This window comes from Silurus meridionalis, chromosome 26 (assembly GCF_014805685.1).
Source record: "Silurus meridionalis isolate SWU-2019-XX chromosome 26, ASM1480568v1, whole genome shotgun sequence".
NCBI lineage: Eukaryota > Metazoa > Chordata > Actinopteri > Siluriformes > Siluridae > Silurus > Silurus meridionalis.
In genome coordinates, this window is record NC_060909.1 from 14,672,823 (window position 1) to 14,817,001 (window position 144,179).

The window sequence follows — 144,179 nt, forward strand, 5'->3', positions numbered from 1 at the left end:
ATGATCCTCCACGCCTACTTAGATCAAAAGGTGCTGGCTATCTGTTGGTTCCTCAAATAATGAAGACTACAGCAGGGGGCAGATCTTTCTCTTATAAAGCCCCACAGTTATGGAACAGCCTTCCAATCAGTGTTCGGGACTCAGACACAGTCTCAGTGTTCAAGTCGAGGTTGAAAACGTATTTATTTAGTCAAGCCTTTTATCAGTAGATTTCTCTTAGGTAAAGGCACAGATCTGGAGGGAACATGGATATAGAGTGTTTGGTGAACTGGTATATTTGTATGCTGTCGCCCCTCACATTCACACGCTCACTCAGGTTTGTTGACGGTGGTGTGGTGGGTCGTCTCTTATCCCAGAGATCCCTCATGTCTGTGTTACCTTCTGGTTCTCCCTTTTAGTTATGCTGCCATAGCGAGTCTTGCCGAGTCCAAACTGCACAGTGACATTAACTTTCATACACCAATAGTTACACTTAATAATCCATATCTTTCTCTTCCGTCACCCTCTCTCTCTCTCTCTCTCTCTCTCTCTCTCTCTCTCTCTCTCTCTCGGTCGAGTTAAACATGCTCCTGAGGCTCCAGTGACCAGTGTTCCTGCCCCTCTCCCTCCTTGGATCTTCACACTTCTGTGCAGCTCGGGACGGTCTCTTAATTCGGAGTAGAACGGGTGCTTTGAGGACGGATTGGACTGTAGTTGGTGTCGGCGGTCTGCTGCACTGACTCGGGAGTGCAGTTTGATTCTGATCATCATCACTGTACCCCACAACATTGTATATCTGCTTCAAATGGACATTTGGTGCAACCCAGATGAGGATGGGTTCCCTCTTGAGTCTGGTTCCTCTCAAGGTTTCTTCCTTATGCCATCTCGGGGAGATTTTCCTTGCCACAGTTGCTCATCAGGGACAAACATACTTACAAAGAACATATTTATGTTTAATCACCACATTATCTGTGTAAAGCTGCTTTGAGACAATGTTCATTGTTAAAAGCGCTATACAAATAAAAATGAATTGAATTGAATTGAATTTTCATGACAGACTGTCCCCACTGTCTATCCAGTGACACCACTTTGTCTTTTATTTTTTGATTAGTGGACAGACTTTCAAAGCAGACATGACACATTTTCCTGCTTGCCTGATTGGGAGTCTGGCAAGATGGACAGGGCCTGAATTTTGGCCTAGTCATAATTTGACAAGAAATATACACAGAAATATACACAGAAATATACAGAAAGATAGACAGATATAACATCTACAGATGTAAACAGTGAGAGAGAGAGAGAGAGAGAGAGAGAGAGAGAGAGAGAGAGAGAGAGAGAGAGAGAGAGAGAGAGAGAGAGAGAGAGCAGGTTAACAAGACAGACGTGGCTCTTAAAAGTGCCTTTTGCTATTGTGTGTGTGTGTGTGTGTGTGTGTGTGTGTGTGTGTGTGTGTGTGGTAAGAGAATTAAAATAAAAGAGGAATGTTCGAAGCTGGCAAATCTGAAGGACCTGATAAGAGAAAAAAAAAAAGATTTGGAATTCAGAATTGAACACCTCACATTTTTACCAATTTTTTCTTCATCAGTGTTGGCAGATGACCTACACCCTAACCCTAGATGACCTACACCAGGGGTCACCAACCTTTTTGAAACTGAGAGCTGCTTCTTGGGTACCGATTAATGTGAAGGGCTACCAGTTTGATACACACAGTTTTCAGTTTGATCTGAAATAACAAATTTGCTCAATTTACCATGTATTATGTTACTATTAATAATTAATTATATTCATCTATGTGAAGACACTGATCATGTTAATGATTTCTCACAATAATTATCAACAATGATTTAACAAAGTAGGAAACAGTTATTTTTAGAAAAGCGGGCGACTCATGTGGCACCATGTTGGTGACCCCTGAACACCCTAACCTTAACCCTAGATGACTAACCTAACCTTCTTTAGACAAGAACGCTTAATTTGCTTTATTATATTGTAAATATGTAATGCTCCACAGTATTGTTGGTTTTTTTAATTAATTAATTGTCGACATTAATTTGTATTGTTATTGCTAAGAATGGTGTATTTACTAGAGTTTTTTGTGTGGATTTGTGAACAATTACTGGAAAACACACCTATCTGGCAACCCTGTTCCTCATCTGAACATTTATAAATGGCTAAAGTATTAAAGTGCTACTGTCATTTTGGTAACTTAAAACACAATTTCCAAATATCATACAATCTCCTCTATTTCTTTGCATGATTAAATGTGGAAAAACAAATAAACAAACTTGAATGTAATTAGCTATCTTAGCCTGCTACTACACATTTGGTGCAGCAAGTTATATTTTTATAATGTTTGCTGTGATTTACTGCATCACAAAACTGCTTCCTTTCACTTCTACAGCTTCTAAACACAACTTCTTCACCTGATTGAACAGTTTTTGTTCAGTAAATTGTAGGGATTGTTCCCAATTATATTAATGAACTGTTCTACTTACCGAGTGGAAAATCGCAATGGAGCATGGGATCGCCATACAATGACGTCAGCGCCACTGATGAATTTATTAATAAATAAATAAATAAATAAATAAATAAATAAATAAATAAATAAATACTAATAAATAAATAAATAAATAAATAAATAAATAAATAAATAAATAAATAAACGTGGTGAGGGAAGACACGCAGGTAGTTAGTGAGAAAGAGGCAGTTTTAGAGATAGAAAATGTGGAAAAAGAAACCATGACCTGGATTGAGTAGCCCTGCCATAATTAATTTATAGCAAGCTATTGTTTTTTATTCTTATTTATCGTAGTCCCGATCCCGTTTATAACACAAAACGGACTGCAGTCTGATTCCCCAACACGTCAAATTTCAACGCCGCAGGTTTCGGTTCAGAGATCTACAGAAGTCTATGGGAATCCCTGCACGTTGAAAAACTACGCTAAAGGGATACCCAGTGTGTCAAAATGTGACTCCAGGGGATCCTGACCAAGCGTCCATATGTGACGAGTTGGGAGTGAGAACCACATCACTCCTGTTTTGATCAGTCTACACTGGCTCTCAATCAAATCTCTCATTGATTATAAAATACTACTACTGATGTATAAAGCACTTAACGGTCTCGCACCACAGTATCTGAGTGAACTTCTGTACTGATCCTCCATGCCTACTTAGATCAGAAGGTGCAGGCTATTTGTTGGTACCTCAAATAATGAAGACTACAGCAGGGGGCAGATCTTTCTCTTTTAAAACCCCACAGTTATGGAACAACCTTCCAAATCAGTGTTCGGGACTCAGGCACAGTCTCAGTGTTCAAGTTGAGGTTGAAAACGTATTTATTTAGTCAAGCCTTTTATCAGTAAATCTTTTTTCTTAGGTAAAGGCACAGATCTGGAGGAATATGGATATAGAGTGTTTGGTGAACTGGGATATTTGTATCCTGTCGTCCCCTGACTTTTCACACGTTCACTCAGGTTTGTTGACGGTGGTGTGGTGGGTCGTCTCTTATCCCAGAGATCCCTCATGTCTGTGTTACCTTCTGGTTCTCCCTTTTAGTTATGCTGCCATAGCGAGTCTTGCCGGAGTCCAAACTGCACAGTGACATTAACTTTCATACACCAATAGTTACACTTAATAATCCATATCCTTCTCTTCCGTCACCCTCTCTCTCTCTCTCTCTCTCTCTCTCTCTCTCTCTCTCTCTTCGGTCGAGTTAAACATGCTCCTGAGGCTCCAGTGACCAGTGTTCCTGCCCTCTCCCTCCTTGGATCTTCACACTTCTGTGCAGCTCGGACGGTCTCTTAATTCGGAGTAGAACGGGTGCTTTGAGGACGGATTGGACTGTAGTTGGTGTCGGCGGTCTGCTGCACTGACTCGGGAGTGCAGTTTGCTTCTGATCATCATCACTGTACCCCACAACATTGTATATCTGCTTCAAATGGACATTTGGTGCAACCCAGATGAGGATGGGTTCCCTCTTGAGTCTGGTTCCTCTCAAGGTTTCTTCCTTATGCCATCTCGGGGAGTTTTTCCTTGCCACAGTTGCTCATCAGGGACAAACATACTTACAAAGAACATATTTATGTTTAATCACCACATTATCTGTGTAAAGCTGCTTTGAGACAATGTTCATTGTTAAAAGCGCTATACAAATAAAAATGAATTGAATTGAATTGAATTTTCATGACAGACTGTCCCCACTGTCTATCCAGTGACACCACTTTGTCTTTTATTTTTGTTTAGTGGACAGACTTTCAAAGCAGACATGACACATTTTCCTGCTTGCCTGATTGGGAGTCTGGCAAGATGGACAGGGCCTGAATTTTGGCCTAGTCATAATTTGACAAGAAATATACACAGAAATATACACAGAAATATACAGAAAGATAGACAGATATAACATCTACAGATGTAAACAGTGAGAGAGAGAGAGAGAGAGAGAGAGAGAGAGAGAGAGAGAGAGAGAGAGAGAGAGAGAGCAGGTTAACAAGACAGACGTGGCTCTTAAAAGTGCCTTTGCTATTGTGTGTGTGTGTGTGTGTGTGTGTGTGTGTGTGTGTGTGTGTGGTAAGAGAATTAAAATAAAAGAGGAATGTTCGAAGCTGGCAAATCTGAAGGACCTGATAAGAGAAAAAAAAGATTTGGAATTCAGAATTGAACACCTCACATTTTACCAATTTTTCTTCATCAGTGTTGGCAGATGACCTACACCTAACCCTAGATGACCTACACCAGGGTCACCAACCTTTTTGAAACTGAGAGCTGCTTCTTGGGTACCGATTAATGTGAAGGGCTACCAGTTTGATACACACAGTTTTCAGTTTGATCTGAAATAACAAATTTGCTCAATTTACCATATATTATGTTATTATTAATAATTAATGATATTCATCTATGTGAAGACACTGATCATGTTAATGATTTCTCACAATAATTATCAACAATGATTTAACAAAGTAGGAAACAGTTATTTTTAGAAAAGCGGGCGACTCATGTGGCACCATGTTGGTGACCCCTGAACACCCTAACCCTAACCCTAGATGACTAACCTAACCTTCTTTAGACAAGAACGCTTAATTTGCTTTATTATATTGTAAATATGTGATGCTCCACAGTATTGTTGGTTTTTTTAATTAATTAATTGTCGACATTAATTTGTATTGTTATTGCTAAGAATGGTGTATTTACTAGAGTTTTTTGTGTGGATTTGTGAACAATTACTGGAAAACACACCTATCTGGCAACCCTGTTCCTCATCTGAACATTTATAAATGGCTAAAGTATTAAAGTGCTACTGTCATTTTGGTAACTTAAAACACAATTTCCAAATATCATACAATCTCCTCTATTTCTTTGCATGATTAAATGTGGAAAAACAAATAAACAAACTTGAATGTAATTAGCTATCTTAGCCTGCTACTACACATTTGGTGCAGCAAGTTATATTTTATAATGTTTGCTGTGATTTACTGCATCACAAAACTGCTTCCTTTCACTTCTACAGCTTCTAAACACAACTTCTTCACCTGATTGAACAGTTTTGTTCAGTAAATTGTAGGATTGTTCCCAATTATATTAATGAACTGTTCTACTTACCGAGTGGAAAATCGCAATGGAGCATGGGATCGCCATACAATGACGTCAGCGCCACTGATGAATTTATTAATAAATAAATAAATAAATAAATAAATAAATAAATAAATAAATAAATAAATCCTAATAAATAAATAAATAAATAAATAAATAAATAAATAAATAAATAAACGTGGTGAGGGAAGACACGCAGGTAGTTAGTGAGAAAGAGGCAGTTTTAGAGATAGAAAATGTGGAAAAAGAAACCATGACCTGGATTGAGTAGCCCTGCCATAATTAATTTATAGCAAGCTATTGTTTTTTATTCTTATTTATCGTAGTCCCGATCCCGTTCATAACACAAAACGGACTGCAGTCTGATTCCCCAACACGTCAAATTTCAACGCCGCAGGTTTCGGTTCAGAGATCTACAGAAGTCTATGGGAATCCTGCACGTTGAAAAACTACGCTAAAGGGATACCCAGTGTGTCAAAATGTGACTCCAGGGGATCCTGACCAAGCGTCCATATGTGACGAGTTGGGAGTGAGAACCACATCACTCCTGTTTTGATCAGTCTACACTGGCTCTCAATCAAATCTCTCATTGATTATAAAATACTACTACTGATGTATAAAGCACTTAACGGTCTCGCACCACAGTATCTGAGTGAACTTCTGTACTGATCCTCCATGCCTACTTAGATCAGAAGGTGCAGGCTATTTGTTGGTACCTCAAATAATGAAGACTACAGCAGGGGGCAGATCTTTCTCTTTTAAAACCCCACAGTTATGGAACAACCTTCCAAATCAGTGTTCGGGACTCAGGCACAGTCTCAGTGTTCAAGTTGAGGTTGAAAACGTATTTATTTAGTCAAGCCTTTTATCAGTAAATCTTTTTTCTTAGGTAAAGGCACAGATCTGGAGGGAATATGGATATAGAGTGTTTGGTGAACTGGGATATTTGTATCCTGTCGTCCCCTGACTTTTCACACGTTCACTCAGGTTTGTTGACGGTGGTGTGGTGGGTCGTCTTTTATTCCAGAGATCCCTCATTACCTTCAGGTTCTCCCTTGTAGTTATGCTGCAATAGCGAGTCTTGCCGGAGTCCAAACTGCACAGTGACATTAACTTTCATACAGCAATAAAGACACTTAATAAGCCATATCCTTCTCTTCCTGTCAATTCAATTCAATTGATTTTTATTTGTATTGCGCTTTTAACAATGAATGTTGTCTCAAAGCAGCTTTACACAGATTATGTGGTGATTAAAAGTGAATATGTTCTTTATAAGTACGTTTTTTCCGTTATTTTTAGACAATATTCATTGTTAAAACCGCTATACAAATAAAAATGAATTGAATTGAATTGAAACATTCCTACACTACTTCACCATCTGTAAACGGTTTGCCACTTTTAGCCAGGATGTAAACAACTTTGTAACTGGCCTTTGTTAAGGATTCATTTTCATTTAAAGATTTACTGAACAATGTCCTCTGAGATGTGAGTTATTTTTGTAATTTAGGATTTTTTTTCGGCACGGACTTTACCCTTCAACTGTGCATATTTCTCCTAATGTTTGCTTTGATGAAGACAGCGCAGGTTGTATTCTTTCATCACAGCCACGGTTTCGTTGCAAATCACACACAATGCTTTCTCGCCAGATTTAAGAAATAAGTATTTCAAACTCCGTTCTACTTGAAATTGCCGACACTCATCGTCTATTTTTCTTTTCCTCTTCTCAGCCAACGCTGGGCATTTTAAAACCATTTAAAAACTCTGCCACTAGATGGAATTATATCATCTCATTGACTGTGAACGGAAGTAGAAAAGTAAGCAGCAAATAAGGTTTTGCATTGTAGTGATCGGTTGAAAAACATAACGCACTACTGCGCGCCTCTATTTTAATTCGGTAAAAACATAACGTCCACGTAAGCGGAGGCTGATCTTGGCAGGATACGCGTAAATTCCCATCCTTTTTTCCTGTAGACAAAAAGGTCTCACGGGCTGTAGTTAGGAGACCCCTGACTTATTGCAATTTTTTAAGGAGTTTTTTGTGAAATAATGCAACCCAGCCATTAGGGAGGCACAAGCCAGTGCACTCTTAGTGCCGGTCCCAAGCCAGTGTAAATGGGGAGGGTTGCGTTAGGAAGGGCATCTGGCGTAAAACCTGTGCCAAATCGAATATGGTATGACCTGAATATGGTACCCCAGGTACCTGAACTCCACCACCTTCTCCACCTCTTCTCCCTGCAACAGCACCACTCCACTGCCCTCCCTCTCATTCACACACATGTACTTTGTCTTACTCCTAATGACTTTCATTCCCCTTCTCTCCAGCGCATATGTCCACCTCTCCAGGCTCTTCTCAACCTGTTTACTACTCTAACCACAAATCACAATATCATCTGCAAACATCATAGTCCAGGGAGACTCCTGTCTGACCTCGTCCGTCAACCTGTCCATCACCACTGCAAACAGGAAAGGGCTCAGGGCTGATCCTTGATGCAGTCCAACCCTTACCCTGAACCAGTCTGTCGTTTCTACTGCACACTTCACTGCTGTCACACTGTCCTCATACATGTCCTGCACCACCCTCACATACTTCTCTGACACACCTGACATCCTCATACAATACCAAAACTCCTCTCTCGGCATTCTGTCGTACGCTTTCTCTAAATCCACAAATACGCAATGCAATTCCTTCTGTCCTTCTCTATACTTCTCTATTAACATTCTCAAAGCAAATAAGGCATCTGTGGTGCTCTTCCTCGGCATTAAACCATACTGTTGCTCACAGATCGTCACTTCTTCTCTCAGCCTGGCTTCCACTACTCTTTCCCATAACTTAGTGGAGTGACTGATCAACTTAATTCCCCTGTAGTTACTGCAGGTCTGCACATCTCCCTTATGCTTAAAGATCGGTACCCGTACACTCCTTCTCCATTCCTCAGGCATCCTCTCACCTTCCAAAATCTTGTTAAACAATCTGGTTAAAAACTCCACTGCCATCTTTCCTAAACATCTCCATGCTTCTACTGGTATGTCATCTGGTCCAACCAACTTTCCACTCTTCATCCTCTTAATCGCTGCTCTCACTTCCTCCTTACTAATCCTATCCACTTCCTGCTTTACTAACTCCACATCATCCAACTTTCTCTCTCTCTCATTTTCCTCGTTCATCAGCTGCTCAAAATACTCCCTCCATCATCTTAACACACACTCCTCACTAGTCAACACATTTCCATCTCCATCCTTTATTGTTCTAACTTGCAACACATCATTCCCAGCTTGGTCTCTCTGCCTGGCCAATCGGTATAAATCCTTTTCTCCTTCCTTAGTGTTCAAACTCTCATACAGCTCCTCATATGCCTTTTCCTTGGCTTTCGCCACATCCCTCTTCACTTGCTGCCGCATCTCCTTGTACTCCTGCCTACTTTTCTCATCACCCTGTCAATCCCACTTCTGTTTTGTTAACCTCTTTCCACTTATGCTCTCCTGCACTTCCTCATTCCACCACCACGTCTCTTTGTCTGCCTTTCTATTTCCAAATGTCACACCAAGTACTTTTCTAGCTGCCTACCTCATCACTCCTGCAGTAGTTACCCAATCATCCAGCACCGCTTCACCACCACCGAGCCCCTGTCTGACCTCTTCCCTGAACCTCACACTACACTCTTCCTCCTTCAGTTTCCACCATCTTATTCTACTTCCAGTCCTCACTCTCCTCCTCTTCTTCTTCACCTCCAAAACCATCCTACAGACCACCATCCGATGCTGTCTAGCTACACTGTCCCCTGCCAACACCTTACAGTCTCAAATCTCCTTCAGGTTGCATCTCTTCTTCATAGAACATAATCCACCTGTGTGCACCTTCCTCCACTCTTATACGTCACTCTATGATCCTCTTTCTTCTTAAAATACGTGTTCACCACTGCCATTTCCATCCTTTTAGCAAAATCTACCACCATCTGCCCTTCCACATTCCTCTTCTTAAGGCCATACCTACCCATCACCTCCTCAGCACCTCTGTTCCCTTCACCTACATGCCCATTAAAGTCTGCCCCAATCACCAATCGTTAATTTCTAGGTACACCATCTACCTAGAAATTCACTCCAGAATTTTTCCTTCTCCTCCATCTCACAGCCGACTTGTGGAGCATTGGCACTGATGACATTTATCATCATCCCTTCAACTTCCAGCTTCACGTTCATCACACTATCATAAACTCTCTTCACCTCCACTACACTCTTACTGTACTCTTCCTTCAGAATCACCCCAAAAAAAAACAATTAACAGCCAGGATCTCATAATTATGAGATACTAAGTCATAATTAAGAGATCCTGGCTGTTAACTTTTTTTTTGTGTGAATACACTGCGCTTCCGTACATTTGCATAATATGATTAAAAAATATTAAAAAGTGGAATAAGAGAACGAAAAAAGTGACACGACAAATAAAATTTTGGCCAAAATTATAATTGTGTTTTTTGTAAAAAAAACAAGTGAGTTGTAAGATAGAGGAGAAGGAAAAATTCTGGAGTGAGTCGGATGAAGTGGAAGAAAGTGTACCTAGGAACGAAAGACTGGTGATTGGGGCTGATTTAAATTGGCATGTAGGTGAAGGGAACTGAGGTGATGAGGAGGTGATGGGTAGGTATGGCCTAAAGGAGAGGAATGTGGAAGTGCAGATGGTGGTAGATTTTGCTAAAAGGATGGAAATGGCAGTGGTGAACACTTATTTTGCGAAGAAGGAGAATCATAGGGTGACGTATGAGGGTGGAGGAAGGTGCACACAGGTGGACTATGTTCTATGCAGGAGATGCAACCTGAAAGAGATTGGAGACTGCAAGGTGTTGGCAGGGGACAGTGTAGCTAGACAGCATCGGATGGTGGTCTGTAGGAGGGTTTTGGAGGTGAAGAAGCAGAGGAGGAGAGTGAGGACTGAAAGAAGAATAAGATGGTGGAAACTGAAGGAGGAAGACTGTAGTGTGAGGTTCAGGAAGAGGTCAGACAGGGCTCGGTGGTGGTGAAGAGGTGCTGGATGATTGGGTAACTACTGCAGGAGTGCTGAGGGAGGCAGCTAGAAAGGTTTTTGGTGTGACATCTGGAAATAGAAAGCAAGACAAAGAGATGTGGTGGTGGAATAAGGAAGTGCAGGAAAGCATAAGAAGAAAGAGGTTGGCAAAACAGAATTGGGATCGACAGGGTGATGAGAAAAGTAGGCAGGAGTACAAGGAGATGCGGCAGCAGGTAAAGAGGGATGTATGAAGCCAAGGAAAAGCATATGAGGAGCTGTATGAGAGGTTGACACTAAGGAAGGAGAAAAGGATTTATACCGATTGGCCAGACAGAGGGACCGAGCTGGGACGGATGTGCTGCAAGTTAGAGCAATAAAGGATGCTAATAATTTGCATAATTTGTTATGCAACCATTGTTGGCTTTCGATTATTTATAGAACCTTTAAATGTTTTTTTTTTAATGAAATGACCATGAACATTTATATTTTCATAATAACTAATAATGTTTCTTATGAAAAAAAAAGCCATATTATTTGTCAAAAGATGATTTGTCATGACATAGTTTTGTCGATCTTTTATTGCACCGTTTTTTTTTTAATGAAAATCTGTTCATGATCATGAAAATTCATATTTTCATAACTATTTTTTTTTTATAAAAAAGGCACATTTTTCAGTGAAAACATGATTTGTCATGTTTGCTTTATCATTCACTTTTTGCACTTTTTAACAGTTCCTCATGAAATTATTATTATTATAAATATTAACAGTCATATTTATGAAAAAAGACATTTTTGTTTAAACTCGATTTATCATGTCACCTTTATTGTTTTTAATTTGTCTTGTACTCTATCATTTTTGTTATTAAGTTTATGAATAAAAACTAATATTTTCAAAATAACTACCATATTTTTAAACAAAAAAAGCATATTTGTTGTCAAAACATGATTTGTCATGTCACCTTTCATTCCTGTATTGATTTTTTAAACAGTTTTTCATAACATTATGTTCATATTTGTGTTTATATTTGTGTTCATATAAACTTTATATTTTTATATTACTATCATACAAAAAAGTAATATTTTAGTCATTACATTGCAATTTTTAAGGAGTTTTCATGAAATAATGCTTCTGAATATGAATTTTTTTTTCATATTTATCATTTTTATGAAAAAATATTTTTGTTAAAATTGAATTTGTTATGCCACCATTGTCAGTTTTTGATTATTTATAGCACTTTCAAATGTATATATTTTTATTTATTCTGCTAATGAATATGAAAAATCAGAGCAGCACCTTCCCGAGTGGGATGATTAAATTGATATCTAAATTGTGTATGTAGCACATTTTTATCGGGAACTGTTAACATTTAAAGTTAGGTAGGGCATTTTCAGCTGTGAGTCCCAAAATCTGTGGCAAAGGCTAACATGTTAAGTAACCTGATTAACATTAAATTAAATAGGACTGAATGTACAGCCAGCACCTCTGATCTAAAGATAGGATTGTTGAATATTAGACCACTCACGTCAAAATGAGCTGACTATAAACAAAATTATTACCAACCTGGAGTTTATTGTATTGTATTGTATTGGGATTAAACCTAAGGAATATGTAGCATGAAATAAAGCAAGTCCTCCTGGGTATAGTTACATACACCAGCCCCCTCTAAATGGCAGAGGAGGTGGAGTCGAAGCTATTTAAAGCTATTATATGTTGGTGACTTTAATATTCATTTTAATAATCAGGAAGACTCTTTAAGGGCAGCAGTTGTGTCTATTCTAGATCTAGTTGGAATTAATCCTCATTAATCCTAGTGTGATTTGTTATTCACACTATTGATTTGTTATTAACATTTGGATTAAAAATATAAAAAATAGTCATAATTTCACAGTCTGAATCTATTTCAGATCATTACCTCATCTCTTTCAAAATCTGTCTCAGTCATTACATTACTACCTCACCACGTTACCATGTTAGGCATACATTCATGTCAGCTACAACAGTGAGTTTTATCAATTATCTTCCGGAAATATCGATATTAAGTAGATCTCCGTCTGACCCCACAGAGCTCCACTGGGCAACTGAATACCTACAATCAACCCACAGTGTCTTGCTATTTTTTTATACTCAAGTTTTTTATTGTTTGTGTCGAATTGGTTAGAAATAAAATTACGAATTGGCCAGTATAAAATTACAGACGCTCCCCACTACACATACATTCAATTTACAAACTTTCGCGGATACGAACAAACCTGTCCTCAAAGTGAAATTTGTCGAAAAAATTCAAAACAGAAGAGAGCTGCAGCTAGCTAGTCACTGACCGTAACGAGTCTACATGATGCGCACTGGACTAGGGCGAATGAATGTTTCAATGAATTTTTCAATGAATGAAATTTTATCATTAATTTGTATTATTTTGTATTACTTAATACAGAATAGTGTATACAGTATTTCAATTATTTTGATTTATTTTAGTATATTTTGTTTATTTGTTAGTATTTATAGCTCTTACATCATTAGGAGATATGCGTAATCAATAACGAACACAGTAACATCTTACGAAAAAATTCATGCTACGAACGGTCGTTCGTAACGTAACTCGTTCATAAGGTGGGGAACGTCTGTACTTACAAACCTAAAGATGTCTAATTGTAGATGTGGTATATTCATTAAATCTTTTGTTGAAACCTCACATTAATTAGGATAGATGTTAAACAATGGTTAAAATTGGGTAGATGTTTTACTAGCCATGCTTTGTAAGATATACCCCATGTGAGGTATACCCCGATTCTGAACGAGAATTTCGGAGCTGTTGTTCTTCATGCTGGAACGAATGACACCAGGCTGAGGCAAACGGAGATCTTAAAGAGGAAATCTACGACTATAAAAACATTTATACAACAAACCAAATAGTTACAAGTACACACACAGCTCAGTTTATAGAAACCATATCTATTCCTCGTGTAGTAAAACCAAGAATTAAATACACAAGATCTAGAAATAATCTTATTGCAGTTTAAACTGAAAAAATGCTAGATAAGCAAACACAAAAAAGTGCAAAAATTTGGTCTGTTAAACATTAGATCACTTGCACCCAAAGCACTCATTGTAAATGAGATGATCACAGAGAATAATCTCGCACTCTGCACTCTGTCTCACTGAAACCTGGATTAAACCAGATGATTATATGGGTCTAAACGAGTCGTAACCATAAATGTATAAACTATAAATAAACTATAAATAGTGCCTCTCTTAACATTAGTCGGAGATTAGGATTCAGCTTTAAATCATTTGAAGTGCTCGTTCTTAAAGTTCTACTTAAAGTTGTAATTAAAGAAATACATAGAAAACCACTACTATCTCTCGCTCTGGCCACCGTGTACAGACCCCCAGTGCCCTACGCTGATTTTCTTCAAGAGTTTGCTCGTTTTTTTACAGACCTCTGATCAATTTTGATAAAGTGCTGCTTGTAGGAAATTTTAATATTCATGTAGATGATGTAAACGATGCTCTAGTATTATCATTTGTGGACTTATTAAACTCTTTCGGGGTTCAACGAAACGTCACCAGACCATCTCGTCACTTTAACCACACACTAGACTTAATAATATCCCACAGATCGACTTGGTAGGACTATTGTTCTGACCACTAAGGACAGATTCATAAATAACCTGCGTGATTTATCTAAATTTCTCACTAAACCCATAACTGCTAATAATCTTGATGGAATGACTAACAACATAGACCTCACTAGCACATTATCACACTCAACACACTCAGCACACTCAACACACTCAGCACACTCACAATCACCATCACACTCAACACTGGTGTACAACAGGGCTGTGTGCTGAGCCCCTCTACTCTCTCTTCACCTCCGACTGCAGGCCTGTGAATGGATCTAACTCCATCATCAAGTTTGCAGATGACACTACCGTGATCGGTCTCATCACCTACAATGATGAGACTGCCTACAGGGAGGAGATCCAGCACCTAGCCACATGGTGCAACAATAATAACCTGCTCATTGTGGACTTCAGGAAAGAGTCAAGAGACACACACAACACCACCCAGATCAATGGGATGGCTGTTGAGCAGTTTTAAGTTCCTGGGGATCCACATCTCGGCAGACCTGTCCTGGTATCAACACCTCCAGCCTGGTCAAGAAGGCTTACCAGCGCCTCTTTTTCCTGAGGAAAAATCAGCTCTCCTCGGATATCCTGGTGAACTTCTACCGCTGCGCAATAGAGAGCATCCTGACCAGCTGTGTTACAGTCTGGTATGGGAGCTGCTCTGTTGCAGAGCGTAAGGCAGCAAGTGGTGAAAACTGCCTAGCACATCACAGGGACTTCACTCCCAGCCATGGAGGACATCCAAAAGAAACGCTGTCTGCATCGAGCTTGCAGCATTCCGCCCACAGACTGTTCTCTCTTCTGCCCTCCGGCAGGCGGTTTAGGTGCCTCCGGACCAGGAACAGCCGACTAAAGAACAGCTTTTTTTCCTAGAGCTGTCTCTTTACTGAACTCTTCCCCTTGCTGATATACTACCACATTCCCCCCCACACCTCACACTTCATTAACCATTAACTTATTACCATTGTTTATATACCCGTACTCTGTTTATAGTAATATCAATATATTATGTTCACCATTCACATCCTTCTGTAAACTTCTGTTTATAGTAATAGGCATCTGTAAATCATGCTCATAGTACATATATATATTCATCTGTATATTATTGTTCATAGTACATATATATCCATCTGTATATTTTATTCATAGTACATATATATTTATCTTAGTATATATAGTCCTATAATACCATTCTATTTTAACTTATGTAAATCATGTAACACTATATATCCTGCACTTGCTGTTATTGCACTCTGGTTAGACCCAAACTGCATTTCATTGCCTCGTATGTACTTGTACATGTGTAATGACAATAAAGTTTAATCTAATCTAATTTAATCTAATTATACACTGTTGCCCCCATCAGGTTAAAAAAGGTTAGAGAACAAACACCTGCACCTTGGTATAATAGTCATACACATGCCCTCAAGAGAACAGCCCATAATCTGGAGAGAAAATGGAGGAAAACTAAATTGGAGGTATTTAGAATTGCATATAAAGACAGTATGCTCAGCTACAGACAGGCGCTAAAAGCTGCTAGAGCTGAACACCTGAGCAAACTCATAGAAAACAAAAAAAAATCCCAGGTTCCTTTCCAGTAGAGTAGCTAAATTAACAACAAATGATGTATCTGAAAAATGTGTTCCATCACAGTTTAGTAGTGAGGATTTTATGAATTTCTTCACTGAAAAAAATTATAGTATTAGAAAAACAATTGTGACGGTCCAACCTCTGACAGCATCTCCTGACACAATCTCACCTACAACTCCACAACTACACTGTTTTACATTTATAGGACAGGAAGAGCTGTATGATGTTTTTACCAAAGCTAAATCAAAAACATGTCAGTTAGATCCCATTCCAACTAATCTATTAAAGGAATTGTTACATACAGCTGGTGAGCCTCTTCTCAATATTATTAACTCCTCACTATCTTTAGGTCACGTCCTAAATCCCTCAAGTTAGCAGTTATTAAGCCCCTCATTAAGAAACCTAATCTGGATCCAAACACGCTATCAAATTACAGACCCATTTCAAATCTCCCATTTATGTCTAAGATTTTTAAGAAGTCACTGCCCAGTTAAGTTCCCACTTACAAGAAAACAAAATCTTTGAAGAGTTTCAGTCAGGATTTAGGCCCCATAATAGCACAGAAACTGCTAGTTAAAATCACTAATGACCTGTTTTTAGCTTCAGACCAAGGCTTCATCGCACTGTTAAGATGGTTTAAATCCTACTTGTCTGATTGTTACCATTTTTGTAGACTTAAATAGAGAGCTATCCAGGTTAATGCTAGTAAATTATGGTGTGCCACAAGGTTCAGTTCTAGGACCCCTGCTTTTCACAATATACATGCTTCCCTTAGAAAATATTATTAGAAGGCATGGAATTAGCTTCCACTGTTATGCTGATGATAACCAGCTATATAGCTCATCAAAACCAGGTGGTATAGCTCAATTAGCTCGGATAACTGAGTGTATTAATGAATTAAAAGACTGGATGACCCATAACTTTCTATTATTAAATTCTGATAAGACAGAGATTTTGCTCATCAGCCCAAAAACCAGTACACAGAAGCTCCAGCATTTCAACCTGCATTTAGATGGATGTTCTATAACTACTAGTTCAACAGTAAAAGACCTGGGAGTTATTTTAGACAGCAACTTGTCAACCATATCATATCAACCAAGTTACAAAAACAGCCTTCTTTCACCTTAAAAACATGAAACAAGCTAAGAAACATGTTGTCTATATCTGATGCAGAGAAGCTCGTCCATGCATTCATGACCTCCAGAATAGACTATTGTAATTTATTACTAGGTGGATGTCCTGCATCATTAATAAACAAGCTTTAGTTAGTTCAGAATGCAGCAGCCAGAGTTCTCACAAGGTCAAGGAAATATGATCATATAACCCCAATCTTATCGTCCCTACACTGGCTACCTGTTAAGTTCCTAATCGACTACAAACTACTACTTCTCACTTATAAAACACTAAATGGTTTGGCTCCCATGTATCTCTCCAGTCTTATAACACGCTGCAATCCATCATGCTCCCTGAGATCTCAAAACTCTGGACTTCTAGTAGTTCCTAGAATAGCAAAATCCACTAAAGGCGGTAGAGCATGCTCACATTTAGCTCCTAAACTTTGGAATAGTCTTCCTGACAGTGTTTGTGGCTCAGACACACTTTCCCAGTTTAAGTGCAGAATAAAGACGTATCTTTTTTAGCAAAGCCTACACATAACATACGTCACATATCATAAACTTGTGCTCCAGAATATCTGATCACATCACATTATCAACTTGTGCTCTTAATATCATGAACAGCAGCTACGCTAATTTCTCTCCACTGCTTCTCTTTTTCTCCCCATCCCGAGTCTTCCTGAGGTTTGGCCAGCTCCAGTCACGTCCCACCTCATGAAGATTATGGACCTTTAAAGAAATAGATGCGGAACTCGCAAACTATCAATTATAAATGCCATTGATTCGACAAAAATGGTGGGAATAGAAATAGGCACTAGAAAAGCAAGAAACTTACCAGCAATATGTGTTCCACTTTAAAATTTTATTTGAACAATAATCAGAATTTTATGAAGTTAGGATGGGTTTGTAAATATTTAGCCTTTTCTAACAATCATTACAGTATGTTGGCCAGTCACATACTTCCTTCCCTGGAAAAAAAATAAATCACACACAAGAAAAAGAACAATCCAATGTCCAAACTTTCTGTTTAATTATTAAAGAGTTGCACTGCACACAAAATGCTTATTATATGTCAGTGAATGCTTTCAGGTCATACAAATTCCAGAGAAATTAATTATTTTTATTTAATTTAAATATATGGGGAACACAAAAATGCTTAGACTCGTGCGTGATAAAAAAAATGTAGGGTAAACAAAATAATTTAAAACTTTTTAAAATGTGTTTTTTACACTTCTACATTTGTTTAACTATTTTCCCTTCTTCCTTCCATATCTGTCAATATTTAAAGATCAAAGTGCACGTCCCCTGACAGGAACATGTAACGGTTCAAATGTGTTGTGGCTCCTTTAAGAGCAGAGCGGCATTTTGGGAAACCTGTCTGTGCTTATATGATAACTGGACTTAGCGAGCTATCCCTTGACTCTGACTCTACGCGTTACAAACAGTTTCTGTCACACAAACATTAGGCTGACTTGCTCTGTCCACTCTGTTTCCACAAGAAAAAGCAAAGAAATAATGTTGGCCAAGATTCTTAATCTTGTGTACAGAAGAGAAATTGGTTCTGTATGGAGAAGTGTAAGTACACATGCTAGTCAAAGGCTTGACATTGCTGGGATTTATCCTCCCATTGCCACTCCATTTACACAGGATGGAAATGTGGATTATCAAAGCCTTGATAAAAATCTACAAAAATATGGCAGTATACCTTTCAGAGGTAAGCAGAACAATTTATTTACAATGATATTTTCTTATTTAGCAGAACACATGTAAGCATACATAACTAGTTTAATTTTGGAAAATGTGGTTTATTTTTGTTAACAGAATATGCATTTGTTTTGCTATCTAGTCTATTCTTAAAAAAACTATTTCCGAATCTTGGACAATAAAAAATACTTTTACCCAATTCTCACTTTATTACCAGGTCTTGTGGTCCAGGGATCTAATGGAGAATATCCATACCTAACAACCGAAGAGCGTATAGATATTGTAAGAAGAGTTAGAGAAACTTTGCCTACATCAAAGATAGTGATGGCTGGATCTGGCTGTGAATGTAAGATGCATTTAGATGTTGATTTAGCAACCACTTATAGATGAATTTTCTATCTAATATTTTCACCCATTTATATTAGGGATGCACCGAAAACTTTCGGCCGAAAATGGCCCAAAAGTGCATTTTCGGTTTTCGGCCGAAAGACTTTGATCACCGAAACAACACGGCCGAAACAGTCTGTTGTGATGACGCCGCGCCTGCAGCAACATGTGTGGACGGATTTCAGTATATCTGAGAAAGACCCACGGATAGCGATTTGCAAAACATGTAATGCCGAAATTTCAAGAGGAGGTGCGTCTGCACGTCGGGTTTAATTTATCAGCTGAAATCCAAACATCCCGATCGCTATGCTGAATATGAGAGGAACGCGGCACAGAAAAGCAAAACCCCTCCGAGCACGCGCACTCCGTCTGTGGCGGACGTTTTTGAAAAGGCAGGAGGTTTCCCAGTGATAGTGTCAAGGCAAAGGTCATTACACACAAATATTATGGTATTCATTGCCTTAGATAATCAGCCATTCTCTGTCGTAGAAGATGTGAGGTTTCGCAGGCTGATCGAGCACATTGAGCCCCGTTATACCATACCGAGCAGACGACATTTTTCAGAGGTGTGTGTACCTGAGCTGTTTAATGTTGTTGCAACTCACGTTCATAAGCATATAACTGCAGATATTTCAGCAATCAGTTTACGACAGACATTGTTTGAATTTTATTTTATCCTGTGCATTGTTGCAATGTGCTATAAATTATTATTTTCATAATTTGTAATTGATTTATTCTTTGAAACTTTAATATTAATTTATGCAATTGAAAAAAATAATAATTAATAATAATTGCCATTATTTCTTTCGGTGTTTCGGTTTTCGGCCTTGCTTTCCTTTTTTTCGGTTTCGTCCAAGAATTTTCATTTCGGTGCATCCCTAATTTATATACAGTTGAGAAATCAAACCCATACAGAAATCTTATATATAAAAATAAAATTATAGTTAATATATGTGAACATATGTGAACCTATTAAATAAAAAATTTATCAGATGTAAATCCACACATATAAAGAAATCAAACCATACAAGTCCATACATTAAGTTATGTGTAATAATGTGAAATGTCACAGGGAAAAAGTATTGAACATGATGTATTTAATACTTAGTACAAAAGCCTTTGTTGGTAATGACAGCATCAAGATGCCTCCTGTATGGAGAAACTAGCTGCACTCATTGCTCAAGTGTGATTTTGGCCTATTCTTCTACACAATCAGTTGTTTAATCTTAAAGGGATTTGGCTGGAACATTCTAGCAGCTTTATTTTCTTTCTTTGAGACCAATTGAGAGTTTTCCTTGGCTGTGTTTTGAATGAAATGTCCACCCTTGTTTCATCTTCATCATCCTGGTAGATGGCAGCACATTTTTATCAAGAATGTCATACATTTTTCCATTCATACTTCTTTCTAATATATCAAGTTTGCCAGCATTGTATGCTGAAAAACAGCCCCACACAATGATGTTGTCACCTACAAACTTCACTGTTGGTATGGTGTTTTTAGACTGATGTGCAGTGTCATTGGCCCTCCAAACATGGTATGTATTATGGCATCCAAAGAGTTTAATTTTGGTTTCATCTGAACAGGCTAGGGTTAGGGTTAGGGTTTAGGGTTAGGGTAAGGGTTAATACTAAATTCTATTAGTATTTTACAGGCTTGTCCAAATCTTTTTTTTTCGGGAGTCGAGTCTTGCCATGGCGGTTGGCATTTTCTTATTAATTATTGTTTTCTTTGAAACAGTTTTACCTGGTGCTGTCATCGTCTCCGCTGCTGCTGCTTAGTGGGGAGCCAGACGCTCTCTCTGCTGTTTTCCTAAGCTTCTTTTATATGCTCTGCTCTGTCGCTCAATCTCTCTGCCATGTCCTTTTGGGTTTTCCATAACACATTTGACAGTCGTTCGGAGTGTCTGCCTTTTTGTGTGGATTGTTGTTCCGTCACCACAGTACCACAATGTTTTTTTATTTTACTGCGTGCTGTTTCCTGTAATTGCACGGCTTTTTCAATCTTCGACTGTTGTATCATTTCCTAGCTCACACACCACAGATGTAGGCTAGTTTACTAAGCTAATAATGAGCAAGGAAGAAGGCAACAAGTATGGGTCTACCATGTATGACACAGAAGGAGTCAGTGATGTAAACATGACTGAGAATAGAGACAATCCTAATCACCTGATCTTCATCCGTTTTCTTATTTGTCTTCTATATGGTGGTTATTCAGCATGGATACATTCATTAGGTAACAAAATTTTTAATTAGTTTTGTATTAATATATTAATTATGGCTGTCAAAATTATTAATGTGTTGTTTACGTTATCGCAAATTTATTTTAATTTCTGTTTGACCATTTGATTAATAAATAATTGTTTTCATTTTTATATAAATAAATAAAAAATATAAAAGAGGCAAAATTAAAACTTTCAACACATTTATTCACGAGGTCTTTTATTTACTCAGATATAAAAAATAAACGCCACCGAATTTTTTTTTTTTCCAACAGTAAACCGTTCTTTTTTTTTTTTTTTTTTAACTGATGCACCAAGTTGCAAATCAGCACCAAAATCTGAAATCATCTTCTTTTTCGGCTTCTCCCATTAGGAGTCACCACAGTGGATCATCCGTCTCCATACCCCCTGTCTTCTACATCTGCCTCTTTCAGACCAACTACCTGCATGTCTTTGCTCACCACATCCATTAATCTCCTTCTTGGCCTTTTTCTTTTCCTCTTTTCTGGTGGCTCCATCCTCAGCATTCTTCTACCGATATACCCCATGTCCCTTCTCTGCACATGTGCAAACCATTTAAATTGTGCCTCCCTCACCTTGTCTCCAAAACGTCCTACATGTGCTGAAATAAACTCATTTCTAATCCTGTCTATCCTCGTCACTCCCAACAAAAATCTCAACATCTTCAGCTCTGCTACCTCCAGCTCAACCTCCTGTCTTTTAGTCACTGCCACTGTCTCTAAACCTGTCTGTCTGTCTGTCTGTAAGAGTCACCTCTTGCAGACACAGATGGTCTCACATTGCCAGTAACCTCATCTATCTGTTGTCTTAATCTTAAACAGTGGTGGTAGATGGGCTCTGGAATTTTTAGTCTGCTCTAAGAAAAGCTGACTTTATCACAGCCTTGGCTTCCCACTACGCCTTCGAATTTCTGGCACTTACTGAAACCTGGATATCCCCAAAGCACAAACACTGCTACACCAGCTGCTGGTAGACGAGGTGGTACGGGTTTACTGTTGTCACAGAGATGGTGACAACAGACACCTCTCCCTTTGTCTCATCAGACCAAGTCTTCATGTGAATTTCATGCAGTTTCAGTTACCTCTCTAACCAACCTCTTAATCATTGTCATCTACCGCCCTTCTGGTCCCCTTGGAGACATCCTAGAAGAGATGGACACACTCCCCAGTTCCTTCCATTCTGATAGCACCCCTCTAACAGTTCTTGGTGACTTCAACCTCCCATCTGACAAACTTCAGTCATCTTGCCTCCTGACTTTTTTGAATACCTTCTCCTTGACTTTTAACAGCTGCCCTCCAACACACAAGGGAGTAAATGTCCTGGACCTGGTTTTCACCCGCCCTACTCCAGCTACAGACATGACTGCCACTCCACTTTAAATTTCTGATCATCGCCTGGTCTCTTTTCAATCACTCTTTCTATTCTACCTATTCTACCACAGCAAAACAGAACTGCTGGTCATCCCAGGTGATTCATCTCTAGGTAAAGATCTCTTCATGACTCTCTGCTCTCCCCCTCAGCCACTGCTCGCAACCTTGGGGTAACTATGGACAATAAACTGTCCTTCTCCTCACATGTTGCTCACATGAAATGGTCATTCTTGTCCATTTCTTTTCTCCAACATCCGAAGGATTCAATTATTTCTGTCCACACATGCTTCCCAGGTGTTTGTTCAGCCTCTTGTCATTTTGAGACTTGACTACTGCAACTCTCTGCTGGCAGGTCTTCCTCTGAACACTATTCGTCCACTAAAAATGATCCAAAACACAGCTGCATGACTTGTGTTCAATCTGCCTAAGTTCACCCCCCCACTGCTGCACTCCCTTCACTGGCTTCCAGTAGGTGCCCGAATCAGATTCAAAGCACTGATGCATGCCTGCAAAAATATCCCAGCACCTTCTTACCTCAAAGACCTCATTACTTCTCGCACTGCACCATGCTGTCTGAGATCCTACAGCACTGCTCGACTGGTACCACCTTCTCTCAGAATGAGATGTAAGTATAAACTCTACTGTCCACTGTCTCTCCTAAACATCTCCATGCTTCTACCAGTATGCCATCTGGTCCAACCGACTTGCCTCTCTTCATCCTCTTAATCCCTGCTCTCACTTCCTTCTTACTAATCCTATCCACTTCCTGCTTCACCATCTCCACCTCATTAAACCCTCTCTCTCTGTCTATTTTCCTCATTCATCAGCATCTCAAAATACTCCCTCCATCTTCTCAACACACTCTCCTTACTAGTCAACACATTTCCATCTCTATCCTTTATTTCTCTAACTTGGAGCACATCCTTCCCTGCTTGGTCCCTCTGCCTAGCCAATCTGTATAAATCCTTTTCTCCCCTCTTACCTGCTGTTGCATCTTCTTGTATTTTTGCATGCTTTGCTCATCTTTCTGCCTACCATGTCTCTTTGTCTTCCTTTCTCAAGTCAAGTCAAGAAGCTTTTATTGTCATTTCAACCATATATAGCTGATGCAGTACATAGTGAAATGAAACAACGTTTCTCCAGAACCTAGGTGCAACATAAAACAATAGTCACAGAAACAGAAAAAACACAGGGCCAAGAACTAGTAGAAAGATCCTCGCCACATAAAGTGCATGTGTGCAACTGGTGCAAACAGTGCAAAAAGACAACACAAGACAGTGCAGGACAATACAAAATACACAAAACACAAATAGCTCCGCCAGTAAACCCGTCCTAAAAAAATAAGGTGCACAGTAGCAGAAAACTGTAAACAATATTGTGCAATTAGACCAATAGCAGCAACAAAGATAAAGTCAAAAGTGGCAAAAATATGTGGACAGAATATTGTGTAAAAGAACAAATAGCAGTAATCCTGGAAGATGTGCAAAAACGGCATGTAAACATTTTTGTGGTAACGATTAGTGTGAGTGGTACTGAATGATGGGTGTGCGAAGTGTATGATGTGTGTTGAGACCGGTTTGTGCAGATCAGTCACAGTTGTGTGTGAGAGTTCACTTCAGTTCTTTGTTGAGGAGCCTGATGGCTTGAGGAAAGAAACTATTGCACAGTCTGGATGTGGCGGCCCGAATGCTTCGGAAGCGCTTCCCTGATGGTAGGAGGGTGAAAAGTGTGTGTGACGTGTGTGTGGTCGTCCACAATGCTGTTGGCTTTGTGGATGCAGCGTGTGGTGTAAATGTCCATAATAGAGGGAAGAGAGGCTACGATGATCTTCTCCGCTGTCCTCACTATCCTCTGTAGGTTCTTGCAATCCGAGACGGTGCAATTCCCAAACCAGGCAGTGATGCAGCTGCTCAGGATGCTCTTAATGGTCCCTCTGTAGAACGTGGTCAGAATGGGGGGAGGAAGATGGGCTTTCCTCAGCCTTCTCAGAAAGTAAAGACGCTGCTGGGCTTTTTTGGCGTTGGAGCTGGTGTTGAGTGACCAGGTGAGGTTATCCGCCAAGTGAACACCAAGGAATTTGGTGCTCTTGACTATCTCCACTGAGGATCCATCGATGATCAGTGGAGAATGGTCGCTCTGTGTTCTCCTGAAGTCAACAACCATCTCTTTAGTTTTGTCGACGTTCAGAGACAGGTTGTTTGCTCCGCACCAGGCTGTTAACCGTTGCACCTCCTCTCTGTATGCTGACTTGTCGTTCTTGCTGATGAGACCCACCATGGTCGTGTCATCGGCGAACTTGATGATGTGATTCGAGCTGTGCATTGCTACACAGTCGTGAGTCAGCAGAGTTAACAGCAGTGGACTGAGCACACAGTCCTGAGGGGCTCCAGTGTTCAGTGTGGTGGTGCTGGAGATGCTGTTTCCGATTCGGACTGACTGAGGTCTCCCAGTCAGGAAGTCCAGGATCCAGTTACAGAGGGAGGTGTTCAGATGCTGAGGGACAATCGTGTTAAATGCTGAACTGAAGTCGATGAACAGCATCCTTACATAAGAGTCCTTGTTGTCTAGGTGGTTGAGGGCCAGATGAAGGGTTGTGGAGATAGCATCGTCCGTGGAGCGGTTTGGACGATACGTGAACTGCATGGGGTCCAGTGTGAGTGGAAGTTGGGTCTTGATGTGCCTCATGACGAGCCTCTCGAAGCACTTCATCATGATGGGTGTGAGTGCAACGGGACGATAGTCATTGAGGCAGGAGACAGTAGACTTCTTCGGCACGGGAATGATGGTCGTTGTCTTGAGGCACGTAGGAACAGTGGCGCTGCTCAGGCAGATATCACTTTTGCCCAATCATCCAACACCTTTTCACCACCAATAAGCCCCTGTCTGTCTTCGTCCCTGAATCTCACACTACAATCTTCCTCCTTTAGTTTCCACCATCTTATTTTTTTCTTTTTTTTTTTTTTTTGGTCTTTACTCTTTTTCTCTTCTTCTTTACCTATAAAGCCGTCCTACATACCACCATCCGATGCTGTCTAGCTACCCCTGCCAACACCTTACAGTCTCCAATGTCTTTCAGGTTGCATCTCCTGCATAGAACATAGTCCACCTGTGTGCACCTTCCTCTGCTTCCATTCTTTTAGCAAAGTCTACCACCATCTGCCCTTCCACATTCCTCTCCTTAAAACAATAAGTCTTTAAAACAGTCTTTCCTTCCTAGGTACATTGTCCACTACTTAATTTATCTCACTCCAGAATTTCTCCTTCTCCTCTCAAGTCAAGTCAAGTCAAGTCAAGTTTATTTGTATAGCGCTTTTCACAACAGACATTGTCTCAAAGCAGCTTTACACAAATCAACAGTGATGGTGAATGGTGTGCATTTGTCCCTGATGAGCAAGCCGTGGCGACTGTGGCAAGGAAAAACTCCCTTAGATGTTATGAGGAAGAAACCTTGAGAGGAACCAGACTCAAAGGGAACCCATCCTCATCTGGGTGACATCAAGAGTTTGATCATAAATCTTTCAACAATACAGAACACTGGAGAGTGAGAACTAACATGATTACTGGAGTATAAGATTATAAGTAATGTTCTTTCTGCAGTCTTATACAGTCTATATGGTTAGTAGCTCCGAGTTTTATAAGCTCAGCATTTGTGATCACCACAGATCCAGCATCAGCTTCTCCATGCCAGAGCCTTTAAACACTCCAGGAGGTCCAATGTCAAAACTCCACACATGTAGCGGGATCCAAATGGCACTGGTACGTCTCTAGATGGTTCGGGATTTTTTTTTTTTTGGTCTTTACTCTTTTCTCTTCTTCTTTACCTATAAAGCCGTCCTACATACCACCATCCGATGCTGTCTAGCTACCCCTGCCAACACCTTACAGTCTCCAATGTCTTTCAGGTTGCATCTCCTGCATAGAACATAGTCCACCTGTGTGCACCTTCCTCTGCTTCCATTCTTTTAGCAAAGTCTACCACCATCTGCCCTTCCACATTCCTCTCCTTAAAACAATAAGTCTTTAAAACAGTCTTTCCTTCCTAGGTACATTGTCCACTACTTAATTTATCTCACTCCAGAATTTCTCCTTCTCCTCTATCTCATAACCCACTTGTGGAGCATAAGCACTGATGAAATTTATCATCACCCCTTCAACTTCCAGCTTGACGTTCATCACCTTATGAGAAACTCTTTTTACCTCCACTACACTCTTATTGTACTCTTTCTTCAGGATCACCTCTTCACCATTTCTCTTTCCGTCACACTATAAAAGAACAGTTTAGACACTTCCAATGTTTCTTGCCTTACTCCCTATTTATTTGGTCTCCTGAACACACAACATATCTACATTTCTCTGCTTCATCATATAAGATACCTTTCTCCCTTTACCAGTCATAGTAACAACGTGTAAAGTACTCACCCTAACCACCACTCTCCTACACTTCTACTTTTCCTGCTATCTATGTAGATGTCTTGCCCCTCTCCTTCTCCTCCTTAGGCCAACAGTAGCCCAGTTTGCACCGATACCCTGTTGGCTAACAATACCTGTGGCAGTCAATAGTTACCCAGGCCTCTATATATATAGCCCTGAATGTCTACTCTTGTTTGGAGCCAAGCTTACCTGGAAACTTATGTTCAACTGCCAAGCATGTCAGCGGCAGTGTCCTGGCTTGGGACTGCATGGCTGCTTCTAGAATGGGCTTCATCAATTATATGTCAAGTTGAGGTCAGAAGTCTACAGATACCCTATGTTGGCTAATTAACAGAGAAATGTACACCCAATTTCATTGAGAGGCACATTATCATACTGAAAAAATACTGTGAAAACAACAAAGGACTGCCATTAAAACATAGCACATCTAGATGTTTATCGAGTTATACTATTTTACATGAAAACCGAATGTTTTAAGTTCATAGCAAAAAAAAAGCTTTGCCATTCCAATAATTTCAGAGTGGACTGTAAAAAGTCATAATAAAATGCTGATTTGAGTTTGACTGCTCCATGTTAACAATCCAGATCCCTTTATGCAGTGAAATTATGAATCAAACATTTTTTGTGTTCTCTCTCTAGCCACAAGAGAGACAATCAAAATGAGTGAGAGTATGGCCAGTGCAGGTGCTGATTGTGTGTTGGTAGTGACACCATGTTTTTATCATGGAAGAATGAATAGCAGTGCTCTCATTCACCACTATACACAGGTGAGTTATATAATGTAATGTAAAGTATTTGGGGGCGGGCCAGGGGGGAGAGAGTGTCTTGATCAATGGCAAAATGTTAACCCCTGAAACTAGCATATAAATCATTTGTTAGTACCTGATTTGTGTATTAATGACACAGTGATGTATGATTACATAGTAAGTAGGGACTCTAACTGACTAAAAGGGAGAGCCAGAACAATCACCATCAACAAGCTTGATTGAATATGTGAAAGTTGGGGCAAATTTAGAGTGGATAAGACAGGGTAATGTGGACATATTTTATATTTTTTAGGGTTTGGGATGGGGCTCTTGATTACAGTGAAGAATAATGTTAATGCTAGAGGTCTGGCCATTAAAAGTGCCAAGTTAACACATTTAAATATTTATAGATCTATATTATTATTATTATTTTTTTTTTTTAATCTCAAATCCAAATAGATTTGTGCACAAAGGCATTTAAGATTTAAGTCAGGCCTACTTGTCCATATTCTGTCAACAGATAGATTCCAAAATCATGTCAAAAACTTAAATAAACTATTTCATCCATGACCCTTGCTATTCTAGATAATTTTATTAGCCAGTTATTTTCATTGTATTAGACAATCAATTGTAATATACATTACATCAGATGCTCTTGGGTTCCCAGTGTTGGTTTCATTTTATTTCTGTCAAATTTAATTTCTTTTTTTTTTGGTACACAAAAAAAAAAACAACTGAACTGCATTTGTCACTAATCAAATAATTTTAATTAAAACCAACAAAGAACTCAGTGTGCCTGGGATGTACAGATTGTTTTGAAATCTGGGATAAATTGTAAATAGAAGAGGGAAAGGTGTGTGCGTATGTGCATGGAAATTTGTGGTTCTGGAAAATGGGCATAAGGAGGTTGTTCAAGTTCATAAATATGACCATCCAGTCATTTAAATTGCTGAGTATGTTATCATAATTACAGTAATAAAGCCTGCATGAACATAGTCTAATATGTTTAAATGATGCATGTAAAAAAAGATTTTGCATGTTGGTGAAGTTTTTAGGAATTTTAATAAGAAAGTTCAAATCCCAGCACAACTAGGCTGTTACTGCTCAAGGCCCTCTACTGCTCAAGGCCCTCTACTGCTCAGTCTATAAATAAGATAAATAAAAGGCTATACCATGAGAGATTTTTTAAAGCAGATAGACTGACTTGTACTGATGTTTTAATAACTGACCCTTTACTCCACCATTCAGGTAGCAGATTCCAGTCCAATACCCATCATTCTGTATAACGTGCCAGCCAACACTTTTCTGGATCTTCCTCTTGATGCAGTGGTACAGTTATCCCAGCATCCAAATATAATCGGCATCAAAGATAGTGGTGGAGATGTAAGAGCTACTTTTTATTAATTCTGTTTATTGTATTTTTTATGTATGCCTGCCAAATTCTTTAACTTGTAAAACTATGCTGATGGGTAAACTGGCAAAATTGAACTAGTGTGAAAAGGTGGGTGACTGTGTGTCTTCATGGTGTCCTGCAATGAAGTAGTATCTTCTAGAGGGCATATTTCCATCTTGTTGCATCTCCAGTGTTCTTTGGATAAACTCTATATCCACATGATTTCAACCAAGGAACAAAGTTACTGAAGATGACTGAATTTTGATTATGAATTATGATTATAATGAATGGGTCCCCTTTGAAAGAATAGGGCCCCAATGAAATTAAGGACACAACTGATTTTACTTTACTAACTATTACTACTAACTTACTACTAACTTGCTATAACTAGATGACTTTTAGGTTCGGGAATCAAATATGAAATCTGTGACAAATCAAAATTATAGCTTTAATTTCCAGATATTTAAACTTTTTTGAACCCACCATTTTTTTCCTAATGGCTAAAAATAAATTTACATTCACATGTGTGCCACTTCACAGGGAAATGCATTTAATGTCAATGACCGTACCCAGTATACATTGTATTTATTTTTTTTATCCTGACTTCTTCAGGAAAATTTGAAGGTTTTAGTCTAGCAAGGCCAATCACCATACATTTCATCTCCTGAAAGTTTAAGCTTTCTATCAATTGATCGATCTATCGATCTATACAAACATACATACATACATACATACATACATACATATACTGTATAGTACACCCCTCACATTGCAGCAACCATTTTATTGAATGTTCTCAAGGGACAAAACTAGAAATAAAAATCTGTATATACTTTAGAGTAGTCAATGTAAAGTTTGTATAGCACTGCAGATTTACTGTCCTCTAAAAATAACTCAACATACAGCGATTTTCATCCAAATAACTGGCAACAAATGAGAGTACACCCTAAGCGAACATGTCAAAATTGTGTCCAAAGTGTTAATATTTTGTATGAGCAACATTATTTTGCACTGCCTTAATTCAATTAATTTTTATTTGTATTGCACTTTTAACAATAAACATTGTCTCAAAGAAGCTTTACACAGATAATGTGGTGATAAAAAATTGATATGTAAGTAAGTTTGTCCTTGATGAGCAAACCGGTGGCGACTGTGGCAAGGAAAAACTCCCCGAGATGGCATCCTCATTTGGGTTGCACCGAATGTCCATTTATTGCAGATATACAATGTTGCAGGGTACAGTGATCATGATCAGAAGCAAACTGTAGTCCTGAGTCAATGTAGCAGACTGTTGACATTAACTACAGTTCAAATCCATCCTTAAAGCTCCCGTTCTTACTCCGGAATTTTATGAAACCACCCAAGGCATTGATGAGAAACTATCCCCAGCTGCACAGAGTGGCCTCCAGTCGAAGAGAACACTATCCAGAGGCAGGCCTGGATGAGATAGGAAGACCCACAGAGGGAAGAGGGGCAGGAACAGTGGTCACTGGAACCTCAGGAGCTGTTTAACTCGAGCGAGAGAGAGAGAGAGAGAGAGAGGGAGAGAAGGATATGGATTATCATGTGTCCTTATTGTTGGGTAAAAGTTAGTCACTTTGCAGTTGGGGTCTCTGGCAAGACTTGCTATTGCAGCATAACTAAAAGGGAGAACCAGAAGGTAATACAGACCTGACCACCATCAACAAACCTGTGTGAACATGTAAGAGTGAGGGGACAACAGCATACAAATATCCCAGTTCACCAAACACTAGATATCCATGATCCCTCCAGATCTGCTCCAAAGGAAAATCTCCTGATAAAACGCTTGACTAAACCCGAACACTGATTAGAAGGCTGTTCCATATCTGTGGGACTTTATAAGAGAAAGATCTGCCCCCTCCTGTAGTCTTCATTATTTGAGGTACCAACAAATAGCCAGCACCTTTTGATCTAAGTAGGTGTGGAGGATCATACTGGTACAGAAGTTCACTCAGATACTGCAGTGCGAGACCGTTAAGTGCTTTATGTTTTATACGTCAGTAGTAGTATTTTATAATCAATGTGAGATTTGATTGGGAGCCAGTGTAGACTAATTAAACAGGGGTGATGTGGTCGTATTTCCTAGATCTAGTGAGGACCCTTGCTGCTGAATTCTGAACTAACTGAAGCTTATTTATGCACTTACTCGCACACCCAGACAGTAAAGCGTTACAGTAGTCTAATCTAGAAGTAACAAAAGCATGAACTAGTTTTTCTGCATCCTGTAACGACCTCATATTTCTAATTTTAGCAATATTTCTAAGGTGAAAGAAGGCGATCCTGGTAATATTATTCACATGAGCCTCAAAGGAAAGACTCGGGTCAATAATAACACCAAGGTTTTTGATTGCTTTACACGCTGAAACAGAAACACCATCCTGAGATGCTACGTAATCGGAAAGTTTGCTTCTAGCTGCTTGTGGTCCTAGTAAAAGTACTTCCGTCTTATCTGAGTTGAGCAGAAGAAAGTTATCAAGCATCCACTGTCTAATGTCCTTTACACACTCCTCAACATTGTTAAGCTGATCTCTCTCATTTGGCTTTGCTGAAATATACAGCTGAGTATCATCAGCATAGCAATTGTACTCGAAACACCAAATGTAAAAGCTTTGATAGAAGATACACAAATTTGTGTGGTCCTGTCAAGCAGACAAAACATACATATGATGAATAGTGGCTTTTCATGGTTATCCGACGTATGTCAGTTAGGATGTATTTGCTTTTCTTGCATGCTATTTTGACAATAATGGCTGTACTGTAGCTATTTTTTCAGAGGACAGCATATCAATACTGCTGTACAAACTGCACATTAAATACGCTAAAATATGTCCAAGTTTCATTTTTATAGTATTGCCCCTTTGAGAAGTGAGGGGTGTACTCACTTTCGATAGATAGATAGATAGATAGATAGATAGATAGATAGATAGATAGATAGATAGATAGATAGATAGATAGAGATTGAGAGATTGATAGATTGATTATATTTGTGGCAGTGGGTGAAAGCTGGTGTAGGCATGTGTGTTTGTATAGTGTATACCTAGCCAGTGTATCTATCTATCATGTTACAATAATTATAAAGACATCTGAGCTATGTAGTAACACATACAGAATTATGTAGTAAACAAAAAATAAAATTTTATCACAATTTAACACTCAAGGCATTCTCTCATCAAATTCACATGGCAGTCAACTGTAGCCCAGCCTAAGACATGGTGGCTTTTGGAGAGTGGTAGCTTAGTGGTTAAGGTGCTGGGCTACTGGTTGTGTATATATATATATATATATATATATATATATATATATATATATATATATATATATATATATATATATATACACATGGGAACAAGACTGAGTGACTCAACAATGCACAAAAAAACAAGGTTCACTAAACTAATGACCTAAAACCTGAAATACTTTGCTGTAGCAAAAAACAAGTTGTTTGCCAAACAGCTGGGGAGCGGAACAGCTGGGGAGCTGGAAGAGTTTTTGGACAGCTCTTTGGTCTTGGCCATGTTAGTAGTTGGATTCTTACTGATTGTATGGGGTGGACAGGTGTCTTCATGCAGCTAACGACCTCAAACAGGTGCATCTAATTTAGGATAATAAATGTGGTGGAGGTGGACATTTTAAAGACAGACTAACAGGTCTTTGAGGGTCAGAATTCTAGCTGATAGACAGGTGTTCAAATACTTATTTGCAGCTGTATTATACAAATAAATAGTTTAAAAATCATATATTGTAATTTCTGGATTTTTTTTTTTTTGATTATGTCTCTCACTGCACCTACGATGACAATTTCAGACCCCTCCATGATTTCTAAGTGGGAGAACTTGCAAAATAGCAGGGTGTTCAAATACTTATTTTCCTCACTATATATATATATATATATATATATATATATATATATATATATATATATATATATATATATATATATATATATCTCACATAAGGGTAGTAATGGTACATGTATATACAAATTATTATAAACCATATATTTTATTTAGCATTATTTTTTGCCCCTAACTGTTATTTTTTTTACATTGGGATTAACTGATAGATTACAAGAATAGGTCTGATTGTATACAAAACAAGATCACAGGATTTCCAGGTGTTGGCAGGATCTGCTGGATTCCTTATGGCTGCCTATTCAGTAGGTAAGGCATTAGTATTCATATTCTTTATATATATTTATTTTTTATTTGAAGTAAATCACATGATATTGTGATTTGTGGGGAGCAGGTTGAGAAGAGCCTGGAGAGCTGTAGGTGCACGCTGGAGAGAAGGGGAATGAAAGTCAGTAGGAGTAAGACAGAGTACATGTGTGAATGAGAGGGAGGGCAGTGGAGTGGTGCAGTTGCAGGGAGATGTGATGAAGGTTTTAGGAGTTTAGGTACCTGGGGTCAACAGTGCAAAGTAATGGCGAGTGTGCTAGATAAGTGAAGAAAAGAGTGCAGGCAGGGTGGAGTGGGTGGAGAATAGTGGCAGGAGTGATTTGTGATAGAAGAGTATCTGCAAGAGTGAAAGGAAAGTTTATAGGACTGTGGTGAGACCTGCAATGTTGTATTTTTTAGAGACAGTGGCATTGAGTAAAAGACAGGAGGTGGAGCTGGAGGTAGCAGAGCTGAAGATTAGAGGGACAGCGCATGTAGGACGTTTTAGAGAAAAGGTGAGGGAGGCACGATTGAGATGGTTTGGACATGTGCAGAGGAGGGACATGGTGTATATTAGTAGGAGAATCCTGAAGATGGAGCTATCTGGAAGGAGGAAAAGAGAAAGGCCAAGGAGGAGGTTTATGGATGTGGTGATAGTAGACATGCAGGTAGTTGTTTTGAAAGAGGCAGATGTAGAGGACAGGGGAGTATGGAGACGGATGACCTGCTGGGCAACCCCTAGTGGGAGCAGCCAAAAGAAGATGATGATCTAATTGGACATTTTTGGGCATTGTAGAAGCATTTGTATTGGTACTCTCAGATGTTTCAACCACAGTGAATATTTTGAGAGTTCCAACTTGCATATCAATTATTTTTCTTTCACAGTATATCTTGATAGATTCCCACTTAATATTTAGCAGTTCTGAGTATATTATAGATCTGAGTATAGTACTTTTTCTATCAAAGGTTAAAAGCATATATTTGGAAACTATTTTTCAATAAGTGATATGCCCTGATCTTAACTTTTTTATTTTTTCTTTCTTTTTAAGGTGCTGCTGGGGGTGTGTGTGCTTTAGCAAATGTTTTGGGTAAACAGATCTGTGAGCTAGCACAGCTTTGTACATCTGGACAATGGGACAAAGCCAAAGAACTCCAGTACCGCTTAATTGAACCAAACACTGCAGTAAGGTTTTATTTTAAAGAAGAAAAATTGTATATATACATACTGTATACAGTACATAGAAACAGTAACAAACTTAACACTAGGGAGGACAATAAATATAAAATTTCTCATGAGCAATTTTTGAAGGGGACACAAATAATCCAGGCAAATTGTACTTATACAGACACAGTGTCCCCACAGTGAAAAACTTTGCTTTTATGATTATTATTGTAGCATGGAGACTGCGTCATTATGGTTATTTTCAAAGTTTTTCTTAGGTTCAATGACAAAGCAAAACAAGGAATTTTATTTAAAATGAATGAAGACACTTAAGAACAGAATAGAAATTGATTATACAAAAAACTACAGTGGGGTCAGTTCGGATGTAGCACAGTGCTCATTTAGTAAATGCACAGATAAACAATATGCTAATTGTGGCCGTTAATGTGAAGTTAACATTATACCAAGTCGTCCCAAATAAAACACTGCATGGGAAACGGCTTTGGTGTGTTAGTGTCAGTGCACTATGCTACAAGCTATTGTAAACAAGCTAACGTTAACTAGATAAGTCATATTTCATATAACAACATTTGGTAAAGCATATTTAGATATAAGTATAACAAATTTGGTAAATGTTCCTACAGGAAACAACCAGAAAAATGTAATAAACAGCTTCAGAGACTGATGGGGCTTTTCACAATGTACTAGGGCTATAGATGGCACACATGTGGACCACACATTGATGTTTTGGGACATCAATGTCTGGTGGCCTGTGAAGGTCCGTGATGCAAGGGTGTTTGGGAATTCTTCCATCTTCCAGAAAGGTCAATCAGGCAGACATTTCCCACTGTTTTGACAACCTGTACAGTACCTTGCAAGCCTGACTCCATTCAAGTCAGCTTCCAATGTTAATACACACTTCTGTGTTTGTTTAGCCATGTGCATTTTTTTTTTATGTCTTCATCTAGGTTTGGTATCACTTTCTTGTTTTGCCTGTTAATGCTGCTTGCCTATCACCTGACCTTAGCCTGGATTAATTTTTGATTCTACTTGCAGATCAGTATATTTGTCTTTTTTTTTTATAAACACTTTTATGCTGCACTTGCATCCATTTCTGTTATTGTGCATTCTGTGAATTTATGACAGTCTAGTATTGTTTTAAGAATTGTTTTATCTCATTTAACAAGATAATATTGCTTTTAATCGGACAGTGTATTTTATATATATTACTGGAATGGGGTTTATTGATATTTTCTTTTATTATATTTTTTTATTTTTGTTAGGTCACAAGAAAATTTGGTGTTCTGCCCTAAAACAAGCAATGGAGTGGTTTGGATACCAAGGTGGTGTATGCCGCTCCCCTCTGCAACCTTTGTCAAAGATGGAGTTAGAAAATCTTCAAGCAGACTTCTCCTCAAATGGATGGCTGTAGATGCACTTCAGATCACTAATGTCTTATTAATCAAGTTCTAGACATATTGTATTCGCTAATGTTTCAGTTGAAATGTTTGAAAAATATTTCTTCAACTGCCATTGAGTTTCCCAGAGATCAAATGCTAATGCTGAGTTTCTAGCACTTGGTGGGTAAATTAAGTTAAATTAATATAATCTTCAACCACCCGTGACACTTTCTTGGGTTTGAGTGAGCACAAGAAAATGGGCAGCACATTTGTAACACTTTTGAGTGAAGTGTTTTGAGGTCTCACTCTAATAAACAGCTTCTTTTTCCCCTCTTGCATCTATGTCACTCTTTTGTTTTATCCTCTACTTACCACTGCTAAATAGAACACTTAATAATACAATTTACCAACAGCTCCACTGGCCAATAGTCTGATTTTCAATATGCGGCTTTACATGCAGCAAGCAGGGTGAAAGTAAGGTTTATACATGAACATGTCCAGGAATATCTGGTAGCAGCCATCAATATCCAATTCGGGGGGAAAAGCATACTGTTGCATCTAATTCTGGGAGCAAACTGGCTCAGTTTCAGCATTTATTCAGGAAGTTGTGTAGATGAGTCCTTATTTAATATGAAGCACTGTGGGATGTATGCAGCATTGACTGGAGAGGCATTGTCAGGGCTGTCGACATCTGCATCAGCATAACTTGAAATGGGGAGTGGGGCTCTGCCCTTCTTTCCTCCAGGGGTTGTGCAAAAGTTTTAGACAGGTATGAAAAAAATATGTAAAGTGAGAATGCTTAAAAAAAACCAAAAAAACCCTCCATAATTGCATAAAGTCAGGAATTTTGCAGGAGTCAGGTGTTTAACCAATTATACCGTGTGCCACTGAGCATTAATTTAGTATTAATTTCATGCTACTAAAGTAAATTTGTGGAAGACAATTTCATGTCAGGGTGTAATACACCATAGCAGGAAGACACAATATTATATAGGTTGCACTGCATCATCAAGGTCTCTCTCAGGCAGAGACTTTAAAGCAGATTGGGGTTTCAAGATTGGGTGTAGATGGGTGTAGCCTCTAGTGTAGATGGCTATTTTGAAAAAGCACAAAGAAACAGCCACAGACACAGTGTTTGGCCAGGAAAACCTAATGTAGGAGATGAAAGACACATCCTGCTTACTTTTCTTTGACATTGGAAGATGTTCCGTAGTGCCATCAGCAAAACCTGACAGAAACCAGTGGGACCCAGGTATACCCATTAAGTGTCTGGAGAAGTCTGGCCAGAAATGGCCTTCATGACTCCATTCAATTGTGGCCAAAAAGCCATATTTCCAACATGCAATCAAAGCTAAGAGACTCAACTATGCATACAAAATAAGAACTGGGATGAATAAAAACAACAGCAGGTGCTCTAAACTGATGAGTAAATAAAAGAGTTGAAATATACTGAAAAAATTCAGTGCAACACATCTTCAAATAGAGTTGATCAGGTTGTTCATTGTGGCCTGTGGAATGTTGGGCAACTTCAACGGCTGTGCGAAGTTCGATATTAGCAGGAACTGGAACACGCTGTTGTATATGCCAATAAGGATGGCGAGCATGCAGATGAGCTTCCCTGAGACAGTTTGTGACAATTTGAGCAGAATTTCCTTAGTTATGCAAACAGTTTGTTGCAGCAGCTGTCTGGGTGGCTGGTCTCAGACAATTTTGGAGGTGAAGATGCTGGATGTGGAGGTCCTGGTCTAATGTGGTTACACGTGGTCTGCAGTTGTATGGCCGGATGGATTTACTGCCCAAAAAAAAAGTTTGGACACCTTACCCACTAAAATCTACCCACTTTGGCTGAAATAACTTCAGTGAGATGCTTCTTGTAGCTATTTTACAGCCCTGGACATCGGTATGAGGAAAGTTTGACCCACTCCTCGACGTAAAATTATTTCAGCTGTGAGATTTTACTCGGCCATTGTAGGCTTTAACTTAGCCATTCCAGGACTCTCAATTTCTTAGTTTTTAGCCAGTCCTTAGTGGATTTGCTGATAAATTTGTGTCATTGTCATGATGCAGAGTCCAGTTCTGCTTCAGCTTTCATTTTTTATTTTACAGATGGTCTTACATGTTCCTCAAGTGTTCTGTGATACATGGTAGAATTCATGGTAGATTCTATGATGGTGAGCTGGTCCTGCTGCAGAAAAGCATCCTCAAACCAGGACACTTCCACCCCCATGTTTCACAGTTGGTATGAGGATATTTTACTGGAATGCTGTATTTAGTTTACACCAAACATGTCCTCTGTTCCTGTGTCCAAATAATTCTATTTTAGAATTATTTGTCCAAAGAACATCATCCCAGAATTCCTACTCTTTGTCTACGTTCTCTCTGGCAAACTTAAGTCTGGTCTTCATGTTTTTCATAGAGAGCAAATGTTTCCTACAAAGGTGGCTTGTGCCTTGTGACTAAATGTGTGTAGTCTCTTTCTGATTGTAGAGGCATGCACTTTCACATCAAAAGTAGCAAGAGCCTGCAAAAACCATGTTTTTGGTGACTACTTTTAGAATCTTGCGGTCTGATCTCGGGGTGAACTTGCTCAAATGGCCGGACCTGGTCATGTTGGCAGCTGTTTGAATGTCCACCATTTGTGGACTATTTTCCTGATTCAAAATTCTTTGGTGAGCTCTTTAAATCCTTTTCCAGACTCATAAGCCGTTCCATTGTTCTTCTCAAGGCCTCAGACAGCTGTTTCGATCTCCCTATGGTGTTCACTTTCACTTCAATAGCCAGAAGCACAACAAACTAAATGTCTAAGTGTCAAATAGGGAAAGCCTCCTTCAAAAAATATAACAACTATGTTCTAAACATGTGTCCTGATGTGATAAACCTGTGTGTGATTTTAGCCATTTTAAGTGTGAATAAATGTGGGGATGTCCTAATTTATTCCTCACCAGAAATAGTTTTTTTAAAATTACATTTTAGCAGTGGCGGGCTGTGCATTTGGTACCTGGGCCTTCAGTGGGGACTAACCCGACTTAATCCACCTCTTAATACCACCACTATCACGTCGCAATTATAGAAACCATAACACTATACAAAAACGCAATATAACAACGCGTGGCATTACAGAGAGAGAGAGAGAGAGAGAGAGATTTCACATATGGAGGGTAAATACCATTTTACTAAAGAAAGAAACCAAGTTAAGACAACTCCAAACCTCTACATTACAACTGCATCTGTGCCACCTACATCATCTGGAGCAGTTCAAAATCAATATTTGTCTAATAACATTAAAAAAAATTAAAAAATAAAATTCAAATAAAATACAACCTAAACCTGTAAGCTAGTGGTACCGCTCGTATTCATTTGTCTGGAAGTGGCAAACAAACTTTCCCGGGCTACAAGCTAGCTAGCTTCGGGGTTGGCTGACCTCTTCTTACGATGTCTAGATTTTCTTGAAAATGTAATTTTATGTATGTCAGAGACCAAATCAATTTATATTCATTTGAAGGCATAAAAAAGTCTAACTCAGATGTATTAATGTGTGCAGAGTGCTACAGATGTGTTTTGCTATTCCAACTTGGCTGTAACAGTTTCCCTCTGACCAACCAATCAGAGGACGGAAAAATGCTGACGCTATTCTGGGCCAGATAGCTGCACTGTGAGGCGAATTTGAAATGTGATTGGGTAAAGAAACAGATCCATTTCTAATAATCTCTATAGTAAAAAGGCCAGCAGTACAAAGCAGTATTTTAAAGGCCCTGGGCAGATTAGCTTGACATGGCAGCACAAAGAGGCTGAAATCTGATTGGACAAAAAAAATCGAACAGACACATACACATACTGGAAGCAGTGCAGCCAAGAGAAACGCTATGAAATAAAGAAAATAAACTGTTGGGAATAAATTAATACAATTTCATGGAACAAATATCAGAAATTAGGTTGTAAATGTAGGCCAGTGCGTCTGATAGTGTTTAGGCCAGCAGAGAAGACTTTGCTGGCCCTGACTGCCCACAACTGCATTCTACAGAAATATATATTTTCTTCAGTTTTAATTGTTTAGTTATATTACTTGAATCTCTCAGTATTAATAAAGTTTATATTAAATATGAAGTGTCCTATTTTTTGTCACATGATTGTATATTGCAGTATGTCTATTATTTTATATATATTAAATATATCTGTAATAAAAATGTGCTTCAGCCTGCTTTTCAAATAAAAGGATCTTAAAAACAAACTGTATTACAATGTGTATTAATTTTTTTACACATAAATACATTATAAATATAAAATAAACAAATGTACCAACTTTTAATATTAAATATATTAAGCAATCAACTTCTAATAAGTACCTAACTTCCAATCTTACTAATATAACATTAATGAGTCAATTTGCCAAAAATATGCTTAAATTATTAATTTACGCTTAATACACTTAAATTGTGCAAGAAAGAATGAAATTGGCGAACATATTTCACATCAGTTGAAGTACATTATGTTGCAATACATGGCAGGATTATACACAGTCAGGAAGTAGTGATATATAGAATTTACTGCAGATTCAGTGGCTACAGTCTTCAAACACAGTGGAAATATTTTACTAATCAGAGCCAAGCTTTTCTTTGTGTTGCGTGTATAATCGTGCACTTACGGTATGGGTGGTGGGCACGGTCAAAACAGATGTAAAGTCGCTTCAGAAAGGCGTTTCCGTTATTTAAAAAAAAACAACAAAAAAGCCAAAAACAAATTCTAAATCTTAGTGCATTTTCAATCATGTTCCACATTCAAACACTTATAAAACATTTTCCTTTACAGGTTTGCTCATTCTTTTAAATAATTTTTATTTTCTTTTACTTTTCTCAACAACTCCACAGTAAAATGACTTAAAATTTAATAAAGGTAATAGGCAGAAACTCTGTCTATTACTCTATTTAATTTCAACAAATTTTACTGTGGAGTTTTGAGAAAAGTAAAGGCGAAATCACTCAAAATATCAGTGCATTTTCAATCATGTTCCACATTTAAACATTCATTAAACATTTTCCTTTATAAGTTTGTTCAATCTTTCAAATAATTCTTATTTTCTCTGCCTTTACTTTTCTCAACAACTCCACAGTAAAATGACTTAAAATTGAATAGAGTAATAGGCAGAGACACTCTAAATAAAAATAATTTAAAAGATTGAGCAAATCTATAAAGGAAAATGTTTAATGAGTGTATGAATATGGAATATGATTGAAAATGCATTAATGCGTAGTGAATTTGAAATTTAAGAATATAATAGACAGGGACACTCTAAATAAAAATTATTTGAAAGACTGAGCAAACCTAAAAAAAAATTAATGAGTGTTTGAATATGGTGATTCAAATGTACTGATTTTGTTTCTTAAACCTTGTACCATAGAACGTCCTGAAAATGAATTCAGTGATAGTCAGGGCCACTCTGAGTAAAGATCAATTGAATGAATGCGCAAACATTTAAAGGAAGGTAAAATAAAGGTGATTTTGCTTTTACATAGTCTGTATAGTCTCAAACACCATACAGTAAATATGTTTTAAGAGTCTTTGAATATGGGCCTTGATTTTATATATTATATATATACAGTGGAACCTCGGAGCTCGCGGCCTCAGCGCTCGCGACCTCGCATGCTCGCGACTTTCATTCCGACCGGCGACTCTCATTCAGATCAGCTTGTGAGCAACCGCGAGCTGCTCTAAATGATAGTTTTAACATTTCTAATCAAGGTTTATCTCATTAAAACACACTTCAGCATACTATATAAAGTGAGTACCCATTACTGTATTTTCTGTACTGTATTGTACTGTATTTTCTGTACTTCTCTACTGCATACTTTACTGTACCTGTACTTTATTTTTTTAATTAAGCATTGTAATTGCTGTTAATTTACATAAAGTATTGTTAAAATAGTCTAATAAGTGTTATGGAGTGAAATAGTGTTATTTACTCATTTAAATCGATTTCGTATAGTGTTCTTTGGGTTTTTACTAGGTTGGAAGGGACGTATCAAAAGGTCGTGAAAATTCGGAACTCGCGACCGGTCTTGGTCCCTAACCCTCGCGAGCTCCAAGGTTCCACTGTATATAATTTATAGCTGGTTTAACCGCAGTTCCCTTTCGGCAGTTGTCATAAGTGCAACTGTAAAAGCAGGAAGGTAACAGTGAACAGACCCATGTTATGTGTCAGGTCTGTGTACAAGTGTGTGAATTTGCTAACGTTTGCCTTGTTAGTAGGCAACCTGAAGAGCAGCTCTTGATGTACATAGTGAGGTGCTGTTTTCCTCCACCTTAGCCCCGCCCACAAAACCACCACACGGTTTAAGGCAATATTGAGCAGCATCGCATTCAGATTTATTAATTAAATTGTAAATTGTAAATAAATTTGTATTATGTTCTCTATTTCCCCAACAATTTGGATGCCTCCCTTCCCATGTTAAGTCGTTATGTATCCTCTTAGCTTCCATTGAATATAATTTCCATTGTTTGGACAAAAAAATAAACAAATAAATGCATACAGGTTGTATTGACATGAGGACAAATAAATGATGGCAGAATCTTAATTTTTGAGTGGAAAATAATTTTTATTGTTTATGTTCATTCAGCTCAGTCTGACAACTTTAAGTTCTTTCTTTGATTGATATATATTTGTAATTGCAGATGTGTACAAAGACTTAATTAAAAAAGGGGATGCTTTCACAAGAGGAGAAGACATCTGGAAGACCAGTACACAGCAAGAAAAAAACCTATTGAGGCTGTAAAGGTTTGTGATTTTCTTCCATTCAGGATTGTTGTACTGTTTAACAGCAATGTTTTGTTAGCGTTTTTCCTCCTTCCTTTTTGACTTACCTGGGGTGGGATAAAATGTTAATTTTGTAAATGTTTTTAGGTCACAAGTACCTCAAAACCTCAACCACACCTGCTAGTATCTTAAAATGCAGCTACTGTTGCAATGGGAGAACCAACTTTAAAGAGACCTCCAGAAAAAAAAAAACAGCTCATGTTACCCCACTCCATTGTCAGATGACTTGGATGACACTGAAATTGCCTTGATTCAGAACAGAGAAGAATCAGAACAGAGAAGATCAAGAAAGAGAGCAGTAAGCAATATTTTTATTTCATATTAAATAATGTGAAATGTATATTTCTCTCTGATTTAGTTCTTATTAAAAAAAGCCAAGCTAACTTTGAGTTCTTCCTCCCCTATTTTAGAGATTTTAAAATCTGACCTTATAATGTTCCATTCCAGGTGTCTAATTTCTGACTTTTTATTCAGACTGGGGAAAAATTATTAAAGTGGTCATATGATGCTATTTACAAGGATCATTATTATGTATATTGGGTGAAATATAGTTTAGCATGCTTTAATGTTGAAAAATCTTTATTTTACACATACTGCTCATTACTGTAGCTCTTTATGATCTGTGTTTCTAAAACATGTCAATTTCTATAAAGCCCCTCTTTCCAAAAAGTGTGCGCTGATGGGCTAGTGATCCAGTGGGTTGGGATTTGTCCGAACACAAAATTGCATCATATGACCTCTATAAATTCAGGCAGTGGGCTTGTCACCTAATCTTTGCTGTTTGCATATTATGTTTTGATGGACATCTGGTTTTCCTACGTCGCTGCAAAAGAAGTAAATATTACAACATTTGCATGACCCATAGAGCCGAAGTAGACAGTTCAATCAGAAATACACAGTAAAATCAGCAGTGCTAATCAAGCAGTGTTATTCTATATTTACTCTTAAGGTGTTAACTCAACAACAAATAGTGAAAGAAACGCCATAGTGTTGGTGAAGCTGATCAGAGTTATATTCTGCGTTGTTAACTTTACTCTGTTAAGCTCCGCCCCCTCAATCTACCCCCTGCGAAGATTCTGGTCCAGACAGGAGTTTTCTGGTCGTCATTTTATTTCAACTCTAACCCTCAGGTAAGGTCTTTTAAGTAATGTACTTAAACACAATTTTAATATTTTATGTGAATAAATGTGCTAATAATACTGCATGGGTTGTAGTTTGATACAATTTGTGTAGTTTTGTGTATTTAATTTTGAAAATTCTGAATAGGTTACTTCGTGGCAAGTTAACTATGTGCTTAGCGATGGTTCAACGCTGCCCAACGAAGGAAAAAAACACCCGCTTTATTTATTTATTTTTTATCTTTCTTAGTGTTATCGGTATTATAATTTTATGTTATTGCTGTTAGACACACAGTTAGCTGACATGAGCGGAGTGGTAAATATTAGTGCTAGTACAAGTAGGTGTTCGAACTTCAACCTGTTTGTAAGGAGTGACGGTGTTTAAACGCTGTATATATAGCACATATATTGCACAATTAACATATTGTTATTGTCGCTTTTTTAAATTTGCCATTTTAGGCAACTTGGATCAGAAACGTTATGGCATCATTAACATTAGATGAAAAGTGAAACACCTACCACTGTAATTATTTACTGAAGTATTTGAGATTTTTTATTTTTGCTATCTTTTATGACCATTTCTTAGACCTAATCACAAATACTGAGGTGACTATGCAAACTTCTGCAACAGAATTTCTGTATTTTTTATATTTGGGCATGAAACCTTTTTACACTGTTATCTGTGTAATACTCTGTCACTTCTTTTAGAGCATGCTGGTTAAGGTCAAACTTTGGGAAGCCCAAAAATTTAAAGATAACCAAGCTGAGTTTGGAGGAATTATTTTAGGAATATGATTTCTTGTTGTTGTTACTTGATGAATGTCTAGTAAAAAAATAATGATAAAATTATATAGAATTATATATATATATATATATATATATATATATATATATATATATATATATATATATATATATATATAAATGTCACACATTGCATGTGCCCTGATGTTCAAATTACATCATCGCTATGTAATATCTTTTAAGCATTTTTAAAGTTTGGTGTCCCAGCTGTACCCGAGAATGTGAGGGTTTTTGATGAATCAGGGACTAAGGTGGATGATGATGTTTTTGAGGATGTAGTCAGAGATCCCTCAGTTGGAGTTCTTACCATAAAACATGGTGCATGTTTGCATTTATTACATTACTCATTAGAAATGTATTTAATACTACTAATTAATAAATAATTCCTAGGGGTGTGAGAAAAAAATCGATTCACCAAACTATCGCGATTCTTTTTCAAACGATTTTGAGATCGATTTGTTTACCTCAGAATCGATATACACTGGCGATCAAAATTAGAGAACAGTTTATAAACAATTGAACAATTCTGAAATAATGTCATCTTCACTGCTCAACAGTTGAAGGAGTTTTTGTCCTGTCTATACCATGCTACCAGAACACCTTTTCCACAAAATAACTAAGGCATTTCCAAAAAAAACATTATTTTGCAGAAAACACAATGATCAAAATTAGAGAACAACAATGACTGTAGCATAGAAAAGATTACAACAAAATTTTCTGAAGGTTACAACAGTCAGCAATAAGTAGGAAGTGTACAGTGTCTGAATGCGTCTAATATGGTTTTTGCTGCCCAATTAACTGGCTTTCTACATATTAAGTGCTACACTCTCAATCTGGCCTCACAGTGCGCACTGAAGCTGTCCGCTGTCGCAAAGTTACTCGGATGAGTACGACGCATCACTGGATATTTCCATAGAAGTGCTGCAGGACTTCATGTTTTGCAAAAAAAAAAAAAAAAAAGTTACTGGAGCTCCCTGTGCACAAACTTATAACAGACGTTTCAACGAGATGGAATAGTGCCAATGACATGGTTGAACGGTTTTTGGAGCAACAGGCTGCAGTAACAGCTGCACTGCTCTCACCTGAGGTGAGGAAGAGAGAGAAGAATATTAGCACCTTGACTGAGTTGGACATTGAAACAGTTTAACAGCACTTTTATTTTATTTAAGAGAGCATTGTTTTTAGTTATTTTGTTGCACATTTAAATATTGAATATTTTATTCAAGTTTTTGGTACTTGACATTTTTATGGTTCAAGGTTCTTTATGCACTATGTATATGTGTGCTCCTGAAATAAAAATTCAGAAAGATGTGATGCATTGGTTTTGTTAATATAACTCCTATACAGTCTCTTTAAGGGTATGATCAAGTATTTGCCATTGTCTAATCTTTATTATGCAAACAAAAATCACAATTTAAACAATGAATCGCAATAGCTACAGAATCGCAATATGTATTGAATCAGCACAAAAGTATCAGGATAGTATTGAATCGCCAGATTAGTGAATCGTCCCAGCCCTAATAATTCCCCATAAAAATGTATTTGTAACCAGACTTCGATTCTGTCTCTTCACAAGCCTTTCATGGGCAGTCAAATCAGTGTCTGTCTTCATCCATTGACTCCAGTGAAACACAGTCATACAGTCATTATTGAAGAAAGCTCCTCCAGCAAATGAATGAGGCTAGACGATGAAGCTAAAAAGGTGGGTACAAATTTTTTTGTACTTTCACATTTTGGGGGGGAAAGTAAAAGAAAAAATTCATAACTCATAAATCAATTTTTTTTTAATTTGCATAAATTTGATATTTCTATGATTGAAGTTGATTTATGAGACTTAACATTTTAAGACATATACAGTGAGGAAAATAAGTATTTGAACACCCTGCTATTTTGCAAGTTCTCCCACTTAGAAATCATGGAGGGGTCTGAAATTGTCATCGTAGGTGCATGTCCACTGTGAGAGACATAATCTAAAAAAAAAAATCCAGAAATCACAATGTATGGTTTTTTAACTATTTATTTGTATGATACAGCTGCAAATAAGTATTTGAACACCTGAGAAAGTCAGTATTAATATTTGGTACAGTAGCCTTTGTTTACAATTACAGAGGTCAAACATTTCCTGTAGTTTTTCACCAGGTTTGAACCCACTGCAGGAGGGATTTTGGCCAAATGGTCATTGGCAAACTTAATGCCTGGACATGTGCTGGTTTAAGCAGGGGAACCTTCCGTGCCATGCATGATTTCAAACCATGACGTCTTAGTGTATTACCAACAGTAACCTTAAATACGGTGGTCCCAGCTCTTTTCAGGTCATTGACCAGCCCCTCCTGTGTAGTTCTGGGCTGATTTCTCACCTTCCTTAGGATCATTGAGACCCCACGAGGTGAGATCTTGCATGGAGCCCCAATTCGAGGGAGATTGACAGTCATGTTTAGCTTCTTCCATTTTCTAATGATTGCTCCAACAGTGGACCTTTTTTCACCAAGCTGCTTGGCAATTTCCCCGTAGCCCTTTCCAGCCTTGTGGAGGTGTACAATTTTGTCTCTAGTGTCTTTGGACAGCTCTTTGGTCTTGGCCATGTTAGTAGTTGGATTCTTACTGATTGTATGGGGTGGACAGGTGTCTTTATGCAGCTAACGACCTCAAACAGGTGCATCTAATTTAGGATAATAAATGTAGTGGAGGTGGACATTTTAAAGGCAGACTAACAGGTCTTTGAGGGTCAGAATTCTAGCTGATAGACAGGTGTTCAAATACTTATTTGCAGCTGTATCATGCAAATAAATAGTTAAAAAAATCATGTATTGTGATTTCTGGATTTTTTTTTTTTTAAGATTATGTCTCTCACAGTGGACATGCACCTACTATGACAATTTCAGACCCCTCAATGATTTCTAAGTGGGAGAACTTGCAAAATAGCAGGGTTTTCAAATACTTATTTTCCTCGCTGTGTATATATATATATATATATATATATATATATATATATATATATATATATATATATAGTGATACCAGGGGTCACCAACCTTTCTGACACCGAGAGTTACTTCTTGGGTACTGACTAATGTGAAGGGATACCAGATTGATACACACTTCTGAAATAACAAATTTGCTCAATTTACCTTTAATTATATGTTATTATTAATAATTAATTATATTCATCTATGTCAGGGTGTCAAACTCAATTGCACAGGGGGCCAAAACTCAAAGCACACTTTAGGTCGCAGGCCGAACAGGATAAACATTTATTGAACACACTAAAACAATGTTTTTTAAACATAAATATGAATAAAAATAGACAGGAATATTACTTCAGAGTAAATAAACATAAACTTAAATATTTTGCTCTCCATAAAAGTATATCCTGTCAAAATTATACAAGTTAGAAATATGAACATGCTGCGAAAAAACCCTGAACAAATAAATAAAAATTGTGCTTTTAAGTAAACGTTAAAATAACAAATCAAAACAATCAGATTTCTGTGCTCTTATGCCATTTTATAATAAATAATCTTAAACTTTAAATAACTTAAAATATTGTGCTCTCCATGAAAATATCTCCTGTCAAACACCAGACGTCTCACAGCTTCATCATGCAGCTCTTCAGAAACTCTCCCTCTGTAAATAACCAGCTGATGTTACTCTGATTTCCTCCTCTGCTTTCACACCAGCTTCACTTTGTGATTTTGCTCTGGTGAAAAACGTCTGTTGAAATGTCAGATTCTTCTTTAACTCTTCTACTTTCTGTATCTTCTGCTCTGTATTTAGGACATTAATAACAATAATAATAGATCTATATAAAATCATCTTGCGGGCCGGATATAATTGTACGTCGGCCCGGATTTGAGTTTGACACCCCTGATCTATGTGAAGACACTGATCATGTTAATGATTTCTCACAATAATTATCAACAATGATTTAACAAGGTAGGAAACAGCTATTTTTTTAACAGATATTTGACTTTGAAATGTAGTAAAGTTAAAGTAAAAGTTTGCTTGTAATAGAAATGCTTGAGTAAAGTACAGATACGTGGAAAAACTACTTAAATACAGTAATGAATCACATTTACATTTACTGGTTACTACTGCAGTGCTTCTGGCACTCCTTTTCTGTGTGTGTGTGTGTGTGTGTGTGTGTGTGTGTGTGTGTGTGTGTGTGTGTGTTTTTGTGCGTGTGTGCGTGCGTGCATTTGTGTGTGAGTGCAAGAGAGTATAGAGGACTTGTTAAATATAGTGACATGCATGGTAGGCCACTTCTCTTTTATTCACTCTCCCTCTTCATTGCTTTGGTGATTCTTACTTCGTTTGTACCTTGATCTAACAAAGTAACCTTTTTTGTATGCTGGCTTATCTATTTAAGCTGAAATACTGAGATAGCAGGATCTTAACTACCACCCCACTGTGTGTAAGGAACAGAAAGAAGAACAGGGAAGAAGAGTAAGCGGTAAGAAGTTTGTAATACTTCATACTGGAATAGACATGTTCAGAATACAACATCAGCTAGGACTTATTTCATGCTCTTGACTCTAGAGGTAGTACTTACTTCTTATCAAAAAATTACAAGCAATACAGTTGACAAGCACTAACTATAATGCTAAATGTTCCAAGATAAATTTGTCGAAGGATTGCTATGACTGAATAAATTGTATGTTTATAGCTTATATGCAACATTGGTTTTTCAAATTTGGCTTACTTTGGAGTCACACTTTTGTGTGACTGTAAATATTGCTAAACAAATTCAAGCTAGTAATAAATTACTTTAAAAAAAAGAATATTTCAAAAATGTATTTATTGTAAGATATACAATTTTAGAAAAGTGGATTTTGCTGTAACATTGCTTAACAATGAAAAATGGCTTAACATGACATTTACTGAAATTGATTAATGTGAGGCTTTAAATATCCTGCATACTACCTACATATCCCACATACTGTTTAAGATGGGGGAGGGAGTCATGTTTCATTGGGTAGACTGGAAACCAATGACTGATTTATCTTGACAAGAATCTAGCCTTTTTGTACAGCTATTCTGTCAATAATCTAGTTATTCTTCAGTATACCTTCCCTTGTGTACATCTGGTCAGCAGTCATGAATATGATGGTTATTTTTATAAATACAATCATATTACCAATTATAGAATTATTTAAACTATGAATTATTTTATTATTACTTATCTGTTTAAATGATAAAGATTAAATCAAATTATTAAATAAAATTACTTAATTAGCTACATCATATGTATTATTTATTTGTTTATATTTAATAAATATTAGCATATTTATATTACTAAACCGTTCCTTGAAACATGCAAATACTGACTGAGAAAAGTGGATAAAATAAGTACTTGGGGGTAAAATCTATAATATTACAGTCTGCCCTACTTAGGCAGAGGTTTATAAAAATGTCCTTTAGTGCTGGATGCTAAAAGAGACTTAACAACCTTTAATGAAGTGCATTGTGGTCATTCATTCTAAATTTGTACCATAAGTGGAGGCTTAAATGACTCTGGGGCCACTAACTGACAATGTTAAGGGAAAAGCAGCTGCTGAAACTAAATCAGATCATTAGTTCAGAATCAGTTAAAATTGTCTACAAATTGATACACTAAGCTAGTTTAGAACTGTCTAAAAATGTATTATTTTTTTAATTAAATTTTGAGACAAGAGCCTTAGTACATAATCTTTTTTTGATTGAAAACATATTAAAGATAAGAATGTATTAGTGCTAAAACATCTGTGGTCAAGCATTCTATAGACTATGCTGTTGCCTCTAGTTACCTCTTACTCTCGGTCTGGGTAAACTAGTACAAAGTTGCATACAGCATACACTATGCATAAAGCACAGATTTAGATCAGGCATCTTGTTTCCTGGAGGAAAGCCACTGGCATAGGCTCTGGGAAAAAGGCTCTATTTATAGTGATGAAATAGTTTTGCTAGTGCTAGTAATGTGTCTGTGAACAAAGTGAGCCTCTATAAGCCTTCTCAGAAAAGAAAAAGCTGTAATTACTGCTATATATATATAGCCTTTGCTGCTTTTACAGCTTTTAGAAAAATCAGTCGTTCCTTTTTATTTATGATTGGATAAAAAATTGTTTTGACTTGGCAGTGGCGGATTGCAGTCCAGAGCAGCATCTTGCCAGGGGCGGTTCATGCAAAAAAAAAAAAAAAAGGTCATAATTTTTTATATTTATTTATTTATTTATTTATTTATTTATTTATTTATTTATTTATTTATTTATATGTTTTTACCGATTATTTGCACGGTCATGGCAGTTATTATATCCAGTCACGGTGAAGGAAGCTAGGAGAAGTTCCCTTACTCATACACTCAGCAAAAGTGGGGGCTGGCTGATGTCACGTCAGTAAGGAGAGCTACAGAAAAACCTGGAATTAGCAGGTACAATTGTTTTTGCCATGGCCTGTATGCACGCTCATCACTCAAGACTGCCTTGCTGAGGAAAAAAGAAAAGGAAAAAATGTTGAAGCTTATTTAAAGTTTGCTACACATCATTTAGACAAGCCTGTGAAATACTGGAAGAATATAGTCTGGTCAGATGAGACCAAAATAAAACTCTTTGGATGCCATAATACACCCCATGTTTGGAGGAAAAATGGCACTGCACATCAGTCTAAAAACACAAATCCAGCAGTGAAGTTTGGAGGTGGGGGGCATCATGGTGTGGGGCTGTTTTTCAGCAAATAATACTGGCAAACTTCATAGAATGGAAGGAAGTATGAATGGAAAATCTACCAAGACATTCTTGATAATCATTTGCTGCCATCTACCAGGATGATAAAGGAACATGCTGAAATGGACATTTCAAGACAATGATCCCAAACACAGCTAAGGAAACTTTCAATTGTTTTCAGAGAAAGAAAATAAAGCTGCTAAAATGGTTCATCCAATCCCCTGAATTTACTGCTATAAAAATGTATAGAAACTCGAGATCAGAGTTCATAGAAGTGGCCACAGAACCTTAAAAATTTGAGGACATTTGTGTAAAAGAATTTATATAAAATATATATCATACAGTGGAACCCGGTTATGTCGATGTCCTAGGGGGTTGCCAAAAAGCATCGAGGTAACCAATGATCGAGATAAACGAAAATCAATATGGCGGCAATATATTAACGTGCTTGAAATTTCTTTATGTACATGATGTGCGTTAATAAATGAGAATGTGCATGCATGAGATAAGTGGGTTCCACTGTGGGTTCCACTGTGTGTGTAATATATATATATATATATATATATATATATATATATATATATATATATATATATATATATATATATATATATATGCATGCCATGCTTTTCCATTCGAAATTTCAGTCAGAACATATGACTGCCATAAACTTTTATCCATATTAGGTATTAAATCAAATAAGATTGTGTTTTTACATGCCTTTACTCATTTCAAGCTTCAAGTTTTATTATTATATTGGCAGGTCATTTTACTTCTTTATAGCAATAAATAATTAAAGTTATCTGCAACTGGAACAAGAATATGTCAGCTTGCACTTAACTGAAATGCAAGCTGACCTATATTATAATATAATACACACCGTATATTATAAAGTATACTGTTTTAATTATTGCTTTATTGTAATCTTATAACAGAAACCTTTACACTACTTTTAACTGTATTCAAGACATTTTAGTCTCTTTAGTCTCTTTAGGGATTAATAATTAGCTAATGTGTTTTTCATAATATGTTAAAGAAACTAGCTACCGATTATCTGGAGAAGTCTACTTTATACCATTACCTATAAGAGAGCATTTTAGGATGTAATGAAAATAACTGCTTGATCACTAGTATGATTACACTGATGTATTTTTTTTATTAGAATATGTTTGAATACATGTATGAATTAATGGCATTTTATCAGCTCAAACTTAGCAACATGATTCTTGTTTTCTTTGCCTTGAAATCTTCACCCAATAACTGAGTTCCAATATAAGGCATGCTTTTTTTTAACCTTTGCATCAGTTCAAGTCTTAAAAGTGCATCCTTCTAAAGTAAAGTTTTAAATGTAGTGCAACCTAGCCAGTACCAAGAGTGATTCATGTGTTAACAAAGCAGATGGTTTAATATTTGATAATGTGTGTTATTAGATTCTATTGTTCTCACATGAGATCAGGAAATATTTGCAATTAGCAGAGATTATTTTGTAGTTTCTGACCATAGTAAGACCAGAATTTGGGATGAATTTAAGACCTTCACTCTGAACAGTGACAGTTTTATGCCTGTGAACAGTTTTCCCTCACTGTAGAACAATAAACTTAAAATTGTTTGGAAAGGATCAGGGTTAAACAAAGATACATAAAAAAATACATCAATATTTTAAAATAAAATACCAACTACCTTAACTTCAAGTGTATCAAAATAAACTACAAAATACAGCAGCCACACTATGTATTAAAATAAACTACTGTATCTTAAAATTAAGAGAATAAACTGTTGGGAATAAATTAATAAAATTTCATCTAACAAATATTAGAATTTGGGTTGTAAATGTAGGTCAGTGCTTCTGATATTGTTTAGGCCAGCAGAAAGGGGTTTGCTAGCCCTGACCGCCCACCACTGACCTGTGCATGTCAAGCTTTACCAAGGTCTGTGTTGTCTCTTGTGTGAATGAGTTCAACAGTGCAGCTATTGTTAAATGTTTGGTCATGTGTGTATGAGGCCCACTTGAGTAGTACAGGATGGAGAACACCATTTGATTTAAACCTGGATCACTCCACTTCTTCTGATGGTTTCTATTTTCTGAGATCTATACTCTTTCTTCTATGTCATAAAGGCATTAATTTACACAAGACATGGCCTTAGCTCCAAAATCAGTTAGAGAGACTTGTGATCATGTTCTAGGTTCCTATTATTTGAAAGTGCGCATAATTGTTTACAGACTCCTTAGACTATCTTTGGTATACCTGCATGGCAACACTGCAAAATTACTATGAAACACATGCATAGGAGACAAGCTTTTGCCTAAGAAAATCAATTTTGAGAAGGTATGCACAATATGCCCATAAGTACTACAACTATACATAGTTAAAATCCGGCAAGAAGGAAAAATACTGCAACCAGAATATGATACCCAAAAAAAAAAAAAATAAACCCACAGGCCTGCTACTCTCCAGGATATGGAAATTAAAGAAATGTAAACTTCAAGATATGAAAACTTTAGGATATGGAAAATAAATAATTGTTAAATAAGTAAAAAAGAATAAAAAAAATTTGTAAGCAGACCAAATAGGAAGTCCTGTTGGTAATCTGATCAAGTCTCATAAAGTGGGTGAGCAATAGGATAGCATGGAATCATTCCTAAGACTTTTTTTTAAGTGTTCATTATAAATTGGCATGATTGATCCCCAGAGCTTCAATAGAACAATTAATCAATATTACAAAGTCATAATTGTCATAGAAACCTTATTAAATCTAGAACAGATGCAGTAAAATAAGCAGTAGGTTTTCCTGAGTAAGAAGATTGATTTAAATCTAATTTCTATAATAAAAGAAATAACTATGATAACTTATATCATGCTCGGCTTTGCTATGCAAATACTTTGAAATATATAGCTTTTACATACCTACACAAACACATGTCCTCTTTGTTTTCTTTAGACAATCCAGAAGCCATGCGTTCCCGTAGCAGCAGTCTGGAAAATATTTCAGAGGTGAATTTCTCTCACATGCAGGCTCAGACAGAGCAAAGAGAATCCATGTGTGATGTGCCCTCAACCAGCTTTCGGGAATCTGGCCGATTATGCCACAGGGAACCCTCAAACAACACGAGTACAGTACAACACAAGCAAAAAATTAATTGCTGCAACCAGGTACACAAGAAAAACAGTAAGCTGACAGAGCAGACATCAACGCCATCATTGGGGAACAGCAAGGACCTTTCCCATGATGATCTACTTCTTCTGCTAAGCATTCTGGAGGGAGAGATACAGGTATTAATTAGGGGAATTCACTCAGTAAATTCATGTTAATTCACCTAGACGTCAGGCTAAAGAAGCAAAGAGTAGAAACTGATGTCAGAATGAATGTGTAATACTGTGTGAGGTTGCAGTGGAACACCTGGGAGTTAGGCAGATGTGTAGTGGATCTCCATGCTTTTTTTTTCGTCCTTGGTGTTTGGTGCACTTGCAAAATGTCAAAACAAAAGACTATACATTATATATTATTTAGAATTATTACAGTCACTCAGACAGGTGATCATCTTATTTTTACTGGAGTTTTTTTTGAGAATTTTTATATATCAAAGTTTTATCAGGCAGGTCTGGTATGTATAGGATGTCAATAAAACAGGACACTTTAAAAGGGACAGAGATTTCAAAACATGGGGAAAAATAAAGAATAGTTTAACTAACTACAAAACTACAGATAACATGCTATATCATAGATGATCTCAAAAAATGTTATTTTATATTTATACTTGAGATGCTCAAAACCACTAAAATGTGCATTATCTATATCATTATCATGTGCATTATCTATATTTTTATAGGCCAGAGATGAGGTAATAACAGTGCTGAGAGCAGAAAAGATAGATATTGCATTACTGGAGGCCCATTATGGCTTTGTGACTCCTCCCAAAGTCCTTCAAGCCCTTCAGAGAGACAACATAAGCAAAGGTCATGGCTGCCGTGAAGACATCTATGAAAAGCCCATTGCAGAGGTAAGAGAAAAACAAACATCTTAATTGAGAATGAAAAAAGCCACCTTTTTTAATTTGAGAGTCAATGTGAACCTGCAAAAACATCTTCTTTATGTTAACAGTTTTGCGGTTACATTTGTGCTAGGGAGTCATGGCCAGACAGTATTAAAATGAATTTGTGGATTCGAATAAAGAAATGTGAAAATTAAAGTACACATCTTTGAATTCTATGGTTTCATAAATCTTCCAGTCCTCAGCAGGTATTAGAATTAGGTAAATACAGCCTCGGATGAACAACAATGCATTACATATTTTACCATGTTAATATTTATTTTACAAAATTAAATCCAAAATAGAAAAGCCAAATATGAAAAAATCAAGTGCACCTTATGATTTAATAACTTGTAAAAACAGCTTTAGCAGCAATAACTGACCTCACATAATTGTAGAGGAATTTTGGAGTACTCTGCTTTGCAATGTTGCTTTTAGTCAATTGAGGTTTGTAGGCATCTTGTTCTCAGAATTCTTAAGGTCCTGCTAAAAATGTAATTGTGTTGAGCTCTGAACTTTTACTGGGCCTATACTACATATTAATTCTGTTGTTTATCAGCCATTCTGTTATAGATTTGCTTTTGTGCTTAGGATCGTCGTCCTGCTGCATGACCCACATTTGGCCATGCTTTAGCTTCTACACAGATGGCCAATTACTTTGTATCAACATAGGAATGTATTTGGTATACAGATAAGTGAATGGTCAACTCAATGACTGCAAGGTGCCCAGATCCAGTAACTGGAAAACAAGCTCAAATCATCACTGCTTCATCCCTGTGCTTGACAGTTGGAATGAGGTGTTTGTGCCAATATGCTGTCTATCATTTTTTTTCCATTATGGCCAAACATCTTTAATTTGGTCTTGTTTGTCCAAAATACAATGTTCCAGATATCTTGTGGTTTGTTTAAATACAATTTTGCAAACCTAAGCCATGCTGCCATGCTCTTTTTAATAGAGAAGACACTTCCTTGTGGACATCCTTCCAAACTAAATCTATACTTGTTCAGTATGCGAACATGCTAAGTGAGGCATGTAGAGTCTAAGATGTAACTCTTGCCTTATTTGTAATTTCTCTAAACATTGCATGGTCTGACCTTGGGGTAATATTGCTGGCTTGGATGATTTCCACGTGTAAATAAGCTTCCATACTGCAGAATGATAACCATTGTCTAAATAATTGGCCATCCCAACCTTCTCAGATTTAATAGGAACCAACAATTGATTCTTTAAGATCCTGTCTTTCTTCCTTGGCATGTGTAAACACATTAATTTGTTTTTTTATGGAGGTCACACTTGCTGACAATCAATTAATCAAGGAGGGCATTTTATTTCCAGCACCTGGCTGCTACTTAGTCCCTTAATTCCTATAGAAACATGGTTTCTCCATTTTGTTTACATTTTTGTAAAAATAAATAATGGCATGTGTAATATGTCGTGTTTCTGGCTCATCTGGGATTGTATTTATTACATTTTAAGACATGATAAGGACCAGATTATTTTTATTACAGTATATCCTGACACTTAACAATCCAATTCAGAAGGCCTTATTTCTTTTTCACATCACTCTATATAATTTATTTTAAAATGCACAGTCCCTTTTGCACAGGCACATTTATTTTTGACCACAACAATAGCAATAGAACACAGCGCAATAGAACACTTACTCAAGTTAAGTACATTTGCTAATTGAAAAGCTCCTTTTAAAGTTTTGAAAAACTATGGATGCCCTTTAAGAGTGACATTTTAATTGAGTAAGGATAGAAACCTTCAAAGGCATAATTGAAAAAATAAATGTTTCCTTGCATTTTACAATATTTTACCTTTAGCACTTCTAGTAAAACACATTTTAAGTGTCTGGCATGAAGTGCATATTTTGCTAAATATTTTCATTGTACAACAGCCAACAACAAATTGATATTTTCCTGTAAGCTAACAACTAATGTCTACATTTGCACTTCTTAGTTGGACAAACTTGTGGAAAAGCAGAAAGAAACATACAGACGTATGCTGGAACAGCTGCTGCTAGTAGAGCAAGCACACAAACAGGCACTCTACAGACTAGAGGATGAGAAGCGCAATCACAGCGAGTACATGAAAAAAAGTGACGAGTTCACCAACCTTCTGGAGCAGGAAAGAGAACGGTCAGTACCAACAACAAAAAAAGAGCCAGTCTTCACCCAAGCTGAAAAAGCATTATATAATGAGGAAATTCATGCAGTCCTTTGTTTGAAAACTCTAAAGAATGGACAACCACCAAACATATCCCAGGCTCAGCTGCTTTAAAATTTTCAATTTACTAAAATAACTATTACAAATATGGGAAATACAATATGGCAACACATTTTTGACATCAGTTTCCGTTTGAGTTTTCAGTTTTAGAAAAAGGGTCTAAGAGATGAATCAGAGATAATTTTTTTTTAAATACTATGTCTTATGTATGAGATTTATTATCATGAGAATAATTACCGTAATTTCCAGACTATAAAGGGCACCCATATATAAGCCGCACCCACTGAATTTGACAAAGATTTTTATTTTGAACACAAAACCTGATGGATTCCAAGATGGTGCCGCTGTGTTCGGCCTGCCACTTGCTCCTCTGTTTTTTCATGTTTATTTTTGCTACCGTCTCGTCGTTTATTGTGCATGATCGCACCACGCTGCTGGAACTGCGTTTTACAACTAATCGCCTCTTAAACACCCAGTCATTTAGACCACCACCGCCACTGTTGACATTAATTCCTCCTTTCCTGAGACACCCTGTCTGTTTGCTACCAGGCAGGAAGCGCCGCAGAAGGCGCGGTCGGAGAGGCGGGTTACATGCCAGGCTGAGGACTCACCTGGATTCTCCGTCTCCGAGGCGTAAAGATCAACTAGGATTTGGCAATGCTAGAAGATCACGGGAATGCTACCGATGGCTCCAGCCGGTTGGCTCCAACACTGGTGTTCCATTTCAGTGTCCTCGCCGCATTGAAACATCCACCCAGGGTTGTGTCCAAGAAAACCTCCGTCCAATAGGTCACACTCTTGACCTTATTATTTCTCGTGGGGTGAATATGTCAGATTGTGAGGTCAAGGATTTCCCCATCCCTGACCATTCTCTTATAAGGTTTGACATTTGTGCTGTTTCGCCTGCACCAACGTCTACTGCCCCTCATCATCGTCGCATTATTACCTCATCTACAGTTGATGATTTTGTCGCTGCCTTCTCTGTTTCCGATCTCGCCTCTACTACTGAATTGACATCGCCCCTTTGTCCAGGCCATTTCCTCGCCTTCTTCCATACCATCTGCTCCCAGATTATGGACTCTGTTGCGCCCTACAAGGTGAAGTCGACCAATGGTCCATTGGACCCCTGGCTCAATGATACAACTCGGGCCCTCAGGCGCCGGTGTAGACAGGCTGAGCGAAGATGGAAGAAGGATAGTCTGCAGATGTCGCTGGAGATGTCTTGCCACCTACCAGAGTGCACTGAAGGAAGCTAAAGGACAGTACCTTTCTGCTCTCATCAACAGCAATAGCCACCGCCCCGGAATTTTATTCAGCACTATCAATTCTGTCATAAATCCGGTGTCTGTCGTCTTGAATGACGTTTCTGAAAACAAATGCAATGCATTCAGACAACATTTTTTGGACAAGGTTTTGTCTGTTAGGCAAACCATTACACAAGTCCCCGCTGTTGCCATGTCTACTTGTGCGGCCCAATGTGTGCTAGAGAACTTTGATGCTGTTACTCTGGTGGACCTCAGGAAAGCTGTCCACGAGTTGAAGCCCACCACCTGCCCTCTAGACGCTGTTCCTGCCAGGATTTTGAAGGAGGCTGTTGACATCATAGCTCCCATTCTTGTCTCCTTCATAAACAGCAGCTTTAGCTGTTCCCGCTGCTTTCAAACACGCTATTGTTAGGCCGCTGCTCAAGAAACCCAACCTTGATCCCTCCATACTATCTAACCTGTCATTTCTGTCTAAGTTGATGGAGAAGCTTGTTTTCGCCCAGCTTCAGTCTCACCTTCAACTGCACGGGATTGGTGATACATTTTAGTCCGGTTTCAGGTCGAGACATAGCACTGAATATTAAGGGTCCATAATGACATTCTTGGAGCCTTGGATGGTAAAAGCTCTGTGGTTTTGGTGTTACTGGACCTTACCGCTGCATTCGACACCGTGGATCACGCCATCCTCATCTCTCGTCTTCAACATGTTGTTGGTCTGCAGGGTGCAGTACTAAATTGGTTCTCTTCACACCTCACTAACAGAACTTTTTCAGTAATGCTGGATGATCATTCTTCCTCGGTTGCTCCTCTGTCATCTGGTGTGCCCCAAGGATCTATTCTTGGTCCTATTCTGTTCTTACTCTATATGCTGCCACTTGGTCAACTCATCTCCAATCATAATGTTCAATTTCATTTCTATGCTGACGACCTCCAGATCTAACTTCCTGTGATTCAGAGTAAGCGTTCTGCATTGGACCCTCTCCATAGATGCCTTCAGGATGTTAAACAGTGGCTTTCCCAGAACTTCCTTCATCTAAATGAAGAAAAGACTGAGTACATCCTGTTTAGCTCGGACTTACCCAGCAGTTCTCTGAGTTTTGGTCCTCTTACACCTCAGTTTGCACCTACCATGTGTAACCTGGGTGTTATTTTTACCAAAGTATGCACTTCGATAAGCAGATCAGTGCAGTAGTGAAGGCGAGCTTTTATCAGCTAAGGCTCCTCAGCAAGGTCAAATCATTCTTGTCCAAAGCTGACCTTGAAAAAGCTATACATGCCTTCATCAGCTCGAGGATTGACTATTGTAATGTCCTTTACACTGGACTTAACCAATCACTTTTAAATCGGCTTCAAATGGTACAAAACGCGGCAGCTCGTCTTCTCACCAACACCTCCAAAAACTCCCACATCACCCCTGTCCTCCGCTCGCTTCATTGGCTTCCGGTGTGGTTTAGGGTGGAGTATAAGGTCCTGCTGTTTGTGTTCAAGGCAATCAATGATCTGGCCCCGCCATACCTCGCCGAATTATTAAAGGTCTACCAACCAGCCAGAACTCTCCGCTCCTCTGGACTTACCTCTCTGGTTGTTCCTAAATGCAAGTATAAAAAGTTTGGAGGCCGGTCATTTGCTGTCCAGGGACCAATGCTGTGGAATGCACTTCCAGCACACATACGATGCGTCACTGAGCTGAGTATTTTTAAATCGCAGTTGAAAACTCATTTATTCAGACAAGCTTTTAACACATAGCCCTGATTCAACTGCTATTTTATGTTCATTGTGTCTTATTTTTTATTTTAATTTATTTCTTAAGTATTCATTTATTTTTTTATATATATTTTTTTATTAAATTTGTATTTTATTTTTAATATTTATTTTTTGCTTTACTGGAAAGCGCCTTGTGCTCCTTTTGGTGGTTGTAATGCGCTTTATAAATAAAGTTTGATTGATTGATTGATTGATTGATTGATAAATAAGCCGCACCTGTTTATAAGCATCAGTAAGTATCAGTCTACACTGAAACTAATGAACTTTACACAGGCTTTACAAAAAAGTGTCTGTTACACGGGTGAAATATGTTGTGGCTTCTTTAAGAGCAGAGCGGCATTTTGGGAATAGCCTGTGTTCGATTTTTATCTTGCCCAAACAAAACTTAATTCTTGGAGAGGTTTTCCATATGACCTGCGATACCCGTAGTGCTTTTCTGATATCAGGGAAGAATCACAGCACACAGCAAGTGTTCTTCTTTGGTTTATTGCAGGCAGCAGACACGTATATATACACACATTGGAGAGAAAACTGACCTAAAGTTGTTTCCTGTTTAGGCAAGGGGATATACTAGCCGGAGATGTGTAAGCCAGATAAAGACTCCCTGTATACCTTACATACTAACATCGTAAATATTCTATATACACTGAACAGACAAAGGAATGTGTGCAAAGCAGTGTGAGAACCATCTTAACACTAACTAACTCTTTTTTGGCTTGAAGTTTGTAAAACCTGGAAAAACCCAGGAAAAATTCATAAATAAGCTGCTTTGTTGTTTAAGCCGCGGGGTTCAAAACGTGGGAAAAAAGTAACATAGTATGAACACTTTTACCACTTATCCAGGTGTCGTTAGGGATTCGGCCTTTATGCGTGCACAGCTATCTCCTGCCCAATTTGCATCCATCCTTACGGCCATCAGGAGGATCAGAGAATGGCAGTCACTTACTGTCAAGCTGTACCAGAGACTGCTGGGGCTAATGGCAGCAGTTTCCAGTGTGGTTCCACTTTGCCTCCTGCACATGAGACCCCTTCAGGATCTGAGGGTTCTCTTGGAGGAGCAATCCACTTCAAACAATCAAGATCACATGGCGAGCCATACGTGACCTAGATGTCTGGAGATATCCCAGGTTCCTAATTCAGGGCCCCGTGTTGGGAGTTTCCGGTCTTGCGTAATGAGCGGCTCCTCTGCCCAAGGACTATGGGGAGGGCCCCCATATGCTTTGGCACATCAATTGCCCAGAGATGCTGGCCATGCTTCTAACTTTGAGCTCCTGTACAAGCTTCCACTCCAGATCCTCATGTAGGCCAATGGCTCAGGCGTGGCCGATGCTAGGCCTGTACACTTTTCCCCTGTCACACTACTTCCGGGAGAGTTCTAGAGAGAGTTTGCCAGGATTAAGTCCTTCTCCCCCTGGTGGCCCCACTGTGGCAGACCTGGTATGGACTTGGTAGCCCATTTCGAACATCCTCCCTGGGAGATTCATCACAGATGAGATCCAGTTAACTGCGTGGTTGGTTCAGTGCTGGAGTTCCTTCAGGAACCGTTCGCCAAAGGTTTGAAAATGTCTACCCTCAAAGTCTATGCTTCCTGCTATTTCGGAGTATCATGCCCCCATGGCAGTGACTCGCTGGTGACACGTTTTCTCCATGGCACCCGGAGGCTGAGGCCTTCAGTGCGACCTAGAGTGCCTGTGTGGGACTTGGCTGTTTTGGAGGCTCTATCTGAGCCCCCCTACCAGCGGTTGGCCGAGGCATTTTGGAGGCATCTCACAGTCAAGACTGTGTTCCTCCTGACATTTGCCCTCTTAAGAGAGTAGGGATTTGCAGGCCCTTTCCGTGGCCCCCTCTCTTTTGGAGTTTACTTTAGGCATGGCCAGTACACTAGAACAGGGTACATTCCTAAGCTGCCCTCAGTCGTCTCACAACCTGTTAGGGTCCAGGCAATTTATCCCCCTCCTTGTCAGGCCCCAGATGAGGAAAAGCTGAATCGGCTGTGTCCGCTGCAAGCACTGGACATTTACGCCCACAGGATGAGTCAGTGAAGGAAGTCGGAACAACTGTTCATTTGCTACGGCCTCCCGTCTGCCGGTGATGCTGGATTACACGTGATTTAGAGCGTGGACAATGCGGAAGAGTTCCCAAAGTGTTGTTGACACAGAGTCTCGTTCCCTCAGGAAACCAGGGTTACATACATAACCTAGAGACGTAATTTATGTATGTATTGTGTGATCAATCATATATGGTGAAAGAATTTTATCGAAATAATCTTTATTTTTTATCTTTAGCTATAGAACCATAGTAAGTTTTATGTAGATTTTTGACACTCACTTATTATACTTTCACGACAGTTGGACATGTTACATAACAGAGAAAATTAAGGGACTATAGGGTTATAGATACTATGCCAACAAAAGTTTAAACATATAGCATCTGACCATGAGATTCACGTGTGCTTTTTAAACATTAACACACTTAGTTTTTCAATGTGTGCTACATCGCTGTGCTGCATGCCATGTGCTCCAGTATGGAAATGTGGTGACAAGGAGGAAAGAAAGGCATCAGAACTCCAAGTCTAAGCGTTTTCTGACCCGACATTTTGGGGGTTTTTTTGTTTGACGGGGTAAGCTGTGCACATACAAACACACACACACACACACATATATATATACATATATTAATTTATAAAAAAAAAAAACAGGAAAAAGGGCAGGTGCTCAAGCCCCCTTTCCCCTTTGATGTCTATGTGTGTATGTGTGTATGTGTGAAGACCAAAGCGAGGAAGGCTGCAGGCCCAGAAGGCATCAGCTCCAGGCTACTTAAGACCTGTGCAGACCAGCTGTGTGGCATATTGCTGTACATGTTTGACCTGAGCCTAAGGCTGGGAAAGGTGCCACAGATATGGAAAACATCCTGCGTGGTGCCTGTTCCAAAGACGTTGCCGCCCAAAAGACTTCGGAGACTATCGACCAGTAGCACTGACCTCGCATCTGATGAGAGGCTGGTGCTCACTCATCACCGACCTCTGGTGAGCCCATCAATGGATCCACTTCAGTTTGCCTACAAACTTGGCATTGGAGTGGAAGACGCAGTCATCTTCCTCCAAAATCGGGCTATTTCACACCTGAAAAAAGGCTGGGAGCACTGTGAGAGTCATGATTTTTGACTTCTCTAGTGCTTTTAACACCATTCAAACTGCACTCCTGAGGAATAAGATGGTGTACATGGGAGTGGACCATCATCTGTCTACTGGACTACCTCACAGACCGACCACAGTATGTGAGGACTCGTGACTGAGTCTGCCATGATTGTCTGCAACACAGGAGCCCCACAGGGAACGGTTCTAGCCCCGTTTCTCTTCACCGTCTACACTGCAGACTTCATGTTCAGCTCAGCAACCTGTCACCTACAGAAGTTCTCTGATGACTCTGCCATCGTCAGCAATTTACAAAAAAGGGCAGAGCAGACTCTTTCTGCTGAGGAAACGAAGGTCTTTTGGAGTGCAGGGAGAGCGACTAAAGACCTTTTTTGACTCTGTGGTGGCCTCAGCCATATTCTATGGAGTGGTCTGCTGGGGCAGCAGCATCTCTACTGCAGACAGGAAGAGACTGGACAAGCTGATCAGGAAGGCAAGCTCAGTCCTGGGGATTCCCCTGGACACTTACAGGAGGTGGGAGAAAGGAGGATGGTAGCAAAACTGTCATTGCAGGAGAATGCCTCTCACCCCCTGTATGTAACCATTACATCGTTGAGCAGCTCCGTCAGTGACAGACTGTTACAGAAGGTCTTTTCTCCCTGCTGCTATTAGACTTTACAATCAAAGCTGCTCCCAGTAAAACCAGTCACCAAAATACAACACATTACTTTTTAGCTGTGCAATAACATTACCTGTGTGCAATATTACATGCAACATGTGCAATATTACCTGCAATATGTGCAATATTACCTGCAATATGTGCAATATTACCTGTGTGAAATACTACCTGCAATGCGTACGTTTTTTCTTCCCTTATTGTATTTATACATTGTACTGTGTATATACTGTATATTATAGTATGTGTATATTCTTTTTATATATTTGCATTTATTTTTATTTCTTTCATTTGCTGCTGTAACAAAGAAATTTCCCCACTGTGGGACAAATAAAGGTATATCTTGTGTCTGTTCACCGCTGACCACAAATGTATGTCATAGCAGTATATTTATTTATATATATATATATGTATATAACTGTGGCAGATGTTGCAGTGCTTTTTAGGATTTGTAATATGAGTGGTGTGAGTGCAAACATAAGACACAGAAGCCTCATTTGCACTTTCGGTCCATTGCTGTGATCAGTCAACATGCAAGAGTTGCCTGTAAACAAATGCAACTAACTGTGGTTTGTCTCTATAAAACAATCAGTTATAAAAGATAAAATGTATTTATCAATTAATATCAGTGGTTACATAGGATACAATCTCCTGTTACATAAAATCCCGGTTAGAGAAACTAGAAAATGATATAAGGAATTGAGAACTCCTACTTGTATATTTTTTGCCTTTTTTAAATTTTTGTTTAAGAATTGTATCCTAATGTCATAATTTAATTTACAATGTCTTGTCACTGAAAAAAGAAATATTTTCTTTGTTTAACCTCACCATTTGAGCTTTCCTTGTGCTTCAGGTTAGAACATATCTTGTTCCCTTTGAAATACTTGAGGGGAATAAAAATAAATGTAAATCTTAAGTAATAATTTACCATCATAGAGAAAATGGAACAAACCAGTAAAAACAAAATCACACTCACAGACTTTAGTATTTTTTATAGAACTAAAATTATGCAATTATTTACATAGACTTCAAAATAGACTTTAACAAAGATAAATGATGGATTCTTTATGGAAATACATCTATGTGATATGGTACAACAGTGCATTAAATATATTTGCAATATAATATAAAGTAAGAAAATAATATATTTACAGTAGAATAACAATATGAATAACTATAAATAACAGTCAATAAAATAATACACTTAAAAAATGAATTGTACATCAATTATAAGAGACGATTCCAAGTCCGGCTGCAAAAGGAGGAGGGTGGGCTTTCAGCTGGCTAAAAAACAGCTACAGAAATGGCAAGTAAGCCTTCAGTGCCTTTTTGCCAAAAGTGCCTCAGGGCAGGGGAAGAATTAAAAAAAAAAAAAAAAAAAAAAAAAAGCATACAATATGTCAAGTCAAGTTTATTTCTATAGTGCATTTGATCTTTTGGCAAGTTGGTCTTATTAGCTATATTTAATAAAATTTACTTAAACAACTTGTGCATTTAATGCTCAAGCATGTCTTGCACAAACATGGTTTTTCACCGAGTCATTATGTCAAAATAGTAGGACAAATGCGGGTGTTACCAAACATTAATTAGGGTTCCATTACATTTAGGTTTATTAAAACCAGGTTGCTATTGTTTCTTAAGGTCATATTAAATATTTGCCACTCTATTTTTTACTGTTTCTTTTTCTGCTTTTTAAAATACTGCATACACATTATATATATTGCGTATTCTACTAAAGACACTGAGAAATGATCATGCATGGTCATCGTACCATTGCTGAAACAACAAAAATAATAGTGGCCTTTTGACTTTCGCACAGTACTACCACTGTATATCTTTTGATCTCGAACACAAATGTTTTTAGTATGACAGGAGCATAAACAGCCTCCCTTTTCCAACTTACTTTTAGATAAGACTGTATGTGTGTTAAAACTATAGCATATTTTTACTGAGACAAATTGAGATCTCAAAACACATTTACATTTTTCAATTCAGAAAGCACACTAATAAAAGAAAATAAAGATGTATTTGTGAAAGATGAATAGATCAATTATGTTGGGTCACAAATGTTATGTTGAACTCCTTCAAATGTAAGTAAATTTTCTATTGTAAATTTCCATGAGCAGGAGCTCACACTTCTCTTTCTGCTAATTAATTAATTTGTATTTTGAAAATACTAAAAAAATACTTTTGCAAAAGAGCATGACATTTCTTTACTAACCTTCCATTAATTAGCCTGTTTGAGCTTTCCTTCACCATTACACTGAACCAGTTGATCAAGTAAACAATGTTCAATGTCTGTGATGTCCCAGATGAAGGTTAGTTTTAAAGTGACCAACAGTTTAATGTTTAATGTTAACAGTTTACAAATGACTCATAATATATTATGTGTCAGGCAGTCATTCATGCAACGGTATGCAAAATCATGATCCTACTAAACAGCTAATTCTTTTAAGGTACAATATTCGGCAATCAAATAATTATTTTCAATTTTCAATTAATTGAAAGATGGCAGCCTGCACATTTCTTAGATAAGATAAGATAAGATAAACCTTTATTCGTCCCACAGTGGGGAAATTTCTATGTTACAGCAGCAAGACAAAGAAATAAAGATAGATGCAAATATATATAAAAAAAGAAGAATATACAAAAAAATAAAAAACAGAAATAAAAATAAATAATAATAACAATAATAATAATAATAATAACAAAGAAATAAAAATAAATGCAAATATCTAAAAATAATATACATATACTACAATACCAGTATATATACAGTACAATGTAATAATACAAATAGGAAAAAAAAAAAAAAGTACGCTTTTTAAGTCATGTTTTTGAGGTAGTATTGCACGTAAATTGCTGGTAATATTGCACATAATATTGTACCTGATTTGTTTAATAATATTTCACACAGATAAAGTTATTGCACATCTTAAAAAGTAATAGCAGTGTTGTATGTTGGTGACTGGTTTTACTGGGAACAGCTTTGGTTGTACAGTCTAATAGCAGCAGGGAGAAAAGACCTTCTGTATCGCTCCTTCAGACACTTGGGATGTATTAGTCTGTTACTAAAAGAGCTGCTCAGCGATGTAACGGTTTCATACAGGGGTGGAGGCGTTCTCCAGCAATGATGATAGTTTTGTTACCATCCTCCTTTCTCCCACCTCCTGTACAGTGTCCAGGGGAATCCCCAGGACAGAGCTGGCCTTCCTGATCAGCTTGTCTAGTCTCTTCCTGTCTGCAGTAGATGCTGCTGCCCCAGCAGACCACTCCATAGAATATGGCTGAGGCCACCACAGAGTCAAAAAAGGTCTTCAGTAGCTCTCCCTGTACTCCAAAAGACCTTAGTCTCCTCAGCAGAAAGAGTCTGCTCTGCCCTTTCTTGTAGATTGCCTCAGTGTTGTCTGTCCAGTCCAGTTTGTTGTTTAGGTGAACACCCAGGTATTTGTAAGAGTCCACTCTCACAATGTCCTTTCCCTGAATGTTCACTGGTGATAGAATTTGTTTGTTCCTACGGAAATCCACCACCAGTTCTTTCGTTTTCCCCGCATTTATCTGGAGGCAGCTCCGTTGGCACCAGTCCACAAAGTTCTTTATAAGTCCTCTGTACTCTCTGTCATCATCATTCGTGATCAGACCGACGATGGCAGAGTCATCAGAGAACTTCTGTAAGTGACAGGTTTCTGAGCTGAACATGAAGTCTGCAGTGTAGATGGTGAACCTTGACAATCATCTTCCTTATATCTTTGTCATGCGGGTACAGAGGCGGACGCCGAAGTAGCAGCAAATAAAGTTTTATTCAAACACAAAACACAAGCAAGGCGGAGCCAACACAAATACCTGCTGCAAAAAAGAGATAATCCGGTGGTGCGCTCACAGCGCGGCCCACAACAGTTCAGAGTCTGCAGGACAATCCAAATAACGGAATCCGGGGGAAAAAAGGAAAGTATAATCCCAGGTGCATCTGGAAAGAGACGCGGTCCACTATGTCCGGGTCGGAATCCGAGTCGTGGGGGTATGATCCACGGCGCGCCTGGAAAGAGGCACGGTCCGCACGAAGAGAGAGAGAGAGAGAGAGAGAGAGAGAGTGTGAAACGGTACGTAGCGGGGATGAGCCTATGCAAATACACGGTACGAACTAAGCACGCACGTACGTACGTACGTACGTACTGACGAACACGCTGGGGCCCCTACAGCATACATCCACGTTGGACCATGTACATACAATAAAGGTCCCGGAGCTTGGGTGAATGTGGGGTTTATATAGGCGGTGTGTTTAGCGTGTAGATGAGAGTCAGGTGTGCGTGGTGAGTGCGACGGAAAGAAGCTCCTTGCGGGACATTCCCCGAAGCACCGAGGTCTGATAGCCGCTGAAGGGGGCGTGGCAGGGGATTCCCCGAAGCACCGAGGTCTGACAGCCGCTGAAGGGGGCGTGGCAGGATTCCCGGCACCGAGGTCTGACAGTCGCTGAAGGGGCGTGGCAGGATTCCCGGCACCGAGGTCTGACAGCCGCTGAAGGGGCGTGGCAGGATTCTCAAGCACCGAGGTCTGACAGCCGCTGAAGGGGGCGTGGCAGGGGATTCCCCGAAGCACCGAGGTCTGACAGCCGCTGAAGGGGGCGTGGCAGGGGATTCCCCGAAGCACCGAGGTCTGACAGTCGCTGAAGGGGGCGTGGCAGGGGATTCCCCGAAGCACCAAGGTCTGACAGCCGCTGAAGGGGGCGTGGCAGGGGATTCCCCGAAGCACCGAGGTCTGACAGCCGCTGAAGGGGGCGTGGCAGGGGATTCCCCGAAGCACCGCGGTTTGATAGCCGCTGAAGGGGTTGTGGCAGGGGGATCTCTGACAATCTTCCTTATCCATACAGTTTCTGTTCTGATCTCAACAGGCAACCTACTGAGTAGGCACCAATCAGAGGCAGGATGATTATGATGTCATCATATGGACTTCTTACAAAGTATTGTACAGCATTTTAAAATGACTAAAATAAAAAACAAGTTTCAAATCAAGTATTTTGATATAAAATATGAAGCCATTTTTAATAACCCATTAATATACCAATTTAAAAAGCCTATTTTACATTTGAAATACAACTAGCATAAATATTGCCCATCCCTAGTTGTAAGGATGCTAATATTAAGATGATCTTAATTCTTTTGTGCATAAAGGCTTTTTCTGTCACATTTGTTTACAATGCCAGAGCCTTTAATAGATTTAAACAGACATTAAGGAGAATGTATTCATAAATTTTCTATCTGATTTAGCTTACTGGTTTCACCATCCCCTCTGTCCTAATCTATAGACTATTTATCAACAATAATTTAGCTGATGCTGCTATTCTTTAAGGTGTTTAAAGTTGTATTGTCCATTGTTATTTGTTTGAACATGCATATGGAATATGGTTGATTGATAAGATTTTTTGTTTTGAAATATTAAAGCGTGTAATAAATCACTGTTTTTTGTGTAATAATAATTGAATCGATCCTCTAATATGTGACTCCATGGCCATGTCCGAAACCTACCCTTTTACTTATGTGGTTCTTACAATCTTAAGATTTTGCGCTAATATGTAATGTAAAATATAAATTATTTCTTACCCTGGTAATAAAACCTTTACTTCTGCACAGTTTTCAGTATATATAAACATTACACACTGTAGTAATATTTACATACGAAATTTATCTGCACTTGTCACTTGCACTGCTACTCTATCTACACTATTTAATTGCAGACAATTAAAGAAATAGTAAGGACTGCAAATAAAAACAATGTGAAACATGTGCCTGACCAATTTTGTACCATACAATTTTTTTTGTGTGTGTTACAAAATAAATATTGTCAATAGAATTATGTTTTGTTAGTGGGAACACAGAGTGTTAGTATCCTCCACCACTATATCTGACAGATAATATAGGTAATTTTGCCTGTTGCCTGCATGTACTTTTTTAAATGGACTACATGTTTACAATGGCTGGCATGTTTTTAATTGTATTTTGATGTTGTTGTTTTTTTATTCAGATTGAAACTAATCAGTGATCAAGAAAAGACCTATCAGGAGCAAAGAGAGGAAGAAAATAACAGGAAGGTCACCAATCTGAAAGATGAACTGACAAAACTAAAGTCATTTGCCCTACTGGTTATTGATGAACAGCAGTGTGTCACAGAACAGCTGGCTCAACAAACTGCAAAGGTTAAGGAGCAGCAGGCTGCTGCCAGAGAGGCCCAAGAGGAGCTGAACTCTGCACAGACCAAGGCACAAAAATTGAAGAGCAAGGTGCAGCATTTGGAGGCTCAATTGCATGACCAAGCTGTTCAGTTCCACCAAGAACAGGAAGCCATGAACACCAAACTGACTGATGAGAAAAAACAAAACAGGCATTTGCATCAGAAGCTGTCTACACTTTGTCAACAACTGGAAGAGCTTGAGCAGTCAAACAAGGTCCTTCGTAGAGCAGAAGAGGAACTGCAGGAGCTACGGGACAAAAATAGCAAAAGACAGAGTGGAAACTTTAGCCTTGTGTCAGAATTGGAAGAGTTGAGGAAAAGAGTTTTAGAAATGGAGGGAAAAGATGAGGAATTGATAAATGTAGAGAATTTGTGCAGGGACCTTAAGAGGAAGCTGGAGAGGGAGTCCATACAAAAATGTAGTTTGACAGCAGAGTTGGACAAGTTGAATTACAGAATCATGGAGCTTGAAAACTTAGATGTTGCCTTAGGAAAGAGTAAGCAGGAATGTAGCTCACTCAGGTGCAACCTTGAAAATGAAAAGACAGTTACTAAACTTATGTCTAATGAATTAGATAATCTGAGGATAAGGATCAAGGAACTTGAAGATGCAGAAGGTCTATTAGAAAAAAATGAATGGACATTAAAAGAAGATCTTACAAAATTGAAAACACTAACAGTAATGCTTTTTGATGAAAGGAAAACCATGGCAGAAAAACTAAAGCAACTGGAAAACAAGGTTCAAAACAGCACTGATAAACTTCAGGCTGAACAGGACAAAGTAACAGTAGTTACAGAAAAGCTTATTGAAGAAAGCAAGAAAGCATTAAAAATCAAAGTAGAGATGGAGGAAAAAATGTGCATTGCCACCAAGGAAAGAGATGATTTTCAGACCAAGCTAAAAACTGAGGAGGAGAAAAATAATGCACTTCAGTCAAAAATCAGCATGATGAAGAAGAAGCTTCAGTCATTGGAGGCTGTTGAAAGGGAGTTTTTGAGGGACAAAGCAAAACAGGATCACAGGAAAGGACCTATCCAAAATGGTTTCCAACAAGAAGACAACAAAGTACAAATTTTAACCCAGGAGATAGAATGGCTTAGGAAGAAACTCAAAGAAATGAATGTAGATGAAAATGATCTAAAAACACACACTGAGTTTGAAAAGTTAGAAAAGAGATACGCTAATGAAAAATCTCTTACAGAAGAGTTAGAGATGACAAGGCAGGAGCTTTCTAAATACCAACTGATTGAGAAGGAAAATTTGAACCAAGAAGACATTCTGTATAAGCAACTAAAAGAGGAAGAGATCAAGTCCAGTCATCTGACAAAAGAAGTGGAAGCATTAAAAGAAAAGATACACAATTATATGGGGACAGAAGAGTCTATCTGCCACATGAAAACAGAATATGCAACTCTCCAAAGAAAGCTTACCCAGCAGGAAGTCAGAAATAAGGAACTTGCCAGAGAGAAGGAGAGCTTAACAAGGGAGTTGGAGCGATACCGTCGCTTTAGTAAGAGCCTCCGGCCTGGCATGATTGGGAGACGGTTTTCAGACCTACAAGTCTCCACAAAGGAGGTTCAGACTGAACCAACAGATAGCCATACAACGACTTCTAAAAGCCTTATAGAAAGAGCTGTTGTGAATGAAAAAATGCATGAGAGTAATCAACAGTATCAACCCAATTGTAATAAAATTAATCCAGCTAAATATAGTCCCTCACTCAAAAACAGTAATAACCAAAACAACAATGTGGCACAGATTAGAAATCCAATTTTAAAAAATAAAGAGAAACAGCAGCTGATTAACTGCAACATGCAAAACACACAAAATGGAACTCAGCAAGAGGATGTGTTTCTGAATCCGAGCCAACATCTCCACATCGAGGTGACACCAGTCTGTAGCCAGAACACAGCTACTCTAGAAATTACAAGTCCTACTAAAGAGAATAATCCATCTTTTACCACCACAGCAGTTATCCCAACCAGTGTTTGCACCACAAAACAAGAAATTACTATTGTTCAGAATGTACCAGTATCAACACAGAAGAATACAAGTCCTTCCAATGAAAACTCTTCCATACCTGAACAGTCAATTTCACCTCTTAGTATGCCATATCTCCAAACAGTGATTCCTGAATTCACAACTTTATTGACACCAGACTGTTCAGTGTCACCTACTGACATATCAACAATCACAACAGGAATTTCTGATAGAGCACCAGAGACAAAGATCAAAGCAGGAGACAACGAGTTTTGTGTGACATCACAAAGGCAAAATAACTGGCAAATACATAGGTATAATAGCTCAAGCCAAAGTGTCATCAGCAATGAAGACAACAAAATTCACATTCACTTCGGCATCCCTTATCTCCAGAATATCAATGCCAATGCAGAAGCCCCCAATTCCTGCTATTCTCAAAGAACCTCAGCATTATCCAGTGGAACTCCAGCCAAAGTTAACAGCAAAATTGCAAGTAGCATCAGGATAAAGCCTGCCTCCACTTCAATTACACAGCCATCTCAAATTTCAGTAAGTAGTGTAGAACTGAGCTAGACTGTTACTGCAACCACATACAATTAGGGGTGTAAACATTTATTTGAGATACTATCAATAGGTTGAACAATCATGGATTTTACTGATACCCAGAGCTAGGTTGGATAGTACTTAGTGATAATCAATTGATAGTTTTTTAAATGGATGCTGGATTTAAAAAAACAAAAACAAAAAATCATAACATTCCATATAAAATAGTTCTGAACTTTATAAAAAATTTTTTAAAGATACTGAATTTTGAAAATGAAATGTGAGTGCTGAATGAAATAACATATTAATACATATAATTATAGAATTAATAAATAAATATAATGCTCCAACTTCCCCTAGATGTCCGTACAGCAGCGTCCCTGGCTATCTTCAGGCGACGGCTGAAGACCTACCTCTTCCTGAAATACTTAAATTAGCACTTTACAAGTTTGCTTTGTAGAATTCAAGAGTTATATTTATATAAAGTTTGTAATCTTGCGTACCAGTGTATATTTATTAATTGGTAGAGACTCAAAGCACTTTTGTACGTCGCTCTGGATAAGGTCATCTGCTAAATGTAAATGTAAATGTTCTTGAAGGAATTTTAGTACTGGCCTGACCGGGCAGTTAGCTGGATCTAAGTGGTGTTGTTCCCAGCACGGGCTCTGGAACAGGAACCCGGAATCTCCCCCAGCATCTTAGGCACATAGGGCTTGCCACCCTCGGGCTCTAAGCGACCAATGGAGCAGTCTCATGTGCAGGAGGCTAAGTGGAAGCACATTGGATGCTGCCACCATCAGACCCAGCATTTGAACTGCTTTACATTGAGTGACTGGCCTTACCTCACTTTTTTGACAGCTGCTTAGATGGATTCGGCACAAGCAGGAAACAACTGCGCCCCGCAAAAGGGTCAAATCCCATAGTATGCCTAAACAAGTGGTTTTCTGTGATGGGGAAAGCACACTCTTCTTGGCATTCAGCCCTAACCCTCCTTCATGTGGGCAAGAAAGACATTTTGATGACGGACCACCAGCTGCTCCGATTGAGCCAATTGTCAATATAAATTAGATTGCGGACGCCCCGAAGTCTCAGTGGGAGCAGTGACACAATTTGTGAAGGTGCGGAGTGACACACAATTTGTGAAGGTGAGGAGTGAGAGGGCAAGAGTGAAAGGAAGGAACCAGTATTTGTTAGCTTTAGTCCCAAAAGCAAACTTCAGGAACTTCCTGTCTTGTGTTTCATGACCAGAACCTACTTGGGCTCCACAAGGGTTAACAGACCAGCTTACTAGAAGGAGGGATGCATGAAAGTATGCATCCTTTATAGCTATCGTAATAAACCTATTCTCAGGCCTGATTTGGGATACAACCTAATTCAGGGTCAGCATCTTGAACCTGAGACTCAAAGGTGAGCAGTTCAGTTGATGAAGATCAGTATAGAACACAACCCTTCATCCTTTTGGGAACTGTGAAGTACTGGCTGTAGATCCTGGCCTCTACATGGGACCACCTAAATGGTCTCCTTCCTCAAGAGATTATCTACTTCTTGTTCCATGACTAGAGCCTGCCTGGGCCCCACCAGGGTGGGGCACACCCCGTGAGTCAGGGTGGACGAGACCCGAACGGAATTGACTAGCCTTTGTCTAGAGTGTGCAGGACCCACTGAGACATGTCTGGCAGAACCTCCAGGCTGCTAGATCATCTCTTAAGGGAATCTCGAGACTGACCTCTGGTATGCCTAGAGGCATACGCCCTGGTGCAGCTCTAGGGGCCTCCTGTGAAGTCCGGTACCGGGTGGAACCAAGGAGGGCGTTCGCTGGAGCTGCAGTGCCCTGAAGCTCTGAAAGTGGGAGGGTTAACAAACCAGCTCCCTGAGGTTGGCGGGGCAGGCACTGTATATTGAGGTGCACTGCGCCCCTTCCTGGGGGAGTCCCAAGATGGTCCTGTATCAGGACTTTTTGGCCCAACTCCTTTATTCAAGGTGACGGTCCTCAGACCCATGAGCTCAGGGGGCTTTGCCCTTGTGGATCGCACAGGATCCCTATCATGGGGAGTTACAATGCTATGCTTTTGCAGGGTTGTTGTTGGGGCTGCGCCTGCCTAGCAGCCCCACGAGAGATACCAGGAGCCCTCTTCTGACGCGTCTCCCACACCTAGATCCTGTAACAGGTCAGCCTAATAGGCCTGCAGCACAGCATGATGTGCAGACAGCCTGCAGCTTGACCTGCTAAGGCATAAGCCTTGCCCACCAGTGACAAGGTAGTTTGAATGGGCTTGGTGGGCAGCGCCGGGGCTTTTTAATGATGAGGCAACACCAGGGGAGAGATGGCTAGCCAGCATCTCTTCAACCCCGGGCATCCCATAACCACACCTTTTTCAGTCCAACTATATTAGCCGACACCTTAGGTCTGAAGGGGCGAGCCAAATAAGGCTTTGGCCAAGACCTGGACACTTTGAAAATGGGCAGAGTCCAGCGTAAAGGCAGTGACGTAGGTTGCAGAAAGTGCAGGTCAAGCTTACTGGACGGGCAAGCTTCTGCTGATCGAACTGGCCAATCTAAAAAAAAAAAAAACAACAGTATGATGTATTTTAAAAATGTTCAATTAATAAAGTGTAGGTATATGGAGATGTAAATAATGTGTGCAGGAAGTTGAAGGAGGTTGTTGTCATGCCACCAGATCTTTAGGCTTGAAATTCCTCCAGGGAGGCCTTTTTGGCAAAGATCATGTCATCAGCAAATGAAGTGGCCAAACTGTATACAGTATAGCAGGCAGCACAGGAAACAACCCTAGGGGACTTCAGTGCTGAGGATGAGGTATAGCACCCATAATTCTGGTTTAACTGCAATGAGTCCAGGTGAAAAGTAACAAAGGGGTGTTTCTGACAATTCCTTCAAAGCACTTCATCACAACTGAGATCTATAGTCATTACCTGGCTTGGATTTTGTTTGGAATGAAAAGTAATGGATTGTTTAAAGCATTTGGGGATTACTGACTATTTCAGGAAGCAGGTGAATATCATTTTGAACACTGGTACTAGCTTGTCAGCACAAGCTCTAACACTCCAAGCTGTGATGCTGGCTGATCCACTGCCTTTCTTATGTCATGCTCCATGATGATAAAAGCACTTCCTGCTATGCTAGCACAATGAGGTCTTCTATTGTTGTTTGCCCTGCTAACAGCATTTGCACAGCTACAGCTTTTAAAAACAAGTATAGAATGCTTAGGCAGATGATGTATATAACTAGGGCTGCAACAACTAATCAATAAAATCAATATTAGAATTTGCTGTCAATAAATTCCGGTATTGAATAGTTGGGTATAGCGTGATAGCAAGATAACACAGCCGCATGAGAAATGGCGGAGAGTACAGGTCAACCGGCAGCAGGTTCAACAAAGAAGACTAACCTACCAGTTATGCAGAGCTGGGCTTGTGTGGCATGGAAGTACCACAGTGATGCATGAGCACCCGAAAAGAAAACAGTGGTGTTACAGATGAGAGCGAAACATTAGTACGGTACGCAAAAACTGTATAATCCTATTTTGTAAACTGTTTGTTTGCTAACTTCGGGAAGGTCGCACTGGATCTGTTCTGTCGAGATTTGCGAGCATTCAATTAAAACGGTTCAAACAAATACTAAATCTAAAAGCAGCAACAGCTGCAGTAAACGATTACATTTCAGCCACATTGTGGTTTTTCCTTTTGTTTTGATACTCCAATTCTTTTTTTCCCCTTTTTTAATCAAGCCTGTTAGCCTGCTGCGATTCTCCATTTCATTCTCTTTTTATAGCATTTGTCTACTACAACAGTTCCCACGCCATTCCCACCACTCTCGTAAACATTCTGTCACAGCTTATAAAGATTGCACATAAACCTAAGTGCTATGATTAACTTAAAAAATAATAATAACCGACATAAACAATTAAACTGGAAATAAAGCAATGCTAAAGTAAAGCTCCACACACCTTGGAACATCCCTAAAAAACTTATATAAAGACTTTTGAACAACTTTCAAACAAAACATAACTAGCAGGATCTGTGGAATGGGACTAATGGGACTCGTGCTATGTTTGTTTAACCACCCACTTTGCAGAGGATTCTAATGCAGCCCTTAAGTTCACACATACTGCAGTGGCAGCTCGTGCAGCACGCACTTCTGGGTTTGAGGTGTGTGTTTGCCAACTTTGCAGTACGAACAACAACAAAGTGCAATTAAAAAAAATTATAAATTAACGTGATGCCACAAAAACAGAAGTACAGTACATTCATTGGAATAATTCCATATTCTCAACCATTAAAATATGAACTAAAACCAGAGCTTGTTAAAACGTGTATCAGTTTTTTTATTTTCAGTAATATACTTAAACAACAGTAAACATTTTCACCTTTTATACACTTTGTATATTAACTGTGCTGTAATTAAGCGCTATGACTCAGTCATTTATAAGTAAAAATCCTGTTTGATCAGGCAGACTCTAGTCATGGAACAAGAAGTAGATAATCTCCTGAGGAAGGAGACCATTTAGGTGGTCCCATGTAGAGCCCAGGATCTACAGCCAGTACTTCACAGTTCCCAAAACGATGAAGGGTTGTGTCCTATACTGATCTTCATCAACTGAACTGCTCACCTTTGAGTCTCAAGTTCAAGATGCTGACCCTGAATAAGGTTGTATCCCAAATCAGGCCTGAGAATAGGTTTATTACGATAGCTATAAAGGATGCATACTTTCATGCATCCCTCCTTCTAGTTGAGCTTTATTTTCTTTTATAAAAGCCAGGATTTCAAATCGCAACATTACTCTCATCATAAATATAATCACAGCAGCTACAGTGAGGAAAATAAGTATTTGAACACCCTGCTATTTCGCAAGTTCTCCCACTTAGAAATCATGGAGGGGTCTGAAATTGTCATTGTAGGTGCATGTCCACTGTGAGAGACATAATCTAAAAAAAAAAAATCCAGAAATCAAAATATATGATTTTTAAACTATTTATTTGTATGATACAGCTGCAAATAAGTATTTGAACACCTGTCTATCAGCTAGAATTCTGACCCTCAAAGACCTGTTAGTCTGCCAAAGACACTAGAGACAAAATTGTACACCTCCACAAGGCTGGAAAGGGCTACGGGGAAATTGCCAAGCCGCTTGGTGAAAAAAGGTCCACTGTTGGAGCAATCATTAGAAAATGGAAAAAGCTAAACATGACTGTCAATCTCCCTTGGACTGGGGCTCCATGCAAGATCTCACCTCGGAAGGTTCCCCTGCTTAAACCAGCACATGTCCAGGCACGTCTTAAGTTTGCCAATGACCATTTGGATGATCCAGAGGAGTCATGGGAGAAAGTCATGTGGTCAGATGATACCAAAATAGAACTTTTGGGTCATAATTCCACTAAACGTGTTTGGAGGAAGAAGAATGATGAGTACTATCCCAAGAACACCATCCCTACTGTGAAGCATGGGGGTGGTAGCATCATGCTTTGGGGGTGTTTTTCTGCACATAGGACAGAGCGACTGCACTGTATTAAGGAGAGGAGAGATTTTGGGGAACAACCTCCTTCCCTCAGTTAGAGCATTGAAGATGGGTCAAGGCTGGGTCTTCCAACATGACAATGACCCGAAGCACACAGCCAGGATAACCAAGGAGTGGCTCTGTAGGAAGCATATCAAGGTTCTGGCGTGGCCTAGCCAGTCTCCAGACCTAAACCCAAAAGAGAATCTTTGGAGGGAGCTCAAACTCTGTGTTTCTCAGCAACAGGCCAGAAACCTGACTGATCTAGAGAAGATCTGTGTGGAGCAGATATAACAGATATATCTTTGCAGAAAGGAGGACCGGCAGGGTGATCTCACAATTTAAATCTTTATAAATTTAAATTCATTTTGCTTTAGAATATTTTATTAGTTACATCAGTGTTGGGACTTAACAAGCTTCTTGAATAAAACCCTTGTCCAGAGTACATTTCTGTTTCACAGTCAGATTCCAGTGTTGAATGTACTTTAATTTGAAGGTAGATTAGCACAATCTTGTATGCATTTCTGGATAATACCTTGACTCAGATTTTCTAAAGAAACACATTTCCCTAGGCAGCACTGGTTACAAAATGTGTATTCACCTACTGGGTTGGTGCTAATAGTATAATTACAATGATATTGATGTAATAGTAAATAACTATTATATTATTATATACAATGTATAGTATATTATTTATATTACCCATTCCACATTTAACAACAATTGCACATAGGCCAGTTGTCCTATAAATCCAGAATGACTGCATGTTTTGATCTTTTGTTATAAAATATAATGTGAATTTCAGGAATCCACCTGCCACGCCCCCTTCGGTGGCTGTCATTGCCTCCACGTGCGCCTAAGCTCCGGCTTTAATTGCACACACCTGGGGCTCGTTTCTCACTCATCCCTAGCTCCTATATAAACCCCACATTCACCCACACTCCTGGTCCGTTATTGTAGGTTCATGGTGGTATGTGATAATGCATATGCGTATCCCGATAGAGCTCCGTTCCGCTCCAGAGTTTCCCAGAGAGCTTCGTCCCACTCCAGTGTGTCCCTGAGAGCTCCTCTCCGCTCCAGAACCCCCAGGAGAGCTCCGCTCCGCCCCAGGACCTAGAGGAGAGCTCCGCTCCGCCCTAGGACGTCCAGGAGAGCTCCGCTCCGCCCCAGGACCTCCAGGTAGGCTCCACCCTGCTCCAGGACTGCCAGGACGGCTCCTCTCTCTTTCAGAGTGTCCCCAAGAGCTCCTCTCTGTTCCAGAGCATCCCCAAGAGCTCCTCTCTGTTCCATAGCTTTCCCGAGAGCGCTTCTCCGCTCCAGAGAGTCCCAGAGAGCTACTCTCCGCTCCAGAGAGTCCCCATGAGCTTCTCTCTGCTCCAGGACCTCCCAGAAAGCTCCTCCCAAGTATCGCCGCCTCCAGTCTCTGCTGAGGGTGTCGCTCCGCCCCAGGTCTCTGTGGTGGACGTCTCTCCGCCTCTGGTCTCTGCTAAAAACATTGCTCGGCCTCCAATCTCCTCCAGGGGGCGTTGCTCTGCTCCTAGTCGCCGTGGTAGAGGCCTCTCGGGCTCCGGTCTCAGCCATGGGCGTTGCTCCGCTGCAGGTCTCCGTAAGGGATGTCTCTCCACCTCTGGTCTCCGCTGAGGGCGTCACGCTACCTCCGGTCTTCGCCAAGGGCTGGCTCTCTGCGGGGGCTATTGCTCTGCCCCAGGGCCTTCTCTGCGTCTCCTGGTTCCGCTGCGTTGTTGGCAGGTCCCCTTCGATCCTGGACGACAGGCGGGGTCCTCCTCCAAATGCCCTGGCCCACTGGGCATTCTGTGGGTTGGGGCGTCCGGTGCCGCCCCTTTGGGGGGGTGGTGTCAGGAATCCACCTGCCATGCCCCCTTTGGCGGCTGTCATTGCCTCCACGTGCGCCTAAGCTCCCGGCTTTAATTGCACACACCTGGGGCTTGTTTCTCACTCATTCCCAGCTCCTATATGAACCCCACATTCAGCCACACTCCTGGTCCATTATTGTAGGTTCATGGTGGTATGTGGTAATGCGTATGCGTATCCCGATGCGTACCTTTCCTCTCGGACTCCGCACTCTCTCCACGGCTGCGCTTTCCTTCCAAAGTGCACCCGGGTTACCTCGATCCTTCGGTTATTGTTTTCTCTGCCCTCTCGTTTGGCTGCTACTTTTTCCTTTGCCACCTCTGCGACGCGCTTCCTCCCAAGGACTCTTCACACGGACTGTGGTTTACTAGTTCTAGTTTCTAATTACTGATTGATTTCAGCTGGTGTCTTGGCTTTCCATGCCTTTTTGCACCTCCCTTTCATCATGTGTTCAATACTTTTTCCCTGTGTCATTTCACATTATTACATAACTTAATTTATGCACATATATGAATTGATTTCTTTGTATGCACCTTTAGAAATAGATTTACTGAGAAAAAAAACGCAGTCAATACTTATTTTGCCTGCTGTATATCAAACATGTTTTTTCTTTTACACTTCACTATATCCACTGCTTCATTTTGCTGTATTATAAAAATTACTTTCTTGTAGATTGATAAATGAGACAAGACAAATGTTTGTTCATAGATACTACCAAGTGAAATAATTAAAAAAATAGTAATAAGATGTCTACAGCTTTTAAAAATAGGAAAAATAAATATATGCAGTACATAAAAAAAATTATTTCTTGTATATGTCCATTTCATTAAATAATATTTTTCCCTACAGGTACCTGCTGAAGCATTCCAGCAGTCTGGTCCAACTAGAATACCCAAACCTAAAACCTGCAGTACTCCAACAGGAACAAACTCCAGGGCTGCACTGATACAAAGTAAAGGAACTGCCCAGGTCCCGCCTAAATTGGGGAAAAACCTGTGTAATGATTTGAATACAGAGAACCTAATTACAAAGTCATAATGAATGTTAATTCAGCAATCTTTTTAGAAACTGAGAATAATTTAAGTGATTATTATTTGTTTATTTTTAGAATTATTTGTTAGATAAAGAGCAGATATTTTCCTTGTATGCAATGATCATGAAAAAATAGAGATTATGAGCAAGGCTGTAATTTTCTTTATATTTTCTTGGGTTGAATCAGACCTAGGTTGTACCAGAGGTCCATAATATTTTTAGGGAACACCCCAATCCCAATATCATCCTCACACATTAAAAGACAACATTGATTTCATTAAACTTAAAATCTTATTATATATATATATATATATATATATATATATATATATATATATATATATATATATATATATATATATATATATATATATATATAATTATTTGTTTTTAAACAGCTTCAAACAACTGTCTATCTAGGAATATTGTTTTTGTATTTCTATGTACAATAACCATTAGTATTAAACACAGTATCATTATTATATGTATTATTGTATGTACTATTATTAAATTTTTTTCATTTAATTAACACTTCACTATATTCTAATCATTATATCACTATAACAGAACCACATTATATGGCCAAAATGATATAGACATCTTACCATCACACCCACGTGTGGGTCTTCCCTGATCTGTTCTCACCGAATTTGTAACACAATTTTCTAAAATGTCTTTGCATTGACGTAGCATTAAAAAAGTTTCAGAATAACTACTGGGTTCAAACCTGTTAAATCATGACAATGTCTCTGTGCACAAACAGGTTCATGAAATCCTGAGGCGCCAGGGTTCCTTAGAAAGACATTTAGTGCTTGCACAGGATGACCTTAATTTCACTCTACAATTTTGGATGTGTTAAAACTGGTCTATGTTCCAGCATTACTCATACAACATCAGGGTCTGACATATGGGTATGATTGGTAAGTTGTCCATATACTTTTGGTCAAATAGTAAAATTTTTGGTGGCAAAGTTCTCTGTGACATGGTACCATTAACTAATCCTGATTAAAGATCCACATATGGAGTTTAGGCAAAACTATAATTTATACTGAATTTGTGATACACTAAAAGTTCTGGGTTGTAAAGCTACCTCAAAATGCTTACAACATTATAATCTATTTTGTCCTTTAAGTATAAATAGTGATTTATTGTTTAATCTAATGTCTGATATGTATTTCTAAATATTTTTATACAATCCGAATAATTTTGTTTTGTATTCTAACAATACTTAGAGCAAAAATTTAGGGGCATCAGAATATACACAAAAATGACTTTTAGCTCTTCAAACAGCTTTTTGAAATCGTATGTGACCACTGGGAATCCATAAATTAGTCAATACAGTGATAATTGGAGTATTCTTTGCCTCTCTCATCACTATCTCTGAGAATATTGCACAGCTGTCATTGGAAGCACGTTTTTGTTCCCCTTCAGGAACTCGAGCTGTGCCAACAACCCTTTGGGAACGCTTCCGGGCTGTCCACGCTCTAAATCACATGTGTAATCAGTCCAATGGAAAGCACGGTGTCACCAGGGGGTGACGTCACGACCAGGCAGCTATAAAAGCACATGAAGTGAAAGTGGTGCTAGCTTCTGTTTGTTCAGGGAGTGCTCTGTGTGTGGAGGACATTGAGGTGGTTCCTCCATCAGACAGAGAGTCAGGGTCCTACAGCTGGTACTTCATCATTCCCAAAAAGGATGGAGAGTTGCGTCCTATACAGGATCTACGTCAGCTGAACTGTTTATATTTGAGACTCAAGTTCAAGATGCCCATATGAAGGAGCTGGCCTTATGTGCCTTAAATGTATAGAGAGATCCCGGGTCCTGTCTCAGGGCCCTTTGCTGGGAGTTCCTCCCTGGGACATCCTCTTGTGGGCCCAAGGGAAGCTGCTCTCCACCTGGATGTGGTGGAGCAAATCTGGGAAAGATATTACATAAACAGGTCAGGTGGACCTGTTTATGACTCAATACACATCGCACTGTTCCCTCTGGTTCTTCCTTAGACCCCCAGCCCTCTCTAGGGCTGGATGCCATGGTATAGCTAGCTTCTAGGCACACTAGACACACTAGGCAGGGATTAGTCTATATGCCTTTCCTCCTGTCGTGCTGCTCCCAGGAGTTCTGGAGAGAGTTTGCTGGGACGGAGTCTGTCTCCTCCTGGTGACCCCATGGTGGCCAGGAAGACCATGGAGACCAGGTTTGTGGACCTGGTAGCCCTTCTTGAAAACCGGGCACAGAACGGCACTGTGGAGAAAGTTGGAGCAGCTGTTTGTTTGCTATGGCTCTCCTAAGAGAGGTCTCCCTGTGAACAAGCCAATGCTCAGAAGATGAATTGTGGATGCTATTTCATACTCCAACGAGTTCTCTAGTCTACCCGCTCCTTTCGGGGTCAGAGCTCACTCAACTCAGAGTGTGGCAGCCTCTAAAGCTTTGTCCTCTGGAGTTTTCCTCCAAGATATATGCAACGCTGCGAGCTGGTCCACCCCACTGACCGTTGTCATTTTTTATAGCCTTGACATTAGTGCCACTCCTGGCCCCTCTGTTTCTTGACCTAGCTGTGCACACCCACACTAGGCAGGGATTGGTCAGCCTGGAGTTATTAGACTCTCGCTCCCAAAGCATTGTTTACGCTGCTCGAGTTCTTGAACACTAGAATTACTGACTTTTTATTTTCTGGTGCACGTCCTGAGGTGTTATTCACCCCTGCGGAGATTTTCACAGTTTTTCAGCTCGATTCTCCTCCTGCTTTTGTTGTGCAAACCACCCAACACCTGTGAGGCCTGGCACATTTGCATTTGTTTACTGAGACTGAGAGAGCCTAGTGAGTTCAGGAGACCCACGAGAGCTTGAATTTAAAGCTTGAACTAGCAGAGTTGTCTTCAGCTTTACTGTTAAATTCTGCATATCCTTGTAAAGGACCCTAAGTTGTCGGAGTTCCTCCAGAATGGCCGCCTTACCTTCACGGAGTTGCCAAATCTCTTGTAATGTCATAGGCAGCTTGTCATTGCTTGGTAAACTGTGTGTCTGCCTCTAGTGTAGCCTGGAGATACAGACAGTTTTGATCTGTTCTCCCTCGAAATTCAAGCTCTCGTGGGTCTCCTGAACTCATTAGACTCTGAGGGAGATGGTGAACTACAGTGTGAACTACCAGTGGCCATTCGACATCGTGCAACCTGTCACTCAGCACTGACCATTCAGCAGAGTCACTCAGCAGTGGCCTTTTAGCAGTGGTCACTCAGCAGTGGCCTTTCAGCATGCATTCTGCATCACGCAACCTACTGAACAGCAGCTAAGATAGCAAGAATCACCTCATATGCGATCAGTTCTATACCCAGTAAAGTTGAGTGTTCTGAATCCTGTACAGTGTTTTGACTGACACGCTGGGGCGAGTACAATCCCCTGATCAGCGCACACCAAATAGTGAAAATCCTAACATTTTGTCCTTCGAGCTGGATAGGAAACCTTCCTAACAATTGGTCATGATTCTGTCCATTGTGACTGCATGACTACAGCACAGTGCTGTGCATAAAAGCATACCGACCCAGGCGGGAGAATCATTTCTTCTTCGCATTTTTGAGAACGCACATCAGAATGGCCTTCGTATCACTGCCACGCAGGAAGAACCTCTCCGGCGCAACAGGCTTTGGCCTGGCTTCAGGAAATGGACGAAGCAGACTCTGATAGAGGAGAGATTTCATTTGTTAAGCAGGCCACTGATACCTCCTCAGAAGAATCCTAAAAGGAGACGAAACAAGAACCCAACATGCCTCCACGTAAGATGCACCGCGGTACTGGGAAGCCCTGTCTGAGCCAGACGGCAAAAGACGGCACTGTGTGGGTAGAGGAGGACAATGGAATGGCCAGTGCAGTAGCAAATCACTCGTGCTTCACTGCGCAAGCTGGACCCACAGAGTCTGCTAAGGTTTGTCATTACCATAGTACATTTGATATTTATATAAACCCATATAGAGTGAGGTTCATGTAAATTTACCATTCTCTATTTGTTTATCTTCCGAAAGAGTAAAATTACAAGCGTGCTCCAAAGCTTCCTTTGCCTATTAGATGTGGGAATGCTGCAGACCATAAGGGAGTGCACGGTCCATCAAGCACGCAGAACAGAGCCGGACTGGAATTTGGCAATTCATGAACTGATGGCATTCATTTCAATTCTGTTTGTAAGAGCAATCATGTTTCCCGTTGGTGCCATTGCTGGTCAGAAAGCTTTCTGGTGCCAGTAATCAAAGAGACAATGCCCCGAGATAGATTAATTTCAATTATGCAACACCTTTGATTTGATGACAAGGACACACGAGCAGAACCGGTGAAAACAGACAAATTTCCACTCCAGGAGAACACATGACCATAGATAAACAGCTGTTCCCTACCAAGGTTTGTGTCTATTTACACAGTATATCGCAACCAAACCAGACAAATTTGGGATCAAGTTCTGGATGGATTTGGAGACCAAATATGTCTGGGGTCCTTTACCAAGTGAGGAGATGCATTGCAGTCATCAGAAGGGAGAGAGGCTGGCAGAGAACGTGGTCATGAATCTGATTGAGCCATTTTTGGATGATGGGAGAAATGTCACGACGGACAATTTCTTTACATCACTGTCACTGTCGCACAGACTGCTGCAGCGGAAAACAACGCTACTGGGCATGGCGAATAATGTCCGATCGTGAACTTCCTCAACTTGCAAAAGACACTGCACAAGAGAGGTATTCTCCACTTCAGTGCTTAGAAGTGGCAGTGTCTGCTTGACAATTTATTCACCAAAAAAAAACAAGACTGTGTGTGTTCTAAGTTCCATGCACCAAGACCCAAAACCCAACACGATAACAGACTATAACCACATGAACGTATGTGAATGTGTGTATAATTTTACACCAGTGCTACAATGTTTTCTGGTGTGTACTATACAGGCCTATAGAAAAAAGCACATATACTCATGACTCTCTCTCTCTCTGCAAATGTGCCAGGCCTCACAGGTAATTGGTGTGTTTGCACAACAAAGGCAGGAGAACAATGGAGCTGCAAACCTGTGAAAATCTCAGCAGGGGTGCTACTAGGTGTGAGGTCCAGGGAATTTACGCAAATTTGCGCAGGTTTAGTAAAACTAGTGTGAAGGGGAACGTCTCCATCTCCATGCCACACTGCCTGCATCCCTTCCTTCCATTTCAGAAGCTAGCGCCAGTTTCACTCTATGTGCTTTTTAAAATGCCTGCTTGTTAAAATAACATAAAATAATATAGGATATAAATAATAGGATAAATCTAATTATTGCAATATGTTATTTTATTATATTGAATAAATTGATTGTGCAATTATATTAGCACAAATTATATTGCTTCAATAAAAATAAAAAAATGGAAAAATGAAACTAACTATTATACATTTGTTAAACCACATTTGGGTAATACAGGTGTATATATAAGTAAGTGTGTGTGTGTGTGTGTGTGTGTGTGTGTGTGTGTGTGTGTTTTACATTCTATATTGAATTTTCTACATTTAATATTTAATTTTCAAGATATGTTCTACTCAACAGTTCTCATTATATCAGCATACTTTAACAAATGTCTTCATCCATTTCATCCTTCATTCATTCATTCATTTATTCACTTCCTTGATATGTGGGATTGTCAGGATATTCTTAAGAATATTCATAGGAAATAGAAAGAATTTTTGCAGCTGGACTGAAAACGCAGAATCCATATCGCTAGGCTGCCGTAAAAACCAGAAGTACGCGCTTTCACCCATACACAAAATAAACTACATATTTAGTTAGTAGCCACAGTGACACGGCACTAACACTAGTTTCTTTTTTTATACCCCTGGCATTGTTGTGTATGTTTTTAAATTTAATTAAAAATATAATAATAATAATAATAATAATAATAATAATAATAATAATAATAATAGAAACAATGATAATAATAATAATAATAATAATAATAATAATAATAATAATAATAATGAAAAGGAGCTCAAAGTGGCAGTGCTGAAGTGAGACATCATGGATGGAGCTATCCAAATAAGTTTATCCAAATAAAACTCCCTAAAAGACATTTAATATGACGAAAGTTCTTTATCTAAAATAAAATAACTTATTGCACTTTAAAAATTCTGATAAATATGCAGAATTCAAAGAAAACTGACAAAAAAAAGAAGATACTCAAGAAATGAGTCTGCTATTATCCAACTCAACGCCATGGTTCCATGCAGAAATGGAAAAAGGATTTCTCAGAATTCGGCGCACTCAAAAGATTTGAAATAAGGAGGTCTCTTACGCGATGCTTCATCCTGCGACCCTGAGGATTCAGTTACCAGAGGGACAGATAATCTTTCAGAGTTTAGAAATAAAATAAATGTTTGTTTCATGACCTTTTAAAATGTTTAAATCTTTATTTATTAATACAGTTAAAGAAGTTAATCTGAAAAGTAAACTTGTCATTTGCTCATCCTAATGTTGTTCCAAACAAAAAAGACTTTTTCTTCAACTGTTTTGTTATTTATTTATTTTTACAATTGAACAATTAAAATCATATTACACCATTGTCATTGGCATATATTTATTATTTACTGAAACCTGATGAAATACAGTAATTTACAGTTTGTACATTTTTACAGTAAAATTACAAATGGGTAATGAATTACAAGTTACATTTTTATTGCATCAAAATATATTACTGTAGAAAAGACAGTAAAATATTGTATGTTTTACATTTTAAAATATACTATACTGAAAAAAAAGTACATTTACAGCAAGATAAATACTATTGTATATATTAATACAGTGTTTTTTGCTGTAAACACACTGTGTTTTATTTAAAGAAAGTTACTGTAAAATATACAGAAAACATTTAACAGTGTAATCTATAAAAGTAAATCTAAAAGTATTGTTCATGATTTCACTTGGATTGGACTATCCAGAGGCAGGCCTGGACGAAGTGGAAAGATCCACGGAGGGGAGAGGGGCAGGAACAGTGGTCACTGGAGCCTCAGGAGCATGTTTAGTGCGACAAATAGAGAGTGAGAGAGAGAGAGAGAGAGAGAGAGAGAGGAAAAGGGTGACAGGAAGAAGGATATGGATTATTAAGTGTCTTTATTGTTGTATGAAAATTAATATCACTGTGCAGTTTGGACTCTGGCAAGACTCGCTATGGCAGCATAACTAAAAGGGAGAACCAGAGGGTAACACTAACATGAGGGATCTCCGCGATAAAAGACGACCCACCACACCACGGTCAACAAACCTGAGTGAACGTGTGAGAGTGAGGGGACGACAGGATACAAATATTCCAGTTCACCAAACACTCTATATCCATGATCCCTCCAGATCTGCGCCTTTACCTAAGAAAAAATCTATTGATCAAAGACTTGACTAAATAAATATGTTTTCAACCTCAACTTGAACACTGAGACTGTGCCTGAGTCCCGAACACTGATTGGAAGGTTGTTCCATAACTGTGGGGCACAGGCTGTGCTGGATAGTGACGGTGAACAAGAAGATAAAGATGGAAGAACAGATTTTGAGAACAGCCTGCTGCAGGGGAGAAAGATCTGCCCCTGCTGTAGGAACCAACAGATAGCCTGCACCTTTTGATCTAAGTAGGCGTGGAGGATCATACTGGTACAGAAGTTCACTCAGATACTGCGGTGCGAGACCGTTAAGTGCTTTATACATCAGTAGTAGTATTTTTTAATCAATGAGAGATTTGATTGGGAGCAGTGTAGACTGATTAAAACAGGAGTGATGTGGTCATATTTTCTAGATCTCATGAGGACTCTTGCTGCTGAATTCTGAACTAACTGAAGCTTATTTATGCACTTACTCGCACACCCAGACAGTAAAGCGTTACAGTAATCTAATCTAGATGTAACAAAAGCATGAACTAGTTTTTCTGCATCCTGTAACGACATCATATTTCTAATTTTAGCAATATTTCTAAGGTGAAAGAAGGCGATCCTGGTAATATTATTCACGTGAGACTCAAAGAAAAGACTAGTCAATAATAACACCAAGGTCTTTGACAGCCATACACGCTGAAACAGAAACACCATCCAGAGATGCTACGTAATCAGAAAGTTTGCTTCTAGCTGCATGTGGTCAGATTAAGCATGAATTTACATGAATTTCATAACTGATGAGGGGAGATGAATATCAACTTTGATGATTGACAGTAAAGCTTAAAGTGTCTTCTTTCCAAAGATAATTAAATTGTGTATGTAGCCCACTATTATCAGGAACTATTAACATTTAAAATTAGGTTGGGAATTTTAGCTGTGAGTCCTAAAATCTGTGCGGAAGGATAACAGGTTAAATAGCAAACCAAACTTATTGAAATGATCCGAAAACAGTTGCAGGAAATATTTACCAACTGGTTAAATATCTATCGTGATTCTATATGTTTGCGTGTGGGAGAGGGCTGATTGATGAATGGGGGTAGTTCTCCCAAGTCTTTTACTGTTCAACTAGTAATTACAGTACATTCTTCTAAATGCAAGTTCTTTCTTTCTGTCTGTCTGTCCATCCATGATAAAAGTCAGTGTAGCAGACTGCTGACATTAACTACAGTCCAAAGCCATCTTCAAAGCTCCTGTGTTACTCAGTCATTTCATGGATCTCCAGGCCGTTGTTGTTGAAACCATCCCCAGCTGCACAGAGTGTCCTCCAGTCGAAGAGAACCCCACCCAGAGGCAGTCCGGGACAAAGCGGGCAGATCCGAAGAGAGGGAGGGAGAGAGGGATGGATGGATTGATGGACGGATATATATATGCATTCAATCTACAGCTACAATTATTTATCTTTTCTTTTTAGTTTTTTAGTTCAACATATAAAACACTGTAATATATTATAGGGTTGTTTATCTGTTCTTATAGCTTCATTGTCAGTGATATTGTTGATCCATTTCTGATGGTTCTTTGTGTCCTTCAGCCTGCTGTCCTTCATCTTGCAGTTTGATCTCAATCATGACTCCTTTCTGTGCAACAGAATGCTGATGAACAGAGAAGCTTCATGTGTGTACAGCTACATGTAGAGGAATGTATCTACCTTGATGTTATCTCTTTTCTGCATCTCCTCTCCTTCTGGTTTTGCTGGAGACTCTGCCTCAGAGCAGTTTCCATATCTGTAGGCTAAAGAGAACAGCAATAAGCTTCATTCCATACACTTCATTCCACTTACCTTTCAAAGCTTTGACAAGATCATCATCAAGCACTACATGAGTTTTCTGGGGAGACGTCCCCTGCAGCAGGCTGTTCTCAAAATCTGTTCTTCCATCTTTATCTTCTTGTTCACCGTCACTATCCAGCACAGCCTGTGTGTGTTACATTGGATAAAAGGTTAGAATACTAGGCCCAACACCACCAATTACAGTGCATCTGGAAAGTATTCACAGTAAGGCTGTAATGATTCATTGAGTAATTTGATTACTAAGATTAATTTGAATTGATGATTCATTGTCCATTTAACTAAACACAAAACACTGTGTTCCCACGAACCATTATTACAGACCCACCACCCGCTAAACCCTGGAGTGCTCTGCACAGATAACAGACCCTACAAAATTAAAAATGGAAGAACAGAGAGAAAACAGCGAGGGGTGAGGAGAAAATTATGGCCAAAGAAAATACCATGATAAACAAAGATTGAACTCTTTGGCCTGAATGGCAAGCGTGCGTCATGTTCCTTACAGTGAAGCATGGTGGTGGCAGCATCATGCTGTGGGAATGTTAAACTGGGAGACTGGTCAGGATCGAGAGATAGATGTTTTCAGCAATGTACTGAGATATCCTTGATGAAATCCTGTGCTCTCGACCTCCGGGATGACGTTTTCTTCCAACAGAACAACGACCTTAAGCACAGAGCAAAGATAACAAAGGAGTGGCTACTAGAAGCTCTGTGAATGTCCTCGAGTGGCCCAGCCAGAGCCCAGACTTGAACCTGATTAAACATCTGGAGAGATCTAAAAAAATTGCTGTGCACTGACGCTCCCCATCCAAACTGAAGAGCTTGAAAGGCAAAAAAAACCTGCCCAAAAATAGGTGTACCAAGCTTATAGCATAATACACAAAAAGACTTGAGGCCATTATTGCTGCTAAAAGTACTTCAACAAAATACTGAGCAAAGGCTGTGAATACTTATGTATATTCCATTTAATCTTTTTTGGAATAAGGCTGTAACACAACAAGATGTGAAAAGGTGAAGCACTGTGAATACTTTCCAGATGCACTGCACATTATATTTGTTTAATCTTCTTCTTCTTCTTCTTTTGGCTGCTCCAATTAGAGGTCGCCACAGCGGATCATCCGTCTCCATACCACCCTGTCCTCTACATCTGCCTCTTTCACACCAACTACCTGCATGTCTTCCCCCACCACATCCATGAACCTTCTTCTTGGCCTTCCTCTTTTACTTCTACCTGGTGGCTCCATCCTCAGCATTCTTCTACCAATATAATTCATGTCCCTCCTTTGCACATGTCCAAACCATCTCAATCGCGCCTCCCTCACCTTGTCACCAAAACATCCTACATGCGCTGTCCCTCTAGTAAACTAATTTCTAATCTTGTCCATCCTCGTCACTCCCAACGAAAACCTTAACATCTTCAGCTCTGCTACCTCCAGCTCTTCTTGCAGATACCCTACTATCACAAATCACTCCTGTCACTCTTCTCCACCCACTCCACCCTGCCTGCATTCTTTTCTTTACTTCTCTAACACACTCTCCATTACTTTACACTGTTGGCCCCAGGTACCTGAACTCCTCCACCTTTTCCACCTCTTCTCACATTTACGGCATTTGGCAGACGCCCTTATCCAGAGCGACTTACAAATGAGCAGGGGAGGGTTTTAGGGCTTTGCTCAAGGGCCCAGCAGTGGCAGCTTGGTGGTGGTGGGATTTGAACCTGTGATCTTCTGATCCAAAGCCCAATGCCTTAACCACTGAGCTACCACCACCCTCCCTCTTCTCCCTGCAACCGCATCACTCCACTGCCCTCCCTCGCATTCACACACATGTACTCTGTCTTACTCCTAATGACTCTCATTCCCCTTCTCTCCAATGCATATCTCCACCTCTCCAGGCTCTTCTCAACCTGCTCCCTACTCTCACCACAAATCACAATATCATCCGCAAACATCATAGTCCAGGGAGACTCCTGTCTGACCTCGTCCGTCAACCTGTCCATCACCACTGCAAACAGGAAAGGGCTCAGGGCCGATCCTTGATGCAGTCCAACCTTCACCCTGAACCAGTCTGTCGTACCTACTGCACACTTCACTGCCATCACACTGTCCTCATACATGTCCTGCACCACCCTCACATACTTCTCTGACACACCTGACTTTCTCATACAATACCACAACTCCTCTCTTGGCACTCTGTCGTATGCTTTCTCTAAATCCACAAATACACAATGCAATTCCTTCTGTCCTTCTCTATACTTCTCCATCAACATTCTCAAAGCAAATAAGGCATCTGTGGTGCTCTTCCTCGGCATGAAACCATACTGTTGCTCACAGATGGTCACCTCTTCTCTCAGCCTGGCTCCTTCCTTAGTGTCCAACCTCTCATACAGCTCCTCATATGCCTTTTCCTTGGCTTTCGCCACATCCCTCTTTACCTGCTGCCGAATCTCCTTGTACTCCTGCCTACTTTTCTCATCACTGTCTATCCCACTTCTGTTTTGCCAACCTCTTTCTTCTTATGCTCTCCTGCACTTCCTCATTCCACCACCATGTCTCCTTGTCTTGCTTTCTATTTCCAGATGTCACACCAAGTACTTTTCTAGCTGCCTCCCTCATCACTCCTGCAGTAGTTGCCCAATCATCCAACACCTCTTCAACACCACCGAGCCTCTGTCTGACCTCTTCCCTGAACCTCACACTACACTCATCCTCTTTAAGTTGTCACCATCTTATTATTCTTTCAGTCCTCACTCTCCTCCTCTTCTTCTTCGCCTCCAATACCATCCTACAGACCACCATCCGATGCTGTCTAGCTACACTGTCCCCTGCCAACACCTTACAGTCTCCAATCTCCTTCAGGTTGCATCTCCTCCATAGCACATAGTCCACCTGTGTGCACCTTCCTCCACTCTTATACGTCACCCTATGATCCTCCTTCTTCTTAAAATAAGTGTTCACCACTGCCATTTCCATCCATTTAGCAAAATCTACCACCATTTGCCCTTCCACATTCCTCTCCTTAAAACCATACCTACCCATCACCTCCTCATCACCTCTGTTCCTTCACCTACATGCCCATTAAGGTCTGCCCCAATCACCAATCGTTCTTTCCTAGGTACACCATCTACCACTTCATCTAATTCACTCCAGAATTTTTCCTTCTCCTCCATCTCACAGCCAACTTGTGGAGCATAGGCACTGATGACATTTATCATCATCCCTTCAACTTCCACCTTCACGATCATCACCCTATCAGAAACTCTCTTCACCTCCACTACACTCTTACTGTACTCTTCCTTCAGAATCACCCCTACACCATTTCTCTTTCCATCCACACCATGATAAAACAGTTTAAATCCACCTCCAATGTTCCTGGCCTTACTCCCTTTCCACTTGGTCTCCTGAACACACAGAATATCTACCTTTCTCCTCTCCATCATATCAGCTACCTCTCCCTTTACCCTTTACCAACATTTAAAGTACCAACCCGAACCTCCACTTTCCTACACTGCTCCTTTCCCTGCCGTCTCTGTAGACGTCTTCCTCCTCTCCTTCTCCTCCTTCGGCCAACAGTAGCCCAATTTCCACCGGTACCCTGTCAGCTAACAATACCTGTGGCGGTCGTTGTAAACCCGGGCCTCGACCGATCCGGTATGAAATTCTCATTTGTGATCCGCATATTTGATTTGGCACATGTTTTTACGCTGGATGCCTTCCTAACGCAACCCTCCCCATTTACCCGGGCTTGGGACCGGTACTAAGAGTGCACTGGCTTGTGCATCCATAATGGCTGGGTTACATTATATTTGTTTAATATTATTACAAAATAAAGAAACCAGAAAGAATTAAAGACAATGTATGTTGATCACTCTGGTTTATTTCAAAATATGGTATTTCTAATTAAACTGTCTACTTTGACTCTATGGGTCATGCTAAATTTGTAATATTTACCTCTTTTGCAAAAACATAGGAAAACCAGATGTCTATCAAAACATAATATGCAAACAGCAAATATCAGGCTGACAAGCCCACTGCCTGAATTTAAAGAGGTCATATGATGCGATTTTGTGTTCGGGCAAAACCCAAACCACTGGATCACTAGACAATCAGAGCACACTGAACTTTTTGGAAAGAGGGGCTTTGTAGAAATCAATGTGTTTGAGAAACACAGATCATAAAGAGCTACAATAATGAGCAGTATGTGTAAAATAAAGATTTTTGAACATTAAGGCATGCTAAAATATATTACACCCAATACACATAATAATGATCCTTGCAAATAGCATCATATGACCACTTTAAACATGTGTTTCCAGTCTGAATAAAAAATCTGAAATTAGACACCTGGAATGGAACATTTTGCTGCTTTAGAAATCTCCTTCTTAGACAAATTGACAGCTAACCTTGCTCTATTAGGTCAGATTTTAAAATCTCTAAAATAGAGGTGGAAGAATCCAAAGTTAACTTGCCTTTTTAACAAGAAATAAATCAGAGATAAATGTACCTTTCACATTATTTGATATAAAATTAAAATATTGCTTACTGCTCTGTTCCTTGATATTCTGATTCATCTCTGTTCTGAGACAAGTCAATTTCAGTGTCATCCAAGTCATCAGACAATGGAGTGGAGGTAACAGGAGCTGTTTTCTTCCTGTGCAACTTCTGAAGATCTCTTTTAAGTTGATTCTCCCATTGCAACATTAGCTGCATTTTGAGATACTTGCAGTTGTGGTTGAGATTTTGAGGTACTTGTGACCTAAAAACAACATGTTCATTTACAAAATTAACATTTTATCCCACCCCAAGTAAGTCAAAAAGAAGGAGGCAAGCAAAAAGGCAAGCAAAAAATTGCTGTTAAACAGTACAACAATCCTGAATGAAAGATAAACGTAAACATTTACAGCCTCAATAGTTTTTTTCATTGCTGTGTACTGGTCTTCCAGATGTCTTCTCCTCTCTTGAAAGCATCCCATTTTTACAATTAAGTTTGTGTACACATCTGAAATTATAAATATATATCAATCTAAGTAAGGCATTATAGTTGTCAGACTGAGCTGAATGAACATAAACACCAATTAAAAAAGTACATTCCACCCAGAAATTAAGATTCTGCCATCCTTTATTTGCCCTCATACCAATACAACCTGTATGCATTTATTTGTTCTTATGTAAGGCGGGGAACCACCCACTGGTCCAACGGCGGTTTCCAGAGGCGTGGCGAAGGATTCTCGCGCGTTCTAATCTTTCCTTTCACATTAGATAATAAGATTTGGATTAATATATTACTTCATTTTTGTTATTGACCTCTTATCTGACTCCATTTAGATAAAACAATAAATATTTGCATAGGTTGTTATTTTACTAATAGTATAATTTTGATGGATGTTTGTCTAGTTATTCTGATTAAGCTCTGGCATTACACTCGTTCATTCGGTTCGCACAGTCGCACAAGATCCTAGTATGGGCCCTATAATTAACATACTGGTCAACGGTCATAAGCGAATCAGTATTGGTCGCTGCCAGAGGTTGGACTATATGCTTAAGCGGCCGTTCTCTGCGTGCTCAACTTTAAACATACTTTATTTAGTCCCCTTAGAGGTGACACTTAATTATTACAATAATTATTTCTAACCACAGATAATGAATAGAATAATATTAAAATAATCAGAGTTTGAGGCTGACCCTATTTAGAGTAATCAGAAATGTTACTCTAAACGGAAATACATATTGTTAGCCTACACGCTTCTAAGTACACTTAAACTAACGCCAAGTGCTAGTCATATCTCTAAAATCCTCAGCTGATGTATTATTCACTATCTAACTGGGATTTAGGCCGATCCTAGCCTGATTTTCAGTCCTTACGGTAACTGCGGATGCAACGTTATTACTTGCAGTGTCAACATTTACCGAGCAACACAGAATAAAATCAAACATAACAATTTATTAACCAGGTAAGAAAATCACAATTCAAAGCCAATTTATAGTTCAATTAAAATATAACATAAATACAAACCAATAGTATTTACATTTAAACAGGAAATATAAAACCTTTCATACCTGGTAAAGACGACACACAGTAATCGTGCGGGATATCTGTTTACAGATCCCTGAATTGTTGGTCAGTTCTCCTTAAATACCCAGATAGAGTAAGCATTATGTAAACATTATTTAGCCATGGAAGTTTGCATTGATTGGTTCTTACAGACCTGTGGGAGGCACCTCGCCTGTATACATCTGTAGTGGGGCACGCCCCTTGTATAGAGTTATGTTTTCTTTAACTTTATTAAAACCTTTTTATTATTTGTTCTATTGCTGTGGGAATGGGACCTGTGTACCAGTCGCGATAAACCTTTGTAAAGAAATGAAACATGAACATTTTCTGTCGTTATTTACATGTGATATGACCTTTCTTACACATAATCATCCGTGTGCTGTAGAATGTTCTGTGTTGAGGATGTAACAGGAAAAGGAGGGGAAGAGGGTCAGACACTTGTCTGCAGATCCACCATTTGTATGGAGATGTGGTGGTCAAGACCAAGGGTAGCTCTCCGGGAGCCTACTGTATTCCAGGAAATGTTCTGGTTCTCGAAAGGGGGTTGCGGGTCTTTAGTCCCCTGCCGTGAGTCCTGGAGGAAAACGTGTTAGGCTCACATCCTGGCCCACACCCTCTCGGGCATCCATGCTGTGTTCTCGGGGGCCGACCTTTTGGTCAGGATCAAGCAAAAGTCTTACACTTATGACCACAAACATTATATTTAGAAAAAAGTTTTTTTTTTTATGTCCAAACATTGGAAATGATATTTAATGGAAGCTAAGAGCTTACATAATGACTTAACATGGGAAGGAAGGCATCCAAATTGTTGTGGAAATAGAGAACATAATACAACTTCATTTACAATTTCCAATAAAATGAATAAATCTGAATGCGATTTTTGCTCAATATTGCCTTTTTCACTTATTAAACCTTGAGGTGGTTTTGTGGGCTTAGGTGCAGGAGAAAAGTACCTCACGAGCTGCTCTTCAGGTTGCCTACTAATATGGCAAATGTTAGCACATGCACATACTTGTACACAGACCTGAAACATAACATGGGTCTGTTCACTGTTTCCTTTCTGTTTGTACAATTGCACTTATGACAACTGCAGAAAAGGAGACGACACAAACAGTTTTCTTTATGTTTAGTGTCTGGTCGTTAGCTAGCAGTTAGCTAAATTACACGCTAAAACATTAGCATTAAATTATATAGCAATTCAGTTGTCCAATTTCTGAGTAGGTACACATGCATGACAATTTTTAGACAGTTTAGCAAATCATATCAACAAAAAACGAGTTTCTTTACTCTTACCTGATATGAATTGTGCTCTTTTGATGATCGTTTCAGTCCAGTCCGCTTGTTTCCTTGTGTTTAAGCACATGGTTTTTGTTCTTCTGGCAGCAGGTATGAGATAACATTTAAAATGAGATCCTGTACTCCATCACAAGATGATGTTCGTGTTCCTTGTGAATCGACTCTGTGCAGGTTTGAATGTTTTCCCTGTGCTGGTTTGTATTGGCCGCCTCCAGCTGGCGCCATGAGGTCATCATGTCGTCGGTACTAAAAGGGTCTATGAGAGGTACTTTATTTCATATACTTTATATGCCATTGGACAGTTACGTGTCGATTTGAAAAGCTTGGCTCTGATTGGTGAAATTGAATGAACTGCAACATTTAGTTTGAACTACAAAAGAAGTATGATAATATCATGATTGCAATTGGGCACTAAAGTGACAAAATGAAGAAATCTTTTCAATGCTTGAAGAAGCTGAACAAAAATAATGATGTAACACTAACTTTTCTTTTACTTTTTCAAGGGAAACATTACACAAAATGTTATTTTCCACAGTGTTTGTTAGGACCTTTTAACCTTAATTCTGTGCAAAATATTATTACTATATTATTAATCCTGTTTTGTTGTCTAGTTACAGTATATATATAAAATATTAAACAAAACGTCACCAGACCAACTCATCGCTTAAACCACACACTAGACTTAATAATATCCCATGGCGCAGTCATCACTAATATAGATATTTTACCTCAGAGTGATGACATCACAGAACATTACCTCATACTGTACACACTACCGGTAGAGCAGATTAGCCATGTTTCACCATGTTATCGACTTGCTAGGACTATTGTTCAGACCACTAAGGACAGATTCATAAATAAGCTGCCTGATTTATCTCCATCTCTCACTAAACCCATAACTGCTAATAATCTTGATGGAATGACTAACAACATAGACCTTATCCTCACTAGCACATTAGACACTGTTGCCCCCATCCGGTTAAAAAAAGTTAGAGAACAAACACCTGCACCTTGGTATAATAGTTATACGCATGCCCTCAAGAGAACAGCCCATAATCTGGAGAGAAAATGGAGGAAAACTAAATTGGAGGTATTTAGAATTGCGTATAAAGACAGTATGCTCAGCTACAGACAGGCGCTAAAAGCTGCTAGAGCTAAACCACCTGAGCAAACTCATAGAAAACAACAAAAACAATCCCAGGTTCCTTTTCAGTACAGTAGCTACATTAACAACAAAAATGTGTTTCATTACAGTTTAGTAGTGAGAACTTTTTCACTACTAAATTTTTTTGATTTCTTCACTGAAAAAATAGATAGTATTAGAAAAACAATTGTGGCAGTTCAACCTCTGACAACATCTCCTGACACAATCTTACCTAAAACTCCACAACTACACTGTTTTACATGTATAGGACAGGAAAAGCTGTATGATGTTATAACTAAAGCTAAAAGAACATGTCAGTTAGATCCCATTCCAACTAATCTATTGAAGGAATTGTTACATACAGCTGGTGAGCCTCTTCTCAATATTATTAACCCCACACTATCTTTAGGTCACGTCCCTAAATCCCTCAAGTTAGCAGTTATTAAGCCCTTCATTAAGAAACCTAATTTGCATCCAAACACGCTATCAAAATACAGACCCATTTCAAATCTTCTATTTATGTCTAAGATTTAAGAAAAGATTGTCGCTGCCCAGTTATGTTCCCACTTGAAAGAAAACAATATCTTTGAAGAGTTTCAGTCAGGTTTTAGGCCCCATCATAGCACAGAAACTGCTCTAGTTAAAATCCCTTATGACCTGTTTTTAGCTTCAGACCAAGGTTTCATCTCGCTGTTAATTTGACTAGAGCTTAGTGCTGCATTCGACTTAGATCATGATCTCCTCCTAGATCGCTTACAGAATTACATCGGCATTCAGGGACAGGCATTAAGCTAATTTAAATCCTACCTGTCCGATCGTTACCATTTTGTAGACTTAAATGGAGAGCTATCCAGGTTAATGCTAGTAAATAATGGTGTGCCACAAGGTTCAGTTCTAGGACCACTGCTTTTCACAATATACATGCTTCCCTTAGGAAATAATATTAGAAGGCATGGAATTAGCTTCCACTGTTATGCTGATGATACCCAGCTATATATCTCATCAAAACCAGGTGATACAGCTCAATTAGCGCGGATAATTGAGTGTGTTAATGAATTCACCCTGCATTTAGACGGATGTTCTGTAACTACTTGTTCAACGGTAAAAGACCTGGGAGTTATTTTAGACAGCAACTTGTCTTTTCAAAATATCATATCAACCAAGTTACAAAAACAGCCTTCTTTCACCTTAAAAATATTTCTAAGCTAAGAAACGTTATCTATATCTGATTCATAGAAGCTCATCCATGCGTTCATGACCTCCAGAATAGACTATTGTAATGCATTACTAGGTGGATGTCCTGCATCATTAATAAACAAGCTTCAGTTAGTTCAGAATGCAGCAAATCAAATTAAATCAAATTTTATTCGTCACATACACATACATACAGAGTACGACACGCAGTGAAATGCTTTGTACGATTGTCTGGCATGAGGGAATAGGATGGGTGGAAAAATAAAACAAGGAAAAAAAAGAAGGCAGATAAATAAAAACAATAAACTATGTAAAATATAAAAATATATAAAGATAAATATATATATATATATATAGGAAAAATAGGAAAAATTGTATATACAGGGTATGTTTATGGATACAGGATATGCTAATGTACAGTAACAGGGTATGCTTATGTACAGTAAACAATAATCACATAAAGTGTTTGATGTGATTGTCCTTAAAGTGAACGTGTGCGGTATGGTGTGGTATAAGTGAATGTGTGCGATATGGTGTGGTATAAGTGAACGTGTGCGGTATGGTGTGGTATAAATTGCACTGTGCCATGCAAGTCCACAGTTAAAGTGACTGTCCAGGGTTTAAAGTGTTGTAGTGCGAAAAGAAAGAAAAATAAAAATATTTGCAGAAGTGTGATGATGTTGAGAGAGTGACCAGCTTTTAGATCCAGCTTTTAGATCCTGGGTGTTTCCTGGTTTAAACTCTGAATGGACTGCGTGAAGAAGCTCCTCCTAATTCTCTCTGTGTTCGCTTTCAGGGAGCGGAAGTGTTTCCCTGAACGCAACAAAGAAATAAGTCCATTGTTGGGATGGCTGAGGTCCTTCATAATCTTCCTAGCTCTGGTCTGGCACCGCGTGCTGTAGATGTCCTGCATGGTAGGGAGCTCGGTGTGGATGTTATGTTCACCAGGAAGTGATGCTACCCGTCAGGACGCTCTCAATGGTGCAGGTGTAGAAAGTCTTAGTTTAAAGTAGTTTAAAGTCCCTTAAGCGTCTCAGATGGTACAGACACTGCCGGGCCTTCTTCACCAGGGTGTTGGTATGACAGGACCAAGAAAGGTCCTGTGTGATGTGAACACCTAGGAACTGTCCACTCTCTCCACTGGAGTCCCGCTAATATTCAGTCCAGCTGATGTCCAGCCAAAGTTCTCATAAGGTTGAGGAAATATGATCATATAACCCCAATCTTATCGTCCCTACACTGGCTACCTGTTAAGTTTCGAATCGACTACAATCTACTGCTTCTTACATATAAAACACTAAATGGTTATGCTTCCATGTATCTCTCCAGTCTTTTAACACGCTACAATCCGTCACGCTCCTTTAGATCTCAAAACTCTGGACTTCTAGTAGTTCCTAGAATAGCAAAGTCCACTAAAGGCGGTAGATTAGGGGTGTCAAACTCTGGCCCGCGGTGTAATTATATTTGGCCCGCGAGATCATATCAAATGTGTGTTAGAGCTGGCCCACCAGTATATAGCGCATACACCGCTAATACTACAAATCCCTGAATGCTTTGTTAGTGTGTTGGGCATTAGTCTAGACCGTCAAAGCGCCCCCCTCCTTTTCTGTTCACAATCCATGCTACCAGTATCCTTGAACAAACTTAATCCACCCCTCCCCAAAAATGGCCAAATGAAAGATGGAAAACAGGAGCTTTCAAGACAGGTGGGAAGCAGATTATCTGTTTACGAATGTAAAGGACAGACCTGTTTGTCTTGTGTGTGTAACGAAAAAATATAACATAAGAAGAGACTATGAAAAGAAACACCACGAAAAGTACAAGTACCTGGACATAAAGCACAAGTTCCAGAAGGTAAAGGAGATGAAAAAAAATCTGGTTTTACAGCAGACTATGTTCACAAAAGCAAAATCACAAAGTAAGGCTGCTGTAAAGGCTAGTTTTACTGTGGTAGCAGAGATTGCTAAATCAGACCGGCCCTTTAATGAGGGAGAGTTTGTCAAAAAGTGCATGGTCAAAGTTTGTGACATCGTGTGCCCAGAAAAAAGCAAGCATTTTTAAATGTGAGCCTGAGCAGAAACACCATAGCTGAGCGTACATGTGAGCTCACCACCAATCTACATGAACAGCTGATGAAAATGGGAAAAGATTTTATTGCATACTCCCTTGCTGTGGATGAGAGCAGCGACACATCAGATACTGCCCAGCTGTCAATCTTCATCCGTGGAGTGGACTCGAGTCTGTGTGTTACAGAGGAACTTTTGGTATTAAAATCAATGCATCGCACAACCACTGGAAAAGAAATCTTTGAAGAGGTATGCAAATGTGTAAATGAAATGAGGCTACCTTGGAATAAACTTGTGGGACTGATGACAGATGGTCGCGATGTGCAGTCAAAAGAGTGGGCTGGTGGGCAGGATTTGGGAGAAGATGCAGGAGAAACATGCAGGTAAGCTTACAGTTTATCACTGCATCATACACCAGGAAACGTTGTGTAGCAAAGAACTGAAAATGAACATGTTATGAGCACCATAACACGAGTAGTTAACTTCATAAGAGCCAAAGGTTTGAATCACCGCCAGTTCAAGTCTTTTCTGGAGGAGTTTGGTTCTGAATACACAGACGTGCCCTATCACACAGATGTGAGATAGCTATGCCGAGATATGTACTGAACAGATGTTATGAGCTGCGTGCGAAAATCGGTCAGTTTGTGGAAAGCAAAGGAAAAGACACAACAGAGCTCAGGGATAAAAAGTTTCTGTGTGAGTTGGCATTTCTTTGTGCCATCCTGAACAGAGGTGGGAAGTAACGGAGTACAAATACGTCGTTACTGTACTTAAGTAGATTTTTCTGGTATCAGTACTTTACTCCACTATTTATTTTTCAGACAACTTTTTACTTTTACTCATTACATTTTTATTTTCAGACAACTTTTTACTTTTACTCATTACATTTTTACACAAATATCTGTACTTTTACTTCTTACATTTTCAAAACAGGCTCGTTACTTTAGTTTTAATCCATTGATTTGATGAAATATATATTTTTTATTTTCACTGCATGCTGATTTCAGCCGAACAACCGATTTCCTGTTACTGCGCGTCTTTTTCAATCCGCTGGTGTATAAAGTCCTGACTCTCACTCTTTATGAAGATAAGAATCAGCAGGCAGAAGGCAGTAAGAAGTTTGGGGTTAACGTGGATGAGACAGAGTGATGAGAACATGACTGAGAACAGACACATTCATGATCATCATCTTTTCTCTGCTTGTGTTCTATATGTGGATCTTCAGCCTGGACACATTCATTATGTAACAACATTTTTATTTAGTTTTGTATTTATATATATATATATATATATATATATATATATATATATATATATATATATATATTTGGCTGTCAAAATGTAAATTATTGTAAACGGCATTAGATGTTAACACGCTATCAATTCAGCCCACATTTCTGTTTTTACCATTTTTATTTAAAAAAAAATGTAAATACCTAAATAAATAACTAAATATAAAAGGGGCGAAATTAAAACCTTCAGCACAACATACACTTATTCACGACGTCCCTTCTTTACTTAGATATAAAATAAATAAATAAACTCCACCGACAAATATTTTTGAACAGTAAACTTTTGTTTTATTTATGCGCCAAGTCTCAAATCAAACACCAAATCCGCCATGTTTTACACAATTAGTACTGTGTACCTGTACTATGCAATGACAATAAAGTTCTATCTATCTATCTATCTATCTATCTATCTATCAAATATTAATATGATGTGAGATCCAGTTAACAGCTAATACAGGTAGAAGTAATAACTACTTTTTACTTAAGTACATGTCAGAGCCAAGACTTCTTTACTTTCACTTGAGTAAAAAGGTATAATCAGTACTTCAACTTTTACCCGAGTATTTTAAAACATGAGTATCTCTACTTCTACTTAAGTAATGGATGTGTGTACTTTTGCTTTTTTAAATGACTTTATTGAATAAATCAAATCCACAATATATACATCTTGTATCACATAAGACAATGGAACATTTCCAGTACATATGTAAACAGTGAGAAATAGTGTTGACATGCAAAACAATTTGACAAGTGAGTACATACTAGGAAAAATAATATCATATCATTTCATACACAAATCTTAACATGAAAGTGGAGAAAAAGTATAAACAATCTTAAATTTACAAAAACTTAATAGTCTTTCAGGCTCCTCGTGAGCACACATTTTCTACATTACAGTTGAGTGTCTCTGTGTATATATATATATATATATATATATATATATATATATATATATATATATATAAACACATATATACACCTACGTACAAATCTATATACACATACCTATAAACATACACGAGTACATACCTATTCATATGTATCTATACTTTCCTCATTCACATGTTTAACAAGTACCAAGGATGTTTCATTCTAGGTCTTCTATCTATTGTCCTTTGTCTCTTTAATTCACACACAATCTGTTTAAAAACACTCTCAGCGGGAATATGGCACTGATTGATAATAATCATGCATCGTGTTTTCCATATTTTATAATTTACAATACATATCACCATCCAAAAAATTCCTTTGTTTTTTTGTCCAGATCTTTTTCAAAAATGCTGTACCTAATAGTTTTCTCATCTATATGGATATTCAATCCAGTTTTCACAATTTTTTGCCATATCTCCTCTGAGCGTGGACAGTGTATAAGGAGGTGATCGACGGTTTCATCCTCAGTACAATTGTTTATCGGACATTCTTTAGTTGTTACAAAACAGCTCCATTTCACAACGCAGCGTACTGCTAGCCTGCCTACACTTATTAACCACGCCACATCACGCACATTTTCTGAGATATTTTGTGTATTAACGTTCTAAATGCACTGTTCGCTTTCTGCCGTGTTAAGATATTTGTGTTTGTATAACCCGCCGTGTTCATGTTCAGTAATTTTTTTATAGATGTTTTTGCTGGATGAGTTTATCCAGTCTCTATTTAAATGTTCATATTTAAATATTTGATCCCCATATGTTAATTTATAGAATGGTATATATTGTCTTCCTTTTCCCCTCTTTTTTAGCCAAGATTTCTTTTCCCCTATCCAATCTGCGTCCCTGTTTATTGCCTGTGTTACATTTTACAGAAAGCTATTAATAATTTATTGCAGAGCTCAATTGCATTAAGGCCTCCTAGTTCCTTTGGTTTAAACAAAGGTTTTCTTGTCGTCACTTCTCTGTTATTTCCCCAGATAAATCTTACACAGATCTTATTCCGTTTTGTAATGCATTTTTTTGCTGGGTGGAAAGATAGTAGTTAAAAATAGGAGTTTAGGTAAAATATATGTTTTAATAACTTGAATTCTAGTTTTATAATTAAATATTTTCCAAATTTCGGTTTCATATTTAATTTCCTCTTCTTTTCTTCTTGTCAACACACTTACTGTTTTTAATCACAATTCCTAGCAATTTAATCTCTTGTTTTACTTCTATATTTATTGGTGGAGCAGGGCCAGTATCCATCCAGACTGCCTCTGTCTTATTTTGATTTAGTTTGGCACCAGAGATCTCTTCGTATTCTCTGAATATTTTATTTATTCTATCCAACTCATTTTGGTTCTTTACAAAAACTGTTATATCATTGGCGTAATCTGTAATTTTATTGGTTTTCCCGCTTTTCGTTTTTACTCCCTCCATATTTGATTCTCTTTTAATCTTGTTTAAGAGCGGGCTAATCGCTATAACATACAGAGCCGCGCTTAACGGACATCCCTGTTTTACACCTCTATTTATCTCAAAAGCCCATTTACATTTATTCGGACACTAGATTTGTCAGCCCGCTTGAGCACTGCAGGCATTACCGCCTCAATCACCGAGGAAACGCCCCCTCCCAACCAGTTGCACGGAAATGGCGTCTAATTTTCTGGCACTTATAAGGACGCCTGAATCCTCCAGACAGTGCTAGATTGTCTTTAGGCTTGCCCTGATCACGCTCCAGCATATTCTCTGTTTTGTTTGTTCTTTTGTTTCTGACCTGACCATTCTGTCCTCCGGTTTCCGGTTTGGCTCGGCTCGCGCTGAACGCGCTCCGGTTTCCGGCTCGGCTCGGCTCGGCTCGGCTCGGCTCTGTTCTGCTAGCGCTGAACGCGCTCCGGTTTCCGCCTCGGCTCTGCTCTGCTCGCGCTGAACGCGCTCCGGTTTCCGCCTCGGCTCTGCTCTGCTCGCGCTGAACGCGCTCCGGTTTCCGCCTCGCCTCGGCTCTGCTCGCGCTGAACGCGCTCCGGTTTCCGCCTCGGCTCTGCTCGCGCTGAACGCGCTCCGGTTTCCGGCTCGGCTCTGCTCTGCTCGCGCTGAACGCGCGTTTCGGTTTCCGGCTCGCGCTGAACGCGCCCCGACTTCCGGCCGGCATCATCACCCTCCGCGGACTCGACCCCTGAATCGACTCCCGATTCAGCTCTGCACAGCTTTTCTCCCCTGCTCTTTTTGCATCTGCCTTGGATCCTATAACTTGAACTTTCTGACAAGATTTCTTATACAGAATTTTAATCATGTTAATATATCTTTCTGGAAACCAATAGTGTTTCATTGTTTTCCATAGGTATTCTCTTGATATTAAGTCAAATGCTTTTTTTTTTTGGTCTAAACGTACTATAAAGATTTTTTTTATCCGGGGCATTTATAATTAGTTCTCTAACTCTACACAAGTTATCCCACATATAACGACCTTTTATTGCGCAGGTCTGTTCTTTGTCTATTTTTTTTGTCTAAAGTAGAATTCATTCTGTTCACTAGTACCTTAGCAAGGATATTTTAGTCTATATTCATAAGACTAATTTGTCTCCAGTTATCCAGTTCACATCTGTCTCCTTTCTTGTATATTAAAGTTATAATACTTTTGTACAAGGAATCGGGAAAAGTTCCCATTTGTATCCCTCATTGTACATGTCAGTTAATATGTCTACTATTTCTGTCATACATGTTTTGTAGAGTTCTGCAGGTATCCCGTCAGGTCCGGGACTTTTTCCATCGTTTAGTTGTGAAATAGCGTCAATGACTTCTTGTGTCTCAACTGGATCCTCTAAGGGTAGTTGATAGGAGTCCTTCTGAACATTACAGGATCCCAAAAAAGTGTTAATTTTATCTGTTTCAATGTATATTTTTGATGTAGCTTTTAAGAATTTCCTCCGTATTAAGCCTCTTATCCTTTTTCATTTTCGATAATGTTCCCGTCGCTATCCTTTATACCTTTTAATTGAGTGACTGTCTCTACATTTCTTTAGGAGTCTTATAATGCTCTGTGGGTTTCCGGTAAATGTCGTCTCGACACCAGCATGCAGCTGAGCTTTTTTAAAGACTTGGTCATTAAATTGATTTAACTCCGATTTTATTTTATGTAGATTTTCGTTGTCCTTGATGGTTTTTTATTTTCTTAGCTTGTAATTCTACATATTGAGCCAAAAGCTGCCTATATTTCTCGTTATCTTGTTGATTAATTGTTTTGCTTTTTTTTTTTTTAAGGTAGTCTGTTATTTGTTTTTTAAATACTTCCCACATTTGAGTTTGTTTTTGTTAAAATCCTTAATTCTTTAAATCGTCTAATCTCTTCCATTAGTTCATTTACCACTTCACTGTTTTTGAGGCATGTTGTATTGAGTTTCCAAACCCTACTCATGACTTCAAGATCTAAAAGTATTCTTACACATACTGCCAAGTGATCAGATTCTAAAAGGTATTCGGTTCTATATTGTATAACCTTTATTTTATTTGAAACGTATATCCTTTCTATTCTCGTTTTTGTTTTTGAGTCAAACCTGGTGAATCCGTAATCGTCAGGGAATTTTTCCCTAAAAGTATCTTTCATTTTGCATGTGTCGGTTACTGTTTTTAGGAAATTCCTTTCTCTACTTATGGTTGTTTTGTGTGATGGAATTTTGTCTTTTTCACTTGTAATTGTGTTAAAGTCACCACATATTATGACGTTATACCCAACATTTACAATTTCATATAGTTTATGAAAGATTCTTATTTTCCCGGCTCTATCTGGAGGAGTGTAGACATTGATTATTCTTAACTTTAGATTTTTATACCAGCAGTCTACCAAAAAGTCTACCAGGTATTATTTCCCGATGTAAAATAACTTCTGCTTTCTCCCTAAAAAATATACCCACTCCATCAGCTCGATCTTTGCCTATAGATATAATCATTTCTCCATTTATTTTTAACACTATCGATATCTGGCTGACTAGTTAGCCTTAGTTCTTGTGCACAAATTGTCACACTTTTTTCCCATAAGAGAGGTCATTTTACTTTCTCTGTTCTTCATTGATTGTATTCCTCTTACGTTGATTGAAACAATATTTAGTGACATAATAAAAATAAAGAATGTAGTCATCAAAAAACGGTGACGGTGATGTCCTTTTTCGCCTTTTTGGGTTAGCGACAACTGTTGTATCAATATTGTCTGTGTTTATAGTTAAAACTTCATACCTGTTAGTAGAGTTGAAGCTCAAAGCGTCTGTTGAAACCGTTGGAAGGTCTGGTAACGTGTCTATTAGTTGGTTCATGCGTGGAGGTTGTCCCATCTATGTTGTGTTTTCCTTTATCTTTCTCTCCGTCTAATTTTAAAGGTTCTGGTAGCGGGATATATTCATCTTCATAGCTACTGGAAGATGTATTGCTTATTTAACTTGTATTATCCGTGTCACTGTTGCTGGATCGGCTGTCCTCTTTACCCCATTCCCCTGCTGTTCCCTGTGTCTGTTCATCTGGTATGTCGTCCTCGGCTTGCTTGGCGGTATTTGGGTCGTTTTCCTGTTGTCCCGCTGTGTCTTGTCGTGGTCCCTCCTTAGGCAGTCCTCTTGTTCGGTTACTGTAAGAGTTTGGGCAGCCGAAGTATGAGTGCCTTGTTCCACCGCACAGATTACAGATCCCGTCATTAGTACACTCTTTGCCTTTGTGGCCTCAGCTGCCACATTTCCAGCATTTTTGTTTATCACAGTCCTTGGCCTGGTACTCTGTTGAGTTGCAAATAAAGCACCTTTGGATCTGACCAGGATAGTTTATTGAGCCGATGCCGATGTGCTAAACCTGCAGCTTCAGGGGCGGGGCCACGTCATAACAGACATGTACACTGCAGTGAGGGCTTTTAAAACCAAGTTGTGCCTGTGGGAGCCTCAGATGCTGCAAGGAAACTTCAGTCATTTTTCATGCTGCCAAACAATAAAAGAGCAGATCTCTCCCACCATGTTGCCTAGTGCACAGTTTTTGATAAACTCGGCGTACTCAGCGCTGAATTTACCCGCCGATGTGCTGACTTTGAAGCCCAGAAATACAGATTTGAACTACTCAGTAATCTGTTTGTGGTTGACATGGAAAGCGCACCAACCAACCTTCAAATGCAGCTGATTGAATTCCAGTGTGATGACACGCTCAAGTCAAAGTACGACTCTGCACAGCACAGTTTCCATGTTTCCTCCCCGACACACTGCTCCAACTCCGTGCCCAAGCTGCTCAAACGCTCTCTATGTTCAGCAGCACATATCTGTGTGAGCAACTGTTCTCTTTATTGAAGATGAACAAAACACCACTCAGGAGTCGTCTTACTGATGAACATCTTCACTCAATCCTGAGGATTTCTTCAGCTCAGAGCCTAAACCCAGACATTGATGCACTTGTATCTAAGAAGAGATGCAGGTATCTGGCTTCAACCAATCAGAGTAAATCAGAGTGTAGCAAACTGAGCTTGAATGAATGTTATCTTTATGCATGGACTGTTCATAGTTAAAAGATATTTAATTTTTAATTTTTAAGATATTATTATTATTTTTGGTTGTTTTGTTGTTGGCCAGTGAAAAAAAAGTTTTATATAATAAAGGAATTTAAAAAGGCTATAAATGGAGAGAGAAATAAACAAATACTACTGATGTGTGTTTTATTTCAAAATAAAATTTTCATGTGTTTATAATATCAAACTTTGGTTGTTCCAGATTCAATGTTTACGCAAAACTAAAGTTTGTTTCCATATGAAAAGGTTTAACATTACACATCTGGAGAGAGTCGCCAGAGTCGCCACGGCTGCTCATCAGGGATAAATACACACCATTCACCTTGACTGTTGATTTCTGTAAAGCTGCTTTAAGACAATGCCTGTTGTGAAAAGCACTATAGAAATAAACTTGACTGGACTCAATCTTCTTCTTCTTCTTTCGGCTTCTCCCATTAGGGGTTGCCACAGCGGATCATCTGTCTCCATACCCCTCTCCTCCACATCTGCCTCTTTCAACCCAACTACCTGCATGTCTTCCCTCACCACATCAATAAACCTCTTCCTTGGCCTTCCTCTTTTCCTCCTTCCTTGTGGCTCCATCCTCAGCACCTCCCTCATCTTTTCTCCAAAACGTCCTACATGCGCTGACCCTCTAATAAACTAATTTCTAATCCTGTCCATCGTCGTCACGCTCAATGAAAACCTTAACATCTTCAGCTCTGCTACCTCCAGCTCCAACTCCTGTCTTTTACTCAATGCCACTGTCTCTAAACCAAACATCATGTCTCACCACAGTCCTATAAACTTTCCCTTTCACTCTCACAGACACTCTTCTATCACAAATCACTCCTGCTATCACTATCACAAAAGTCATCTTTGCAAGGTGGCAAAGATGACTTTTGTTGATACATTCATTTGCTTGATAACAGCCAAAACGTCTTATTATTTTAATAGGCTGATGAAATGTAAGAATTTGACTCACTTTACACTTTAAGGAAGAAAATAGCTTTAAGTAAAATCAATTTAAACTTAGAGGAAACTATTAATTACTGTCACTATTGTGCACTGACACAATAAAAAAATAGAAATAATTAATAAAAAAATTTAATTAGTTAGTTGTCCACGGCAGTCCTTTAGGTAACAGCATAACATCACATTTAGCAAAATATCTTCTAATTATCGTTATCAATAAATCACATATAATTATCGAGATATTTTTTGTCAATATCGTGCATCCCTAGTTGCCAGTAAATCATCTCGTCTCAGTCACACTGCTGTCACATGCTCACGCTGATTGTGTGACTGACTGCATTTACAAACCCGATTCCTAAAAAGTTGTCAGACTGTACAAATTGTGAATAAAAACAGAATGCAATGATGTGGAAGTTTCAAATGTTTATATTTTATTCAGAATACAACATAGATGACATATTAAATGTTTTAACTGAGAAAATGTATAAGTTTAAGGTAAAAATAAGTTGATTCTAAATTTCATGGCATCAACACATGGGACAAGGCCATGTTTACCACTGTGTGGCGTCTCCTCTTCTTTTTTATAACAGTCTGCAAACGTCTGGGGACTGAGGAGACAAGTTGCTCAAGTTTAGGAATAGGAATGTTGCCCCATTCTTGTCTAATACAGGCTTCTAGTTGCTCAACTGTCTCAGGTCTTCTTTGTCGCATTTTCCTCTTTATGATGCGCCAAATGTTCTCTATGGGTAAGAGATCTGGACTGCAGGCTGCCCATTTCAGTACCCGGATCCTTCTTCTACACAGCCATGATGTTGTAATTGATGCAGTATGTGGTCTGGCATTGTCATGTTGGAAAATGCAAGGTCTTCCCTGAAAGAGACGACGTATGGATGGGAGCATATGTTGTTCTAGAACTTGGATATACCTTTCAGCATCGATGGTGCCTTTCCAGATGTGTAAGCTGTAAAGATCACAGGCATCCAGTATGGTTTTCTGGCCCTGACCCTTACACACAGAGATTGTTCCAGATTCTCTGAATCATTGGATGATATTATGCACTGTAGATGATGATAACTTCAAACTCTTTGCAATTTTTCTCTGAGAAACTCCTTTCTGATTTTGCTCCACTATTTTTCACCGCAGCATTGGGGGAATTGGTGATCCTCTGCCCATGTTGAGTTCTGAGAGACACTGCCACTCAGAGGTTTTTTTATACCCAATCATGTTGCCAATTGACCTTATAAATTGCAAATTGGTCCTCCAGCTGTTCCTTATATGTACATTTAACTTTTCTGGCCTCTTATTGCTACCTGTACCAACTTTTTTAATGTGTAGCTCTCATAAAATCCAAAATGAGCCAATATTTGGCATGACATTTCAAAATGTCTCACTTTCAACATTTGATATTTTATCAATATTCTATTGTGAATAAAATATAAGTTTATGAGATTTGTAAATTATTGCATTCCTTTTTTATTCACAATTTGTACAGTGTCCCAACTTTTTTGGAATCGGGTTTGTAATCCTCAATGCCAATATTTGAATTAGATGCCTGGAAGCAAAAGATTTTCTGCTCTTTTTTTGCTGATGTTGCAAATTTGAGCATGTGCCATGAGAGATAGAACTCTCTCTCTCTGGGTGGTCTCTGCTGCCATCTACTGTTACAGAACTCTCAGTGCAACTTACTTCCTTTGCACACACAGTGTCAGACTGCACATTTCATGACAACATACACATCACATTACACGGTCATGATGTTTACAGGACCAGATAGGGATTTTGAAGGTGTCTACAAGAACAGAAAGGGATTTTTTTAGTACAGATTTCAGGCTAAAATAGAGAGGTAATTCTTGAAAAATGTGTATTGGGCAAATGAGGCTGCTTCTGTGTCTATTTCTAACTCTCCCTCACGGGAACAAATTTGTGTATCGACAGGCAACTGTCTTTTCTTTTTTTTTTTTTCATGGTGATTCACATAAAACAGCAGTTAACTCCATTGCACCAGTTCTGAAAACAGCTGAGCTCATTCCAAATTCACACAGTTTGGGGTCCAAATGGTCTAATTGTTAGAGACAGATAGGGAAGTCACCAGGACAATGTAGGATTAAGGAAAGATGCTGTACACTTGCTAGTCCATCCAAAATCTGATCTAGATTCTGATCAGAATCTGATCTAATCTCATAGATTATGACAATGATCTGCTTTGCAGTCACTCTTTATAGGACACAGTGGCACTGCTGATAAGGGACTAAAGGCCAGCCTTTCCCAATTACATTTTGCATAAACATGTCACACATCTGTATTAGCCAAATAGGGTCAAACAAATGTAAAATATTTATTTTTCTAATTTCTAAAAATGTTTTATTTAATTAATTAATTTCATTTGTGCCACTTTAATTTATTATGCAATTTATTTTATTATTTATTCTCTTATTTATTTGATTTTTTACAAAATATTCTAAAATATTATTTTATATATAATTTTTCCAAGCAGGCATTTTATTTTAATTCCTTTCAAAAATGTAAACTGTTGCTGTTCACAAATGTTTATAATAATAAACTGCGTTAATAATAATAATGATAATTAAAAAAAAACGACAAGCAATTTTATGTTTTGCATTTCTTCCCCCAATCGTACTGAAAATTGTACCGTGACTTAAAAACCGAGGTACGTACCGAGCCGTGAATTTTGTGCACAGTTACACTGCTACCATGCAGAGAATCTGCAAACACAACAATCTCTCCTTTCTGTGCAGCATTGAATATCACGCTAACTCTTTTTCCAATGTAATTCAGTTTTATTTTATTTCTATTGCACTTTCAGCAACAGCCATTGTACCAAATCAGATTTTGCAGAAATAAATAGATTACAAATATAAATTTGAAATGTAGAAATTAGTCTCTATAAGTTTATCCATAATACACAAGGTAGTGGCAAGAAAAATCTCCCTGAGATGGTATGAGGAAGGAACCTTTAGAGGAACCAGACTTAAAAGCAAACCTATCCACTAAACTGTAGACATAAACCACTGTAGCAGACCAATACCAAGTTTAACATTGCTCAGTCACTTAATAGATCTTTAGTCTTTTCATATGGAAATATCCTCATCCACAGCAGTGGGTTGTCTCCATTTAAAAATAATTCCTTCCAGAGTTAGGGCTTCAAGAAGATTCCAGAAAGAACAAACAGACAGAAAGGATCACTGGAACCTCAGGACCATGTTGAACTAGGAGGTGGAGCAAACATCCCAGTTCCCCAAAACACTCTAACCATAATTCCTCCAGATCTGCTCCTTTACCTAAGAAACACAAAGTGCGTGATTAAACAAATATGTTGACTGAAAGCTTAACTTAACCTGTATCTTTTGATCAAAGAAGGTGTGGTGGATCATAATTGACCAAAATTTCTATCAGGTACTGTGGCATGAGACGGTTTATTAATATTAATGCCATTAAAATCTACATGACCTTCAAATGAAATACTGGAGTCAATAATTACACTAAGGTCTTTTCCTCCTGCACATAGTAAGACAAAAAGACTATCCAGGGTAGACATGGGTTTCTATGGGTAGACATGGGTTTTATGGGTTTTATGGGTAGACATGGGTTTTTATGTGTAGGTATGGGTTTTTATCTAGCACATGCTGATGTTTGGAAATCAGGGCAACAGATGGCCGATATATGAAGACCTTGTTTTTTTTTTGTATGAAGACGTTGAAACTTCTCTCAGCCTGGCTTCCACTACTCTTTCCCATAACTTCATGGTGTGACTGATCAACTTAGTTACTGCAGGTCTGCACATCTCCCTTATGCTTAAAGATCGGTACCAGCACACTCCTTCTCCATTCCTCAGGCATCCTCTCACCTTCCAGAATCTTGTTAAACAATCTGGTTAAAAACTCCACTGCCATCTCGCTTAAACATCTCCATGCTTCTACCGGTATGTCATCTGGTCCAACCGACTTTCCACTCTTTATCCTCTTAAACACTGCTCTCACTTCCTCCTTACTAATCCTATCCACTTCCTGCTTCACCAACTCCACATCATCCAACCTCTCATTTTCCTCATTCATCAGCTGCTCAAAATACTCCCTCCATCATCTCAACACACTCTCCTCACTAGTCAACACATTTCCATCTCCATCCTTTATTGCTCTAACTTGCAACACATCCTTTCCAGCTCGGTCCCTCTGCCTGGCCAATCGGTATAAATCCTTTTCTCCTTCCTTAGTGTCCAACCTCTCATACAGCTCCTCATATGCCTTTTCCTTGGCTTTCGCCACATCCCTCTTACCCTGCTGTTGCATCTCCTTGTACTCCCGCCTACTTTTCTCATCACCCTGTCGATCCCAATTTTGTTAACCTCTTTTCCCTTATGCTCTCCTGCACTTCCTCATTTCACCACCATGTCTCTCTCTTCCTTTCTATTTCCAGATGTCACACCAAGTACTTTTCTAGCTGCCTCCCTCATCACTCCTGCAGTAGTTTCCCAATCATCCAGCACCTCTTCACCACCACCGAGCCTCTGTCTGACCTCTTCCCTGAACCTCACACTACACTCTTCCTCCTTCAGTTTCCACCATCTTATTCTTCTTTCAGTCCTCACTCTCCTCCTCCTCTTCTTCGCCTCCAAAACCATCCTACAGACCACCATCCGATGCTGTCTAGCTACACTGTCCCCTGCCAACACCTTACAGTCTCCAATCTCCTTCAGGTTGCATCTCCTACATAGAACATAATCCACCTGTGTGCACCTTCCTCCACTCTTATACGTCACCCTATGATCCTCCTTCTTCTTAAAATACGTGTTCACCACTGCCATTTCCATCCTTTTAGCAAAATCTACCACCATCTGCCCTTCCACATTCCTCTCCTTTAGGCCATACCTACCCATAACCTCCTCATCACCTCTGTTTCCTTCACCTACATGTCCATTAAAGTCTGCACCAATCACCAATCGTTATTTCCTCTATTCATCTCATTTACTCCAGAATTTTTCCTTCTCCTCCATCTCACAGCTGACTTGTGAAGCATAGGCACTGATGACATTTATCATCATCCCTTCAACTTCCAGCTTCACGATCATCACGCTATCAGAAACTCTCTTCACCTCCACTACACTCTTACTTTACTCTTCTTTCAGAATCACCCCTACACCATTTCTCTTTCCATCCACACCATGATAGAACAGTTTAAACCCACATCCAATGTTCATGGTCTTACTCCCTTTCATCATATCAGCTACCTCTCTCCCTTTAGAATCTGTATGTATTATATGCTGTATAATAATGATGGTTTCTACAGCTGTGGCATCATATTGATGTTATTAAGTAGATGATTGGGACTGAAGGCAGATGATTGGGTGTGAAATGCACGACCCGCCACTGTAAAGAGACAATCAATAACACTGTGCAGATCTATTATGTATTTTTTTATTTATGTACAAAAATAATAAACAAAAAATCTATTAAACATTATTCAATGTAATCATTTTTCTTGACTTTATGTGAGAACAAATAAAGCTGATCTGCTTCAGGCACTTAGGGACGGCTGGAGGAACAGGCTTTGTGAGGTCTTTCTTCCATGATTGTAAAGCGTTCAGAGCGACTTTGGGGTTGCTGGGTGCCAAATCATGAGTGGCATAAACCACTGCGAGCTGCACCTCCCACGGCAAATCTGCACACAAAATCCATCATAACATTAGGACTTGCTAAAGAACTTTCCTGTTGATAGAGAACTAAAAATCAGAGAATAAAGATAAAGATTGATAAAGGACTTGTTTAATTGATCCTTTAATGATACCTTTTTGTCCCCTGAACTCAGTTATGCTTTTCACCAGATCCTCCACTGATGCTGCCACGTTCTCCTTAAGGCCATTTTGGCCAAGTCGCCCTGATTGAGATGGACAAAGAAGATGCGTGAAAAACAGAAGAATCCAGAAATATTGTGAGATAATGCTCTAAAACAGGATTTACAGGAAACTTACCAAGTAGCCTGAATATTGCTGCTACAGAGACGTTTCTGAACTGTGTTTCCTCTGTTTGTGTTTGTTTCAGCCAAGTGTTCAAGATGAGCCAAACACTTTTTCTGATAAATAAAACATTGGACATATTAAGTGTTTTTGTGGCGGTAATAAAGTACCATCAATTGTAAGTTTATGCAACAAGAATGGAAAATTAGCAGTATTTGGGACAAACACTGTCTCATATGAGTCTCACATTTGCCGGTTTGCAATTTATTAAATGTTCAAAAAACTAGAAAGATGAGAATTAAACATGTTGAAGCACTTTAACATTCAGTACCGTATAACATGGGAGACGGTCCAAATCCAGCCCAGTTGTGCACAGAGAAGGTCCAGGCTGAATACGTAGTCCCAGGCAGCAGGACAGAGATCATCACCATACCAACTGCTCTTCTGGAAAGTCAGACTTTTGTCTTTCAGAAGAGCCTTCAGTGTGCTGGTGATGGCTCTGTAGGTGTCTCCAGGAGGCTCCTGGCAGAAAATACATCATTTATTTAAAAACCAGATCAATGAAACAATGTTTACAATAATATGATCATAACTGAAAGATCACAAACAATCACAAGTGCAGATGATTGAAATAGTGAGGTAGAGCTCTAACTGTGCATTCTGCTCTTTTTATAACCTCCATTTATTACTCTTATGTAAGGAGGAGTCCTAGAAAATAACCTCCAAATGACTCCAAGATTTAAATACACGTGCAAAATAGCACGTTACTAAAGGGTTTATGTATCAGACAGTAGCAGAGGTAAATAATGATCTAGAATAGTACATGAGTGTGTAGTTTGAGCCACAGATTTAGTTTGTTTATTCAGTAGTGAGCACAGTGTCACATGGATCTATATCACTTCCTTTATTAGTATATTATGAAATACAGATTTATTAGACTGCATGTTTATTGCACTGATCTGATCATTTTGTCATAAACAGCATCATTAACGCTGGAGTTAAGTGCAGTTTCTGCTGGTTATCAGCGTTTACTCACACTAATAAAAAGACTAAAATAGTGATGTCCTGTAACACTTTAAGCTTGAATTCTCTAAGAAAGAAATTAAATATTTATTGATTTAATTCAACATGAATTTATAATGAATTTGCTCCATAGATGGCGTGGACATTGGAAATGAAAAGTAGATTAAGAATGCAGTAAAACACATGAAAAGTCCAGTTGAAAAATAATGTTTAATGACTGTTCTGATAACTGTTGTGATGAGAATCAGCTACTTACTGTATCCCAGTGCAGAAACTTGCTGAGCAAATAATACATCTTTCCGTATGCCTTCATTTTGCACACGATGTGAATGGCTCTGCATAAAGGGCTGTTACAGGAGAAAACACTTGGCCATGCTGTCACCATGACCATTATCAGTTTTGGGGCTTGAGAAAAGTCTGCAAAGGAAACAAAATGATACCACAGATTTAAAATACACTGTATAGGAAGAAATACAAAACCAAAACAGATCACAATTGGCTTCTTTTTGTAAATATATAATGAAATGTCAATATAATCTCACCTTCTTTGAGAAATCTGTGGCGAGGGCATGTGCTTTATGAGAGTCTCCTCTTTTGACACAAACCCACATAAACCCTACAGAGAGACTGCAGGAGTTCATGTCCCATAGACTCTTTCTCCGCCTTGATCTTCTCCAAAACCGCTTTCAGAAACGTCTCTGCCAACGACTAAATGAGACGGAAGAAAAAAATCAACCAACATCCGACTAAATCAAACATGTTTTCAAGTCATGTATTTAATACAAATATTAGGAGTTAAGACTTGACTGTAGATTAGGTTTAGGAAAACTACTAGACTTTGCATAAACCAAAACCTGGAGTAAACATTTTTACATGATAAATCATATCTACTGTTCAATTTCAGAACATCAGGACCAGTGAATTATGGATTGACTTTTAAAATGAGAAAACTCAAATCCACAGCTAAAGAATTGAATGCACACTAAATAAAACAGAAGATAATAACTGACCTCGTTCACACAAAACTTGGAAATGACAGATTTTTCTTCATCTGTCAGTGAAGGAAGTTCACATTTCCCTTTAAGTAGTGCATCAATCCAGTTTGGAGCTAAAAGATCATCACAGGAATCCTGCAGTGTTTTTAATGCACTACTGATGAGGGATTGTTTTGTGTGTTCAGCATCAAGTCGAGGCTTTTTAGCAGCACTGGGTGGTGGCATGTCTGATGCAGCTCTCTTTGTTCTAATATGAACAAAATGTAATCAAATTATTTGTATCACATGACACAGACAATTCTACAGTATAGATAATACATTGGGAATGTGATATTACAGGAAAATAATCAGTATAAATAAAGTAAAAACAGTAATAGAAACTTACTTGTTTGTGTTGGTGTCCTGCATCTTCAAAATGTTTGTATATAAAGTATATTTTTATGAAATATTTCAAAAAGTATCCACAAGCAGTCTTAAATGTCCTGTCGCCAGAAAAAGAGATTGTTTGTGTACTGGTTTCCATGGAAACGGGGCGTGGCTTTGTGACGAGTACTTCTTTTTTGGTCTCTATTGATTGGGTGCATAGTGGAAAATTGATGCACCAATCAGGGACGTGGACGCTACCAAAGAGGCGGAGTTTCTAGGATCAACGGGGTCATCGTTGTAAAAGTGATGGGAAGATCGGATTATTTTAGTGACTCGGTTCTTTAAATCTCATTCATGAAAATTAGCGAATCTTTTTTGAGTCATTTAGTTCATCTACATAACCGAAGGAGATTTTGCGATGCTTTGTTCACGCGCGTCCAGTAGAAAATGAACGAATCACTCTTTGAGACGAATCGTTCTTCTGAGTCACATTAAAGACTCGTTCAGAATCAAGGAATCGTTCATAACCGACTCATCACTACTCTGCATCATCAGTAATGAGCTCCGGGAGAAACTCCGTGTTCCAGGTGGAGGATGAAGACCCTCTGCCGGGATGGAGCGACTGTAAGACCCCTGTAACGGTGACTTTCTAGTCTTTATGGGTTTTATTCTCTTTGCAACACCGAGTCCCACACTTTGAGAACCACTGAGCTAGGCTAACTAGCCGGCTAACTAATCTTAGCTTCAATAGGTTTCATCCTCAGGTTAATTATTCTACATTTAGTGAGTTATGAATAAATTATAAATATCTTAATAAAGAATAATAGAATGTATTCGTCTTTGGGTCAATTTGTGTCAAATATTCTAAGAAACTAGTTAACACAAAAACAGCGCTAGCAAACCCGGCTAGCATGAGGCTAATGAAGAAACAAGCATTGAAAACAAGCATTTGAACGTAGTAAAGCCGCAGTAAATCACGATTGAGAACAGATAAGTTACTGTTGTAGACTGTCCCAAAGTTACAAACAAACAGTTTACACAATAACACTTCATTAAACTACACTATTTTCACATGATGAGGATAACAGCATTCACTAACAACCAATTTCATTATCGATTCGATTAGTTGTTGCAGCTCTAATAATAAATAATAAACTCAGTGTTTCAAAGAGAATAAAAACCCATAAAGTTTGGAAACTCACTGTTCCAGCAGTCGTACAGTCGCTCTATTAAACATTTTTCTACTATTGAACATCAGGTAGCTGGTAAGTGTGTAAGTAGTAGTAGAATATAGTAGACCCTTTAGACCAGGGGGTCCAAACCTTTTTTTTTCTACTAAAGTCCTGTATTAGATCTGTTTAATATGAATTGTGTGTTGACACGACGTCTCTCCTGAAGGTTGTCAGTTACAAGACGGAGACAAAAGAGTTTGAATGCGTCCAATATAAATCTCAAGAGGCGGCAAATTTGGCAAAAGAGAATCTTGACTGCAAACTTTTTACCAGCTATAAAGTGTAATCTATTAATATAAAGGGTGGGTTTGGTCATATGAGGGGATTTCAGTCAGCATCAGGGGGGAATTTTGCTGGTGTCGGCATAAAGACTAACAGCAGTGTGTAAGAGCAGTGTCTCTGTTGTGTTACAGCTCCATCAACACTTTAAACTCGTAAGGAGCGCGAGACTGACAGGAACCACCACATCCAGAGTCCACCCACATCCAGCTCAAGTTCCAGCTGTGGAGGAGAAACCAGCTGCAGCTCAAGTTCCAGCTGTGGAGGAGAAACCAGCTGCAGCTCAAGTTCCAGCTGTGGAGGAGAAACCAGCTGCAGCTTAAGTTCCAGCTGTGGAGGAGAAACCAGCACAAGTTCAAAATTCAGTTAAAGCTCCTTCAGCATCTGTGAGTGAATTCCAGATCTACAAGGACACAACATTAACCACACACACACACACACACACACACACACACACACACTATAACTATATTTAGTAGTTATATTTGGTGCTGCAGCTATCGATTATTTTAGTAATCGAGTAATCGGATAAGAAGCATTTTTTCTTTGTTAATGAGCGACACTAAATATACAAGAGAAAATAAGACGGATCTTTTAAAATGAACAATTAATTTGCTTCCTTTTTAGAAAAATCAATTTTTATTGCTGAAAATGCAGTCTGTGAAAACTAAACCCATTTAGATCATTTAAGTGCATTTTATTTGCAATATATAAATAAAAAATCATAAATAAACTCTGACTTTATTTCTCGTAAACATCCAAAATTTCTGGTGCCTCCACCAGTAACCATGTTGTGGGTCTGAAGTTTGAAGCTGTTGGTGTGTGAACGAGGCTCCTCTGCTTCATCTGTCTTGTTCCTTCTCACAATCTTTGAGTGGAAACTGGTGTACACACATTTTCAGCTCTGTTTTGAGTGTAGCAGATTTGGTGGTGTCGCCACAATGAACACATTGTCATCATCTCAGTACGTCACTGCAATAGCTGTCCTCACCCAACGTGGGCCACGAACCCACGACCCTGAAATTAAGAGTCACATGTCACATGGGCCTCATGCAAAACACACGCCGGCTACTGACTGCTGGTTTAGAGCCAAACGCAATTTATCCAATCCACCAAAGGAGATGTTGATGAAAGATCTCTGTTGTGCTGTTGGTAAGCGTGTTCTGCTGTTAGCCAGAATGTTGCTCCTGTTAAAAAGCTCAGGGCTTAAAAAGGACAGGAACTGCTGCTGTGATGGGCGAGATATTAAGTCAAGTCCAGTCAAGTTTATTTCTATAGCGCTTTTCACAACAGACATTGTCTCAAAGCAGCTTTACAGAAATCAACAGTTAAGGTGAATGGTGTGTATTTATCCCTGATGAGCAGCCATGGTGACTGTGGCAAAGAAAAACCTTGAGAGGAACCAGACTCAAAGGGGAACCCATCCTCATTTGGGTGACATCAAGAGTTTAATCATAAATCTTTCAACAATACAGAACACTGGAGAGTGAGAACTAACATGAGCACTGGAGTATAAGATCATAAGTAATGTTCTTTCTACAGTCTTTGGTATAAAAGTAGGAGCTACTGAGCTCAACATTTGTGATCATCACAGATCCAGCATCAGCTTCTCCATGCCAGAACCTTTAAACACTCCAGGAGTTCCAATGTCAAAACTCCACACATGTAGTGGGATCCAATTGGCACTGGTACGTCTCTAGATGGTTTGGGATGTTTGCGAGTTCGGCATCTACTTCTTCAAAGGTCCATATTCAATTCAATTAAATTCATTTGTACAGTGGAACCCGGTTATGTCGATGTCCTAGGGGGTTGCCAAAAAGCATCGAGATAACCGATGATCGAGATAAACGAAAATCAAAATGGCGGCAATATATTAACGTGCTTGAAATTTCTTTATGTACATGATGTGCGTTAATAAATGAGAATGTGCATGCACGTGTTTTTGGAGGTTTTTTTTACACAACAGCGTTGCTGCGATTTGTTTAATTAAGGCATGCTATAAAAATACATACAGTACATGTTTGTTAACTGTCAGGAATCATCATCCCCAGCTCCTATTTAAACTTAGTCCTGAGTCTACTAAAAGTAGTCCTGAGTCAGTGTAGGAGACTGTTGACATTAACTACAGTCCAATCCATCCTCAAAGCGCCCGTTCTTACTCCAGAATTTTATGGAACCACCCAAGGCATTGATGAGACCCATAATCTGCCCGTAATCTTCATGAGGTGGGACGTGACTGGAGCTGGCCAAACCTCAGGGTGTCTCGGGATGGGGAGAGAAAGAGAAGCAGTGGAGAGAAATTAGCGTAGCTGCTGTTCATGATATTAACAGCACAAGTTGATAATGTGGATGTGATCAGATATTCTGGAGCACAAGCTTATGATGTAAGAGGTAGGTTATGTGTAGGCTTTGCTAAAAAATATACATTTTTAATCTACACTTAAACTGGGAGAGTGTGTCTGAACACTGTCAGGAAGACTATTCCAGAGTTTAGGAGCTAAATGTGAGGATGATCTACCACCTTTAGTGGTCGGTTATGGCTTTGTGTGTTTTTTTTTTTCTCCGCTGTGAATTAATTTATTTGTGTATTTGTTTGTATTATTTCAACGTACACAAGAAGAAAACAAAATGGCTTTTTTTGTAAAGTTTAAATAACATTGGATTTTTCTTTCTTTCTTAAATTTCAGCAGTTTTTATTTCTTCTCATGTCATTCATTTTTTCTTTGCATGTGAATGTGAATGAAAATAAATCACTTGTGTGATGTAATATTTTTGCTGGAAATTGCAATAAAGTGCTTAAAATGTATGCATGTTTTTCTTAATGTACTTATTTAACTTTAACACTTATTTTATCAAAAGTCTCTTTTTCATTATATAGGACACATGGTTTGTATTAATGTTTTATATATATATTGTATTTTACTTAATAATAATAATAATAATAATAATAATAATGGGTTCAGCAGGTTCACAGAATAATTCACGAGTCACTGTTCTATTAACAATAAAACATTTTATTTTTAATTACTGAAAATGCTACAAAAATGTCACATGATAAATTATAATAATGCAAACACACAAAGATACAAATACTATTTCTAAATGATGTATATATTAGTAAGGGGTATATAACAATAAATATAAACATTTATGATTAAAAAGTTCCAAAGTTGGTTTAAAAAACAACCTAATAATAAACAATAGATAAAAATAATTAATCCATAAAAGTAGAATCATAACAACTATATAATATTAGCAAACAATATTTATAAACTGTAAAATAATATCAAGTCTCTGAGTGACTCAAAACACCAGGAAGAAATGGTTAAAGGAGCAGAACTGGAAGAAACAGCAGGACTGGATGCAGATGAATCAGTGGCTGAAGGAGATGGACTTTGACTACCAGCCTGTAAAGACACATATTGTATATTATAATTTAAACATAATAATGATGATAATAATGATATATGAAGGTCTTTTTAAATGACATGAATCTGCATTGGTACATTTACATTAGGTTTGGCTGCTGAATTGTTGCTGAAGGATCCACCAAACCCTGACTTTGTAAAGTAAAAAAAAAAAAAAGGCGACAGAACAGACTGACATTCATGTAAAATCATACATGTGCTGGAAATGTAAAGATCTGATTTCCCTTTTGAAGAAAACAAATAATCTTCTATCCAATAAAAGGCAATATGACTATAAAAGGCTTTGGGGACGTTCCAGAGATAATTGTGTGTGGAGTAAATACTGAAATCTGAAAATAATGAATGAGCAGTGATAATGTAAGTGCAGGCTGTATAATGGTGGGGGTGGAGGTAGAGGGCGCTACAGCAGTAGGAGTGGAGTAAAGCAGGTGGAACACTTACGACCTGGTAAAAGAACAATAAAGAGTGTGGAAAACAGGTTTTATTTAACTTTTAGTCTTGGTATTTTTTACAGATCTAAATAAAAAGAAAGATTTAAAAAAATCTAACATTCAGACATTAATATGTTTAATCCACAATCATCTCTGTACACTAGTGAGAGTCTGAGGGCAGAAGTGAAGTGATACAAACATCTATTAATATAAAACACTAACATTAAAATTAGTAATAAATCCTCCATAAAGCCAAAACTCAATTTAAAAAAAATACACATTTATTGTAATTCTTTTTCTTGCTTGCAGTGTTTTATATGAGTTACACAGGTCATAAATAAAAACTGCTTAAAATTTTAAAGCTTTAAAAAGAAATGAAAAAAAAAAACTTTTACAATGATCTCAGTGGTTCCTCTATTTAATAACTGGATGAGACATGGGTGTAGAGAAAGCAAACATTGTTCTATATGATTAGGGATGTAAACATCACTTTATTGAGATTTGGTAAATAAAAATAAATATTGCAACAACTATTTCTGCATCCCACAGCAGAGGACATTTAAAGCACATGAGTTTGGTCACAAATATAGTTGTGCAGGTTCACAGTGACGTGACATGAAAGAGATGAAAGAGTGCTGCCATCCTCTACCGTCCCAGACAAAACGTCCACTCATCATCCTCTGCCGCCCCAGACGAGACGTCCACCCATCCCCCTCTACCGCCCCAGACGAGACGTCCACCCATCCTCCTCTACCGCCACAGACGAGACGTCCACCCATCCTCCTCTACCACCCCAGACGAGACGTCCACCCATCCTCCTCTACCGCCCCAGGCAGGCGTCCACCCATCCTCCTCTACCGCCACAGGCAGACGTCCACTCATCCTCCTCTACCGCAGCAGGCAGGCGTCCACTCATCCTCCTCTACCGCCGCAGACAAGACGTCCACTCATCCTCCTCTACCGCCACAGACGAGACGCCCACTCATCCTCCTCTACCGCAGCAGGCAGGCGTCCACTCATCCTCCTCTACCGCCACAGACGAGACGTCCACTCATCCTCCTCTACCGCCGCAGACAAGACGTCCACTCATCATCCTCTACCGCCGCAGACGAGACGTCCACTCATCCTCCTCTACCGCCACAGACTTGAAACTGACTTAAACACAAAGTAATTTTTAAACACTACTTTATTAATATCAGACCAGCACAAACTGAATATATCACAAGGATTTCTGAAATAAATAACAAAACAAGCTGAATAATATATTCACAATTAAAAACTAAAGTGGCTTCTGCTGTTGTGTTGAGCTCTTAAACATGTTCCTTTTAAAGCTTAAGTATAAAAACTATCAACAATGTAGAACAGAACACCGGGTTAGCTTCTAGCTTCGTCGAGGCATGGAGTTTCTGGAGGAGCTTCGACAGATTGGAGTTGCTGTTTATCGCAGTAGATATGAGCTTCGAACCAGAAAGACACAGCTTACATTTAACTAAAAAGTTTTTGTCTTCAACTAAAGTGAAATAATGAGCATATTTCCACTTTGAGAAACTCGTCTTGCTCTCGCCTTGACTCTACATTACTGCCGCACAGACCTGAATAAACGGAGACACGCCCACAGTGCGTCTTCTTTGTGTTTACAGTGGTTCATCCACCAATCCTACAATGCGTCTCTGCTGTAAACAGGTTAGACTGTAGTCTACACTTCAGCCGAAATTAATCCCTTTTAAAAAAGTAACTGCGTTACAGTAACACGTTACTGCCCAACACTGCTCGTGCCATTGGCTGAGTGCTTTCATGGAACAGGGTGGAACAGACTACGTGCCGGCGAGCTCAGTCGCTAGAGCATGAGACTCTTAATCTCAGGGTCGAGGGTTTGAGCCCCATGTTGGATGTGGGGCTCAAACTACAATAATGAACTCAACAGAAGAAGCAGCAGCAACTGCACTATAGACACTCTGGAGTTGACATATGGTAAGAAGTCTTTAATGCTGCACACAGAAACCTTGTTAGATTTCAAAACCAACACCTTCACCACTTGGGCATTACATTAAGTCTCATTGAAAAGTCATCATGTTAGATTTTTTGCCTCACCTGAATACCGCACTTCCTAAATATTCTGAATGAATGTTCTGAATGTCCTTCATAACATGTCTGATCTTAACCGAGTGACAAAAATAGAAACAAATTCACCTTATCAGCTAATTAGCTTTCAGCAGTTCTTAAAACTAGGCACTGACACTGACTTCAATAAAAAAAGATTGTGCTGCTGTCATCAAATTCATAATTCTGGATTGCATTTTGTAAAAGACACTCTGGAACAGAGATTCAAAACTGTGCATGTAGTGAATATTGTTTGTTTTCCAATTTGCACATGTTTTCTCAAAATTATAAAATGCTGGGTAGTTTAAAACCCAGTAATTTTACACCTTTTCTTCTTCTTTTTCTGTGTCTTTGATCTATGAGTCTGTCATGGGAAAGGAATAGAGGACACATTGCCACCTAATGGACACTCGTGTAATTAACCCATTTATAAAAATACATTTCTGTAGTAAATCTGTCTGAAAAGTGCAACACCTCAGAGCTCTGCAACATGTTGTTCTATAGACACCGTATTGTTCCTGTTGGCGTGTAGTTCCTTGTGTATGATGTACAGGGTTCCTACAGGTTTCTTCAAGTTAAATTCAAGACTTTTTAAGACCCCGCAGGAACCCTGTATTTAAGACTTCGTGGCAACAACGTCCAAAAAGTTTAAAAAGATCTTTCTGAACCTTTTGGATCTTGTAGAAAGCACAAGACGAATCATGTTTCCTAAAGAGGTAATGTGAGTTCTAATGTTCTTCCTCTTCGTCCCAGCAAAACAACTTTCACCTCAAGTAAACCAGATAATGTTTGTTTCCAACGTTTTTCTATGCATGAAACACTTCTGTACATTGTTCACTTCACACAGTAAAGACTTAACAAGAAACCACTATCACACATTGATGAAACGCTGTGAGCAGGATTCAAACCTGCGTGGGGAAACACCATTAGATTTCAAGTCCAACACCCTCACCACTCGGCATCACAGCAGTGATGAAGTTTGCTGATGTCTTGACTTGTCTACAATTTCCTGAGATTTAATTGAGAATTGAACAGTGTCTCTGGCAGACTTTGGCACTTTTCTCACCATTAAACACAAGACAGTTTGAGTTCCATTGAGTTTTACTGCTCAGCACAGCACAATTCTTAAAGTACAAAAGAAGTGCAGATAATCCAGTTTCCAACATGCTGCTGCTTTCATGGAACAGGGCAGAACAGGCAGCGTTCCCGGCGAGTTCAGTCAGTAGAGCTGTAGTTCCACACAAAGGTTGTGATTATAAAAAACCTAACAGGAGAATGTGTGCCTGTAAGTAAACTCTGAGCATGTGTACACACATCCTGGAGACACAGAAGGTGAAAAGGGGAAATAGCGCCACAGATGGTGAGGTGATGAACTGAAGTCAGATTGTAAGAAGTAAAGACGCTGCAGAATGAAAAATGGAGGAAAGAGGAGAAAACAGTGAGAAGTGAGGAGAAGATTCATTAACTAAAATACTCAGATAATAAAATAATCGATAGCTGCAGCCCCAAATATAACTACTAAATACAGTTATTGTTGTGTGTGTGTGTGTGTGTGTGTGTGTGTGTGTGTGTTGTTAATATTGTGTCCTTGTAGATCTGGAATTCACTCACAGATGCTGAAGGAGCTTTAACTGAATTTTAAACTTGTGCTGGTTTCACCTCCACAGCTGGAACTTGAGCTGCAGCTGGTTTCTCCTCCACAGCTGGAACTTGAGCTGCAGCTGGTTTCTCCTCCACAGCTGGAACTTGAGCTGCAGCTGGTTTCTCCTCCACAGCTGGAACTTGAGCTGGATGTGGGTGGACTCTGGATGTGGTGGTTCCTCTCAGTCTCGTGCTCCTTATGAGATTAAAGTGTTGATGGAGCTGTAACACAACAGAGACACTGCTCTTACACACTGCTGTTAGTCTTTATGCCGACACCAGCAAAATTCCCCCCTGATGCTGACTGAAATCCCCTCATATGACCAAACCCACCCTTTATATTAATAGATTACACTTTATAGCTGGTAAAAAGTTTGCAGTCAAGATTCTCTTTTGCCAAATTTTCCGCCTCTTGAGATTTAAATTGGACGAATACAAACTCTTTTGTCTCCGTCTTGTAACCGACAACCTTCAGGAGAGACGTCGTGTCAACACACAATTCATATTAAACAGATCTAATACAGGACTTTAGTAGGAAAAAAAAAAGTTTGGACCCCCCTGGTGTAAAGGGTCTACTATATTCTACTACTACTTACACACTTACCAGCTACCTGATGTTCAATAGTAGAAAAATGTTTAATAGAGCGACTGTACGACTGCTGGAACAGTGAGTTTCCAAACTTTATGGGTTTTTATTCTCTTTGAAACACTGAGTTTATTATTTATTATTAGAGCTGCAACAACTAATCGAATCGATAATGAAATTGGTTGTTAGTGAATGCTGTTATCCTCATCATGTGAAAATAGTGCAGTTTAATGAAGTGTTATTGTGTAAACTGTTTGTTTGTAACTTCGGGACAGTCTACAACAGTAACTTATCTGTTCTCAATCGTGATTTACTGCGGCTTTACTACGTTCAAATGCTTGTTTTCAATGCTTGTTTCTTCATTAGCCTCATGCTAGCCGGGTTTGCTAGCGCTGTTTTTGTGTTAACTAGTTTCTTAGAATATTTGACACAAATTGACCCAAAGACGAATACATTCTATTATTCTTTATTAAGATATTTATAATTTATTTATAACTCACTAAATGTAGAATAATTAACCTGAGGATGAAACCTATTGAAGCTAAGATTAGTTAGCCGGCTAGTTAGCCTAGCTCAGTGGTTCTCAAAGTGTGGGACTCGGTGTTGCAAAGAGAATAAAACCCATAAAGACTAGAAAGTCACCGTTACAGGGGTCTTACAGTCGCTCCATCCCGGCAGAGGGTCTTCATCCTCCACCTGGAACACGGAGTTTCTCCCGGAGCTCATTACTGATGATGCAGAGTAGTGATGAGTCGGTTATGAACGATTCCTTGATTCTGAACGAGTCTTTAATGTGACTCAGAAGAACGATTCCTCTCAAAGAGTGATTCGTTCATTTTCTACTGGACGCGCGTGAGCAAAGCATCGCAAAATCTCCGTAGGTTATGTAGATGAACTAAATGACTCAAAAAAGATTCGCTAATTTTCATGAATGAGATTCAAAGAACCGAGTCACTAAAATGATCCGATCTTCCCATCACTTTTACAGCGATGACCCCGTTGATCCTAGAAGCTCCGCCTCTCTGGTAGCGTCCGCGGCTCTGATTGGTGCATCAATTTTCCACTACGCACGCAATCAATAGAGACCAAAAAAGAAGTTCTCGTCATAAAGCCACGCCCCATTTCCATGGAAACCAGTACACAAACAATCTTTTTTTCTGGCGAAAGGACATTTAAGACTGCTTGTGGATACTTTTTGAAATATTTCATAAAAATATACTTTATATACAAACATTTTGAAGATGCAGGACACCAACACAAACAAGTAAGTTTCTATTACTGTTTTTACTTTATTTATACTGATTATTTTCCTGTAATATCACATTCCCAGTGTATTATCTATACTGTAGAATTGTCTGTGTCATGTGATTTGATCACATTTTGTTCATATTAGAACAAAGAGAGCTGCATCAGACATGCCACCACCCAGTGCTGCTAAAAAGCCTCGACTTGATGCTGAACACACAAAACAATCCCTCATCAGTAGTGCATTAAAAACACTGCAGGATTCCTGTGATGATCTTTTATCTCCAAACTGGATTGATGCACTACTTAAAGGGAAATGTGAACTTCCTTCACTGACAGATGAAGAAAAATCTGTCATTTCCAAGTTTTGTGTGAACGAGGTCAGTTATTATCTTCTGTTTTATTAGTGTGCATTCAATTCTTTAGCTGTGGATTTGAGTTTTCTCATTTTAAAAGTCAATCCATAATTCACTGGTCCTGATGTTCTGAAATTGAACAGTAGATATGATTTATCATGTAAAATGTTTACTCAGGTTTTGGTTTATGCAAAGTCTAGTAGTTTTCCTAAACCTAATCTACAGTCAAGTCTTAACTCCCTAATATTTGTATTAAATACATGACTTGAAAACATGTTTGATTTAGTCGGATGTTGGTTGATTTTTTTCTTCCGTCTCATTTAGTCGTTGGCAGAGACGTTTCTGAAAGCGGTTTTGGAGAAGATCAAGGCGGAGAAAGAGTCTATGGGACATGAACTCCTGCAGTCTCTCTGTAGGGTTTATGTGGGTTTGTGTCAAAAAAGAGGAGACTCTCATAAAGCACATGCCCTCGCCTACAGATTTCTCAAAGAAGGTGAGATTATATTGACATTTCATTATATATTTACAAAAAAAAGTGATTTAAAGAAGCCAATTGTGATCTGTTTTGGTTTTGTATTTCTTCCTATACAGTGTATTTTAAATCTGTGGTATCATTTTGTTTCCTTTGCAGACTTTTCTCAAGCCCCAAAACTGATAATGGTCATGGTGACAGCATGGCCAAGTGTTTTCTCCTGTAACAGCCCTTTATGCAGAGCCATTCACATCGTGTGCAAAATGAAGGCATACGGAAAGATGTATTATTTGCTCAGCAAGTTTCTGCACTGGGATACAGTAAGTAGCTGATTCTCATCACAACAGTTATCAGAACAGTCATTAAACATTATTTTTCAACTGGACTTTTCATGTGTTTTACTGCATTCTTAATCTACTTTTCATTTCCAATGTCCACGTCATCTATGGAGCAAATTCATTATAAATTCATGTTGAATTAAATCAATAAATATTTAATTTCTTTCTTAGAGAATTCAAGCTTAAAGTGTTACAGGACATCACTATTTTAGTCTTTTTATTAGTGTGAGTAAACGCTGATAACCAGCAGAAACTGCACTTAACTCCAGCGTTAATGATGCTGTTTATGACAAAATGATCAGATCAGTGCAATAAACATGCAGTCTAATAAATCTGTATTTCATAATATACTAATAAAGGAAGTGATATAGATCCATGTGACACTGTGCTCACTACTGAATAAACAAACTAAATCTGTGCCTCAAATTACACACTCATGTACTATTCTAGATCATTATTTACCTCTGCTACTGTCTGATACATAAACCCTTTAGTAACGTGCTATTTTGCACGTGTATTTAAATCTTGGAGTCATTTGGAGGTTATTTTCTAGGACTCCTCCTTACATAAGAGTAATAAATGGAGGTTATAAAAAGAGCAGAATGCACAGTTACAGCTCTACCTCACTATTTCAATCATCTGCACTTGTGATTGTTTGTGATCTTTCAGTTATGATCATATTATTGTAAACATTGTTTCATTGATCTGGTTTTTAAATAAATGATGTATTTTCTGCCAGGAGCCTCCTGGAGACACCTACAGAGCCATCACCAGCACACTGAAGGCTCTTCTGAAAGACAAAAGTCTGACTTTCCAGAAAAGCAGTTGGTATGGTGATGATCTCTGTCCTGCTGCCTGGGACTACGTATTCAGCCTGGACCTTCTCTGTGCACAACTGGGCTGGATTTGGACCGTCTCCCATGTTATACGGTACTGAATGTTAAAGTGCTTCAACATGTTTAATTCTCATCTTTCTAGTTTTTTGAACATTTAATAAATTGCAAACCGGCAAATGTGAGACTCATATGAGACAGTGTTTGTCCCAAATACTGCAAATTTTCCCATTCTTGTTGCATAAACTTACAATTGATGGTATTCTATTACTGCCACAAAAACACTTAATATGTCCAATGTTTTATTTATCAGAAAAAGTGTTTGGCTCATCTTGAACACTTGGCTGAAACAAACACAAACAGAGGAAACACAGTTCAGAAACGTCTCTGTAGCAGCAATATTCAGGCTACTTGGTAAGTTTCCTGTAAATCCTGTTTTAGAGCATTATCTCACATTATTTCTGGATTCTTCTGTTTTCACGCATCTTCTTTGTCCATCTCAATCAGGGCGACTTGGCCAAAATGGCCTTAAGGAGAACGTGGCAGCATCGGTGGAGGATCTGGTGAAAAGCATAACTGAGTTCAGGGGACAAAAAGGTATCACTAAAGGATCAATTAAACAAGTCCTTTATCAATCTTTATCTTTATTCTCTGATTTTTAGTTCTCTATCAACAGGAAAGTTCTTTAGCAAGTCCTAATGTTATGATGGATTTTGTGTGCAGATTTGCCGTGGGAGGTGCAGCTCGCAGTGGTTTATGCCACTCATGATTTGGCACCCAGCAACCCCAAAGTCGCTCTGAACGCTTTACAATCATGGAAGAAAGACCTCACAAAGCCTGTTCCTCCAGCCGTCCCCAAGTGCCTGAAGCAGATCAGCTTTATTTGTTCTCACATAAAGTCAAGAAAAATGATTACATTAAATAATGTTTAATAAATTTTTATTTTTATATTTTTGTACATAAATAAATAAAATACATAATAGATCTGCACAGTGTTATTGATTGTCTCTTTACAGTGGTGGGTCGTGCATTTCACACCCAATCATCTGCCTTCAGTCCCAATCATCCACTTAATAACATCAATATGATGCCACAGCTGTAGAAACCATCATTATTATACAGCATATAATACATGCAGTATAACAGAGCGCATACAGATTCTTGTGCATTTTCCCTGCATTACAGTTTTCCTGGTGTTTTGAAATTAAATCAATTTGTGTTTTTGCACAGATTCTACAAAGAAAATGCAAAAGTATAAATGGCTCATGAAAAAGCTTAATAACTTTGGGTTGACCTTTATATAATGTCCTTTATACTGAAAAAACTTTCAAAATGAACGCTTTAATAACACATTCCCCCACATTCATTTTAACAGCACAAATTTAATTAATGAGCAATTAATGCAGCACACATTTCTCCATTTTTATTAAAAATATAAATAAATAAATATTATAAAAAAGAGGTGAAATGAAAAACCTTTATCACAACACACATTTATTCACAACATCCTTTCTTTTACTCAGATATTGTTAGATTTTTATCATCATTGTTGGAGAGGTTTTCTATACAAGCTACGATGCCTGTGGTGTCTTTTCTGATCAGGGAAGAATCACACAGCACACAGAATGGTGCATATGTTCTTCTTCAGTTTAATGCAGTTAACAGACAAGTATACATACACACTGGAAAAAAAACAGAGCTAAATCTGTTCCTTATTGGGTAAAAAAAAACATAGTAATCAGAGATGTGTGAACCCAGACAAAGACTTTCTGTGTACCTGACATACTCACATCATAAAGATCCTATAAACACTGAACATAAAACATAGGAATGTGTTTAGAGAACCAGAGTGGGGCCGATCTTAATACTCACAGATATGAAAAAAATAAAAAATCTCCAGTGAAAAATCAATTTTCATCACTAAACAAGGACCAACACAGCCCTTTATGCAGAGCCGTTCAAACTGTGTTCAAAATGAAGGCAAAGGAAAAGGAATTTGCTATAGAGCCAGGAAATGAAACACCAGTGGAAGGTTGAAAAAGCCACACCATAACAAGAAACAGGTTGATGTGTTTCTCAAATTTTCTTAAAGTCTGTTACACCAAACCATAAACAATCAGACAGTGTCATGTTACGCTTTCAGGCTGCACAAACCTCAACTTTCTATTACAATATGATGAATTTCTTTCAACTATGGTGATGGTTGGATGCTGGTTTGTGTTGGTTGAACACTGGTTTGTGATAGTTGGATGATGGTTTGTGATGGTTGGATGCTGGTTTTATTTGTATTGCGCTTTTAACAATGAACATTGTCTCAAAGCAGCTTCACACAGATAATGTGGTGATAAAAAGTGAATAGGTTCTTGTTCTAAGTAAGTTTGTCCCTGATGAGTGAGCCGGTGGCGACTGTGGCAAGGAAAAACTCTCTGAGATGTCGATAGGAAGAAACCTTAAGAGGAACCAGAGTCAAGAGGGAACCCATCTTTATCTGGGTTGCACCGAATGTCCATCTATAGCAGATACACAATGCCGCAGGGCACAGTGATGATGACCAGAAGCAAAAAGTAGTCCCGAGTCGATGTAGCAGACTGTCGACACCAACCACAGTCCAATCCATCCTCAAAAGCGCCCGCTTTTACTCCGAAATATTACGGAACCACCCAAGGCGTCGATGAGAAACCGTCCCAAGCTGCACAGAGCGGCCTCCAGCCGAAGAGAACACCATTCATGCCCGGACGAAGTGGGAAGATCCACGGAGGGGAGAGGGGCAGGAACAGTGGTCTTTGGAGCCTCAGGAGCATGTTTAACTCAACAAAGAGAGAGTAAGAGAGAGAGAGAGAGAGAGAGAGAGAGAGAGAGAGAGAAGAGGATGACAGGAAGAGAAGGATATGGATTATTAAATGTTTTTATTGCTGTATGAAAATTAATATCACTGTGCAGTTTTGACTCTGGCAAGACTCGCTATGGCAGCATAACTAAAAGGGAGAACCAGAAGGTAATACAGACATGAGGGATCTCTGGGATAAGAGACGACCCACCACACCACCGTCAACAAACCTGTGTGAACATGTGAGAGTGAGGGGACGACAGCATACAAATATACCAGTTTACCAAACACTCTATATCCATGCTCCCTCCAGATCTGAGCCTTTACCTAAGAAAAAATCTGATTAAAGGCTTGACTAAATAAATGTGTTTTTAACCTCGACTTGAACACTGAGACTGTGTCTGAGTCCCGAACACTTATTGGAAGGTTGTTCCATAACTGTGGGGCTTTATAAGAGAAAGATACACACCATTTACCCTGACTGTTGATTTCTGTAAAGCTACTTTGAGACAATGTCTGTTGTGAAAAGCGCTATAGAAATAAACTTGACTTGACAAGGTCTTTAACAGCCGTACATGCTAAAACAGAAACACCATCCAGAGATGCTACGTAATTGGAAAGTTTGCTTCTAGCTGCATGTGGTCCTAGTAAAAGTACTTCCGTCTTATCTGAGTTGAGCAGATATACCAGGTGCTGTAAGCTTTTTTCTTTGCTTATATGCAAAATTTAATCTACTGTGGTGGATAAAGTATTATAAAAGTTGAACTGGAATAGCAGGAAAGGCATATAAGCAAACAAACACGCTGACAAGCAAAAATAAATTGGCAATTTTGAACAGCAATTCTCGCTTATGGCCATAGCACTCTGAGAACGTGTAACCGTATGCTTCTGTGGTCTGCGTTGTGTTGAAAATGGTGATAAACGACAGGAGAACACCAGATTTGGTCTGCATAGAGAATGTATTTTTATATACAGATTGTCACAACAGTTTCAGCTCACACACCAGTAACACTCTTCCGCTCGGGAGAGAGAAGGAAAAAGCAAGCAAGGGAAGGGAAAAAGGAATGGAGGGAAAAGGCGGGAAGGGGAAGAAAAACAAAAGGATAACTAACAAACAAGGCCAAAGTAAAAACTAAATAAAATAAAAAAACCAGTAACTCCATACACACTTATACAGAGGAACATATGAAATGCAACAATATTGATTTCAAATATGGTTCGCCAATGCATACCTGCATAGAGAATGTATTTTTATATACAGATTGTCACAACAGCTTTAGCTCACACACCAGTAACACTGTCAACAAAAATAACATCCCAGAGTTCATCAATTCACATGTTCCTGTGTGTGAATTACTTTTTAACCAATGCTAGGAATTAATCTTTAGCATGGAACACAACATACCTCTTCCACTAGGGAGAGAGAAGGAAAAGACCGTTAATTAGACCCTTTTTTAAATGTATTTTACCAAACACTGATGATTTCAGCAAATATAGAACCACAGTGAATGCATAAACAAGAAAATCTAGTAAAATAAAACTATTTCAACCTTGTTACACTCACCCCCACTAATTTCACTAGATTTTGCATAACATCATGTACAACATACAAAAGAGTAATTTAAAATCAAAGAAAGAAGAGAAGAAGGAGGAAAAAAATGTATACACAAAATACTCAACTCTACAGTTAAATTACCCAGCAATCAGGTGTAACCCCTAATCATACAGACTGAAGAAAGTCCACCAAAATTAATGCTGTCCACTGAAGGGCTAGGAAAGGCAAAGGTTAGCTACTCCTTCACCCAACCACAGGAAGACATGCCATATACACATCTTATCAAAAGATCACATCCAAGATTGCATAATTGTCTATCTTAATAGACCACACACAATTGTGTATTATTATTATTTTTTTCTTTAGGAAATTAAAAGCAACAAATAATTGGCAATAAATAAAAAAAATAAAGTTATAATACACACAAAAACTATGTATAAACTCTTTGTTTCAATTTCTCTAAAAGAGATTCAAAACAAATAGGTTAGACAGTCAGAATGAGTGAATTAGACAGCTTTCCCAGTCTAACAGACTATACACAATTATACATTATCCCTCTTCAAGTAAACGAAAAAAATAAAATACATCAGTAGATACAGTAACACAGAACAATAACAATAAAAACAGTAGTACCAAAGTAACCATTTACCCAGAACTCACAGCACCATTTTGTTTTTCCCCAAAAATATTCCTAACAAATTGATTAGACAGTCTGAATGAGCCTATTTAACGGCTTTACAAGTTTGCCATGTCTAGTACGAAAACCATCATTCAGATCAGGTCTTTTCACTGACAATTCAGTCTTCTCAAAGGTCGATGGTTGTACAGTAGGAGAAGGCTCATTAACAGGGTTTCCTTTGTGACCTGCCACAACCTCCATGTCATACTCCGTACACAAAATGACACCTGATGCAGAATCATCCTTATTCCCACTCCTGCATTCAGTAACATCACCATTACACTCAGTTGTTACCATGTTAACATCATTCGTCTGAGCAGTGTCTTCACACATCACATTCCGCCCATCCGACTCATTATTGTCCGCAACAGGACCTCCAGTGCTGTTAGAGAGATCAGCAACCCATCGAGTAGTCCTTTCATCTGCAAGATGCTCAAAACTACAACTCTCAAGTTCATCATCACTCAAACTGGATAACTGTTCCTCGACAGCGTCTGTATCAGGCAATGGGAGAAAGTCAACTGGCATAATCAAATTCCTATGAACAGTTTTAACAACACCAGAAGGGCTTATGAGTTTGTACGTGTTTAACAAGGGATTTTTGTTGATCACTATGTAAACTGTACTCTCCCAACGATCTGCCAGTTTCTTTTTCCCTCTTTCACCTTTGTTAGCCAACAAAACTCTTTGACCAATATCAACAGGTTGTCCCTTACTCTTCTTGTTATACACTTCTGCCTGTCTACGTTGCTGTTTTCCTGAACGTGACTGAGCAAGTTTCATAGCCTCACAGAGGTCACGCTTGAGTAACTGCACATACTTGTCAATGTCAACAGTTTCTCCATTCAAAAGTACACTTTTAAACATAAGGTCAACGGGTAGTCTCGGAGTACGGCCGTACATGAGAAAGAAAGGTGAAAAACCTGTTGTCTCATCAACTGTACAATTATGTGTGTGACTGGGTGGTAACGAAAGAAACACACACCGCAACAGAATAGTTAATTTATTGTAAAGGGTTTTATCTGACTGCTGTTTTTTACTTACAGTTTACAGCGGTCGGTGGGAACATTAGCAAAACAAAAATAAATTAAAGAGAATAAACTATTACAAAATAATGTTTTACCAAAATGCAGTGTAACAAAATCAAATCTTAACAGCGATTTACCACAGAGAAACACTGGTTAGAATCCCAGCACCAGATGCACACTCAATAAATTACACTTAAACAAACACCAAAAGACATCTTGAGTGTAAATGAGGCTGTTTGCATGTACACAATCTAAGGGATTGTTTAACAAAAACTTTTCTCACCCAATTTACTGAACACACAGGCTCAGAGAATATAACAAAACAAAAATAAGCAAGAATACGATAAAGAAAATTAAGTTCATAAAATACGGTAGTGCTATGGTACAAAAGAGATAAAAGAAACACACATACACACTGTTAATCATTAAAACAATAGGTTTAACAGTATTTATAGCACTTAAAACACTTTTAGATAATTACATAAATAATATAAGAAGCACTGAACTTACACAGAAACTTGTATTTGCATGTGACACGAGGATCACGCAGATTATACTCGAACCAATCTCATCTACAAGAGTTGCATACAAAGAAAGGTTCACACAAATAGGTCACTAGTTCCCACAGATATAAAAACAGTTATAAAGAGATATTTACCAGGAGGAACAGCACCATTTTAGAATAAATCCTACTCGATATTGAAACACACAACATGCGACTGCTCCACAGAGTTCTCCAAAAAACGGCTGTTCTATTTTTCGCGCCTGTGAAAGGGAAATCTCGCGAGCTCAGACCTGCGATCTCTTAAAGGCCCACACACGCAATTTTAGCACAGTGAACACTAAAGGCAAAAAATTATTTATACCACTGGCTACATTTGCAAAAGTCAAGGTGTTCAACATTTGCAGCCATCTGACTTTAGATCTGGGGGGCAGTGCACGAATCATGTTACCAAGAGTGCGGTTCATCCTTTCCACCTGACAATTGCCCATTGGATGGTATGGTGTGGTGTGAGTTTTGTCAATACCAGCCAACTGACACAGCTCCGCAATCAACAAACTCTCAAAATTGGCACCCTGGTCAGAGTAAATGGTAACCGGAAAACCATACACGCAAAAGAAATTGTTCCAAAGAACCCGTGCCACTTTCTTTGCGGATTGGTTAGGGCAAGGATATGCACACGCCAACTTTGTGAAATGGTCAGTGACTACTAAAACGTCAATAGTCTTATTGTTGTGGTCTTCAGCTGACCAAAAGTCTATGCAGACTAATTCAAGTGGAGACGAAGTGGTAATGGAAACTAATGAGGCCCTAGCCTCAGGAGCCTTGCTCACAATGCATCTCTTACAGTTGTGCACGTAGTCTTTAACATCTTTCTCCATTGTATTCCAATAAAACCTTTGTCTGGCCAACCCTAATGAGCGCTGCTGACCCTGATGTCCTGCATCATCATAAATGCCTTTTGTCACTGGGTGCTTGGACACACGATACACTATCCACAGACGTGTGTTCAGTTTACCCCACTGTCTCAATATCCTTAACGTCCCACGTGATGTATGAACTTTTTCACGTCTTGAGGGACGACGACCGCAGTCTATAAAAAAACTTGACCCGGCCAACAGTAAGCAGTTCAGTATGGTTGAAAACAGGAACAGGATTCTGCCCCACTGCAACAAGAGACTCTAGGTACTGCACATGTGAAATAGCTCTCACAGTACCTGCATCTTTCAAATGCTGATGTGTTTGCATGACAGCAGAAATCTCATCACTGCTCACTCGTACACTTCCTGCAATACAAACAGGTAGCATCTCGAGTCTCAAACTGAGCATTCACATCCCTAAACTCTGGTAGCGCTGCGGACAGCCGAAACATATTCTGAACATCATCCTTTTTGAAATTGGCCGCCTGCTTAAGAAGGGAGGAATATGGAGCCCTAGTCAATCTGTGCAAAATGTTAGACTGCACAAAAGGCTCTCTACTGAGAGCGTCAGCCACCACATTTTTAGTTCCTGGAATATACTGGATGTCAAAATTTAATGGTGCCAGCTGTGCCACCCAGCGCTGCTCGCAGGCATCCAACCTGGGATTGGTCAATATGTACTTCAAGGGATTGTTGTCGGTCCACACAGTGAACCTATGACCACGTAACCAATGGCTAAATTTAATACAAATCGCCATCTCCAAACGAGCCAAGCTCTCTTCTTCGGTCTTGGCAAACACCAACAAATCGTCGAGATAACACAGAAGACTTTAAAAGTTCTGGTCACAAAATATAGTCAACATCATGCGCATTAATGTGGCTGGACTATTACACAGCCCTTGCGGAAGACGATTGTATTCGTGTAGTCCAAGAGGTGACGAAAATGCTGTATACTTCCTGTCATGTTCATGTAGGGGTATGTTGTAATAGCCAGCCGTCGAGTCAATGGTGCTAAAAAACATGTTTTCCCCCAACGCAGCCAGGACGTCACTCTGATGTGGAAGCGGATGGGCGTCTTTAACAGTTCTGGCATTAAGCCATCTAAAATCCATGCAGATTCGCAGATCGCCATTTTTCTTACACACCAGAACCAAGGAAGAGGCAAATTCACTACAAGATTTGCGAATAATTTGTTTTGCCTCCATCTCATCCAAAGTCTCTTTCAGCTTATGATAATGAGCAGGCGACATTCTGCGGTATGGCAACCTAAATGGTCGTTCATCTGTTAATCTAATACGATGGCAGAAATCCCACGCCTCACCACAATCCAGATGATGTCTCGAGAAGACAGACTCACATGTCTCAATCAAATCAACAAGTTTCTCTTTACACTGTAAGGACACTTCACAATCACCAATTGGAATGGAGCTAAGCCATAGCTTTTCCAGCTTATCATTCACATCAATGATGTTACTGCATAAGCTTCTGGCAGTAAGGCTACAGCAGGAACTATTACTTTGCACTTTCCCCACATTTTGATGAACAGAAAGTGTCAGAAAACTGATCAAAGTCCTCCAAAGCAATGCAGGGGAAAACATCTGCAATTTTCGAGTTTCTACGTAATGTTATTTCTGCTGAAGTGGGATTGATAATTTTCATGGGCAGCCACCCATCTCCCCACAGTGGAGACACTATCAGCCCAACCATTATCTGTTTGTTCACACATGGGGATGCACATGGCTCAATGAGTACCGTGCTGCCAGCTAATAATATGGATAATACGGGCCTGGTTAGTACTTGGATGGGAGACCGCCTGGGAATACCAGGTGCTGTAAGCTTTAATTTTTTTTTCTTTGCTTTCATGCTTAATTTAGGGATGAACATCTACTGTGGTGGATAAAGTATTATAAAAGTTGAACTGGAATAGCAGGTAAGGCATAAAAGCAAACAAACATGCTGACAAGCAAAAATAAATTGGCAATTTAGAACATCGATTCACGCTTACGGCCATACCACTCTGAGAATGCTCGATCTCGTCTGATCTCGGAAGCTAAGCAGGGTCGGGCCTGGTTAGTACTTGGATGGGAGACCGCCTGGGAATACCAGGTGCTATAAGCTTTAATTTTTTTTTCTTTGCTTTCATGCTTAATTTAAGGATGAACATCTTCTGTGGTGGATAAAGTATTATAAAAGTTGAACTGGAATAGCAGGAAAGGCATATAAGCAAACAAACATGCTGACAAGCAAAAATAAATTGGCAATTTTGAACAGCGATTCTCGCTTACCACTCTGAGAGGCGCTAGAGAGCTGCTTTTTCGAGGTAGTGTTTGGCTGCAGTAGGTGAGAGAGGCTCACCATGCCCTGTTTTTGTTGTTGTTCTTGTCTTTATTTTGTTTAGTGTATCTTATTATTTGGTTAGTCTCATCCTCCCAGCAGCTTTGGCTGTTTGGGAGGGATTTTGGGTTAACTTTTTTTTTTTCGTTTTGTGTTTTTCTCCGTGATTTTCTTTGTTTGTAATGGACGGATCTTCGGTGACGGAAATGGCTATGGCGGAGAAGTTCACACGGTAACTGACGATGGACTGGTTAAACGACGACGAGTTGCTAAAGAAATTAACAAAAAAGCAAGAATTAGAATTGCAGATAGGATTTACCTGAAGGAAGCAACAGTGACGGTGGAGTTGGGACATTTAAACGAGATGAGAGTGTCTGACCTGCTAAGAGCAATAAAAGAGAGGATTGGTGAGGGGAAGATTCTTGCTGTGTGCCTTAAGCAAAACAAGGAGTATGAGGTCACCCTAGAACAAGAAGAAGACACAGAGTTTCTCCTGGAGGGTCTGGTGATCAATGCTAGCAACTGTGAGGTAAACAGACTGCAAAACAGAGACTATGTGGTCTCATTTATGCATCTGCCTGTCTACATTGCAGACGATAATATGTGTTAAAAAGTTGAAGGGATGGGGGGTTTTCCCTATATCAAAGATAAAAGAGAGTGTATCCGGGCAGCAACATCGAGGATGGGACAAGATTCGTGAAAACGCGATTCCTGAAAGAAGTTGCCTCTCTACCGTACAGCACGAAGATGGCAGAAGGCCCACAGTACTTCCGGGTTATGCACAGCCATCAGGTGAAGACCTGCCGGCTGTGCATGAGCCCGGATCACGTGGTGAAGGATTGCCCGGACTTCAAGTGCTTCAAATGTGAGGAGAGAGGGCACTGCGAGACTGCAATGCAGTAACGTGCCCGGATTGCAATCTGCCTCTGAACAGGTGTGAGTGTTGGATGGGAAATGAGGAGGAGGAAGGCCAGCAGGTGGATGGGCAGGTACTTAAACGGGACGGTGAGCCACGAGAGGAGGATGGAACACCACCACCAGAAGGGAAACAACAGTGGACAAGGGCGTGGAACAAGGACGACGAGAGAACAATCAGGACGATCACTTACAACAGGACAGAGGAATCTGGACCCAGCTAAGGCTGACTGAAGGTTTGCAAGATGCTTTGGACGGGGTGGAGAAGGAGGACCAAGGGAAAGAGACATCGGTAGACATTCAACAGGACGGAGACACTGGGACTCAAATGGAGTTGACGGACAGCCTGCAGATTGATCTGACCGCGATGGAATTGGACAATCCAGTATGCAAGGAACGAGAAACAGGAATGGAAGATGGAGAGGGAAAAGAAGAGGAGGAGAAACAAGCAAAACCAACAAAAAGAAGGAGGTCAGTAAAAGCAATACCCAATGTGGATGTTGCCAGAAAGAAGGTCCCTAAACAGGACATAGTGAAAACTGAGAACAGATTTGACTCGCTAAAGGACTTGGAGGAGATCAACTGAGAAAATGGGATCCTTTATTACTCTAATATGCATTATGCTGTTGAGAATTGTGACTTTTAATGCTAGAGGATTAACAGGTGTAAGGAAATTTGAGAGAGTTAAGGAAATGTGCAAAGCAGAAGATGTGATTTTGTTGCAGGAGACTAACTGGAGGGAAGGCCACATGGCAGAAATAAAGAAAAGGTGGAAAGGAGAGGTGTTGTTTAACAACGGTGATGATAGGATGGCCAGAGGGGTAGCATTTTTAACAAGGGAAAACAGTGGCGTAACATGTAAAACAGTATACAGCGATAAAGACGGGAAATGCATGG

The 144,179-nt window shown here is 39.0% G+C and overlaps 6 protein-coding genes, 1 long non-coding RNA gene and 1 other non-coding gene across 18 annotated transcripts in view; 4 read left to right on the plus strand and 4 right to left on the minus strand.

Annotated features, from left to right (window-relative positions):
* The window catches only part of LOC124379642 (uro-adherence factor A-like), an 11,053-nt gene extending 6,880 nt beyond the window's left edge, over positions 1 to 4,173 (minus strand). The window contains exon 1 of one of the 2 annotated variants that reach the window (XM_046840071.1): positions 4,158 to 4,173. In XM_046840071.1, the coding sequence (XP_046696027.1) occupies positions 4,158 to 4,163 (6 nt within the window). In that variant the 5' untranslated portion in view covers positions 4,164 to 4,173. Of the gene's footprint in view, positions 1 to 1,025; positions 1,259 to 4,157 lie in introns of those variants that run through there. The other variant, XM_046840070.1, reaches the window with a different exon arrangement.
* Positions 4,174 to 18,268: 14,095 nt separating this feature from the next.
* Positions 18,269 to 36,249, plus strand: hoga1 (4-hydroxy-2-oxoglutarate aldolase 1). The gene is given in 8 exon segments (XM_046840162.1): positions 18,269 to 18,616; positions 18,824 to 18,952; positions 27,674 to 27,801; positions 29,029 to 29,163; positions 33,258 to 33,354; positions 34,401 to 34,534; positions 35,797 to 35,815; positions 35,818 to 36,249. Coding segments are annotated over 8 exon segments (969 nt in total). The 5' UTR covers positions 18,269 to 18,417; the 3' UTR covers positions 35,946 to 36,249.
* On the plus strand, positions 29,033 to 81,874 carry filip1l (filamin A interacting protein 1-like). 5 transcript variants are annotated; one of them, XM_046840159.1, is made up of 11 exons: positions 29,033 to 29,163; positions 42,580 to 42,682; positions 42,809 to 43,019; positions 43,765 to 43,851; positions 45,489 to 46,345; positions 49,010 to 49,093; positions 54,279 to 54,610; positions 55,168 to 55,338; positions 57,332 to 57,510; positions 70,455 to 73,191; positions 81,419 to 81,874. In XM_046840159.1, the coding sequence occupies exons 7-11, from the start codon at positions 54,293 to 54,295 to the stop codon at positions 81,605 to 81,607; spliced, it is 3,594 nt and encodes a 1,197-aa protein (XP_046696115.1). In that variant the 5' UTR covers positions 29,033 to 29,163; positions 42,580 to 42,682; positions 42,809 to 43,019; positions 43,765 to 43,851; positions 45,489 to 46,345; positions 49,010 to 49,093; positions 54,279 to 54,292; the 3' UTR covers positions 81,608 to 81,874. The 5 variants fall into 5 exon arrangements, with proteins under 5 accessions (XP_046696115.1, XP_046696113.1, XP_046696114.1 ...); XM_046840157.1 differs by having other exon boundaries at positions 49,066 to 49,093; XM_046840158.1 differs by having other exon boundaries at positions 46,220 to 46,345; positions 49,066 to 49,093.
* Positions 81,875 to 90,448: 8,574 nt separating this feature from the next.
* On the minus strand, positions 90,449 to 95,555 carry LOC124380120. The gene is made up of 3 exons (XR_006924611.1): positions 95,334 to 95,555; positions 90,654 to 90,918; positions 90,449 to 90,582 (listed from the first exon to the last, which is right to left on the minus strand). It is a non-coding gene; the product is annotated as an uncharacterized LOC124380120 (long non-coding RNA).
* Positions 95,556 to 109,170: 13,615 nt separating this feature from the next.
* Positions 109,171 to 118,774, minus strand: LOC124379801 (little elongation complex subunit 1-like). Its single transcript, XM_046840379.1, has 7 exons — positions 118,763 to 118,774; positions 118,477 to 118,637; positions 117,529 to 117,719; positions 117,213 to 117,313; positions 117,029 to 117,118; positions 116,767 to 116,902; positions 109,171 to 109,390 (listed from the first exon to the last, which is right to left on the minus strand). The coding sequence occupies exons 2-7, from the start codon at positions 118,609 to 118,611 to the stop codon at positions 109,171 to 109,173; spliced, it is 873 nt and encodes a 290-aa protein (XP_046696335.1). The 5' UTR covers positions 118,612 to 118,637; positions 118,763 to 118,774.
* Positions 118,775 to 124,118: 5,344 nt separating this feature from the next.
* LOC124379757 (nischarin-like) lies at positions 124,119 to 130,131 on the minus strand. Of its 6 annotated transcripts, none has more exons than XM_046840322.1 (3): positions 129,938 to 130,131; positions 128,711 to 128,914; positions 124,119 to 124,499 (listed from the first exon to the last, which is right to left on the minus strand). In XM_046840322.1, exons 1-3 carry the CDS (start codon positions 129,965 to 129,967, stop codon positions 124,359 to 124,361), a joined length of 375 nt encoding a protein of 124 aa, XP_046696278.1. In that variant the 5' UTR covers positions 129,968 to 130,131; the 3' UTR covers positions 124,119 to 124,358. The 6 variants fall into 6 exon arrangements, 3 of the variants coding, with proteins under 3 accessions (XP_046696278.1, XP_046696277.1, XP_046696279.1); XR_006924504.1 differs by lacking the exon at positions 129,938 to 130,131 and adding an exon at positions 129,289 to 129,498 and having other exon boundaries at positions 124,120 to 124,499; positions 128,663 to 128,914; XM_046840321.1 differs by having other exon boundaries at positions 124,120 to 124,499; positions 129,921 to 130,129.
* A 237-nt stretch (positions 130,132 to 130,368) lies between these two features.
* Positions 130,369 to 132,626, plus strand: LOC124379802 (little elongation complex subunit 1-like). Its single transcript, XM_046840380.1, has 5 exons — positions 130,369 to 130,542; positions 130,672 to 130,903; positions 131,204 to 131,372; positions 131,511 to 131,671; positions 132,429 to 132,626. The coding sequence occupies exons 1-5, from the start codon at positions 130,520 to 130,522 to the stop codon at positions 132,624 to 132,626; spliced, it is 783 nt and encodes a 260-aa protein (XP_046696336.1). The 5' UTR covers positions 130,369 to 130,519.
* Positions 132,627 to 142,032: 9,406 nt separating this feature from the next.
* Positions 142,033 to 142,151, plus strand: LOC124380240. Its single transcript, XR_006924640.1, has one exon. It is a non-coding gene; the product is annotated as a 5S ribosomal RNA (ribosomal RNA).
* The last annotated feature ends 2,028 nt before the right edge of the window (positions 142,152 to 144,179 follow it).

Excerpts from the sequence above, each read along its gene's own strand:
- filip1l (XM_046840157.1), top strand. The coding sequence starts at position 46,319 with ATGAGGCTAGACGATGAAGCTAAAAAG. Across the intron at positions 55,339-57,331 it reads ATGAAAAGCCCATTGCAGAG|TTGGACAAACTTGTGGAAAA; the intron begins GTAAGAGAAAAA and ends TGCACTTCTTAG. Across the intron at positions 73,192-81,418 it reads CACAGCCATCTCAAATTTCA|GTACCTGCTGAAGCATTCCA; the intron begins GTAAGTAGTGTA and ends TTTTCCCTACAG.
- LOC124379801 (XM_046840379.1), bottom strand. The coding sequence starts at position 118,611 with ATGGTCATGGTGACAGCATGGCCAAGTGTTTTCTCCTGTAACAGCCCT. Across the intron at positions 117,720-118,476 it reads AGTTTCTGCACTGGGATACA|GAGCCTCCTGGAGACACCTA; the intron begins GTAAGTAGCTGA and ends ATTTTCTGCCAG. Across the intron at positions 116,903-117,028 it reads TGAGTTCAGGGGACAAAAAG|ATTTGCCGTGGGAGGTGCAG; the intron begins GTATCATTAAAG and ends TTTTGTGTGCAG.
- LOC124379757 (XM_046840321.1), bottom strand. The coding sequence starts at position 130,004 with ATGAGCTCCGGGAGAAACTCCGTGTTCCAGGTGGAGGATGAAGACCCT. Across the intron at positions 128,915-129,920 it reads ACTGTAAGACCCCTGTAACG|CTCCATCAACACTTTAATCT; the intron begins GTGACTTTCTAG and ends GTTGTGTTACAG. Across the intron at positions 124,500-128,710 it reads CTCAAGTTCCAGCTGTGGAG|GCTGGTAGTCAAAGTCCATC; the intron begins GTGAAACCAGCA and ends GTGTCTTTACAG.
- LOC124379802 (XM_046840380.1), top strand. The coding sequence starts at position 130,520 with ATGCAGGACACCAACACAAACAA. Across the intron at positions 130,543-130,671 it reads CAGGACACCAACACAAACAA|AACAAAGAGAGCTGCATCAG; the intron begins GTAAGTTTCTAT and ends TGTTCATATTAG. Across the intron at positions 131,373-131,510 it reads CTACAGATTTCTCAAAGAAG|ACTTTTCTCAAGCCCCAAAA; the intron begins GTGAGATTATAT and ends TTTCCTTTGCAG.